Below are 124793 nucleotides of genomic sequence, written 5' to 3'. Positions count from 1 at the left end.
AGCCCTGGCCGAACAACACTTTTTAATTGTATAAAAGAAGAATTTTGTTTGAAGAAGAACTAGGAAAGGCCCGGGTGTTTCTTACCCTAAGGCCCGTGATCGCTCATACATACATACAGTGAAGAAGAATCTTGCTCTGCAAAACATCGCAGCTTAAATCTATACAACACAGTTCTTGTCCCTCAACATCAAATAGTCTGATTCATGTATATATCGGTCGGCTTTGACAGTTCCTGGGAAAATTAATGGAAGACTAATATAAATCTTGCATTATGCTGCAGAGATTGCGGATAAATTAATATCACGTGAAGTCAAATGATACTGAGTATTATTAATAATATTACGTTCGATAACAAGTAAACAAGAGAGGTTGAAGATATTGTATCACATGATCAAGTGAAGTCGCCTATATTTTCCCCCCACGATATAAAATATATTGTCTATTTTGATATTTTATTTTCATCCATTTTCAAGACAATATTTTCAGTATTGTGTATGCTTCGATTTATTGTATTATTCAACAATGCTGCTCAGCTTTATACAAGGAGGTATAACAACCGCTGAAGAGCAGGGATTTCCCCTTAAACCTTTGAGATATTATATTATTAAAATAATAAATAATATAATTATGTAATTATTTATCATTTTAGTAACAATTCTCTCTCTCTCTCTCTCTCTCTCTCTCTCTCTCTCTCTCTCTCTATATATATATATATATATATATATATATATATATATATATATATATATATAGTTATGTCTCTTGGGTCTTTAACCAACAACAAAAACAAAAACAAAGAAGAAGAATAGCAAAGTTTGCAAAACTTAAATAATTATTTTTTTAAGTTAGAAAAGGAAACTAAAAGATGAAACTATAGCGTTATGAATTAATATATGAATTTTTTTTTTAATTCCTAAAAAGACCCAAAAGATCGAGAGTTCTGAATGAATTCCAGAACCTCGAATGTGTGATAGCCAACAGTATTGATGTATCACAATGACATGGTTCAGAACTAATTTGATTACATTCATAATAGTCCCAGAATATAATTTTTGTTCCGAGTCAAAAAGCACTTTGCAATTGCAATGAATAATCCAAACAAATAATTTCTCAGATTATATTTAATCTGCCCACCCCCATTCAGGCCTTAAAAAATGCTCAAAAGACTAACAAAAACGCAAATAAAATAATTTTAAACCTTCAGTATCCTACTATTATAGTAAACATCACATACATTTAAGAATATTTTTAGTTACAAAATTTAATTGTAATATAGTTCTAACAAAGTTTATTCTGTCGAGAGTTTTGAGTGATCTGAACAATAATTATCATAACAAAATTTCCAGACGAAAATTATCGATCGCCATGTATTTTTACAAAGGTAGTTCGGCATTGGGCTGGGTCAAGAAAGTTGATATTGTATGCAACAATTATTAGTGCAGGGAATATTAGACTGTTAGTTTACAGTCGCGTAAAGAAGTCGCGTAGATTTTCATTTATCTCCAGTATGGATGTTCAAGTACGATTGGGATAGAGGAGTAATATACATTTTTTGTATATACGTTTTATTTTTAACTTGTACATATGACATTTGTTCAAAATTATAATTTAGCATAATGCAAAATCTAACTAAAATAAATCTGAATTGACAGCCGCGTTTCCACGTGTACGAAGGAACATATATATTTGCATGGGAAAAATATGTATTATGTACGAATTCAAAACAAGACACGACATGCCATAAATTATATATATATATATATATATATATATATATATATATAATTAATAACGTCCAATTATGCCCTTTTTGTGTGTTTCCTAGGCTTGGTTGATGAATAATGTCATTGTCATGTCTCTTTTTATGTTTGTAGTACAACTTCTTCCCAAAAGCAGGCGCTTTCCCTGTTACATCGTATATGAGGCGCCATATAAACCGTTTAGACGTGATCACCCCTCTTGGGTGGATGCGTCAAAAATGTTGATTTACGTTATCAATTGAACGTTATGAATTTGCCGTTAAGCATTTCTCGAGGAATTTATACAATAATCATCAATGGAATTTTGATGGACAACGATTGAAATAAAGCAAATAAGCGTCATGTAAATGTATGTTTAACTAAATTCTACAAAATGACACATATACCTGCAAAAAAGTGACTCAGAGCGCGTACATGACATATGTAAGTTGTGCATGTAACGCATGCGTTCAAAATCGGTTTTTTAGTAATTGGGTTTTTCACTAATGGTTGTCATTTATTTAGAATTTGATTCTACATACCGTTAAATGGCAATTATTAACTTTATTTGGATCCTCATATACCGATGTTCTTTTGGAAGGTCATTATTTACGTGCACCAGAATTACCTACGGCAAAATCAATTTTAAGTTACCTGGACATTTTTGGAAGAGACCAACCTACCGGTGTGATCCAGTACAATCCGGATTGAATGTTGCACACTGTGATATCACAATGAAACGTACGTATGCTGATAACCAAATCTTAATTGCCTATATTGTGAAGATTAGACTCGACGAGCTCTTTTCTTCACTCGGTTTAATACCTAGTCACCATTGTAAAAGTCCATTGCTATCGATAATTTTCGTGTGGAAGCAGGGCCGTAGAGAGAGATCACAGGCCCTGGGGTAAGAAACAACCGAGCCTTTCCAAGTTATTGTTTTAAAAAAAAATCTATTTTAAAATTAAAAGTGTTGTTCGGCTGTTCCCTTTACGAACCCGGGCCTGGGGAATATATCCCCGGTCCCCCCCCCCCCCCCCTTGTAGGCCCTGTGTGGAAGTTTTTTGATGACAGTTAAGGTCCAGAGTATTCAATAATCAGGAATGAATAGACATCGGTTTAACAAAATTAGCATTAAAATTAAAATGTTTAAAACAACTATATATATTTAATTTACGATGAGTAAATGCGCATACATGACTTGTATGATCTTGACTTTAGAATTGATTAGGGCAAGTTAGGGCTGAATAGTAACTCCCAATTTTGAAAGTATTTTTTTTATATTAAAATTTAGCACATTTGCCTCTGTGTCAGAGAAATTGACTTACAGAGCATAAGAACATGGGTCTCTTGAACGTCCTCTCACGGACAATAATAAGGAATGATAAATTTCAGCCTTGCACCGATTTGCTACTCTTTCGTGCTGGAGGTTAAAGTAGCGATGTGTCTGAATTGTCAAACAATGGACTGAAGACTTTTTTGTGTCGTATTTTATAACATTACAACCCATAAATGTCCCTGGAGGACCCATTCTTTGTCGTAAAAGAGTTAGTTTCCTAGCTGACTTACCTTATAATCCATTAGAATTAGCGAAATTTATTAGCATTAAGTGTCTTAATCATAAAACGCAACCCAGATTATGCATGTTCACGATTATAGCTTTATAGCCTGACTATACATCCCCCTTTGTTTGGGTATGCGGAGAACTCGCCCTGGGAGAATTCGCCCCAACGTATCTGGAGAAGTCGCCCCAGAGTAGTTGGAGAAGTTGCCCCAATTGGTTGGAGAAGTCGCCCCAAAACTTGTCAACCAGATAACCTTTTTATAACCGAATTAAATCATCTTTTACGTGATTCATATATATATATATATATATATATATATATATATATATATATATATATATATATATGCATGCTATCACAAAAGATATATTAACTAGTAATCATAAAAATCACTATCATAGTAATATTTATAAGAACGAAATTAAGTCTTTATGTAATCTAATGAATGACGACAGTAGGGTGATTAAAAAGGATGACAAGTCAAACACTATTATTTTGAATCAAGATGATTATGTTAAAGAAGTTGAACGTTAGTTAAATGAAGAAAAATACTACAAACATATTATCGAAGACCCGTCAGTAGAAATTAAATTAAAAAATTCAACATGCATTAATGAAATCGCTAAAAATAATAATTCACTATTTGAGGAATTTTATACTTTCCCTCTTAACATACGTACACCTCAATTCTACATACTACCCAAAACTCATAAAAATCCTGACCATTATTTACCTTTAAATTTTCCCGGATGACCCATTATATCGGGTTTTAATTCATATACTGAAAACCTATCAAAATTTATTGATAGTCTTTTACAACCTTCCTACATTAAAGATACAACTACTTTCATTAAAAAGTTGAAGTCTATTCCACAGCTATCTGATAATTTAAATCCTGTTATCATTAGATGTAACATCACTCTATACCAACATTCCTCATGCAGATGGTATTGAAGTGTGTAAATATTTTCTTGATAACAATCCTAATAATAGCACACTATCTAGTGAAGATATTTGTAAAAAAATAAAACTTATCTTGGAAAATAATTATTTTCAATTTATAATACGAATTACATACAAATAATGAGTATGTCAATGGGTATTAATATGGCTCCTTCATACTCTTCTCTTTCATGGGTAAATTAGAAAAGGATTTTCTTCAAAACAAAAAGTTTAATCCATCTCTTTGGTTCAGATTTTTAGATGACATATTTATGATCTGGAAGCATTCAACTGAAGAAGTGTACAAAATTTATTGATCGCCTCAATCATTTTCACCCGACAATTAAATTTACTTATACTGCATCTAGTACACATGTTTCATTTTTAGATGTAATAAAAAATATTGATAACACTATCTCTACAAATATTCATATCAAGGAATCTAATATTCACCAATATGTGGAATATTCTTTGTCATCCCATGTCATGTAAAAACTGTATACCATATAGTCATTCCAAATGATACCGACGTATTATTTCAAATTAATGTCAATTACAAAATTCATTGACAAAATTACAAACATATTTACAAAATAGAAATTATCCTACACATATAATTGATTCTGCGCTGAACAAATCCCATAATCTTACACAACATGAGGCTTTAAACACAGCAAAATGGAAAATAGATATGTAATTCCTTTCACAATACAATCTAATCCTTCATGACTTAGGTTTTTACACATCTCCCTCGATAACTTGCGCACTACGGGGTCCACAAACATAGACCGCACTATAAGCGAGGCACGAGTTACCAAGGGACCTCCAAAAATTGAAGAAAAAAATCGCTTTGAGAAAACCGTAGGGGGGGAGTGGCGTTAGGGAACGCCTGTTTAATGACTGAAACCTCATTTTACAATCACGTCGATAATAATTATTTAATAATGCGCTTTTTATAATGATGTTCATTATTCTGTTTAAAACCATTTTTTTTCAAAATGTCCAACATATGAAAGATCGTTCCAGCTGGTTTGAACAACCGTCACGTGTACACAAAACATCTGTGTATTATGTCACTGCTTTTTGTTTTCTTGATCAGTCTGGTTCCCGTAGTAGTGTTTAATAGTATCTTGCGAAATCGGTAGTCCATAATTTGGGAACTAGATTAACTGTTGATACACCACCAAACAAGATTCCTTTTTTTCAAAAACACGCGACATTTATTTCGTGACACGTTTACGTCAAAACTCAATTTTTTATTGTTCAGTTAGTACGATGTTTATGTCGGCATTTCATTGGAAGTAATAATGAAATTTGTTATAATCCCTGGGGATATCTCTAAATGCCAGTTCAAGAATTCTATGAAATTTGCTTGCCCACAATGGTCCGTATTTGTGAAATCAAGCTCTATATTTTATGAAGTATTCATTTCGCTTGGCTGCCTTGTTATCTTTGATCACATTTATGAAAGAGTGGGTTAATTTAAGGTAGTTTCTGTTACATACACAATAACATTTATTACACTGTTCGATTGATCAAATGAAGTGAGTTCATACGACTGAGGCTGCTAGATTTTAAGTTAGTCCGATTCTTGTGCCTTTTAACTTTTCTTTTATTCCACCTACAGTTTTTATTATTCAAAAGACATAATTAACATGATAATACAAAGGAGGCCAGCTTTTAATTCAGTGCAACAATACAACAAATACTTTCACAAGTCAGTTATCAAAACACGGTTGGCACTTAATTAGGTTCTCAGAGAAACGCTAGCGAACATAGCTGTTATGGTAGATTGACGCATTTTACGTTTAATTACAAGAGGACACATTGCATTTATGATGATTACACTTAAAAGGAACTAAAAGATGGAACTAGAACACAAATTTCAATTGATAAAAAATTTGTTTAATTTGTGTTTATTAAAGTAATGCCTCCATTCAGCGTAAGTGACATTTTCAGTGTTTCCCTTTATGCACATTTGTGCATCCAGGACGCATGCTGGAGAAAATTAATAAACACATTTTTTGACGTCTGTTTTTTTTAATGCAAAGTATTCGCATAATGCGATCAGGATTTATTTAATATCCAATGCATTGGACAAGGGTAGCATCGTGTATAATTCCTGCATAGGCATTGACTGGTTCCCCGCTTTGTTTACTGCCTGCATTGCGCTCTTCTATTTGTAAAGCGGAGTGCAATGCAGGGCACATACGAAACAAGGAACCAGACTAGCACAGGCAATGTTATGTCAGAGTAGCTTCCCCATCTTTCGCGAGCTCTTGCGTGCTTTCCATCAAGCTTAGCAAAATGTCGTCCTTATGTTTAACCTCAATGCTTGTTGCACTTGAAAGTGACCTCCAGTTTAAAACATCGTGCACTAAGAATCATTAGCAAAGAAGTGAAAGAAGCAGAACACAAAAGAGTAACTGTGAATCTAACTTTAATGAAAAATGGAGAAAATAATTCCCTTGACTGGAATAGGGCACATCGATTAGGATTACTGGTGTGACTTCTGATCGCATCATTGCGAGGACTGCAAAAGTGAATAATCCTTTTGCGACATTGTTTAAGAATTTTTAAAAATCTGCCTTCATTCGCCACAGGATATCTGGAGAACACATTATAACCCAAGACAGTCTTTCACAACAAAGAAATCAGTAAACTTGCCGAGAAAAATGCGTTTATTTGGATTACAAAGTCAAGGGGTCAATGCAGATTTTGTTGGTTTTTTAACTTTGCTGCAATAAAATAGAGATCTTAAATTTCAAGTATAACTTGTTAGAAACAAGATGAATCATTAGCCTCCTTGAGTTTTGGATAAATTTGTTCTAAGACGAAGTACAATGAAACCGATGATAGTACACATTTTATGACAGGCAGTAAATTAACTGCCATCTGGTTACAAAAGATTTGTTAGGCTTTTTGTATTGGCTTGAATGTAATGTGTTGGTCTATAATATTGCTTCAAAAAGATTATAAAGAGACTGTTAAAAGTGTGACTTGAAAAGAAAAATGAACTAATAAAATGATTCTTTGAATGGACAATGCATTTGTTTGTTAATTGTGCATGTTGGTTTATTCGTATGTTTAGAGAGAGAGAGAGAGCATGCTGCACAAGTTGCATTATCCTTTTTCAAGCTAAAAAAATATGAGTCAGAGGAACATTTGTCAGTACATTTTTGACCCCCACATTTTTTATTTGACCCCCAGTTCTGACACCAATTTTTTTTTTTTACCTTCAGTTTTACCCCGCTGTGGGATACACTGATTTTCATTGATCAAAATTTCCTTACATATCGTTAATTGCGGTGTACTAGGAATGTCGTTTGGAAAGAAAATGTAAAAAATTGTATCAGCTATTTTAAAATTTGATATTTCATAGTGTTGATTAAAATTTCCAGGTCATATGTACTGTTTTCAACGATAAAGCGAGCTGCGATACATCAAAGTTTCCATTACCAAAGGGACAGATAACACATATTTTTCGTTAAATACAGAAGCAGAGTTGATCAAATAGAAAAGTTGAAAAATTGCAAATTTTATAGATTTAATAAGTTATTAAGTTGAAGAAAAATAACAAAATTTAAAGCCTTAACAACCATGTGGCGACATCTCAGAATTGCTATTTATGATCATTGGGGCGACTTTTTCAGGCGAAGTGGGGCAACCTCTCCGACAACCATGGGGTGACTTATCCTGACACCTGGGATGAGTTCTCCCAGGGCGAGTTCTTCTCCATGGGACAAGTTCTCCCAGGGCGAGTTCTCCATGGGGCGAGTTCTTCGCTATTACTTTATTTGTACCCCCTAACGATTTAAATAACGAAAACGTTTAATGTGATAAAAAGTGCACAGAACTAAGTCAATTGAATCATTGATTTATAATTTCTAACCTGACGGTGACTAGAATGGCACTGTCATCCCCTGCACCTTTCATGCTTAACAGACTTTCCATACTAACACGGCGCCATATTGCGTACACTATGGGCTAGATTATTTCCATCAGACAACATAATGACATAGTTCATCCTATTCGGTAACTGCCGGATAATTCCATAAATTACCATTATGTTGAGAGTTTGGAATTATTTCCCTTTGCACACATGAACATAGAAATTAAACCGCTTGTTAAATCCACGTGAAAAGCAAATTTGTTGTTGTCATTCTTTACTTTGCATGATTCGACACTGTCCATATCAGAAGCAGATGACATGAATACATATGTTATCGCGTACATACCCCTTTGCTGGAAATGGACGGTGTTAGGGACACTCTTCTCAGTCAGGTTAGATATTGTAAATCAATGAATGAATTGACTAAGTTCCTTGCACATTTTATCACGTTAAATGTTTCCATTATTGAAATCAGCAGGGGGGCACAAACAAATGGGTAGGTATAATCAGACTATAGAAAGAAAAACATGAATAAAAAATAAAGCCTGTTTCCATTCCAAAAACCCCATATTGTATTGATGGAAATTAGATCAGTGATAAATCAGGAATATAGATAAAATTAAAGGAATTGATCCATTGTAACAATTGACTTGAGGATTATTTTGTTTTCATTTTAGGAAAGGTTGAAGATTCCATAAAAAAGAAATCAGCATGCATTATACTTATATAGGGCCTTAATACAAGAAATTAAATGACAACAACAGTTTAGTTCATTTAGACCGCTACAATCATTGTTATCATTTATCGTTGCACATCATTAGATTTGTATTTTCACTTTGAATATAGGCACATACTGTATGTACTCATTTAAAAGTTAAGTACAATTGCAAACTGCACAGAACCAGATTTGCTGTTACCTGATATGCCAGTAGATCTGGGTCTGTACAGTTTGTTAGATGCAGTCAGTAAAGAGACAGCATGGCCTATCTTGTTTCCAGTTGGACTCACCTTGTATGCAAGAACTACAGTTTCCCTATTAACAAGAACACATGATATCTAGAATTAGAAATGGATAGATTGGGAATCAACTTTAAGTTTTATATTAATATCTTTGTTTGTGGTTCAGTAATTTTAAAAATAAATTGCCACCTGTACAGTAGAGATACGCCATATAAATTGCCACCTGTACAGTAGAGATGTGCCATATAAATTGCCACCTGTACACTAGAGATGTGCCATATAAATTGCCACCTGTACAGTAGAGCTGTGCCATATAATTTGCCACCTGTACAGTAGAGATGTGCCATATAATTTGCCACCTGTACAGTAGAGATGTGCCATATAAATTGCCACCTGTACAGTAGAGATGTGCCATTCATCATTGTAAAGTGCACTGCCATCTCACCTCTGTCTGCGTGGGTGTGAGTCTCGGATTCGGCTAATGTGGGTATGTGAGAAAGCTTGCCAATAGCTTCTCGTGGGTCGGTGGTTCTTTCCAGTGTTTCCCCAGGTTCTTCCTCCACCATTAGTACTGGCCGCCATGTATAGCCTATCGTGTGCTGAAAAATGGCGTTAAACCCTACAACAACAACAACAACAACAACATTTTAAAGTTGTTAGGATTTAAGGAATACATTTCCATTTTCCAGGGAGGTCCATAAGTCCATCCAGACGTCTAAGAACTTGTACACACGATGGTGTGAGTTGGTGGATGACAAAGGTACAGTCTTGAAGGAGGAGTATGAGTGGACAACAAATGAACTGAGGAACACTTTGAGGAGCATAGAATGGGACCTGGAAGATCTAGAAGAAACTGTGGATATCCTTTATCTGTCTGTCTGTCTGTCTATCTAATCTATGTATCTATCTATCTATCTATCTGATCCTTGGTGTTTTACTGCACTTAATGTTCATTATTTAATAATAATCTTTTTTTCTCCACATGAGACATTATTTTTGTATTGGGAATAATTCAATTAATAGAACTAACAGGTGCATATTAATCAATATACTTTGATTTGGAGTGGTGGTGGTATTTGAAAGTTGGTCAGATATATCAGCTATCAATCTGATGCTTTACCTGCAGTGTTGACCTGCTTCGCTTTTGGAGGGGGATTATTTTCTTAATTTTTTTAATCATAATTTGGAGATTGTAGAGAAGTTTGAAAGGGTGGTTAGGCAAATTGGATGAGTTACAGAAAATTGTGCTTGAAATATTCAGCAAGTTGATGCATTTATTTGACCAAGAATATCATTATTTTGGGAATTCCGCACAGATTATTTGATGCTTATGTTGCTGCATGACTTTGTTAGGTGTTATATGCATGTGGTGTTAGGCATTGTATTTATACATGACATGCTAGTGTTAATAACAACCACATTATGTGATGCCTTTCATTATCAACATCCTACATTTTCAATAGACCACTCTCATGGCCTAAGTGGTTAGAGCCTCTGCCTCGGATGTGGAAGGTCATGGGTTCCAACCCCGGCAGATTCATACCAGAGACTTATACAAATATCAACAGCAGCTGCCTGACTTGGTGCTTAGCACTAAGAGGTTAGATTTATGACTAGTTGACCTGGTTTCAGAATAATGTGGCTTGGTGGGACATGATACTGCACGTCTGCAGCATGATACTCCAGTACTAGACATCACTACGAACTGCCACACTGCAGACATCTTAGTGATAGAATTGAAATGTTGTTAAAGCAATGTTAAAAATCTGCATCACACACACATTTTTAATAAATATCATTTCAGGGTCAGTAAAGTGTTTTAAAAAACTTTAAATTTGTAAGATGGAGTAGATGTATTTTTTTAATTTAGTAGAATTTTCTACAGTTACCACAAAGATTGCAGCAGTTATTTACCTTTAGTTGTATGTCATGTACTAAAACTTGGTCACTGTGACCTAATTTTGCTGTTTGCTTTACATAGGTCACATACATAGTATAGATGGAGATTGCTTTTAATTCCTATCTTTCAGTTTTATGGCATATATATTTCGCACTAGGTTTTTAATTAGTACACAGAAAAGAGACATCATAACCATCAGACTTAGGCCAGTGTTTAGCATGAAAAGAATTGTGATAGTTTATTCTTCCTTTAAAGATAATGCTTCTATTTCAGTCAGTAGCTGCCTAGTACATGTAATTAGTTTGCTGGACTTGTGACTACCAGAAAGGTGCAGGTTATAGATAAGACTTGGTTACCTACTGTGAGGTATCTCTGTTCAGTTCTTGGCATGATAAAATCCATTCATGTGTTCATGTACTATTCTCTTTGTATAGTCACTAACAAATTTGTACTGTATAGTGATGATACCAATCACATGCATCATTGAATACCGGTAATCACTGACAAATTTGTACTGTATAGTGACGATACCAATCACATGCATCATTGAAACCTGGTAATCACTGACACATTTTTACTGTATAGTGACGATACCAATCACATGCATTATTAATATTTTTTTCCTTGACCCTTCTTAAGTATTGTTGAAAAGAATCCCAGGAAGTTTAAAATTTCAGAAATGGAACTCAGGGAGCGGAGAGAATTTATAAACAGAACAAAAGCTGCTGTAAAGGTACACATTTCCCAGAAATAATTTTATATGTTTTGTGTGGTATGCCTTGAATCTTATATTTGTATGTTTCTTTTAACTTGTAAATGAATTAAAAAAAGCACTATTGTAAAAGGTTCTTGGTAGATACTTGTAAATCTTTAGGAGAAGTCATATCACCAATACTATCACAGAACTGAAGAAATTCTTTTAGCTTATAATATAACAGCACATAGTCATCTTTGTATGACATCATAAACCCTGTATTCCATTATTTTATGATTTTATAACCCAGATACAATTTTGAAAACTTGTTTGGATATTTAAAATATGTAGACTGTTTTAAGTTAGAACACTATATTATAGCGCTGGGTCCGTTGTTGTTTTAAATAATCAGACCGCCTGCATACTACAAGGAAAAAAACTGATATTTATGTCACATTGTATTGATAAACTGGTTTATTTAATAATCAATATCATACACAATTATATTGCCTTAATCATCAGGGCACTGATTGAGACACACACACACTTGGTCCAGATAATTAATTGAAATGAAAACTGGAAATCTCTTTAAAGCCTATAAATAATTAAACATTTTCTTCCCTCTTTCTTCTCTCTCTCTCTCTCTCTCTATATATATATCTATATATATATATATATATATATATATATATATATATATATATATATATATATATATATATATACATATATATATACCGCTCAGGTGGCCTAAATCATCCCCCTTGATGCAGGAGGTCATGGGTTTGAACCCCGGCCAAGTCATACCAAAGACTTATACAAATGGTGTTAGCAGCTGCCTCGCTTTGTGCTCAGCATTAAGAGGTTAGATTTATGACTGGTTGACCTGATGTCAGGACAATATGAGTAGGTGGTGACATGATGCTACATGTATGCAGCATGATGCACCAGTGCATATATATATATATATATATATATATATATATATATATATATATATATATATATATATATATATATAAACATCAGTCGTCATCTATAGACATGTACAGTGCTACTTATTACCATAGTAACAGCAGTTATAACAATTACCTATTTCAGCTCAATTGTTTTCACTGTTTATGATGTATTTTCAGGAAATGAAGTCTCAAATGACAAATCCCAAAGTCAAAGCTAAGGAGGAAACTAATGTTCGACAAGTTAGTATTATTATTATTATATTATTATTGATAGTAGTAGTAGTAGTAGTAGTTTTATTAGTGAGATTGCAGAATAATTTTGGCTTGTGGATTGATGATGTGTTTGTCCATCTGTATAGTATCAGTAATTAGCATAGGGTTTGTATTTAAGTCATTATTTCTTGAAGAAACACATGACTTGGTATTTAAATAATGTTTCAAGGTGAGTGCCACAGCCATCATTGCAAAATAAGGTAACCCCTCACCCCATTATATTGTACAATATTGCTGATGACTTATATGACATGCATATCTGTGTCTTGCTTACGTTCTAAAGTGTAAACTGCAGCCTAAGTGAATGCCTTTCCCTGTGTCCACTGACAGTAGAACATATTGTTGAATGAATTGACTTCCATCATGTGTGAAAGAAGTTTTATTTGTGAACTAAATTATGGCACTTTCTGATGATATACCACTAGAATGTTTTATATAACTTCAATTGATCCTGTATTTTAAGGACTTCATATTTCTCTGTCAGATACATAACTTGATCACATTAATATTAGGAAATTACTCTCTGTTACTTGTGAATCCAGCCCTCCTTGAAAGACATAAAATCCCGCTTTCTGTCTATATGTCAGATAGATGAAGCAAAGTAACTCTTGTAGATTTACTTCCATTGTTCTCACTAGTTGGCCACACATATCCTGAATGTTTACTTTCATTTGCAACCGTTAAGAGTGCCTCCAAAGAATCTATTCCTAATGTTTCAATAAGTATTTTTGGAGATACAATTAAGACTTCTTGGTAGTAATAGTTTTATTTAGCATGATATAGCTATTATTTGTGCTGCATGTATTAATTTTACCCTAACACAGTTACACTTACACACATTAATCAAAGAAAATTACAAACCTGAGATCATTATAATCAGGTCTCAGTGTAATTTGATTTCTATTACAGTAAAACATATCTTGAACATCAATAAGGAAGACCATGATTCTTAATATGCTAATTAAATTGCTACTTCTTTTGATGACCTCATTTTAAAGACCACTATTCTTGAGAAACTTTTTGTTAATGACCGGAAGCTTGGTCTCCCTTGACTGGTTTACTGTATTGGCAAGATATTTACAAAATCCACTGTAAATAAAATATAGCTGGAGAAAGCAAGGAACTCAATTTTCTTGCTCCGAAGTTCATTAAGTTGACAAGTTTCATTGGCATCATTAAATGTTTTTCAGTCCCTGTTGAATTCCAATGGTCCCAGCAGCCCATACAACAGGTACACTCGACTGGATGAGGAAGCAGAGAGGTCAAATCAGAGATTTATTGAGGAGACTCAGGACCAACAAATGGTATTACCCTTCTGTTATTTCAAGACAGTTGTTTATGGCATGTTAATATTTTACATATGGTCAGTTTTACAGTATAAATCATGTTGAAAAAGATTGGGTTTATTTTGGACATTTTGTCATAAATGTAATCACCACTAACAATAAGATATAGCTACACCAAGATTGATGGATATGTACATTTGTTGTACATTATTTTTGCACATAAATTTGAGGTCCTAACAGTCCTATCTGTGGGTTGGTTGAATTTGAAAGTGCCTTCCCTTGGGGGGTATATGTTTTACTGGAACAGCCCTTATCAATTATGAGTACCTAATTCCTATTGTCTAATCTGTAGATCATTTCACAGCTACAGTATTTTCCAATTTATTTATTATCTCTTTTTATCGTTTTTTTTAGGTGTATACAAAATTAAAACCTCAACAATTATCAAGTGAAGAAGTTTAAAAACTAGACATTTTGATAGGATCGTAAGCATAGAATGATAAAGTAGATTATTGCAGCATTGCTATGTACAAAGTCATTAGCTTTGTACACGGCCTCCTTATTTTCTGTTTCAGTACTGTGTGCTTTTTGATCACATAATGTTGTATACTTTATTTCAAACCTAACTTTTATTCAAAGCACTGTTTAACTTGTGATGATACCCTGTGTCTATCCATGTCCTAAACCAATTGGTGGAAATTCACCAATCTTGCTAAGAAAAGTTGCCGATGTGGTAACCAGCTGCAGTAGTGGGTATTACTTTTGGACCTCTTGCTTGGGTTCCATGGAAGGGCATCAAAAGCCAAATGTACAAAAATTGCAATATCAGTGACATTTGACATTTTTCATTGACTGAAATTTCTGCATGTAATTGAATGATTGTGACACATTATATAGGGACTGAATTTTGGGCTACAACTGATAGTCATAGTTCAGAGAGGGCAGTTAAGGTTTTGGGCAACATGAAATGAAACAGATTTTGCTACTGTGGGCCATAGAAATAACACTAGTTTAAAATAAAAGTAAAGCCAGTCTCCCATAATTGACTCATAGCCAGCTCTTATAAAAATGGCCAACAATTTTCATTCTGTAGGTGACTAGTAAAAAGAGTGAGTGTGTGTGTGTGTGATCTTGATTTTTGACATAGTTAAAAAAATTTCAGTCATACCACTATGGTGTCTGCAGTGTGGCAGTTTATAGTGATGTCTAGCACTGGAGCATCATGCCACAGACATGTAACATCATGTCCCACTCAGTCACCAGACTGACCAGTCCTAACATTAGCCTCTTATTGCTGAACACCTATTGAAGCAGCTGTTAGTACCATTTTATGTCTTTGGTATGACTTTGCTGGGTTTTGAACATGCAGCCTCTTGCAGATGATAATTTATTTTTAAGATTTCTATCTGGGGCTTATCAATGCAGGTGAAACTGGCATTAAAAAAAACATGAGATCAGCACTCCTGTCGTATTGGTGCCTATATTTTGATTCCAGTATATATATAGTATTTATCTATCAGTCTTAGCAGTGTGATCCTGCTATAACACTCTCTGTTATAACATGAAATTTGATTTAACATGATCGAGGTGTGGCTCCAGAAATTTCATGTATATGTATTTTTCTTGTACACAAAAATATTTATTTTCTTAAATGTTTAAATAATAATGTAAAAGGTTCATTAAGGAATCACACTGTACTTCACTAATGTCACAAATTGAAATTTTCTGTCCTTATTGGTGACAAAATATACATTCTGGAGAGTGTTTTTGTGACAACATTTTGGGCTGTTTAAACTGGTATATATGGTTTTGGATTTGGAGTACCATGAAAGGAAGCTGCATACTTGGATATAAAATGCACTGGAATGTATCTATGTGTCATAAACAAATCCTTTATTCAGATTGACAAACCAGCTTAAGAATGCATTGTTACATCATAATCGACTTATGCTGACATATATATGAAATATATTACATTGGGTCTAAATATACTACCTGCTGGTATTGACACGACAAGAATTTCTTGAGTGAAGAAAATTGAGAAAAATGGATCCTGTAGATGAAGCTGAAAAATAATATAAAATGCAGTATAGTCACCAGACACGTGTATTCTGCTGAGTACACTCAAATAGGCATGCTACCTGACTCGCTAGAAATAATATAAAATGCAACATAGTCACCAAACACGTTCTGCTGAGTCTGAGCTCATGTAAATCTATTTGCCGATGTATGCACCCTGCTAAAGATTTTGTTCAAAAGGATTAGTGTTAAACATTAATATTGTTGACAATACTGATGACAATACTGCTGCTGTCAAAGCCACAAATGTGAAACTGATGTCCCACCATGCAATAGCAGGGTAGTTAATATTTGTATGAAAGTTATGTGAAGTCAGTTTAAGTGATGTAGCATAAAAGTGTATGTAACAGAGAGAGACAGAGATTTGGGTATAGTTTGTTGCTTCTCCAGTATTCCATGTCAAGTAACATGTTGTTTCAAGAAAGTATGAACTGTGCGCTAGTTGAAAAGTCCAAAAATGGCTCAAAATTATGATTTGTTAATTTAAATTTCTTGAGAGCATTTGTTAATCTGTCAAACAAAAATTATGTTACATGTTGGCATGTGCTAGCAAATACATAAAGCTAAAAAATGTAAATTGTTCATATTGTTCCATTTCATTGAACATTGTGTGCTCAAATCTTTGTTAACTTTTACAAAATAAATAAGAGCAAATTTTTATGCTGCCATATATGTATGTATATATGCAGAAATGCTGCCAGAGCACATAAATGTGGATATTGCACAATTTTTTTTACTAACTTGCACAAGATACCTGTCACCTCTAATACTGGGGGAAAAAAATTCTGATTTTTGGAGTCGTTCCATGCCTACCCCCAGATTATTACATTATGTCTGTTGATTTTCATTTCTCCTATAAAAAAGCTACATAAATAGATATACTTTATGCAATCCACAGAAGCCATGTTTTATTTTATCACCCATGAATAGTGTTGTTATGAAATAATTATTATCACACTACCCATAATGTTAATTTTGACCATTATTCATGTCAGTTTATGATTTTTTTATATAAAAAAAACTACAATAATTCTAAAATCTGAAAATAAACCACAACAATAAAATGGTCAGCAATTAGGGCTGTTCCAGTAAAACATATATCCCCCCCGGGGATGGCACTTCAAAAAAACTTCTGTAGAAGGTTGTGTTTCAAACTATTTTAATTCTGACAGTGGAAGGTTGGTTAGGAAAATCACTTCTGTTGTGGGTTGTGCTAACAAAATGAAAAATCGCTGGTGGGTCTGTCAGAAAGAAGAAAGAAAAAAAAACCCGAATATATATTTAAAATCGCATCTACCCCCCTCCTAGCGGTCTAACGTGAATAAAACATTGGGTCAGAAAATGATGCCAGTACACGCGAGTGCACATACTTTGTACGAATTCACGTACTTTTAAAGCAGTGATATGCGTTCGGCAAATTACGTCAATGCTGCGGATATAAAAAATGTTCTTTGCGCAGTATGCAATTTTTATTAAACTTTTAACTTTAACTTTAAAAGTGCATTTCATGACGTAATTTGCGCTGCCGCAGCCATCGCACAACACTTCATGCGACATCCAGATATCTGGATACTTCGGTTCGACATGAATGGCTGTTAAACGAAATTTGATTCGTTCATTGGCCCTGGAACTTGCATTTTATGGAGTTTTAGCCCTACTTTCATCGTGGAAGTTTTACAAATGCGTGTTTCCAATAAGGGCCACAGAGGAAACCAAAATGGTTGAATCACAACACGGTTTGTCTTCAAATGACGTTTTTCAGTCGGCAAATACTAGCTGGTGATAGCTATGATGACAATGAATTTCATGTATATCCGTCTGGACATTGGAAAAATGTCACTGAAAATACTAGTGTTTGATTTTGAGCCCAAAATTGATGTTGAGTGAGTCCGATATACGTGTTGGATGGACAATATGCCGGTTATATTTATTAAATATACCCATGTCTAAACAAGCAGACTATGGGAATGTTGGACTTAAACCCTAATACAGCATTATGGAAGAGAAAAATCTGGCATAAGAGGCAGCAAAACACTGATTCAAGGAAGTGAATCTTTGGCAGGGTTCATGTTAGCGAAAACTGACAGAGGTCTCAGAAACGCTTATAATCACGCGTATTTGGACGCCAATTTTTTTTATTTAGGCGGGCGGTAAAATTCAAATACTTGCCAGTCCTGCTTCAGTCACTTGCATAGTGGGAAAATGTGTAGATCAGTTAGCTGTGATGATATTTACAATGACAGAATTTAGTGGTTGAAAGCCCCCCCCCATCGTCACCATTATAAGAGTACATCAAAAGAACATGCTGCAATAGCTAAGCGGTGAGATCAAAGGCTTTGACTGGCAGCTGGGTGGGAAAATCTACTGATATTTACAGTGCTTGAATTCAGAAGCAGAAAGACCCAGAGATGTACATGTGGTCATTCATAACAGTACATCAAATAAACAACTTTAGCTTAAATTATTGTGTTCATTTCCGAGTGTAGCAGAATAAGCCGTGCACGTGACCTCGGAATCATGACATGTTGAGACTTAGACTTCAATGAGTATTTTGGGGTTCAACGACAAACTGACGAAGATTGAGAGATTCAGGAGAGGGCTAAAGTTGCTAGAACTGATAATTTGAAAGGGACATTAGCCAAGTGTATGAAAGTGTGTGATGCCTAGCTTACTGCTTTGAATAAAACCTTCCTTGGATCGAAAAAATTCAGACTCACTCTGATGGACAAGCAAGAGCTATGTCAGTGTTATAAATATGTCAGTGTTATAAAGAATGAAGAAATTAAACTCTATGGCAACCAATAGTTACTATAATTGGCATAGTTTTCTGAGAGGGGACTGCAACTTTTCCAGATGGGACTCATATTTTTACCAAAATTTGAGCCATGGACTCTTAGTTTTAAAATCCTAACGAGACCTCTGGTTCAAAACTTTTCTTTCTGGGACAGAGATATCCAAGAGAGAATACCCATGGAGCCATACATGTGAGATGTTGAAAATTGCACAACAATAAAGAACAGCAACTTGTTCAAGCTAGTTATGCATATGCATTTCAGACAGCGGGCAATGAAAGGAGTTCACAGCACAGAATAATATTTGTACATCGAGGAGGAGGATCATATTAAATTCAGAAACAATTAACAGATTAATGCTCATAAGGAACATCAGAGAATCCCCATACAACATAATTAAGTGTGTGTAGATCTCAAGTTGGCAGAACCACTGAGCAACAAAAGAATAAAAAGACTAACTTTTGTATCATATGCAGATGTATGACCAAATGATGTACATGCTCTCTATGTGCAAAAATTAAATGACATTAAACATAAGAGACTGACTCATCTGTGTAAACTCAAAGCAAGATGGATCAAATTTGACCTGTTTATGTTCGGTTCTTCCATATATATAGATCATGGTGGTATTTTCTGCACACCTTTTGGCACTTAGTTCCAAGCCATCATTTGGTATTTGTATTGCAAAATGGATAACTAAAAAAGTATATTATCTAGTACAATACATTTTTAAGCAGTATCATTAACTGCTGATGAAACTGATGAAAAAATACTTGATGTCATTCTGATATATGGATTCTTTACTACATTACTAATCTGTTCATCCTGATTCTTTTCTTTTTTTTACCATCTCCTTTAGTCTTACTGGTACCAGTGCTTTTAATAAAATTGTAACTTCTATTTTCTTGCAATCTAAATATTTATAATGATGTGTTATTGTCAAAAGGTAAAATGTGCTTAGTGTTGTAAAATCTAAAACTATTAATTAGCAAGGGACTAAAATAAAAAGTGGACAGAAATTATTGCCATATTACAGTGCAGTTAGAAACAACAGAATAGATGTACAAGATGTATTTTGCACAAAGTTGTAGAACTAGCGCTCGTATTGTCACCACATATTCTACTTAAATAATTATATCATTATTTCTGTATATTCCTATCAGTATTTTCCCAGTGGTAGTAATTTTCTGATCTGATGTTCATTTCTTGTGCAATTTTTACGCATCAAGAATTCTCACCGTATCATTAAAAAACAATGTAATCTGCACCAAATTGAGTTGTTTGAGAAGAAATTAATTTTTTTAACCCAAAAATCACTGAAGCTACGAGTTCTTGCATTAAAGTATCACATTAAATAACATCTGAAGTAGCCACGATAGTAGTTTAGGATGCAACTGTACCAATTTCACCTTTGGTATATCCAAATCTTGAATGTGATGGAGGAACATAGCTCCAAAATAAACACATCAATATTAGAACCTGTTCATTGACTATGAATCAAGTATCCGAGTCCAACTGAATTGCTAGAAATTTTTTAATTCTTTTGGCAACATCATAATTAGCTGTCAAATATGGAGTAAGCCTATAGTCTTTATGCCATCCCAACCAAGACCCCACCACAACCACGTGACCATGCCCAATGACCTCACAGTAATAACTGCTATACAACTAGAGATGACATCTCTTCAAGAATTTTGATTTCAGTAGAGCTGTAACAGAGTGGAACAGTAAGAAAGAGTGACAGATATTTAAGTGTTAGGGAGATATTTAACAATGGCTATTCCCACCACCACCACTTCCTCATTGGAGATCACACACACACAAAACTTAGAGTACATCCTGAAATCCTGGCAGCATCCCTGCAGAGGAGATAACTTGACTATTCAATTTTATTGGTGTCTGGTTATCCCATGGTATTTCTGCTACTTGAACATTATCTTACAGTGTGTCCATTCAGCATGGTCAAAAAAGGCTTGCAACCATTGAGTTGTTCAAGGACTCCCATTACTACAGATGTGAAAGAATGAGAACCATACTATAAATCAGTGAAGATAAAATAGAGTATATATGTGTTTGACTGTTCCTGATTGGTTGATAATGAAAGTAAGATTTTAGTAAAAACAATCTTTTGAGAGCTTGTCCTACTTGTAACTGAAAAAAGTGAGGGACATCGTTTTATTAACATAATTTCCATCCCTTTACAGACCCATGTTTGGATGACTCATTACTGAAATCAGCAGCTGACTCTTTGGTGCAGTATTGAAAGCACACATTTCAAATTTGTATAGCTCCAGAAAATGGTGCGGCTGTTATGGTTTTTTTTCTTCACAAAAGCTGTCGTCATAGATGTGGCTATACTGATATAAATTTGATCATGAGCACTCAAAATTTTAAGTTACTAAATTTTAAATATCGTGGTGTTTGCACAAATTTACAGTGGGAATTGAATTAGTGCAGAGTCCCGAACTCTTGAGTTTTGTGCAGAAATATGGAATCCAAGCAGAATATATCCAGAAATGTAGAGGTTTTTAATCTTGGATTTAGTCTCCCCATTGTGTTTCACACTGATATGCATATTCACAGAACATTTGTATAGTAGTAGGAAAAGTAAGTTAGAAATATAGATACATATCATAAACAAGACAAACAGTATGTGGGGGGAGAAGATCATTAGAACAGGCTGGAATGGAGAAGTATAATAAAAACAATAATGAGTAGAAGTGTGCCTCCTTTTTTTATGTGTGCAACATTATTTTCTTAGCTTCAGTAAGAAATTTCATCAAAAGGAAGACAATAAAGGGTGTACAGTTAACTAACCAATATGAATTTAGCTACTTAAAAGCTGTATCAAATTAATTTTAACCTTCTGGTCTGTTTCTGTAAATTCTGGTGATATGTCCACTGAATCAGTATGGTTGGAAAAAATATTTGGCAAATTTAAAAAATTATAAATCTTTTGGCAGATTATGATTATACCCTACTTCTGCCTGAGAGATGTGAATAATTTTATTTCTTGGTTTGTTGATTGTGGTTGTTGCTCAATTCAAATGCATCATTGAAAAACATTGATGCATTCTCATACTTTGTTACAAATATTTATTACAGATGCATATCATCAGATATTGGTGAATATAGCTTGAATAAGTTATAACAGTTCTAGCTGGAACAATGAACATTGTTAAAAGAAAATTTAAGTGAGCTAAAATGTAAACTTTTCGGCAGTGTGTGATGCAGGATTGCTCATGACTTTTCCATCTCATATGCTCACCATGAAAAATCCATTTGCACCAACTGATGATGACTTTTAGGTAACTGTCAGAAAGGCATAATTGACGATATTCTATAGTCTACAAAAATTACTCCAGTCAAAAGTTGTAAACTCATACAGCTGTGGCAAAAATGATTGACTAGTACCTTTTCTGCTGTTGCTACAGTTGATTAGTTGGTTGATTCACTGTGGTTTGATTTTGGGTTTTTTGGTGATTTTTTTAACAATATATTAGGTGGAGGAAGGACCCCGAAAGACCACCAACCTAAACTGGTTGATCTGTGACAAACTCACTCTGTGAGATGTTTAAGTGATGTAAAAGCAAGCACCTTAGTACACTTGGGCACATGGAGCCTCTGTTGATTTGACGTTTATCTCCAACAGCTGAAGTCATTTAGACATGAGCTCTCGGGGTTTCAGTAGATCAGTATGGCCTTTACACCATTTTCAGATGAAGAGAATCTATATATGGCAGCCAGTTTTACTGCTGAAGAAAATCCAAGTCCTTTTGAGACACCAAACACCACTTATGTAGAACCACTGACCTTCCACAAGTAACTGGCAACATTCTCATTAGCACATTGGAGGCAAGTAATCACATGAGAAGCATCTTGTACCACAGCCATGGAAGTCCCTCAGATCTGTATCACAAGACAAGCATCTTATACCACTCTACCATGAAAGCCCCTCAGGCCATAGGTATAAGTCTCATATGAAAGACTAGAAGTGGGAGATAGAACCTGTGACAACTGGATTGAAAGTGCATAATGTTACTGCTAGGCCATCAGTGATGATGATGCTGTTGACTATGCAGTTAACTGCAATGACATTAATTTTATGAGTGCTCTGGGAAAAATGATTCCTTGACTTTCATCCATTTTTTTAAATCTATGATATAAAAATGTTTGACTTGCTATATTTTGTTATAACTTTATATTAGTCTTGCAACAAGGCGTAAAAATAAGACATCGGTAACTGAAAAAGATGTTCTTACAAGAAATGATATAGTGTAAAAGTAGACAAATGATGCAACATCACTTTAACAGGCATCATTGTTTTTTTTTTCTCTGACAAATCATAAAAGTTTACCAAAACATTTATTGGAAAAAATAATAACAATGAATCATAGAATCTGACCACACATTTAAAGCAATACAAGATTTAACTATTATTCTAATCAAAAGCAGCATGCCTGAGAACAAAGAAAAATAGCAAGACATATTGATCACTTTAGGAAACACAGAGTTTAGTAAGGATACAAATTCATGATTTCTGTATTAGAATGGAAATATCTATTATAAAATCTGTATTCATGGATGTTAAATTAGTAGGTATTAAGGGACTGATCAATGACATCTACAAATAATAAGCCACCATGAAAATCTGTGATTTCACAGTATCAGAGACATACTTGGCTGACACAAAAACAAAAGGACAAAAGACTGATTATAATGAATGAATATAAATAAAAATATGCAGTAGATTATATGATGTATATGAATTCAGTAGATTACCTCCAGCCAGCTGTCATTTAAATCGCTTCTGTCCCCAACCCAATATTAAAATCGCTTCTACCACCCACTAACCCATAGCCAGAAATTATGTTAAAAAATATACTTCTGTAGGGGGCAGTGTTTCATCGATTAAAACACATCTGACGGTGGATCATAATTTTTTTAAATTGCTTCTGTTGTGGGTTGGTTGAATTTGAAAGTGCCTTCCCCCCGGGGGGTATATGTTTTACTGGAACAGCCCTTAGTTTCAATCCCATGAATGATCAAAATCATCACTGTGAATGCTATGGCATCTCCATTCCCACCAAAGAAACTTACGAGTGAACACGTGGCATTACTGTATCATATGTATAAACATTAATTACCATCATTAAATTAAAAGAAGAAATAAGAAACATACCATGCAGCTTATGTGCCCTCAAAAACCTAATTCAGAATAAATATGTTATGAAAACAAAGTCATATGGACAGCGTTCTTTTGCATACCAGGGTCCAGCAACATGGGATGAATTGCCCACTGAACTTAGACACAAAGACACAGTGATCCCATTCAAGAGTGCCCTCAAAACGCACTTATTTCGACTGCAAGAACAAACTTAAAGACCTAATAATGTTTCCTACCTTAAATATTCTCAGCATGTTTTTTAATGTTTTCTAATTTCATGGTGTTTGTTTTTGTAATCATATCATTATATGTTTTTTATCTTATAGGTGTTGTCTAATGTTGTAAAGCACTTAGAGCTTCTAAAGATGAGGCGCTATACAAAGTCCTCATTATTATTATTATTATTATTATTATTATTATTAAGTAAACAATGTTAAATGCCTTCCAAGTTGAGAATATGGAAATAAGGTGGGTTGTAAAACGTGGAACAAATTGGTGCCACATGTACAGTAGCTTGATACTGCGTATTTAGGCACTATTTTAAAAGATAGGGCATCATTTATTTGCCAATCAATTGCTGGCACTTGCATAACACACACAGTAGAACATGGTTTCTTTGAATTATGTCAGAGGACCAGTCCTTTTTACAAAATAATTGCAATGATAATGATTAACTGCCGATTAGTCACACAGACTTTCTTGTTTGTTTACTTAAGACTAACCTTTAGCTGTTGTGCAGTTTGTCACAGCTGACCAGAATATGAAACAAGGGTACGTCCTGGGGGAAAAATAAGGTACGTCACATGGAGGAATGGTGCATACTTTGAGATCAGTCAGTGTTTAGTGAAAATGGGAATTTAAAAAAATGACTCAAAAAAACTTCCAATGTTAGGTCACAATCTCTTTTTTTTAAATTCAGTCTCCCTACTTAGCATTTGAAAAGTTGACAGGTATGGCACACTTGGAGAGCAGTGATTCATGGAACTCCCGCACATATAAAACTGTACTCTGCACAGAATACAATTTTTTTTAAACTGTTAAAACTTAAAGTGCTTTTTGCAATGTAAATCATGCTGCAGGTAGTGGTATCGTAAGGCTTGGCACGACATCTGTCACTTTCCAGTTAGGCAGCTGTTTGCACATCTGGGTTCTTTAGCTTTGCATGAATGGTTAAACTTAATTAGAGTGGTACATTTGGACCTGGAACAAGCTTTCTGAAGTATTTTGAACATTTCATCAAGGACTTTGCATGCTTGAGAGATGGGCCACCTAGAACACCAAAATATGGGCCAGCTAGAACACCAAAATATGGGCCACCTAGAACACCAAAATGACTGATTTCCATCATGGATCATCTTTAGACAATGATTTCATTCAGCAAATACTGGGAGATAATCGTGTTGATGACAATGATATTTATAGCTATGAACTATATCAGATTATTGGAGCTGAGAAAGTGTTAATAAAGATGTGAGTGAGTGATTTTAAATCCAAAAATGATGTTGAATACATGTCCATTGTACATGCTTGATGGACCAAATCAGATGCAGGTCAACCCCTCCTTTAGCTGCATTTCTAAATCAAATGTAAAAAAGACAGAATGCCAGGCCTAATTAAAATACAGACAATTAAAGGTAGTTTTCATTTCTTTTCACAAGCAATATAGCACTTCAGGATATTGCGGTGCTACAAAAATATATTGCCCTATAAGGTTTATGATAAATTGAATAAATAAGAATTGAAATTGAAATTAATTGAAATTAAAATGTAAAGATAATTATTTTATCAAAATATCTCTGTCTTAAAAGAGGACAATTAGGCATTGATGGACTTAAAACTCTAATATAGCATTATGGAGAAGATAAGAAATCGGGCATAATTGTCCGCAAAGCACTGATTTAAAAAATTGAAACTCAGGCAGAGCATATATTAGTGACAAATCTTTTTGTCTGGGGAAAAAGTATGAACAGGACAGTACCTTGGAGCTGTAGAAATTGTACTAAGCAACCATAAAGAACAGTTTCTCAACTTGTTCAAGCTGGCTAATCACATGATCTCTCTCTCTTTCTGTCTGTCTGTCTCTCACTCATTTGTGATTTTGCTGGATACATTTTTCAGGCTGATAACATATACGAAATGTTGAGGACAACCAAAAATGATTAATGTCTCTTTATTTCATGTCAGTGAACAATGTATCATGTTACCTGACAAAAGCAAAACACTCAATGGATTCATATGCTATGAGTCCATGGAAGTATTTTTGTTCATGAAGAACAAAAAAGATGAATAAATGAGAACAGTAGAAGGTTAGTTTCTTTCATTTTATTATCAATTAAGCATTTTATGTATCTATTTTATTGTATTGGGAGAGTGCAAATTCAACACAGTTTATGTCATTTCTTAAATCTTGGTACATAAAATATATGTGAAAGAAAAGTTTCACAATAAGTTCTGGCACAGGAAAAATATTTATTTGATCATGTCCCATGATATACAGTAAATATGCCCCTTCAGACAGCAGACTGTGAAAGGGAGATTTCGGCACAGAACAATATTCATACACAAATAAGGCAGAGATTGAGCTAAAAAAAAACTAACAGAGTAATGCCCATACATCTGTAGATGACATCTTTAAAAGATTTGATTTCAAAAGAGCTTTGACAAAGTGGAGCAGGAAGAGAAATGGATATTGAAGTGTTAGTATTTAGTAAATATTGAACTATGACTATTTCCTCCTCACCCTCCTTTTCTTTATCCACCCCCCATTTATATTTATGACAAGGGTGGAGCTACCCTGTTTAGATAAAATCCTTGCAGCGTCAATGTATGTATGTGCATTTGTGCTTGTGTGTGGGAATGGGTGGATGAATGTATTTATGTGTCTGGGAGACAGAGAGCTATACTGATTGGGACTCAATCACAGTCATTGTTACCTCTCGTGTACATAGTTGATTATTTCATATGTAGAACTGTTGTTGTTGTTGTTGTGGGGTTTAACGCCATTTTTCAGCACACGATAGGCTATACATGGCGGCCAGTATTAATGGTGGAGGAAGAACCCGGAAACCCCGGAAAGAACCACCAACCCATGAGAAGCTACTGGCAAGCTTTTTCAAATGCCCACATTGGCTGAATCTTAGACTCGAACTGCCGCAGACAGAGGTGAGATGGCAGTGAACCGTAACGAAGAGCGCTTTAGACCACTCGGCCACTCGGGGCCCCATATGTAAAACTGAGATTACAAGTAATTAAGAAGGTCACTTTAGGTTATGTACAATGTTTCAACAAAAGCATGACTTAAAATATATTTTATGAGTTGTTCTACTCACATAATCAAAATGTTGTCGTTTCAGTTTTGTTCAAAAGAGATGTTAAGTAGTAAGGCCCAGCTGACATGCATGCATTTCTTTCTTTCAAACAAATCATAAAGATGTGATAAGTTGTAGATTGATTAATGTGGGAAGTCTTAAAGATGTAATCATTTGTAGAATGACTTATGTTGAAAGTCAGAAAGATGTGATAATTTGTAGATTGACTAGAATAGAAAGTCATAAGGCTGTAAATTCAGTTATAGATTGACTAATATGGGAAGTTGTAAAATATGTAATCATTTGTAGAATGACTACTGTTCAAAGTCATGAAGATGTGATAATTTGTAGATTGACTAATATGGGAAGTCATAAAGATGTTATCAGTTGTAGATTGACTAATATGGGAAGTCATAAGGCTGTAAAATCATTTGTAGATTCACTAATGTTCGAAAGTCATAAAAATGTTATCAGTTGTAGATTGACTAATATGGGAAGTCATAAAGATGTTATCAGTTGTAGATTGACTAATATGGGAAGTCATAAAGATGTTATCAGTTGTAGACGGCACATGTTTGCCTAGTTGTGTAATACATGTATGCAGCTTTAATGGAATTCTGATGTAATATAGGAACTTTATCAAAAACTTGGCTTTAGTAGATTTTCTGGACAGAGGTTGTTGATTTTATGATTCTACCAGGGAATGGTGTCATTTATTTTACTTGGAGCCATTCGCCTGATAAAGATTTGTTATATAACCAAGCAATTAATGATGGAACTTTCCTGACTTTCATGTACAAAAGTTAATTACAATTATGGTTTCAGAGTAAAATGTTAATGAATCATTTTTTTCAAAGTTGGGGGAAATCTATATCTCCATGTTGCAAATAGAACTCCTGGTTTAGTGAGAGAAAAAAAATCTTTAGTAAATCATGAAACTGTAATTTCTTGAATGTCTTCATCTGTGTACCTACCTACCTACCTACCTACACACACACACACACACACACATACATACATGCACACATATACCATAAAACATCCTTTTAACAGTGAGACCTTTATTTTCTCTTGCATAGGTACTTATATGGGTCTTATATATGTCAAAAATGTTTTTTCCAGTCAACCAAATGTCCTTATTTTTTGTTGCCTACCCTAGCACCTTTTACACCCAGGATTAAAAAAAATCACAAAATGATTTGTGCGTAAAGTTGAGCTGGTTTAGCCCAGTACTTAAAGTGCTTAGTACATTATATATACTGGTCATTTTAACACACACACACACACACATATATATATATATATATATATATATATAAAATAAATTTTAAAAATGAAAACAAAAAATTCCCCAAACTGATTTGTGTATATAGTTGAGTCAGTCTAGCCAGGCACTTGATGTGTTTTGTACATTATATATACTAATCATTATAATAAATATGATGACACAAAAAAATGACTGCTTACCTACCCTAAATTTAAAACCAGTACAATCAGAAACACATTCATTTTGGCTTAATGAGGATATTATTCATTAAATTTTATTTAATTCATTTTTGTAAGCATCAATTTCTTTTTCTCAAAAATGCAGTGCTGTTTAATGTTGAAGCCAGAAATGACAATGAATGTGTATAATATATTGTATATTGACATTCATGCACAAAGATATATTGTTTCTCTTGCTTGTAATTGATCAGAAACTCCTTTTCTAATTCATTTGGCACTCATAATAAAATCCCAAATGTTTGAAAATATATTTATAGTTGAACATGATCATTAAATTGAATAGCATATGCAAATAACTGGGATATATTTAAGGAAAGATCTTGAAATCATAGCATTATGTACTTATAAAGTAAACAAAAAGAAAAGTTGTGCCATCTTTGTACAGTCATTACTTTGAGTTAATAATCTCTGTCACATCATATGAAGGCAAATTTTTTCTTATGTTTTTTTGTTTATTTCCAGTTGCAATTGACTCCAAGTTAATTGCAAAAGATAAACAATATATATAAAAGACATCATGAAATTTTTTTAGAGTTTTCATTAGTTTTGTTAATTGTTTATTGTGTTTCATTCACCATTTATGGTTGATTTTTTATTGCTTATGATTAATTGGGTAGCCTCTATGGTTTATTGCTAGTCATTTAAGATGTAGCGTTTATTATTCGTCATTGTTACGATTTAATCTTGTTGCTGCAGACTTTATGCATTGTACTTATTTTATCTCATTCATTTGACATTCATCATTCTGTTCATTGTTCTTTTACTGTTCATTTTCTGCTTATTTATTCCATTTGCATTTCAGAAGGTGCATAAATATTTATGGTTCTGTAGTGGTAATTGGATTTTGCTTATCAGTACATTTTATCTTTCTGTCAGCATATTGTTATTGATTTAAATCTTGATGTTTGTTCCTCATAGCTTGTAATCAAAAGTCAAGATGAGCAGCTAGACCTGATTGGAAACAGTGTCGGTGTCTTGAAGAATATGAGTCATCAGATTGGAAACGAACTAGAAGACCAAAATATGTAAGTGGATTACTTCCCTTTTTTTAAAAATAACAACAGTAAAAAGCTAGCAGTAAAAAAGAACCATTATTCATAAGAATTAAGAAATTACTAATGAACAAATCAAAATAATTTAATTTTATTTTTTACTACATTGACTAAGGGTGATTCTTACATAGCTGTTAATCAGTTGATAAGTTAATTGCTCACATTTTAGAATTATTACATTTTAACAAATCATTAATTTGAGCATATTATTAAAATAAAGATTTAGTCTGTTTTCTCTGGTGCAAAATATTCATTTCTTCCTGTATTTTGTTCCAAGCTAAAACGAAAAGTATTTTGTGCTTATATTTTATGGCATGTATACATGGGTAAATGGTGTATAACTGTGAAAGTCATGTTTTCAAATAAACATATCTACCAAACAACATCGAGAAGCCGTACCGGTTCATTCAATTTATTATGTCAATACTGATATTGCACTCGTTAAATAACATCTAGCTCATGATCATCTTCATTTATATCACATACATCCTTTCATCACAAAGCATTAGTAGGAATATAGATTTAACAATTATTAGTTTCTGCATACAAAATTTATTAAAAAGAAGAATTCTTATGCTGTCTTGTTGGTCCTAAATGAATATGGTGTTGATCTGGAGATCATTATTTTCAACACAGTAGCCATCTTTTAAATCTTATCTCTGCTCCTGAATACAACGTCATATTGACATGAGATTTACACCAGAAGTCTTCTTATGATGTATAGTGATCCAAAATGAAAATGATGTTGATCAGAATTCCAGTATGGCCACCACATCAGCCATGTTGAAACTCATCTTGTTAATGTTCCTGAATGGAAAGTCATATCACTTTGGGTTCCCAGTGGAAGACTTCTTATGGTGTTTTGTTTTTTTTAAATAAAACCTCTGCCAGTGTGATTCATAATATGGCCACCACAGCAGCCATCTTGAAAAACTTATTACTATTCCTCCTGGATGAAAAGTTAAATTCAATTCACCGGAAGATCTTTTATTGTGCCTAGTCTGTACTAATGAAAATGGTACTGATCTGACGTGGTAGGCTTCATAGTAATGTTACTGGTATTACTTATCCAAAACGGAAAGTCATATAGACATGGAGTTTCCACCATTAGAATTTGTATGGTGTTTAGTTGTTCCTGAATAAAAATTATGCCCATCTGGTATGCCCACCATGGCAGTCTTATTGAAGGTATTGTTATTGCTACAAAAACAGAAAGTCATTTCACCAGAAGACTTCTTATGATGTCTAAAACAGAAAGTCATTTCACCAGAAGACTTCTTATGATGTCTAAAACAGAAAGTCATTTCACCAGAAGACTTCTTATGATGTCTAAAACAGAAAGTCATTTCACCAGAAGACTTCTTATGATGTCTAAACCAGAAAGTCATTTCACCAGAAGACTTCTTATGATGTCTAAAACAGAAAGTCATTTCACCAGAAGACTTCTTATGATGTCTAAAATGAATGTAGACCTGGACAGTAGGGCATCAGTCCCTTTAAAGATAATATTGTTTATTCAAATTGAGACCTTATTACAAGCATAATTTTAAGTCTGGCATTAAAACAAATAATTTTGTTGAACGTAATTTAATATTTGACATGGAAATACAACATACAATATTTGCTTTGGCTTGTCCATAAACTGGATGTTCCAGCTATAAAGATTCATTTGCCCCAATGTTCCCATCAAATCTCTGACTTAAATATTTCAGCAGTATTGCTTATGTGAAACATTGTAGCCCAACAAATTCTTGTCACTTTATGTGACAAGTGTTTTTACTTTCCAAATCACCGATCCATGTTTGCTTTCAGAATGCTGTTCAGGTTTCTTAATCAGTGATCCATGTTTTCTTTCAGAATGTTGTTCGAGTTTCCTAATCAGTGATCCATGATTTCTTTCAGAATGTTGTTCGAGTTTCCTAATCAGTGATCCATGTTTTCTTTCAGAATGTTGTTCGAGTTTCCTAATCAGTGATCCATGTTTTCTTTCAGAATGTTGGATGAGTTTCCTAATCAGTGATCCATGTTTTCTTTCAGAATGTTGTTCGAGTTTCCTAATCAGTGATCTATGTTTTCTTTCAGAATGTTGTTCGAGTTTCCTAATCAGTGATCCATGTTTTCTTTCAGAATGTTGGATGAGTTTCCTAATCTGTGATCCATGTTTTCTTTCAGAATGTTGTTCGAGTTTCCTAATCAGTGATCCATGTTTTCTTTCCAAATGTTGTTCGAGTTTCCTAATCTGTGATCCATGTTTTCTTTCAGAATGTTGTTCGAGTTTCCTAATCAGTGATCCATGTTTTCTTTCAGAATGTTGTTCGAGTTTCCTAATCTGTGATCCATGTTTTCTTTCAGAATGTTGTTCGAGTTTCCTAATCTGTGATCCATGTTTTCTTTCAGAATGTTGTTCGAGTTTCCTAATCTGTGATCCATGATTTCTTTCAGAATGTTGTTCGAGTTTCCTAATCTGTGATCCATGTTTTCTTTCAGAATGTTGTTCGAGTTTCCTAATCAGTGATCCATGTTTTCTTTCAGAATGTTGTTCGAGTTTCCTAATCTGTGATCCATGTTTTCTTTCAGAATGTTGTTCGAGTTTCCTAATCTGTGATCCATGTTTTCTTTCAGAATGTTGGATGAGTTTCCTAATCAGTGTTCCATGTTTTCTTTCAGAATGTTGTTCGAGTTTCCTAATCTGTGATCCATGTTTTCTTTCAGAATGTTGGATGAGTTTCCTAATCAGTGATCCATGTTTTCTTTCCAAATGTTGTTCGAGTTTCCTAATCTGTGATCCATGTTTTCTTTCAGAATGTTGGATGAGTTTCCTAATCAGTGATCCATGTTTTCTTTCAGAATGTTTTTCGAGTTTCCTAATCTGTGATCCATGTTTTCTTTCAGAATGTTGTTCGAGTTTCCTAATCAGTGATCCATGATTTCTTTCAGAATGTTGTTCGAGTTTCCTAATCTGTGATCCATGTTTTCTTTCAGAATGTTGGATGAGTTTCCTAATCAGTGATCCATGTTTTCTTTTAGAATGTTGTTCGAGTTTCCTAATCTGTGATCCATGTTTTCTTTCAGAATGTTGGATGAGTTTCATCATGAAATAGACTCAACTGACTCCAGACTGGATGGCGTGATGAAGAAAATGGCCAAAGTTTTGCACATGTCAAATGGTTTGTGCTGTTTCTCTTTGTCCAGCTTCATTAATGATAAAAGATTGCCATGTCATATTCGTTTCGTAATTTTGACAAATTCAGCCTGCTCTTTAATTACAAACAAAAAAAATTACACCAAAAATTTAGTTCACTTAGGCAAAGTAAATTGCAGATACATGGAAATGGAGGATGGCAATTTATTGTTATTTGTATTATTCCACCCTTCATCACCCCACCCCAACCCCAGTTTGGGAAGCTGGTATATGGGAGTTTCTTTATCCATTCTGTCTTCCTCATTGCCACAAACAGTAAATTTAAATACCCGACAAATAATGATCCATATTTGGAAATCCACCAACTCGTGTGTGTAGTTATTGAGAAAAAGTGAATGCTAAAGAAGAAAATGCGTAAAAAATAAATGATTTCAGTTGACCTAACTCTTGCACTGTGTGCTACTTGGAATGGACATTTGTCATGCATCAAAACTGGGTTTTGTTGATCTACTTTCTGAGATTCATGGAAGTATTGTGCCCCTATCATTTCAGTCATCCTCTTGCAGTCAAGAATTCTGACAACCTTACTTATGGATAGAAAACTTGCATTATGGGAACATCTTGGAATGAATATTTTCCAAGGAGCAAAACTGATTGATGAAATTTAATGAATTTTATTAAAATTGCTTCATAATTCTGCATGGTCTCAGATTCCAATACTTGTTTACTTGTTGACACCAAACTTACAGCAAGGATATAGCTTAGAATGAAGGTGGTCAGAGAAAGTACAGCCACATGGGTCAGTGTGACATTATTTATGGGATTAATGATAATTGCTTGAAGAATACTAATGTGTACTATTGATGGGGTAAGGTGGGTATCTGTGATCACACAAAAACTGACATAAAGTTGAACTCAGAATAAGAATTCCATATTTGAGTCACTCTGTATCATTTAGACCGCTCTGGTGACTTAGTGGTTAGAGTGTCCGCCTCCATGTGGGAAGTTGCGAGTTGAAACCCTGGCCGAGTCATTCCAAAGTCTTAAAAAAATGGTACTGCTGCCTCACTAGGCTCTCAGCATTAAGAGGTTAGTGTTAGGACCGGTCGGCCCTTGTGTCAGGATAATGTGACTGGGTGGGAAGCTATATGTCTGTGGCATGATTCCCCAGTACTTGACATCACTTTAAACTGCCACGCTGTAGATAATGTATTATTAATACGTCTGAAATTGTTTTAAAGATACGCTAAAAGTCCAAATCACATATGCATTCTCTTAGTATTATTGACATTTGACTTGTATGTATAAATACCAACAATAGAGTAATGCCCAAATTTTGACAATTATACCACAATGTGAGGGAAGCTATAGCTGAGAACAATATTGGAAATATCAGCAATTTTTGTGCACATACACTATTGTGACTTCAGAATAGGCTTCCTAGCAATTCAATTAGTTCATCTGATTTACAAGAAATAATAAAAGGTAAAAAAATTATTTTCTCAGTGTTAAAGTCTTTCCATTCTTGTAATTTGTATCATTGTTCATACTTTTGTTTCAGGTTCAAGTTCATTGCTTCTAATTGCTTTTTTTTTCCATTACAGATAGACGACAGAACTGTGCAATAGGAATATTATTAGTAATTTTAGTCATTGTTGTGATACTTTTTATTGTTTTATGAGTATCATATTAGTGTTTACCAGCAATAGTTATAATTTGCAGTTAATTAGGAATCCTTGCCATTTTGTTTTAGTCATTTTATAATTTTGGAAATTTTATTGGAATTGTTTGTTTTTTTTTCTAAATTTGTGGAATATTTTTGAATTTTTTTAAATCCTTTAAGCAATTAGGCCAGTAAATACAGAAATATTTGATCCTGGGAGTTAGATATGAATTGCGTGAACTTTTCAAAATTAAAGTAATGTCAATATAGTTCAATAAGTCAGATCTGTGTTAATGCGGACAGACTATTCGTGTGTGCATTTTAGACACTGGTATGTTTTGCATCTTTTGAGTTACTGTTGGTTGAAGGGTCTTTTTGGTGATATATGGAGAATATTTTCAGATCAAATCCTACGTTTCATGACTTGCAAATCTATGTGGAACAACCCAACCCTAGATCCTTTGCCGTTATGAATTTTCTGTTAGATATGGCTGTTACAAAGACTTACATGCAGCAAAATTGTACACTTTAATGAATAGGTGACATCAGACCAAAAGTCAGCCATCAGCATCAACACAGATTGGGGGTTATCAGTCTAATACAGTTATTAGAGCTAAATGTTTTGTGAGAATATGAACTTACAAAAGACGATTTGGCTTACAGTTAAGTTTTATACTTTTAACATCGTGGATTTTGGAGTTAATGTTTTCATGTTCTTATTTAAAATTTGTGATCACCTAATACGGCAGCATCAATTTCAAAATTCATGAAATATGTCCTCAATTAATAGTTCAGGTAGTTACTGAAGAAGAATATATGGTCACCAGCATGTTTTGTTAAAAGCATTTCATTATGGTGTTAAGTCTAACTTAGATTCCAATTTTTAATGGTAATGGTCATGAAAAATTTTGTATCTTTTGTAGTTTTGTTGAAACTATTACAAGTACTTTTTTTTGACAAAGTTCATTTAGCATGAGTGAGCAAAATCCGCTCTATGTAAACAAGTGAAATTTGGAAGGCATATTTCCATTCATATTTAGATGACTGAACTAGTTTGTTAGGTCATTGCGGCAGTTTTTTAAATTTTTTCAAAAACACATTGGAACCCTTTGGAATTTTTTGTAAACATAAATTTTGTTTGTATAATTTAGTATAAAAAAACACTTATGGCAGGCAAATTAAATTGCAGATGCATTTTTGTATGCATATATAGTTTATCTGGTTTGTGTTTCAAGACATTGTAGCAGATTTCTAGATTTTTCTTCATTTTTTGTTTTTCGTTTTTGGTCTGCATTGGGGGGCTTACATGCTCTTCATAACTGATTAAATTTCTGTAAATTTCACTTAAGATGGTGTTGATGTTATTTTATCTTGCTTGTCTTATGTCGACCATATGTATACTTTTTGCTGCTGTTTTAAATAATTCTAGTTAGTTTTATTCTTGCATTTTTAGATTGTGTATGTATTTCTGACTGAGTCACCACTAAAATAAATTGTAATGTATAGTCACTAGATAGGTTTTTATAATGTACCAGCATCAAGATGACTGATTATCCCTAATAGTTATAGAAAAAGATCATTGCATAAATGGAACACTATTACTTTATTGAGTGATGATGTATGTTGAATGGCATATCAACAAATGAAAGGTTGCATTGTGCCAAGGTAATGAAGGTAAAGTGTTTTCCCTAAACACTCATTGTGATTGTCAAAACAAGCCTGATCTTAAATTACCTTAATAGAATTATATACTCCATGACAAAGTATGTTTTTCAATGTGGGTTCATGTTTAATCAAATGCATGTATAAGCTCTATTCATAGGGACACCTTTGTATGTTGGGACTAGCTGTGTAATGTTTTACATGTGAGAATTCTACCACTTTAGTAGCAATTTGGAAAACTCACTTAGAAATGCATTTGAACCCCTTCATAGATAGTGTGCTGTTTTCAAGGGAGGTAAACACTGTTATGTTACCCTAATTATTTATATTATTACAAGTTTCCTCATTCATGGTAATATGTATTCAGCACCAGTCAGTTTTAGGTTGGGCAGCTTCTCATGGCACAGGTAGTTGTCTACTGTTTGCTTGTTTCCATACTTTAGAAAAAGTTGTTGTTTACAAACATTTAGGATTTACCTTAGAGCTATTATTACCGTATAAATTCACTTATAAGTCGAGTTCAACTGCAAACATCATAGAATTGATCTATTGTCACATGTGCTGATAGATCAGAATCTGTGTTGTACTGATTATCCCAAAGAAACTACATTGACATAATGGTAAATATAGTGGACATTTATAAAGGTACTATGTGACATTATGGTAAATATAGTGGACATTTATAAAGGTATTGTGTGACATTATGGTAAATATAGTGGACATTTATAAAGGTACTATGCGACATTGTGGTAAATATAGTGGACATTTATAAAGGTACTATGTGACATTATGGTAAATATAGTGGACATTTATAAAGGTACTCTGTGACATTATGGTAAATATGGTGGACATTTATAAAGAACCTCTGTGGCATTACGGAAAATATAGTGGACATTTATAAAGGTACTATGTGACATTATGGTAAATATAGTGGACATTTATAAAGGTACTATGCGACATTGTGGTAAATATAGTGGACATTTATAAAGGTACTATGTGACATTATGGTAAATATAGTGGACATTTATAAAGGTACTCTGTGACATTATGGTAAATATAGTGGACATTTATAAAGGTACTCTGTGACATTATGGTAAATATGGTGGACATTTATAAAGAACCTCTGTGGCATTACGGAAAATATAGTGGACATTTATAAAGATATCGTGTGACATTATGGTAAATATGGTTGACATTTTAAAGATACTGTGCGACATAATGTTAAATATGGTTGACATTTATAAAATCACTGTGTGACATTATGGTAAATTTAGTGGACTTTTATAAAGAACCTCTGTGATATGGAAAATATGGTGGACATTTATAAAGGTACTGTGTGACATTATGGTAAATATAGTGGACATTTATAAAGGTACTGTGTGACATTATGGTAAATATAGTGGACATTTATAAAAAATACTGTGTGACATTATGGTAAATAAGGTAGACATTTATAAAGAACCTCTGTGACATTATGGAAAATATGGTGGACATTTATAAAAATACTTTGTGGCATTATGGAAAATATAGTGGACATTTATAAAAATACTGTGTGACATTATGGAAAATACAGTGGACATTTATAAAGATCCTCTGTGACATTATAGTAAATATAGTGGACATTTATAAAGATACTGTATGACATGGTTGATAAGATTGTGTAATATTATGCTAAATAGGGTAGTCATTTTTCAAGAGACTATATGCAGTAATAATAGCAAGAACTTAGATCATTGATGTAGATTACAAATGTATCCATTATAATTTAATCACTAGAACTTTTCCTGACCCAGTGACAAACATGTAGCTGTAAATGAACTGAGCATTTAAACTTTCAGACTGTGTCCTTTTTAGATACACATGACCATTTATTGTAATGAATTCTTTAGATGAAGTTAATCAGAAAGTCCTAAACAAAATACTAATTGTAAAGATTAATAATTATGGCAGTGCTATCCAACCTGTGGCCTGTGGGCTGATTTTAAAGAGCTTGAGCAATTTTTTGTATTTATTTAAAAAAAATGTCTATGGCCTACTTTCATAGTATATCTTCTTAACCAGGTAAACAATTGTGAATAGTGCTGCTTTTAAGTTTTCTGCTGTGGCCCTCGGCTTCTAGAAAAACTTGTCAGTGGCCCATGGTGTCAGAAAGGTTGGACAGCACTGAATTAGGGCATTTAGTTTATGTTTATTGGCTTTTTTCATTGGGTAACAGCTTTATCATTAACATACTTGCTACTAACCTTGAATTAAGAAACCATATAAACAATTATTTCTCTATTGTACTCCTTCCCCATGCCACAGATTTATGTACCAACAGAACAGTTTGGCTATTTTTCAGAAAATGTAATGTTTGATGTCCATGAAGAGAATGGAAATTCAGTCATTATTTTCCATGAGATAAATTTTAACATGAGTTATGTCCCTTGTCTACCCATTAGCAGAGCAGATCTTTTGTATATTATACCTCTTGTAATAACCAATTACAAAATTATGAAATAAAATACATTGAAACTCAATCCTCTTTCATGTAGAGCTTCACATGGAGTTTTAAATCAAATAACTAATTTTATAAACTATCATTTTAATCTTCAAGTTTAGACCTTTGCAATAACTCAGCTTAGAATCTACTGGTCAAATTTCTTGACCATATGCTTCACCAATTTAAATTAAATAAACTTCAGATGGCATTTTACATTAATGCCATCAAAGATACTAAAGGGGGCAAAGGTACCACTTGTACATTTCAGTTCTATGCTACCCTCAAAGCTGAAAACAAATAAATGATTTTGTACAATCAGACACAATGTAAATTAATTGTCATAATATTAACAAACCAGAAGGAAAAGAAGAAAAATGATTATAATTATTCTCTGATGTATACATCAAGGTAAATATTGTTCACATTGTCTATATAATGTTGTTGAACTCCTTTCATTATTCTCCCATCGTAATACTTTTATTTGAACTGCATGGACTCTTGTAATGATTTTTCCTGAACATAATCATTGTTATCCACACAAAAAATTCTATAGCAAGTAACATGTATTTACTATTGCACCTGCACAGATGTAGAAAATTTAAAACATTTTGTGCCTTGGTATGTATTTTAGTTCATTTTGAAGTAATAAAAATAATGTGAAAATTCATACATGATGTAATTTGTACACAAGTTGTATGCAATGAATTTTTTATTGAAAATAAAATGATTCTAACAGAAAGCATCAATAGATGTATTAAAATATTTTTAAACCAAAAGGAGTAATTTTGTTCTTATTTATCAAACCTTGCACAGTCCTCATATTGGACAAATTGATAATTGTCATTCTTAGCTTTAGTACCACGATCATATAAAAAAATAAGTGACCTTCATTTCAGTGACTTAGATTAAGTCTTTGAATTCAGTTTATACAAGGTTTTTGCTTGCAGTATGCATAATATCCTCCCAAACATCGTGGGATTTTGTGAAAAGATGCATCTTGATGAGCATTACTCCATTGTTCATTGTAGATGATGGCTTGTATTTAACACTTAACCAACATCGTTCAGTTGTAGATCATGGCTTGTATTTAACACTTCACCAACATGGGTTAAATTTTGGGTTTCATATTTAATTCTCAGACACTGTTCATTATCATTCTAGAAATTAAAAATCAATGCTGTGCATCACTGTTATTGCCAAACCTTTACAACAAAACAAGCTCATGACTTATGTTGCATATTTTTATGGCTTTACATTTTTGCATTGAGCTCATGACCTCCCATGCTTTCTATCCTACTTAGAACTGTGAAATTATTTGAGTGGGTGCATATTGATAAGTTCTAAATCTTTCTTTCAAAGATAGGTATGTGTGGCCTATATCTTGTGCATTAGTGACCGTGTTGAAATTTTGTGTTGATATTTTTTTTTTATTTGGTGCTATGTCTATATGTTTTTTATTTGGTGCTATGTCTGTATTGTTTTTATTTGGTGCTATGTCTATTGCTGTCTTGAACTTGATAATTGGATGCATCTTTTATTGGAACCTTTACCAATCACTGCCATCTTAAATCAGTCCGAATGGATTTGAGACGCAGGCTCAGCCAATGTGGGTATGTGAGAAAGCTTGCCATTAAATTTCATTAGATTGGTGGTTCTTACTGGGTTCTTCTTCGACCAGTTATTCTGGCTGCCATGTATAGCCTATGGTGTGCTGAAAATGTCATTAAACCCACATCTTTTAGCACTACACTCTTATGACCTTACATGGGTTGAGTAATTTGTCATTATGACCGTTGCAGTTGGAATTAGGAATAAATATGTTTTTTTCAAAAGCTATCATCCATATATGTCTCTACATTGTACGTTGTTATAAGTTACCCTGAAGGGGTTAACTTGTACATGCAGACGTGTGTAGGAATTAGATTGGCAAACTGCAAGCTGCATGGTTTTTATACAGGTTACATCCGTATAGGTTACATCTGTAGTGGCCAGTCATGGTAATCACTGATGCATGCTTGTTTTAAAGGATGTCACTTCAAGGTTACTTATAGACTTGGACTTTCACCCAGTTAGTTAGACCTTCAAGGGTAGATAATGGCAAGAGCATCCCAACCAGATATTATGGACAATTTCTTTTGTTTTCAAAATAATACAAAAGCAGCAGTAACCTCCAGCTTTTATCAACTCACTATATAACAACCTCTACTTTAATATCTTAGTAAATAATGTCTTTTTTTGTTGTTTTTATGTCCTGTCATGGTAAGTATGGCTGGTTGCTTGATTTTACCATCTTTCAGTACAATAATGGCTATATAGAGTCAAAGTTAAAATCTTTAACTTCGTAAAGGTTATTAGTTAAATACATGTATAGAGAAAATTGAAAGTAACATCAAATAGATAAGGGGTCAAAATTTTGTTGTCACAATCAATTGAGTCTTAACATTTTGCTGTATCGTAATTAATATTAACAATGGCTAAGGGACAGTAATGAAAGTTTCATAGAGGTGAGCTATGTCATTTTTCATTTCACTCGGGTTGAATATTTTTTTTACCAGAGCTTATAGATGCAATCAAAATAGGACAACACTGTCAGGTCATTACCTGTGAGGCAATATCCAGCGAGAGAGGTGTAAAAGAACATGGGAAGTGTATAATGATGTGAAACTGAATTTGCACTAGTTGATGATTTAAATTTGGTTTATTCTATAATTTATCTAACACTTTTAGGAATATTTTCATCACAGTGGTCTTGTGAGCTCGTTTTTATGTTACCCTTGTCTGTCAGTACTGGCATGTATTTCACACTTTTGAATTCTGCAATTAGGTCAGTTTCAATAATTCTGCAATTAGGTCAGTTTCAGTATAGTTTTCTATAAACACTCTTAGGAACACTTTTCTCATAGTATTCTTATGAACTCATTTTTATGTTTCCCATATCTCTGTACAGGCATGTATTTCAGGTCAGCTTTCATGTTCAATGAACATACTTCTAGTTACTGATATTTTTATCACATTTATCAAGAATAATTTTAATTTCATTTCCTTCCCGGAGCTACAGAAGTGAGAGTAATTGCCACTACTGCTTTGTTACCTCCAGCTCTGATGGTGCCACAGGAAAACTCAGTCCTTAAGCTAAATAAAGTTGAAGTAGTGAATACTGCTATAGACCATTCTAAGAATGTATTCATGTATTCATGTGACCCTGGGTCAACAAACCCAAAACGAGGCTAAGCTAGGCACCAGCTTAATTTTACATCGCAACCATGGCTGCTACAATTGATACTGGCAAGGGAAAAATCGTAACGAATATTGTTGTCTTCCGTTGTGCAATGGCAATGCTAAAATTCACATAGATTTAAGCTTCCACTATTTTATATCAGTGAAGAAGATGGAGCTTCCTAGAAAATGGATTGTTGCAATATGTCGTGATGAGGGCGCGAATTTTAAGATAAGAAACTGAATGAATGTTGGTATGTTTGTATTTTCTTCAACTGAATGATGTAATAAAGAGAAACCAAAACGTAATATAGGTTCTATCAATGAAGCAAATGAGTGTATGCATGTGGTTTTATAATGTTAGGTTTCTAAAACTGTTAGCCCTAGTCCCATTCCACAAAACAGGGTCATCGAAATCTCTGCGTACCTCCATGCAACGTATTCATATCAGCGATTATGAATGGATGTACGAGTAGCAATTACAAAAAAAGTGAACTGTATTATCTCGTTGAAAAAATAGAAACAGTAGAATGAAAATGACCATGATAGAGAAGAGAGAGAGCAAAAGTAAAATAAAAACGATGAGAGGACAAGTGAACAAAATAACGAGAGAAAGAGAAAGAGAACGAGACTGGATAAAAATTAATGAAACTGTTGATAAAACCTATTGATATTTGTAAATGTAAGAAACAAATGCTCACTTAAATCACAGGCCGTTGAAATTGTATCATTGTAGTAAGTAATGTCAGAGAATCCCCCCAAAGGGAAGCATATGTATATATATATATATATATATATATATATATATATGACTTTTTCCTCCTCTTTCCGTGCATATTCTGGCATTTTCTTACTACAGTGATATAATTTCAATGGCCTGTACTGAAATAATTGTTTGATTTTTTGACAATTAATTATTGCAATTAACTCATGGATTATTTTTTATTTTGGAGACACCCGTGATGATATTCTCAACAAATGCAAAATAGATATCAGGCAAACAGCTGAGATCGTTACCCGATGTACAGTATGACACCATATTTGTTCTCTATCTGGACGTAGAACACAATTAATTTTACTATATGTTTTCTACATTTGTTTCTCAGTACTGACCTTTCCACTGTGTGACAATCGATGCAAATCATATGTTAATCTAAAATACCTTCAATGATGACTTCACGGTGAATTTCTTGTCAAAGGTTGACCTGCTCGTTTTAGATATGATGGACTGTCAACATAGCAGCATGTAAACAGAACACAGATTTCACTTCCGGATCATCACCAAGGCCTTATTATTCACTGTGCACTATCACCGAAATACACACAGACAACAGCACCCTGAGTTCATATTATCAAGAATAAACAGTTACCTTTAAATCCCTACAAAAAAATGCATAAATAAAACTCTTCTATCACCACTAAAATGAGAGAGGAAAAAATGTTCTAAAAATAGACCAGAACTATATTCGTGGGTACTGAACTGGAAGTATTAATTGTGACCCGATTCCATCTGCCTAGTTTAGCCTCGTTTTCTCGAGACATTAATATTCACGAGGATCTCGTTAAGAATGGTCTTTTGTATATTTTAACATTGCTTGTAATTGATGTTGCACTTCTTAACCATTATTAGACTAGGTTTTATTGCCTCTGGTCAGCAATGTCATTTCCAAGTTTTAAATTTCTTTTTTCTGAATTGCGCTAAATTTGAATTCCACGACTCGTGCATACCACCTTAAAAGTGAAATTTGGGCAGTGCATGCCGACAGTGGAATGCATGTTTGTTGAGTGTGTAAACTTCAACCAAGGCAAAAGTACTTTAACAAGAACTGCTTGAATACACTGTACATATCACCCAAGAAAATCTTGAACCTTTTAGGGAGTACAGTTTATACAACATATTTTAATCCAGTTTTAAGGATTTTAAGTGTTACCTTGTTTTATATACATTTGATAGAGTTTAAATACCTTTATGCTTTTATCTTCCTGAACTTTTAGTTTTTGAAGAGTACATTTATCTAACATTTTGGCACAATTCATTTTCACATTTTAAAACACCCTCTGGTTGACACTAGATAATCACCTTTGTGTTGATGTGCCATAAAGCTGCCACATGCATAAAGAGGAAATAACTGCACTTAGTTCCACATGCATAAAAAGGGAAATAACTGTACCTAGTCCCACATTATAGGGGCTTAACTTTGTTACAATGCCGAAGTCCATGCAATATTATACAATGTGATGGCCTAGTTATTACACAATATTATGGCCTTGTTATAAAATATAATCTGAATAACATTCAAAGCTGCTAATGCAGTGGTAAAATGGAAAGGTTGGCTTGTCTGAAAATTTGATGAAGTTTATTTCATGATGGCTTTCTTGTGCTTTTTCCATTTATAAAAAGGGATCATTCTTCTTAAAGTTTGCATCTAGCTTAAAAAATGCCATTTACATGTTAAACATATTCACAGCTCGGTTAATTGTACACACAAACTTAGTTAGAACTTGCTTTTGCAACACCTTACCATCCCATTGAATAATTTTCAACTTGTAGACGTTGCAAATGCAAGTCTATAGCATGTTATAACACAGTCAAAATGGCTCCAATCTGAAAACATTTCATACTGTTCTGTCCACCCTAATACTTTCTGGTTTTGCTTTCCTTGCATGTTAATTGAGGGTGTGTTTGTTTGGTTTCTGGAATTTTAATGTAGCTTTAATTTTTTTAAAATTCATATCACTACTGTGTCTGCAGTGTAATTTATAGTGATGTCTAGTACTGGGGCATCATGCTGCAGACATGCTGCACATTGTCCCACCCAGTCACATTATCCTGACACCAGGCAGACCAGTCCTAACTAACCTCTTAATGCAGAGTGCCAAGCGAGGCAGCTGTTATTACCATATTTATAAGTCTTTGGTATGACTTGGCCAGGGTTAAAACCTGTGACCTCCCACATCTTAGGCGCCCTAACCACTAGGCCACTAGATCAGTTGCTAATGTGTGTGTGATTTGGATTTTTAACATAGCTTTAACAATTTTTCAGTCATATCACTACGATGTATGCAGTGTGGCAGTTTTAGTGATGTCTAGCACTGGAGCATTGTGTCGCAGACATGTAGCATGATGTCCCACCCAGTCACATGATCCTGACACCAGGCCGACCAGTCCTAACACTAACCTCATAATGCTGAGCACCAAGCGAGGAAGCTGTCAGTACCATTTTTGTAAGTCTTTGGTATGACTCGCCAGGGATTGAATCCACGACCTCCCACATCCGAGGCAGAAGCTCTAACCAAAGCTGAAATATGAATATTTTTGTTTGATGTATCAGCTTGCTTATATAGTCAGAATAACATGGACCCAGATTTGCCATCACACAATGTGCTGGCACATGAGGGTCTATCTGGTGTTTATACAGATTACATCAAATAAACTAGCACGAGGGTCTACGCTAGTGTTTATACATATAACATAAACAAACTGCTGGAACATGAGGGTCTAGGCTGGTGTTTATACAGATTACATTAAACAAACTGCTGTACATAGATCCAGCTCTGCCAGTGCATAATGTGACTGCAGACCTGAGTCTGTGCAGTTTGCAGTTGGACAAGATTGGTAAGCATGCAGAATAATATAATTTTACCAATACGTTTATTACAATATGTAGGTTAATTTTACCACTACACATACTACAAATCTTTGGTTCATTTTACCAATATATTTATGACATTAACGGGGAGAAAAACCCCGACCTGCACAATTTTATTGTATATAGAAGGATATTTAGTAGTTTGTGTATATAATCTATCCTATTTTTTCCTTTGTATCTCTTGTATTTGCACAAACATTTTGTACAAAATATTGTCCTGTATTCCGAGATCAAACGGAAATAACCTGCCCCAAATTTGTTAGCTCCCTTCCACACAAACAGGATGTAACGTCATTTGAGACGATTAACATATAAAAGTTGTATTCAATTTGTTTGTGCAATGTAAATAATAGAAAAATAAATCACTTATAATTGAAAGTCTGTGTGTTCATATAAACTCATTAGATTTCTTATAACTACACACACCGGAACACCATGATACAATTTTTTAAACAAATATTACTGTTAACTTTCTTGATTGATAAATCTATTATAGTAACATTATTCATCAATGTGGTAATTACTCTTGAACTTGGACCAGGCTGATTTGGTACAAATCGCTGACTGATTTGGTCCATATATCTGGCTGATTTTCCAAACTTCCAAGCTGATTCGGACAATGTGAAATGTTATTCAGTTTAGTCCAGATTTAAATTTGTTTTTAAAGATGATCCTCTCATTATGTCCCAAGTACGTTGACCAGCTCAAATATACATTTAAAGTAACAAAATCCAGTTAGTATGCGTGATCACGGTATTGTTATATATAATAACGTAATCATGTTTATTGTGCATCAGCAATTTAGTAGTGAAATATTTATTAAACTTCTCGTTCAACTTTAAATAGTTTGTTATAGTGAGAAATAATAAAATTACGAACAAGAAGAAATAAACTAAATGATGGGCATAGTACATGATAGCTTTCAGAAACCGTCCGAATTCTGTGCACTAGCCATGATGTTGAACTCAATAGCGACCGGATTTCCTGAGTAGGATTCAATGATGGTTTGTATTGAGTTCAAGTATCATTCGTCAATGGTTAGCAAATCTCAATGAAAAATCAGATTAAATTGTTCAGTTAGAGAGATGATACTATAACCCTTTGGATTAGTGACGGCAAAAATTCAGTCGATTTCGGGTTATAGAGGTCCATGCCATAAAGTCGTCTCAGGATGACTTTAGTTATTAGGTTGGAGCCCTTTCATGTATAAAACCGCAGATATCACATCATGCTTACACCTGCTCTATTTTTCCAATTAAAAGGCATTTAATGATTTGAAGAGCAGAGTAAAAGGGATAGATACCACTTCTTTTTCGTTAAGTACAGAAGCGGAGTTGATCAAATGGAAAAGTTGAAAAGTTGCAAATTTTATAGATTTATTAAGTTATTTAATTGAAGAAAAACAACAATAAATAAAGCCTTAACAACCAGCGCGAGTTCTCCATAATTCATTATCAACAATGCCAGTGTGTACACAGTGTCTCAAATAATGTCACACCCGTTATTTTTACAGGGGGAGGGAAGCACGTTGTCCTAGTCACGACGGATCAGAAGAGATGACTGGTTGTTCATAAATTTCTTTATAACAAGTAAGAATAAAAGTAAAAATTTTCAGAAAATTAACCTTATACATAGAGCAAATTATATATGAAGTTTGCGTGAATTTCAGTTTTGCATGTCGGTTCCCATTAAGATGTAATTAGGTAACTTTAGCAAAAAGTTTATTGTATGCAATTGGCTAATTTTACCAATACATTTATTATAAGTAACATGGTAATGTCTCAAATTATTTCATCAATAAAATGTACGGCCCAGTCATCTAGACCTCAATCCTAGCATTAGCAACCAATTCCATTCAAGCCCGTTTAGCTGTCAGTCTAGAAGTTTCCTATCTATACTCACTTACACGTCCAAGTGCAAAATGCAAGACTCAGAGCTTCCTCCACATAATGTGCCAGAAGATCTAGGTATATGCAGTCCTAGGAAAAATCAGAACAAGATAGAAGGTACCATATATAAGGGTCTACTTATGTTGTTCACAGTTGGACACAACTCTATATATGATAATGATCTATATGAAGGGGACTTGAGAATCAGATTTATCTGGTAGTGTTTGGGTTGAATGTATATATATATATATATATAATAATAATAAAGTCATATTGATGAAATCTCTGGTTATCATTAGTGTAATTCCTGCATAAACAAATGAATTATAATTCCTATATGATGCAAATAAAGGGAAACGTTCTGTCAAACATGGGAATAACCCGTGACAATTTTGCTAGAAAACAAAAATCAAACCTGACCTGGGTATTCTTAATACCAAGCATCAAACCCATTGTTTAAGTGGGTTGGGTCATTGTTTAAGTAGGCTGGGTCATTGTTTAAGCTGGCTGGGTCATTGTTTAAGTGGGCTGGGTCATTGTTTAAGTAGGCTGGGTCATTGTTTAAGTTGGCTGGGTCATTGTTTAAGTGGGCTGGGTCATTGTTTAAGTGGACTGGGTCATTGTTTAAATGGCTGCTATGATCATTCCCGGCTATCTTCTTAGGTAAATGTAATAAGCAACCTAACTGGACTAGCCCCATAAAAGTACATCTTCAAAACAGTTTGAAATTACCGTGGTAAAAAAGTGATCAACATTTGACAAAATTGCAATTGAATCTTATAACAATTTTTTGCACATAAGATGGGCACATAGTGCTCATGGTGATATGTTTGGCTATAAATAGCCATTTTGCAGTGAAATTTGTGCTATTTTCTAAAATGTAAGGTTGTCTACATGAAAGAATTTCATACTTTTACAGAATGTTAACAATGATTACTCAGGTTTGTTCTTGCACATGGACCATGGGAAAAATGAGAAAATTTAAGTCCATTGGCACTACTTGCTATCTTGTCTCTCTTAAATGAACATGTACTACTTAAACTGACCTTTCTATTATAATAAACAGATAAAATCATTTTCACAGAAAACTTATACATTCTCTAGGAATAACGGGTGCAATAGTTTTAAAAAAAAAATTGTCAAGAATTTTCCTGACATGTTGCATGGTGACTTAAGTTCTTGTAAACATGACCAATGAATATTCTCATCAAAGTTTACTATTTACTTGAGAACTGACTGCAGACACAAATTAGAGTGTACATTAAACTCGAGCACTTCAACATATTTGACTTTTGAAAATACTTTAATTCTGCTCGTACAAGAAATGTACATCAGTGTTGGTGATGGCATGATACATTCAGAGTTTGTCATCAGTTTGAGAACTGCTGTAAAAATCATCTGAGAAATGTTTTTGGAGGTAAATATTATGTTACATCTGTTCTTATCCATTTAAAAATAGAATTATATACTGCATCCATTCATTCAAGACAAGCTCATTCAATGTATCATAAATGCCAAATCAGTCTGCAAACAATAGAGTTATGTTTGGTTATCTGTCATAAAAAAATACAAGTCTGGAAATTGATGACAATAACAAATGATGTATTGCATTTGGGTATTTATTACTAATATAAAGAAAAAAGACAATCATGCATTAGTTACTTCAATGCTGTCTGAAAGATTGATGGCTATGATAGTTAAAACATTTGAAACAAAGACTGAGTCTCACCAAGGTACATTTTGATGTGTATTATTTCTTTTTTTAACGCTAGTCTTTGAATTTGCGGGTTTTGAGACAAATAGTTTTGACAATTAACTGGAGAGAATTATTCCTTTTATTTCTTTGCTATTTTTATTGACAACATTATGTCCACTTCTCACAATGAGAAACAAGCTAGAAATTGACAAGGACCATATTTTTGGAATAATTATTTTCTTTTCCAAAATTTGTGAATTCTTAACTTGAATATGGAACAAGAATTACATTTATACAAATATCTTTTTTGAGAATGTACCAGTTTCAATTCAACCAATCCCATCAATTATATCAATCAATTATGGGTGATAAACTAATCTTTTCACCAAATACATGAAATACATCCATTATCAACTGATAAAAAACCACATATTCTCTTTATATTTCTTAATAAAAGTCACTATTTGTTGATATTCCTCAATCAAATATGTTGTGATTCACCTTGTTTACTCCTGTAAATAAATGCCAAATACTGGTTGATAGATAATCTCAAGTAGAACTATTTTAAGTAAACTTTGAATTATTTTACCAGGTTATTTTCAAAATGCCAGGAAGTGGAAGATAACTGTTTCTGTGCATAGTTTATTCATAATGGACAATGACCAATGCAAGGAGAAGCTTACATGGTGACTGCAACAGATCTCTGCAAGAATTCCGAAGGAAAACATTCGTTATGCACTCCAGTACTGGCAGTATAACATGCAATCATTCTAGACAGAAATATTACCATAATCAAGACTCCATCAATACTTGTTCAATAACACATACAGCTACCAGCTACCAGGAAATGCCATGAAGATCCCGTGTATAGAACTGAAGATCAACGTATGGGGGCATGATGGAATTTCAAGGAACATCACCCTGTCCATTCCTCTACTTTATGTAGCCATTCAAACTGCTTTATTTGCCGACGGTTTGGTCCAAAATTGGTGATCATTACACAAAAATGAAAACATGATCTCTTTCTATATAAGATGATTTTCTCCCATCTGGTGCTCACTGCTATCCAGTTCATCTGAACGAGGGGTCGTTCAACGACCACATATTGCAGACTGCTGAGTGTGGGTCAAATTTTAACCCCACTGAATTACGGACATCCTGAATGAAATGGGTAATACAGTCTTACAAAGGAGACAATAAAGAGTAGATCTGATGATCCAAATGCCTTGGATGATGACAAACATTGAATCCTTACAGATTTCAATACAGCCGATTTTTCAAACCTTTGCAAGCAACTATCCACCTCAGGGTTACAAGAGAGTAGAATCAAAAGTGTTTGCACATGCATTGCTTTGCTTCATTTATGTACAGGGGACAAAAAACAGTACAATCTGAAGAAGCAAACTCAATTCGCCCTGAAACAATACCACAGTTACAAACATCATTTAGGATGTAGAGTCTGACAACAACAGATTGAAGCAATGGAGATATTTAAAACACATTCTTCCTAATTTACAGATACCATTTATCATATTATTGCAGCAATATACAATAAATATAAAAGACCTCTCGACACTGGAGCCAAAGAATTTGAAGTGATTGCTGCTAAAATGTCCATACTAGCTAGGCAAGGTAACGCCTTGAAGGAAAGGGTTGAGAGGAAGGGGCTCACAAAGCATTCTCTCAACTGGAGGAGAATAAATGCAGCACAGAAATTCCCAATTTTGTCAGATGAAGAGCTCAGATATATCACACTTCGGATTTATCAGTTCAACCTTGCACAAAGGTACATCCATGCTCATGATGATGATGAGGAAAGCTATCAGATCTTTGTAAATGATGAACAGTCTGGTTTCTTGAAAGCCCAAATAGAGAGTAGACACTTGTTTATTCATCATATACAATGCAACATAGATAACCTTTTGGTACTGCTGGCGCCTGTTGTGTTGGGACTAGTGCACATAATACGTCCTTTGGTTGTTAGGACATGATAGATATCAGGAAACTCCACAAGAAGCCATTATGAACTAGGGTGACCATCTTGAAGATGCTGCAGACATACCCAGTTGATGAGTCAGACTGTGAGGACAGTGAGAGTGACATGGAGGAATAATGGTCAAGATTGTGAGTTTGTGTATATGTGTACGTCCGTCTGTTTGTTTGAGAAACATAAGGTCCTTATTACTTGGAATATGACTTCATGTATGACTTGATATTGGGTTGATTTTCATTTCTAAATTGTCATGAAGAATACTCAGTATGCATTATCAAACCAGTGCTAGCAGATGCCATTGCATTGATTCATTGATGGAGGGTTAGGGTTCTGCTGGAGAATACTATGGTAAACATGCATTTTATCATTCAGCAGATAGAAAGAGCACAAGAGAAACATGTGCTTGATATATCATCCATGAAATCATCGGTTATGATGGGAATGTTTTTCCACTTGTTATGGATCATGTCTGTTCATGTGAAATGTTTTGATAGCGCATATTGTAAGAGCATCTTGTATTTTTACTACATGTACAATTTTCTGAAGCTGAAACGATGCATTTTTACAGGTACACATAATGTATACTTGAGTAATCACATGATCTTATACATTTAGGGATGAAATGAAGATATGCAGTTTTAGCCTGTTATCAATCCTGTATGTAAAATGTGTCTATTATAGAGAAGACAAGTCTCACTTTGGATTTGTGTATCTTGTGAACCAATATCTTCGTATGAAATAAATACGTTAGTATTGTTTACATAAAACTGAAGTTTTTTAACAATTGAACTCATGCAAGTTAACAAGATATTAGGTTTAAACAAGCCAAATATTTGTATGATACATTTGACTTAAGTAGCCACTAGCGTTGACATACCATCCATGAAATGTGTTATAATGCAAATTCATTGCAAAAATCTACTCTCATTCCAGACTCGTGTATTATTTCTTACAGTGAACACTGTGCAGGGATACTCGTATATACATTCTATGATTTTGTTGCTTTTGTATTTATATCACATGTTATATATTGTATATTTATCACATATATTTGTAATTTGTCTGATGGAAGACTTTTCAGTCTGAATAAAGTTCATGTTGTTATTAAATTATCATGATGACTCCTTTTGATTCATGACCATACTGCTCTCTCTCTCTCTCTCACACACACACAAACATACACACAATATGGTTTGCAAACATAAAAATCTCATTCCAGCAACTTAAATTACTAAGATCTAAAAGCATGGCTAGTATTCACCTGATAACAATGGGGTGGGGGGTTGTTATAGAAATAGTGATAGGGCATCATATTTACATATTAAATATATTTTTGTATTACAAAAAGGTTTTAATAACAAAGAAATAAAAAGATTATAAAAGCCAATTTGTGTATGGATATGAAAATTGAACATCAAGATGATTTTACACTATTCTCTTGCATACACAGAGACATGCATACATATCGTAATGTCATGTGGGTTGGTGGTTCTTCCTGGGTTCTTCCTCCAACACTAATACTGGCCGCTATGCATAGCCAATCATGTGCTGAAAATTGGCATTAAACCCCACCACAACAACATATTGTAATGTATTCACATTCTTATCACCCTCTCCCCATAGTCAACTAGTTCTTCCCTATTGGATTATAACTGAGCATACATTAAGACATTAATTTTCAAACAAGTCCACAAAAGATATAAGTGTGTATGACCTCACTAATTGAAAGTAACATTAACTGCAGGTAAGGCCAACAACACTCCAAATGCTTATGGTACTTCTATTTTGAATGAATTCAACAACATTTTCATCAATTTGCACAAAACAGAGTTTTTTTTAGGAAATACAATGACTTCTGAAATTGGTTCAAATTGAATCATATAATACGTATCCCTTTTTCAGTTCAAGTTGTCTAAAGATTAGAGTTTTCCAATATCACAGGCAAGAAATGTAGTGTAATATACTGTAACTTAAAAGTACAACTGTACATTGATTTAGTGTAACACACAACTTAACGTGAAGTTGTACAGTAATGCGGTCCAACACACTATAATTTAATGTAAATTTGTATGCTATATACTGATTTAGTGTAGCAAGACATCATCACATCAGGTAAAAGTTGTACACTGATTAATATACTAAAACTTAATGTAAAACTGTACACTGATATAGTGTACTAAGCCATAAAGTTACGTGAAGTTGTACACTGCTGTAATGTAAAACACCATAAAATAATGTTATGTTGTACACCATACCTTAACGTAAAATTGTACAATGATTAAAACAATGACCTGTGAATGAAAATGTATAAGCAAAACACCTGAAAGTTGTATGAACAATACTGCATTCCTTATTTGATAAAATCTTAAATACATACGCCCACCACTTGTTCCAAACTTGAATGCAAATACAGGGTTTCCACACCGCTCCCAATTTCTGACGAGGTCCTGGAATCCAAAATAGAATTTAAGTTTGTCAAAAATATCCTGGAAACCTGTCTTTATTCACATAGTTTGATTTGTACCAGCTACAGTGGCAAGACTAAATTCTGTTTGTCACATTTCATTTTGTAATGATTTAAGATGCCAGACTATAAAACATCATTCAACGATGCATGTTTAGATGATGAGCATTTTTATGGATGGCTTAAATGAGTAATATTTTATAACCTGAAAGTGTTCTGTGTTCAAAGTAAGAAAATATTTCCAACATAGTAGAGTCCGTTTTGACATCACATATGAAACTGGAGATGCACAAAAATAAACATAGAGTGGAAACTGTCTCTGTAGCTTTATTTTTCAAGGTATGTGATGCCACTAAATCTGGTCAAAGAAACCCGGTGTTGGCATCAGCATCAAAAAAATCACCAACTGCAACTCAAACTACACCAACCACACATGATCAACTGCAACTCAAACTACACCAACCACATGTGATCAACCATCATCTAAAAATGGCTCTAAATATGAACCATCACCAGAGTCTAGCCAGTATTTGGCTTTGCTTCCCATGTATGGCCAAAGCATGTCAATAGTGATGAGACCCTACAAGCAGACATTTGCTAGTTTCTAATGGTGGATCCTGCGCAAAGTTATTTTAATAGCTGTGCAAATATTTACTGTTTATACATGCTAGATGTAATGTGCATATACTGACCGGGCTTGATCTAAAATTAGAGGGGCTATCTTCCTATTTGATATTTTGTGCACTGATAATCTGTGGTCATTCATACAAACCATCTTGTTGCTTTCTCATTGTCAAGCTCAGGTTGAAAGAGGTTTTAATGTAAATGATTATGATTGACAACATGCAGGAGAAGATGTCAAAATGTGACCATTTAAGTAGAACTGGAGGACTAAAGATTATTACAGTTATAAGTGGCATGCACATGGCAGCTGCACGTGAGAGTCCAAATACGGGACTCGCCTGGAGGAGATGGCAGTAGAAGATAAAAAATTAAAAAGGGAGAGGAATGATGAATTTGCTAAACTGCAAAGAAGATATGACTAGCTGTTGCTGTATAGTTTAATGCCTCTTTTCAGCACAGGATAGGCTATACATGGCGGCCAGTATAAATGGTAGAGGAAGAACCCAGGAAAACCCCTGGAAGGAACCACTGACCCACGAGAAGCTACTGGCAATGTTTCTCACATTCCCACATTGGCCAAACATGAGACTTGAACCCACACAGACAGAGGTGAGATTGCAGTGATCCATAACAGTTACGTTTTAGACCACTCTGCCACTCAGGGCCCCAAGATAAGACTAGAAAAGGACATATAATAACATTATGATACTGCAGAAAAACTTGCAGAGAAAGCAGATAACATGGTCTCATATTTAATTAAGTCAAATGCCTTAAAAGGCTCTATTTAAGGGAAGAAGCTCTTAAAGGGATTGAAACAGACATTGAGGCTGAAGTGGAAGAAATAGGTGTACTGGAGGCATCAGAGTTTTTTTATTATTAACTAATTTTACCAACTTATCCTGGAATATACATAGGAGTAAGAAAAGATACCTTCACCTACAGTTTTGTCTGTAATCAAAGTATCAGAAAATCATTTTCAAGCAGGAACCCTGAAACATTTAATACCACAGTGACTGTCTAAGTTTGACAAATAAAACAGCAAACCACTCCATTTTTTGTCAAAAAAATCTTTTTGTTGAGAAATGAAGGGGATTAGTTATCCAAGAGGGCAATATTATGTCATTCCCACATCTGTGTATATGGACAGCCAAGTTTTGAAGTGCTGAAAACCAGTACTGGATAACTCTATCCTACCTTACATGACCGCCATCCTGACACACTGATTATTCTGTCTACTGCCAGCATAGTGCACACAAAACAGCAAACACCTCCTGATTTCCAAACAACAAGCAAACATTTTCATATTTCCATCAATTAACAAACACTTCATTTCCATCAATTAACAAACATTTCATTTCCATCAATTAACAAACACTTCATTTCCACCATCACTTGAACATTTTTTCACAATAATCTAGATAAACATTAATTGCAACACATGTACATACTAAAGCGATCAGTAGTTGAAATTGAGTCCCCGTGTAAACCTAACAATTTATGTTGTGTCATAAGGTAAAGAAATTTTTTATCAAAGTTTTTCTAATTTGAAAGTTACAACAGTATACACTAGTTGATATGTTTACTTTGACAAAGCCTCATGTCTGATATAAATTCTGACCCAAGGGTGGAATTTTATTAACCTACATGAATGTATACGACAGATTCTATTATTCCAGACATGCCAACTCTGATGAGACCATCTGAGTAAGGCAGTTGATTTTTTTTTTCTGTAGGCTTGACCAGTTTTCAGTAAGGTGTAACAAAATATCATAAACTGCAATTTTAAAAACTGGAAAACATCTTTAAAAGTAAAGTATCTGAAACAATCAGCAACAGTAAACATTATATTCAACTGAAAATTTGTAAAGTACATGCAGACCTTATTTGCCACTAGTACAGTTGCATAAACTTTAGCTCCAAACCCTATGCAGCTCAATGGCTTGTTACTATATTTCAACTTCACATGTCTTGGAATTTATTTCCATTTCACATGAAGACAATCATATCTCCCGCCATGAGAATACTCAAATTGACAAGAGATGCCCAATAAACGTAACTGTGTCCCTTCCAGATTTTATTCACAAGAATCTAAATATTCCTTTTTATTCTTCTGTGTTGATTATCAGCACTTTCTAAGAGGCTTAATTTCCATTTTGTCTTCAACATGCATTGCATTCTGGATGCCATTTTTAAAAATTCTATCATCAACAGCTTGATCATGCTTCACATGAAAATTTATGCGCAGTTTAAAGCATCTGAGGTACTACTTTAAAGTTTGTCTGGTTCCCTGACTAATTCCACTAATTTAAAAAAGGAAACCTTAATTCAAAATTAATAATGGATGAACCAATTATCTGGATTTTTCAGCAACAATCATTTTTCCATGGCTTTTACTTTTATTCCGTAAGTTTGTATTTTAAGGGCCATTTTTCTAAGACTTATGGCAAAAGGTTTGTCATGTGACACAATTAATTAATCATCATATCCTGAATGCAATTATAAAAGAAAAAAAATGTAATAGCTTATTGACACACTAGGATCTACACCAGCACCTCACTAATTGAAACATAATTTTCATTTCATTAGAAGTATATCCTCATAACCCATACATCCCAAACATGTAGATGCAGATTACCCCATACATCTCCATTTCTACTTATCAGAACCTTTTATTGTGTTCCTGGGGAGTATAGATTAACAAAGTACTATTTCATTTGTAAAAACCTGCTTCATAATGTAAGAGTGAATATGTTTTAAAAAAGGTCTTAAATAAAATAACAATTTGTCTACACGTGATTGCCAAATACAATAATTTTCCATGCAGCTCCCTCTGTTGCCAATGATAGTTTGAAATCTGTCCAAAAACTATGTTTGTCTCATTTTCTTTTCTGGATCAAATACATAGCGCCTGAATGTCAGGAAGATTCTGACTGGTTCAAGATCTGCTGAAGGCTGTTCCTCATTGGACTCTTCCTCAGTAGCTTTTCCTTTGCCTTTTTTCTTGGTTACTGAATATTTCTTTACAACCTCTTTGGAAAGACCATCTGTTGGTATAAAAGTGTATTTCTTGTGAGATGAGATAAACTTTTGTGAAGCTAATGAATATGGATTACGCTGATTAGATTTTTCATGACAGTCATCAGAACCTGAACGGTTTCATCTGATGTATTTTACATTTATTTTCACATCTCCAACTAGATTTGCCTGCTATCAAGATATTAAATCAAATGCATTGTTACCTGTGTATAACACATGCCACTTGGGTGCCATAAAACACAACTACATGCTACTTTTCATGGCAAATACTAAAGTGACCTGTATTTTAAATGAGGTAACATTGCTCTGAGGTTTTTCTGACATGGCTGCCATAACTCTGCACAAAACAAGAAATTAAAATATTTATTGATAATAAAATATTAAAAAATTCTCCACATTCAAGAATTAAAATCAAGAAATGTTCAACAAGTCGAATAAAGGAACAATTTAGTGGGAGTTATGACCACATCCACAATCCAACAGAAACAAATCAAGGGGCTTTATTGTTTGAAAACATAGTTGATTTGCATCTAAGGTTAAAATGGGCATGAAAAGGCTGCAACCAATCTGAAAAAAAAAGATCCTGGTAGGAATCTGGTCATAGTTGTGGCTTCAACATGGCTTAAAAAGTAACTAAAAATGTAAGGTGAATAAATTTAGAGCAGAGTGTTATAATGCATGCCTTTTTTTAATTGGTGTCATAATCTGAAAATGAAAATCCATATTCTTCTTTAGCTTTTCTTTTCAAGATTTTTGGGGTTATTTTACACTTGCCAGAATAAAAATGCAAATTACATACCCAATTACATTACGTTAGGAATATTTATCTGCTACCTCACAAATCGAGCCCTACTAAAAGACTAAAATCATCTTATTGTATACGTTTTTTATAGACAAAAGGTAGTAACTCTTGCCCATTACCTCCCCTTGACACCACCAGGTGTCATCAGATTTAGTTGTGCAAGACATTAACATGGATGCTTGCATGACGGGGTGGTTGGGAGGGTTTTTAAGTAATACGATTGGGTATGTATTCTCTGAGAAACATAATTTACTTTAAAAACTTGCTTCATCCTTTGAATACATTCCCCAATCAGATTACATCAGGAGAATAAGGAATAGGAGGAGGGGGATGCTGAGCATCCGGCCTCTACCTCAGGTATCCTTCTGGAGATGAGTGGCTGGATTCCTCATATGAAAGATAGCCCATTCTCCTAATTACCTAAGCAATACAGCCCGAGATCCTTTGATATACATACATATATATATATATATATATATATATATATATATATATATATATATATATATATATATATATATACATACACACACACATGGCTGAGAAGATGAAGTTGAGATCTTCTAACCCACCAAAATTTTCACTAGCAAATCCAGCAAAGCTAATGAGCTGTGTTGATTGGTCTAGTTGGGTCTGGTGGCCACCTGTGCTGCTGCCACTGGCCCTACCAGATCCAATGTTTGTCTCTGCAACACTAAATCTCTGATGTAAAAATTTAAGAAGGTTTACTCTGCATGCCAGCCAAAAGCTTCTATAACGTCTCAGATCGAAACATTGCATTCGAAAGCGAGGCTCACAGAAATGGCTCTAATCTTGTACCGCTATTCGTTGGCTAACAGCACTACAGGACTGGCTAAAGAAAGTCATAATTTCGTAATAGTAGGAAATTTCGCTAGCTATCTAATCGGCCTAGCTATCTGCTAATGTGTGCTGGAAGTTCAACAGACACACAAGGCCTCATTGGCTGGCTGGCTGCTGTGATTGGGATGAGTGCATGAATGGTATTGATAATTTGTTGTGTGCGGACAATCAGCAGTAGTTTACAGCAAGTGTGTTAAAAAGTATTTACTTTCAAGAAAATGTTGTCTTTCAATTAACCCCCAAATTAAATGTTTATTCCTTAATTTCTACTTTTTATTTCTGATTTAAAATTCAATTCCATGTCAAGATTTTATGATTGAATTTATATTTTGGCATAGATTATTTCTGCTGATATCAATCATTCTAATAATTGGCCTGATTATGAGTGTGACCGATTAATCGGTACAACTTTAGTTCCATCACCATTTACAATAAACCTGGAAGCAGTTTTCACAAATATGGCAGTCCATATTCACATTGCTGCACTGTTTAGAGTGCTTTATCTGCTCTGATATCTTTTTCCTTGTCGAGTAAATCCAGGCATCTATTGGTTGCATTTTTCAACTCTGTTGACATTTTCAGTTCTTTAAAGTGTGATGGTACCTGAGATAAGTCAAAGTCAGTTAAGCTTCTGGTGCAATTTCCTTAAAGAAATCAATATGTCTAATAAGTTTCAGCCTAATGTGATTATACACTCATTTTAAAAAAAGAATTTAACTTGTAGTTAAACCAAATTTGTTTTTCCTCATTACCATCACTCTTCAACCAACTTAAATGGCAGTCCACAAGAGTAATGCTATACAGGAGCAAATCATGTCATTTCTACATTTCTTTGAATTAAAAACAAATGCAGGATTCATGAAAATTTCCACCCGTTAAGTTATACATGCTTTCGCATGTTCTGATTCAATGGTGGCACACCATATTGAATTTTAGCAAGATTTTCAGAATTGGCCATTCTAAATTCATCTAAATGAAAACAGAACATTTTTCATTGTATAATTATGCTTCCTAACTATATTCACATGGTACTATGATACAAAATGCCCACCGAAAGAGTAACATGCTGTTTCACAAATAAATGATTGCAATGTTCACATGTTCCTGAAGCTATTATATCATTCATAATTAAACCCTGTTATATAAAATGTTAAATTCTCGTTTTCTTTTTGATATAAATGGAGAAAGAAATATAGTAACAGTAAAACCTAATTTAAAAGACTCACGCCATTTAAGCTCAGAACAGTAAAGTATGATTTGATTTGTTTTATAATTTAATGGTATTAGGAAATAACTTGTCTTGAGTGACCTTTTTTGTAGTTGATAGAATCAGTGTTCTCTCAAGGCAAGTTTTGCTATAAATAATAAATAACCATATGCTTACTTGGAATCCTGATTTTTATTTTCCCACTCTGCCCAAATGCTCCTTCTATCACTCCATTTTCTCCTGAGGATAATGTCAACTTCAGACCAGTAAAGGCCTGAATATTTGTCTCTTTCTTGAACAGGTTTTTTCCAATTAAGTAATATTCATCAATCACTCGATCGACTTGTCCCTCTTTTACTTTTGTTTTGTATACCTTCACTTTGGGAAGAGTTGTTTCCCTTTCTTTAGCATCAACAATGCCCAATAAGAGATGGCCATGAAAAGCTATTCTACACAAGTTAGCATGAATGTCTGTATCTAGCTTTGAGCCAATTATCAAGCTGTTAATCTGACATGTGACTGGCTTTTCAAATTCAATTAGAGCAAACTGCTGATTTGGAATATCCATGCTCTTCTCTGTAGATTCTTCCGATTGTGTTGATTTTGTAAGAAATTGATCCTGATATTTATATTCTTTGTTGAGATCAAAGAAAGTTTCCTCTGAAGAAATGGATCTGTTAGACATATTACTATGTTCTTCATAAAGACCAAAAAATGTTACTTTCCCCATGATTGTGTCATGCCCGCTTGTGATATGGAATTTTGCCTTTGAGGCGATTGTGCCCTTGAAGTAGGGTATTTTCTGAACAGAGATGATCGCTGCTTCAATCGTGGGTAGAGCCCCAGGGGTACAAACTGTCCCTCTCTCTAACAGCTTGGGGTCAAACTGGGTCACACAGATACCAGCCCTGTCTCCCTGAAAGAGTAAAACAGTCTGTGAAAACTTGAACCTATGTTAATTATGACGAGTCCAATTTATGTCAATTTGGATGTTCTATCCAACAAAAGACATAAACTGGTATTTTTTCATAATACAAGCTACTAGATTTCAATATTACTAAATTCTAGTCAAGCATTCAACATGGAAAAATGAGTGTCATTCATATTCATATAGCCCTTTCAGAAAAAGCGAACATTTTATGGGAACCAAAGCTTAGACACATAAAAGCAAATTCTTCCACTCCTACTGGGGATAATTAATTGGTCCAGTGTTTACCTTTGTTTCAAAACTGCTAATCATGTACACACAGGGCCAAAATAACAGGAATACCATGTAACATGGTGCATCACTTGTGAACAGTGTTTTGACTCTGCTTAACAAGGCAAGAGAGGAACTACTAGCATAAAAGAGTAGACATATAACAATACCAGACCCAAGTTACAGTTCAATAAAGCTGCTCGTATAAAAGTTATCTGACTTTCAAACTAAGCAACATTACTAATGAAATCATCTTTGCAGGTAATGTTGACTATGTCTTGCAGTTCAGAGACAAGATGAAATTACATAAATAAAGTTTGCATGTGATGTTTTCTTCCAGGAGATATGTATCATGCACATCTTGCAGATTATTTTAAGGATATGGCCCTCTAATTTTTAGGTTAACAGCTTGGTTTTATCTGATTAGACACATCTGATTTTGAGGTGTCAGCCACACTACAAATTACTGGTAAGTGGAACATTACTTATCTACATAATAACATAGCATGTAAGGATAATGATCATATTTGGATTTTGCAACTTATTCTATAAATCACTTTCTAAGATATGAAACCTTCATATTCATATAAATATTCAATCAATCTCTGGTAAACATTTGCCCAAGTGAAGCAGGTTAAGACCAGCATGCTGCCTTGCTCCCATGATAAGCCAGCATGATGCCTTGCTCCCATGATAAGACAAGCATGCTGCCTTGCTCCCATGATTAGACCAGTATGCTGCCTTGCTCCCATGATAAGATCAGCATGCTGCCATGTTCCCATGATAAGACTAGCATGCTGCCTTGCTCCCATGATATGACCAGCATGCTGCCTTGCTCCCATGATAAGACCAGCATGATGCCATGTTTCCATGATAAGACCAGCATGCTGCCTTGCTCCCATGATAAGACCAGCATGCTGCCATGCTCCCAGGATAAGACCAGCATGCTGCCTTGCTCCCATGATAAGACCAGCATGCTGCCATGCTCCCAGGATAAGACCAGCATGCTGCCATGTTCACATGATTAGACCAGCATGCTGCCTTGCTTCCATGATAAGACCAGCATGCTGCCTTGCTCCCATGATAAGACCAGCATGCTGCCTTGCTCCCATGATTAGACCAGCATGCTGCTGGGTTCCCATGATAAGACCAGCATGTTGCTATGTTAACATGATGTGACCAGCATGCTGCATTGCTTACATGATAAAGCTAGGTGATGCCTTGCTCCCACAATAAGACCAGAGATTTCTGACATAAAAATTTCACGTTTTGAATCGTGTGATACACTTATAATCCAGCATATGATGGCCTGTCATGGCACAGACAAATATATATATGTGAGTGGTATGTCAAAGATGCACCATACATAATATAAATATATTTTATTTATACCACATACAAATACTTGCATTTCCAAAGCAGTTAACACTGACTACAAGCTATTGTATTTAGACACAATGAATGAACTCCAGTGTGTCCGCTACAAAACGTAGTTCTTAACCTTTTGAGAATCTTCTAAGCAAATTGATAATCTTTAAATGTTTAACTTCTAGCTTCATTCATACTGATTAAATAAATATAAGATGCACTTATGATTTAAACAATAAGGATGGTTTAAATGAAGAATGCAAAACACAATACAGCATGGTTAACACTGAACGCACTGGATTTGACATGGAGGTCAGCATAATTAAACGCACTTGATTTCACATAGAGGCCAGCATAATTAAACGAACTGGATTTCACATAGAGGCCAGCATAACTATATGAACTGGAAATGTAAACAAAGCGAATCAAAGAACCAGCAAGAAGTTATTCAAACATTTAAATGTATTTACAGTTCCTCTAAGTCATTCATACAATTTAATAAACATTGTTCCCAACCATATAACTGTTTCTAACCTACATTTCTAACTTTCCTTTGCTTCACGTGACTACATTTTTCCATCATACATAGGTCCAGAGACATCACTGCATGACACAGACAAACATCAGCCATGCTTGCCTTTCAATGGAATTTTGTGTTCTATGAAGGTCCAGAGACAAAGAGAGAGGGGGTTGGGTGGAAGATACACTGTGGTAAAACATGCAGACAAACTGTACAATAGAGAGCGATGTTGATGAGGTTGAAGAGACTTACCATAAATGCATTTATTCACTTCCTATTCTTATGTTTCTTCATGGGCTAATTGGTCTGCTGCCTTACCAAACCAAACAATGATCGAGAATGGTTGAGGGAGGGTGGACATTTTAATATTAAATAATGTTTTTAGACCCTTATTAAAAGATTTAATAAAACATGAAGAAACAAATTAAAATAAACAAAGCATTAAACACATTACACTATGTGTATTCCTCCTTACATATAAATGTATGCTACAAGTACTGACAGGCTATTGCAACTTTTTACCATAGGTACAGTGAATACTGTATTAAAATGTCAAGAACAGTTACACCTAACTGTTAAGGAGTCCCAGGCTCTTTGTATGCTATTTGGTACAAGCTTAGTTTCCTTTCTTCTTTTACTCCACATCCCTGTATTATCTCCCTTATGCATGTGAGAGAGAGAGAGAGAGAGAGAGAGAAAGAGAGAAAGAGAGAGAGGAGTTGGATGAATGTTTGCTCCATGTTTAATTCATTTAGAAGACAGGATTATTATACTTATCATTTTTTTATTACACAGATTTAGAGATTATAGAGGCAAGATCTGAGTGTTGAAATATAACATAATGCTGAAACAATATTTATATATGTGTATTAATGTACCATGGGCAGATCATCAAATTGCTTTATACCAACACTTCAAAGCCATGTTGTTTGTAATGTTTGTGATATATATGGATAAAATGGTTCCATAAACATATTTTATTGTAATACCTGCATAATTTTCTCCACTGGTTTCCTGAACATCTGAATGGACTTGATTTTCTTTGTTACCTTCATGGATGGGATCTCTACAGTCTAATACAACAAAAAATATGATTGGTTATGCTGCCACAAGGCATAAGCATTTAGCATATTATCAAAGCACTACAAGTAAAAGTAAATTTTAAGGTAACCATAGCAAATAATAATTTTTAATAATATAATCATTGTGATGGCTGTATTATCATCAACAGAGTAAAGTGACATTTTAACCAAAGAATGATGTGAATTTTTTAAACAACCTGAAGCACATTGTTTTTAAATGTTGTGTACTCTAGCTATCCTAGTTTCCAGGAGTTATTGCCCTTCATCCTAAAATGTTCCATACTGTTTTTAAATGTTGTGTACTCTAGCTATCCTAGTTTCCAGGAGTTACCGCCCTTCATCCTAAATTGTTCCATATTGTTTTTAAATGTTGTGTACACTAGCTATCCTATTTTCCAGGAGTTACTGCCCTTCATCCTAAAATGTTCCATATTGTTTTTAAATGTTGTGTACTCTAGCTATCCTAGTTTCCAGGAGTTACTGCCCTTCATCCTAAAATGTTCCATATTGTTTTTAAATGTTGTGTACTCTAGCTATCCTTATTTTCCAGGAGTTACCGCCCTTCATCCTAAATTGTTCCATATTGTTTTTAAATGTTGTGTACACTAGCTATCCTATTTTCCAGGAGTTACTGCCCTTCATCCTAAAATGTTCCATATTGTTTTTAAATGTTGTGTACTCTAGCTATCCTTATTTTCCAGGAGTTACTGCCCTTCATCCTAAATTGTTCCATATTGTTTTTAAATGTTGTGTACTCTAGCTATCCTAGTTTCCAGGAGTTACTGCCCTTCATCCTAAAATGTTCCATACTGTTTTTAAGTGTTGTGTACTCTAGCTATCCTATTTTCCAGGAGTTACCGCCCTTCATCCTAAATTGTTCCGTATTGTTTTTAAATGTTGTGTACACTAGCTATCCTATTTTCCAGGAGTTACTGCCCTTCATCCTAAAATGTTCCATATTGTTTTTAAATGTTGTGTACTCTAGCTATCCTTATTTTCCAGGAGTTACTGCCCTTCATCCTAAATTGTTCCATATTGTTTTTAAATGTTGTGTACTCTAGCTATCCTAGTTTCCAGGAGTTACTGCCCTTCATCCTAAAATGTTCCATACTGTTTTTAAGTGTTGTGTACTCTAGCTATCCTATTTTCCAGGAGTTACCGCCCTTCATCCTAAATTGTTCCATATTGTTTTTAAATGTTGTGTACACTAGCTATCCTATTTTCCAGGAGTTACTGCCCTTCATCCTAAAATGTTCCATATTGTTTTTAAATGTTTTGTACTCTAGCTATCCTACTTTCCAGGAGTTACTGCCCTTCATCCTAAAATGTTCCATATTGTTTTTAAATGTTGTGTACTCTAGCTATCCTAGTTTCCAGGAGTTACTCCCTTCATCCTAAAATGTTCCACATTGTTTTTAAATGTTGTGTACACTAGCTATCCTATTTTCCAGGAGTTACTGCCCTTCATCCTAAAATGTTCCATACTTTTCATCAAATAAACAGGATCAAGATATGTAAGCATGAAGTGAAAATCATTTTTTAATGTAAGTAAATTAGCTAAGATTGCATGAGAAGGCCTAATTCACTTTTATTAAACAGACATAATCATTGCTCATTCCAATTTTCAGAGACTTATCAATTAAGGATTTCTCTACCTTGAAATGTGCCTGTAATTTATTTCTCACTTTTAAATTTAATTCCTGAACCTGAATAATACAGACAGTAATCACTCCAACTTGAATAGCACAACTAGTATTAACTAATACAACTTAAATGGTACAACTAGTAATAACTACTAATGTAAAAACTTTAATAGTACAGCTAGTAATAACTACTACAACTTGTATAGAACAGCTAGTAATAATTACTATAACACGAATAACTATTAATAATTAATGCAACTTAAATAGTACAACCAAAATAACTACAATAAAAGCCTCAATATAAATGCTCTCAGAGTGATCAAACTAGCACAGAACAGCTGAAACTTATCCTGAAAGCAAAGTTTGTATTCACTGAACGTACATCTTAAACATGCTTATGGTGGGAGCTAACATTTGTTTTGTTTAAATCTGAACACAGTGAACCATCTCATTAGGCATTTTAAGTCAGTTTCTTTACCAAGAAAGCACATTTATGCTGATGAAAATTTAACTTTAAATACTTCTAAACATGTAAGATGGATGAAACCATGCAGATGCACCATGGGCATGTAATCAATACACACATAAATCGCTGATACTGCTTCACACAATCTTCGACTTGATATAAGCATGTTTGAAAATAAAGGGATGCCATTCCAAGCTTGGTGCTTAATCTGGTTCTGATAACAATTTCCTTTACCTCAAGTACCATATGAAGTCAACTCGTTGACCATAAAAGTATTAAAGTAACTGCAGTTTCACTAAGTTGTGTGGGTTACTGGGTACTAATTTTCATAGATTTTGTTTGCACCCCTACCTTGAATTTAAAGACCAGATAAAAAATTAGCCACATGTAATGCAGTTCTCCCAGCCATTTTCTTATTGACGAATTCCTAGCTAACAAAGCTATTTGATAAATCAACTTCATCACTTTAATGTGATAATAAAACATTAGCTCTTACATGTTTTATTTTAATTTTTCTACCATTTAAGACAATTATAAAGCATTTAATATTGTTTCAATCCACATGTATACTGTATGCAATGTGTTATTTTCACTCATGTCTTAAATTGGTATATTGTGGTATATTGTGCAATTGGTAAGGATAGAGATAAATGAGAAAAAGCATCAAGAATGCAAACACTAGTTTTACTAAAAATAAAAATAAATGATATCATCACATGAAAATTAGATTTAATACTTATTCAAATCAATCTTTCATTCAAATCGAACTGAATGTCTGGACCATTTGACTGATGGATGGCTTGAAACACTGAAATGCCATGTGGATACAATAATCATGGCATAGTACTGAAGTCCATACATCACTGACTTTTGGACAAAACTACTGAATCAACATTATGTCAATCAAGTCTCCTGGTACAAACTGTTGAATTAAGCAAGTAATTTTCTCATAGCCATGGATAATTAGGTCTAATCTTTGACACATCTGAGCTGCAATTATCATTCAGAATTGACTGGATCAAGTTTTTAAGATCTACAAATGCATTACAATGATATTCACCAGTAATGTCTTATTTTTCCCTCATGATCTCCATGACCTGTTTAGCAAGTGTGACTTAAGCACACAAGGCAGGCTATATAAAAGAGCTGGTTCCACTGTCTTTCAATTTAGTTAACATCTCTGTACTTGGGTGAGTTAAGGAAAATGGTGATATTACCGGACATAAGGACAGACCAACATGAATTTTACTGCTCTTAAGCCACTGTGTTAATGCCATGCCCATCAGAAAGTAAAGGTGGTACAACTTTATGGACAGCGGTTAAGAGATTCTATACATGTGCTTTATTAATTGACAGACATAGTGTCTTTGATCAAGTGGATGGAAAGATGGTGTAAGGGTTTGACCTTATTGAGTGTTTAACACGTGCTCATACTGGTGCTAGTAATTTTCTTGCCATTCGAGCAACCACTATTTGTTGTTGGCATACTTTAATTTTTTGGCATTCTTTATTCTGGGTAATTGTAGAGGTCAATCCACACAATTAAATACCTAGCGATATGCAAACCTTTACAGGCAAATCAAAGAAAATGTAGTTTTACAAAGAAACAACAAAAGGAGACCCTTAAAAATAAATGAAACTACAGTACTATAAATCCAAGTTTGCACTCATTTTGTAAAAAGTAAAACTGGGATGCTGCCCAAAAGAGGCATAGAGACAAAATTCTCCACTGCATCTGACTTGCCATGGATGTGTCACAACAGATCAATGCATATGTCTTTCTTATTATCTAACTTTGACAAGCTTACATCATTGACAGCGATGCTTCCATGCAGAACTGTGCCAGTCATGACTGTCCCCTGCCCACGAATAGAGAAGCAGTGGTCCACAGAAAAGATGAATGGTCCATCTGGGTTCCTCTTTGGTACAAAAGTGTTATTCCTCAAAGTCTCAATCAGGTCTGCCAGACCATAGCCTTCAGTTTCAGACGCCTAAATCAAAAAGGAAATACAGAACTAAAATCTTAAAGAATCTATCTGAACCTTAGGCATTCAATTAGTGTTTCTTACCTAAAGTATTCAACTACTGTTTCTTGCTGTTTCTTAACCATAGTATTCAGCTAGTGTTTGTTATCTAAAGCTGGTCACATTAACATTGGAATACAAGCCTGTTACCTCACAAATCCAGGAACGCAAAAAACAATGAAAATGTTTCTGCTATGTCTCATATAGACAAAGGCTAATAACTCTTGACCATTACACCCTCTTGCCATCACTTGTTTTAAAGCTGAGCAATATACTAATGAGGATGCTCACATGGTGGGATGGTTTTTAAGCACTTAGAAATTTGCTTTGTGTTTCAAATATGTTCCCAGATCACATGAACATTAGAGGAATAAGTAATGGGAGGGAATTCTGAGCATCTGACCTATAACTTTGGTATATTTCAAGGGAATATTGGCTGGATTCCCCATTGAGAAGGATAACACATTCTCCTAATCTCACAGTCACATGCTCTGTGATCCCCAAATCTTCTTAAGATGATTACTGAAATCTTCTTACCAAGAAATTTTCCCTGGTGAATCCAGCAAAGCTAATAGTCTGTGTTGTCTTTTAACTGGGTATGACGGTCATGACCGGACCCACCAGAATCACTGTTTGTCACTGTGAGGCTAAATCTCAGAGATGAAAACTGGAGGAGGTTGAATCTGCATGCCAGCCAGCAGCTTCTGCTGTGTCTCAAATTAAAACATCGCAAGAGTGGCTTGCAGAGATTGCTCTAGTATACCAAGCACAAACCTGCTTCAGCCATAAAATTAGGCTTTTAGAGGTGATATACTCTTTTCGGCCTTGAGTGGATGAAAGGGTAACTTGCATGTGCCATGACTTGCCTCTTTGCACTTTCAAATATAGTTGAGGGTGCAAACAGTGTCTTGTATGGCTGTGGCTCTCAATGTGTCTATGGATTTGAGTGAGAGTATGGAAATTATCTAACTGCAAAATGAAAGTAACATTTTTGGCTACAAAGCCTGTTTGCATCAAAAGAACCACCAAACAATCTGAACTGATATCAGAAAACATGTTTTGTAGGATAGTAGTTTCAACGCAGTGTGAGCTAAAGGCTTGAATTAATCAGAACTGAGCCAGAAGAAAACCAAGGAGAGACTCCATTTTGGAAACAGGGTGAGAGATTTGGTAGATTTGGAACAAAACTGGATAAAAGGTTAATAAATCTTTACCTTGACCAATATGACTGCCATGATGAAGAAATGTCGCCAATATCATAAGTGGAAAAATTTGATGGTAATTCTCCTCAATGAGTCAGAGAAAAAAGTCTGACAGTTGAGGAACTAAGACCATTCGTCACTGACTATGTACCAGTCCCTGCACTTTTCCTCATAAGCCTTCAGAGTGGAGGGTCTTCTTGCTCATGAGATTCTTTCCATAACTGAAGGTTTAAATTCTTTCTCTCACAAGGCTGTCTGGACAAGAGCCAAGTATGAAAAAGAAGACAGCCACAGAAGGGGTAGAACACCCATGACCTTGCTTGTATGAGGTATTCAGCTTTGCCAGAATTTCCTATCATTAGATCAAGTAGATCTGTCACCTAGGACTTTTACCGTCTGAGAGGGTCAATTAAAATCATCTTAAAGTTCTGACCCTGCAGTTTCTGTGGGAGGGTATGCAAAGGCACACAACCCTCCCAAATGATTGACAGTACATCCACCGCCCAAGCTTCTGGGTCTGGAGAGATAAAGGTGGGCAACTTGTGATTGTACATTGTCGCAACAAAATCACTGGATACTCCCAAGATGCACAAAAACAAACGCTGATTAATGGTAAGTCCATTCTGTGGGAATGTTGTTGTTGTGGGGTTTAGCGCCATTTTTTCAGCACACGATAGGCTATACATGGTGGCCAGTATTAATGGTGGAGGAAGAACCCGGAAAACCCCGGAAAGAACCACCGACCCACAAGAAGCTACTGGCAAGCTTTCTCACATGCCCACATTGACTGAATCTTAGACTCGAACCGCTGCAGACAGAGGTGAGATGGCAGTGATCCGTAACGAAGAGCGCTTTAGACCACTCGGCCACTCGGGGCCCCTCTGTGGGAATGATTAGACACTTTCAGGACAGAGTGTCTGCCAGGAATATGCCAGACTTTTACATTGATATGGTGTTGGTTGCTCTATTGAAGAAATCAGAATGTACTGGTCAGGTGATTTGGTGCCTTCCATAACAGGAGATAGACTGCCACTACAGAAATGTCTAACAAAATTAGGACTTTTTTCCTCAGAGTAGATCCTTCCAGAACTGAATGGCATTGATGACAGACTTCACTTTAAGAATGTCGATGCAGAGAGGCTGATCCCCTGGTTCCCACATGCCTGGCTGTAGTGACATCCAACAATGGCTGTGCACACCATCTGTATGTACTCACATCAGTACATGCTGACATGGGGCTTCTCCAGAGTATTCTGTGTCATAAGCCAACTTGGAATAATTGTACCTCAGTATATTATATGACTTTCTCATCACCACCAGGTCAGCAAGGTCATCTGTAAGTGGAGCACAACAAATGGCAGAATGGGATCAAATCCTCCACTGCAATGAATTAGCAGGAGATAATGACTGGCCTTAACTTGCAATTCACCTTCTGGAAAAGAAAGAGCCTGGAATAAAACCCAATTGTTGATAAGCAACCATATCTCCAGCTGTACAAAATCATTCATTTCCCAATCTGATGGTATGTCCGTGAAAGTGGGAGAGAGAGAAAGAGTAGGCAGTTAGATGAAATTAAATCTTAAGTTCCTCCAAAACAACATGGATCAACTACTCATTCTGAGGAAACAGGGTGATGAAATGAGACTGGAATTTGAGCAGTTGGACCCAAACCAGTTGGAGGTGGTGAAGTTGGCAGGTCAACATCTTTGATACAGAGGCAGAGAAACTTGTTTTCTTGCCTTCCCTGTAAAGTTGCCTGCAAAACTGGTTAGGTTGTTGCCTCCTAACAGTAGGCAGGTGGCTGAACTGAATGTATGACTGAAACAATCCCTTGTCCCTCACCCATCAGTTCTGCATCATGACCACTCCTCCAAATGTTGATCCTCAATTATATTATCAAAATGAAAATGTCACAGTAGCACAGACTATTCACATGCACATCCAATCATATCACAGTAGTATGGATCATCCCCATGCACACTCAATCATGTACAAGCCTAACTATGGTCTAATGAATACCATAAACTCACTGGGCCTAACCATTATGGTCTGATGGTATACATAAACTCACTGGGCATAACCATTATGGTCTGATGAATACCATAAACTCACTGGGCCTAACCATTATGGTCTGATGAATACCATCAACTCACTGGGCCTAACTATTATGGTCTGATGAATACCATAAACTCACTGGGCCTAACCATTATGGTCTGATGAATACCATAAACTCACTGGGCCTAACCATTATGGTCTGATGAATACTATCAACTCACTGGGCCTAACCATTATGGTCTGATGAATACCATAAACTCACTGGGCCTAACCATTATGGTCTGATGAATACCATAAACTCACTGGGCCTAACCATTATGGTCTGATGAATACCATAAACTCACTGGGCCTAACCATTATGGTCTGATGAATACCATCAACTCACTGGGCCTAACCATTATGGTCTGATGGTATACATAAACTCACTGGGCCTAACCATTATGGTCTGATGAATACCATAAACTCCCTGGGCCTAACCATTATGGTCTGATGGTATACATAAACTCACTGGGCCTAAACATTATGGTCTGATGAATACCATAATCTCACTACGCCTAACCATTATGGTCAGGTGAGTTATACCATTTACTCCCTGGGACTTATCATCAGGTAAGCTATACCATAAACTCACTGGGCCTTACCACAATGGTCAAGTGAGCTACACCATAAACTCACCGGGCCTTACCACAATGGTCAAGTGGGCTACACCATAAGCTAGTTCACTGGGCCTTACCACAATGGTCAAGTGAGCTACACCATAAACTCACTGGGCCTTACCACAATGGTTAAGTGAGCTACACCATAAACTCACTGGGTCTTACCACAATGGTTAAGTGAGCTACACCATAAACTCACTGGGCCTTACCATAATGGTCATGAGCCACACCATACACTCACTGGGCCTTGCCACAATGGTCAAGTGAGCTACACCATAAACTCACTGGGCCTTACCAAAAAGGTTAAATGAGCTACACCATAAACTCAATGGGCCTTACCACAATGGTCAAGTGAGCTACACCATAAACTCACTGGGCCTTACCATGACGGTCAGTGAGCTACACCATAAACTCACTGGGCCTTACCACGATGGTCAGTGAGCTACACCATAAACTCACTGGGCCTTACCAAAAAGGTTAAATGAGCTACACCATAAACTCACTGGGCCTTACCACAATGGTCAAGTGAGCTACACCATAAACTCACTGGGCCTTACCACGACGGTCAGTGAGCTACACCATAAACTCACTGGGCCTTACCACAATGGTCAGTGAGCTACACCATACACTCACTGGGCCTTACAATAAAGGTATGATGAGCTAAAAAGCTCAGATGCATTTAAGGGTGAATAATCCCATTTGTTACTGCCATCCTTGAATTAATTTTATATTTGATCTGAACTAGCTGAAAGCTGAACCTATTGATTTAATTTTTGTGACTGTAAGAACAAATGTGGTTGTAATGTAATAAAGAACTATTATCATTTATATGACTTAAAATAATTACTTCTGTTCCCCCAGGTTTGGCTGCCACTGGAACTATTGGACATCCAGCAAACTTTGTATTCTCAAGGGTCTTCTGGAGTCTCTTTATCATCTGAAAGAGAACCTAAACCTGCAAATACACAGTCAACTACATGTATGAAAACAGATAACATTTTGAGGTCACCATCAATTTAGGAGAATACAAAAATGTATTGATTATCCAGATACACTGGTTAACTTTTTTCTCTAGATAACAGGCCGTTCAGAAAACCATGTGTCAAAATAACATTTTTTCAGATAAATGGTAATTTAAAAAAAAAAAATCATTGTTTCAATCCATGTGGTCAAGAACTCAAAGAAGCAGCATTTGAATAACTGTACAATTATTGATCTTATTTTTCTTAAATACACATTTTTGCATGGTTATGAAAATAGTGAAATATCTAATGTAATAAAGTTTAAGTAATCAACCTTGTCGATCGTGGAGTCTTTTTTATCTGGAGGTAGTAAATCAACTTTATTTAGTGCAATGATCATCCTTCCACAGGTTATCTCCCCTATCACAAGACACTCTGCTGTTTGGGTCTGGATCCCTTTTGTCACATCCACAACTAGGATCATTAGGTCAATAATCTGTGCTCCTGGAAATACAAATGATCTAAATAACTACAGTAAGACATCACTCATATTGTTGCCCCAGAAATCTGTACTCCAGGAATTACAAAATCGAGATTTTGTAACAAAGTACTTGTGCTCTCTCTCTCATTTAATCTCACTTCGCTAACCAACTTCATCTGATAACACAGTGTCAAACAGTGTCCAAGATATTGTTGTCCACCTCAACAAACTCTTAATTTCTCGGCATAGATACTGTGAAATACACTAACTGCCGTTCACTACTTTTTACAGTACTCTCCCAATATCCCCTGAAACAAAAGCAGCTATTTTCATTAAATATAACTGCATTATATAAAATTACAAATGGTCTTTAGCATTTCTGAATAATTGAAAATGTATAGTAATAAATCATTCCTGTTATTTTATAGGCAGATTTTTATTTATAATTTGTAAAAGTAGTTCCAGGCTGGGTGTATGATATGGAAATTTTAGGTATGCGATACTGAATGTGTTATATAAAAGTACATCCCAGGTCAACCACGTAATATTAAATGGGCATGCAATAAAATGTTGATTTAAGTTTGCTAGCCACATTTAAAAGTGACTACCGTCAACTTGCCATTGTTTGTACACTTTATGTAAATTTTAATGCTTGCATTATAATATTGTGAGAAACTTTAAATTACTATAGAATGTGGTCTATTATATTTACTCAAGTTTATTCATCACCAAAAAATGTTTATAAACTCTCAAAATCCTTTGTTTGCATCTATTTCCAGAATTTCATCCATGGTTCATGCCCCAAAATCAAAAGCCATGTGATGTGAGAATGGATTGTGACAATCAGGCAAAGGTGCAGAAATCTACGGTTTAAAATATTTCTGTATTATTATTTTCACTGACTGCAATAAAACATATAAATAATGAAAAAAATATCAACAAAAAAAGCATGCATTATTTTGACAAATGTTTTAGGTAAAAAAGAATATGACTTTTTAAAAAAAAATCTTTCATCTTTTTTCATAACAAAGCCTTTTTCCTTCCCTATATAGAAATAATGCAATGAAGAATTTCATATTGTAAAATTTCCCAGTAGATTTGTTTTTCCTAACATATAAGAAGTGCATAGCAACCAATGTTTTAAATTGCCTTGCTGTCTCAAATTCCACTGTGGGTTTTGTAGTTGTAGTTGTTGTAGGGTTTAACACCATTTTTCCAGCACAAGATAGGCTATACATGGCGGCCAGTACAAATGGTGGAGGAAGAACCTGGGAAAACCCTGGAAAGAACCACCGACCCGCGAGAACCTACTGGCAAGCTTTCTCACACACCCACATTATGCCAAATCCGACTCAAACCAACACAGAGGTGAGATGGCAGTGATTCGTAATGGTGAGCGCTTTAGACCACTCATGTCCCCGCTGTGGGTTTTGTACTAATAGAATGGCAAGTGTAACTAACAAGTGAACAGAAGCCCAACCTAGAAAAGCCAACACTTACTACAGGGCCACAGACTTAAAGCAAAACATGATATTAGGTAAAATTTGATATTGCATTATATTCTTGGTTTGATTTAAACATTATTTATTTGCTGAAGTCACCATGGAAAGAACATAAAATCAAATGCAATATACCAGTAGATGACTGAGCAACAAGCATAAGCTTATTTTGCTTGTTTTACTGACCAATCCTAATAAACTGCACATACCAAATTCTGACAGAGCAGTTTGCTATTGGAATCAACTTATAAGCATACACTGCTGAAGGGTAAACTCTTGATCATTGATGATAATAATTAGCTTTATAATGTGACTGATATAAAGCCATAGGATGGGTAAACTCTTCATCATTAATGATAATAACTAACTGTATAATGTGACTGATATAAAGCCATAGGATCACAAAATATTAAAGCATGCTAATGAGATATTAAACGAAATACATATCATCCACAGTCATAACTTTGTGCCTATTCTTAATTCGTGTGCCGTGTTTCTTGCAAACTAACGTGCTTGTTTCAAGATAATGATGTCATCAACTGGGTCACCAGTATTCATCAAGAGTGACAGCAAGTATTTAATAAGCAAAATCAGACAAAAGATACTTCAATGTAATTTAAAGAAATCATAATGAAATTAAATATTTAAAGAAGTCATAATGATATTAAATATTTTGCCTAATATAAAACTTGCCTTCAAGATTTGACCCTGGAGTGTGTATTTTAAGCTAAGGATAAACTGACTGATCACATGTTGGGTTTGTTTACATTTATTGACCAGGAAAACCCACTTTAGGAATTTACACGATGGCAAAGCCAATGTAAATAATTGGTTTTAATCAAGTATGATGCTTGTGCAACATAATACAAATTTAAAATGCAAATGTATATTCACAACGGATTTCATCATTTATGCGTTTACAATTTAATACATACATATTAAGCTGTTGTTGTTGTGGGGTTTAACGTTATTTTTCAGCACACAATAGGCTATACATGGCAGCCAGTATTAATGGTGGAGAAAGAACCCGGGAAAACCCTGGAAAGATTCACCGACCCACGAGAAGCTACTGGCAAGCTTTCTCATATACCCACACTGGCTGAAACCGAGACTCGAACCAGCACAGACAGAGGTGAGATGGCAGTGATCCATAAAAGTGAGCACTTCAGACCACTCGGGACCCCATTATTAAGTAGGAAAGAGAAATAATTTTAATGGTATAGCCTAGAATACACTTTAAGACATGAACCATATTTGTTCAATTGTTTTTATTTGTATATGTTCATCATCAACATTGTATACTTTATTCATGCTATATTGAATTGAATATGTCTTTGAAAGCAAACAAATATGATATAGATGGAGAGGAAATTTGTTCTAATTTCTAAAACGTCTGAAATAAAATTGTGCCCAGCATAATTTTTAAAATATTGTGTTTGTTTAGGTTAAACCCCTTTATTTCAGAGACAAAATACAAACTATAGTCCCACTGGCCTTACCAAAGCATTCACGGCAGTAAAAAGAGCATCTCAGGAGTTTCAAGTGTCAATCCAAACATTTTCGAGACATATTACAAGGAAAAATAGATCCAGACAATGTGAGACATATTACAAGGAAAAATAGATCCAGACAATGTGAGACATTTTACAAGTGACTGTTGGTAAACCTCAACAGCTGAATCTAGAAGAGGCTCCAACATTTGAAAGAAATAGTCAGATATGATATGGAGGTTAGAGATATTGCCACTGACCTTACCATTTGGAGATATTGCCACTGACCTTACCATATAGTTATTGCCAATGACCTTACCATTTGGAGTTATTGCCAATGACGTTACCATTTGGAATTATTGGCACTGACCATGCCATTTGGAGATATTGCCAGTGACCTTACCATTTGGAGTTATTGCCACTGACCATACCATTTTGGAGTTATTGCTACTGACCTTACCATTTGGAGTTATTGCTACTGACCTTACCATTTGGAGTTATTGCCACTGACCTTACCATTTGGAGTTATTGTCACTGACCTTACCATTTGGAGTTATTGCTACTGACCTTACCATTTGTAGTTATTGCTACTGACCTTACCATTTGGAGTTATTGCCACTGACCATGCCATTTAGAGATATTGCCACTGACCTTACCATTTGGAGTTATTGCCACTGACCTTACCATTTGTAGTTATTGCTACTGACCATGCCATTTAGAGATACTGCCACTGACCTTACCATTTGGAGTTATTGCCATTGACCTTACCATTTGGAGTTATTGCCACTGACCTTACCATTTGGAGTTATTGCCACTGACCTTACCATTTGTAGTTATTGCTACTGACCATGCCATTTAGAGATATTGCCACTGACCTTACCATTTGGAGTTATTGCCATTGACCTTACCATTTGGAGTTATTGCCACTGACCTTACCATTTGGAGTTACTGCCATTGACCTTACCATTTGGAGTTATTGCCACTGACCTTACCATTTGGAGTTATTGCTACTGACCATGCCATTTAGAGATATTGCCACTGACCTTACCATTTGGAGTTATTGCCACTGACCTTACCATTTGGAGTTATTGCTACTGACCATGCCATTTGTAGTTATTGCTACTGACCTTACCATTTCGAGTTATTGCCACTGACCTTACCATTTTGGAATTATTGCCACTGACCTTACCATTTTGGAGTTATTGCCACTGACCTTACCATTTGGAGTTATTGCTACTGACCATGCCATTTGGAGTTATTCCTACTGACCATGCCATTTGGAGATATTGCCAATGACCCTGCCATTCTGATTGAAGAAAAAAAATTGGCCATTGATGGAATCACTGATAAATAGTTTAGAGGCTTTATTAAGATATTGCCAGATTTGAAACTTGTCTTACCCTTAGACCAGGAAGCTAAGACAGCTGGTTAATCAAGCATCTGGCAAATATGATGTCGAACCTGACCAAGTACTTACCATGTAAAACATAAAAAGCCAGACTTGATATACAACATTGATGAAAAGGGTTACCATCAACCATACCAGTTCATATGTAGTTGCTGGGAGAGTTCAATCCTCTTGTATTTGTTTGTGGAAAATCAGCAACAGTCACTATTATTTCAAGTTGAAGTGCATCAGGGATTCCAGTTCTCCTTTCTTTGTCTTCACAGGTGAAAGAAAGAGGGCAGAACTTCTGCATGGTGCAAACCCAGGGGCTGAAGCCAGTGTGTCAAGAGACTGGGTGGTCTAAAACTGTAATCTTCCACCATTACCAGGAGCTCTTTGTTTTGCATGATGAACAATATCTCTTTCTTTCAGATGGTACAAAACTCACATTACTATGGGGCTCACAGTACAAAACTCACATTACTATGGGGCTCACAGTACAAAACTCACATTACTATGGGGCTCACAGAATGGGCAAATGAACACAACAGTATTACACACGTCCTCCCACACAAGTCATCTCATTTACCCACTGATGTTGGTTGCTTTGGGCATTTTCAGAGGATTTATAACTCTGAATGCCACAAAAGGATAAGGTGTTACATTGGTGTAGTAACCAAGTACAATGTATATACGATATGGTGCAAAGCTTATGCTCAAGCATTGTTATCTAACCAAAAGTCAGTCTTCAGTTAAACAGGATATCTGTTTTACCCTTATTTAATACCACTGCATCTCATGGCACCAGCATACATTTTCATACAAGAGGACAACATAACTAATCCTGTTCTTGAACACAACACAAAGTATCAAAACAGAAGCAGTAAAGAGGGAGATACAATTTATAACACATTTAATACATCTTATACTCCATAGCAGTAAAGAGGGAGATACAATTTATAACACATTTAATACATCTTATGCTCCATAGCAGTAAAGAGGGAGATACAATTTATAACACATTTAATACATCTTATACTCCATAGCTGTAAAGAGGGAGATACAATTTATAACACATTTAATACATCTTATACTCCATAGCAGTAAAGAGGGAGATACAATTTATAACACATTTAATACATCTTATACTCCATAGCAGTAAAGTGGGAGATACAATTTATAACACATTTAATACATCTTATACTCCATAGCAGTAAAGAGGGAGATACAATTTATAACACATTTAATACATCTTATGCTCCATAGCAGTAAAGAGGGAGATACAATTTATAACACATTTAATACATCTTATACTCCATAGCAGTAAAGAGGGAGATACAATTTATAACACATTTAATACATCTTATACTCCATAGCTGTAAAGAGGGAGATACAATTTATAACACATTTAATACATCTTATACTCCATAGCTGCAAAGAGGGAGATACAATTTATAACACATTTAATACATCTTATACTCCATAGCTGTAAAGAGGGAGATACAATTTATAACACATTTAATACATCTTATACTCCATAGCTGTAAAGAGGGAGATACAATTTATAACACATTTAATACATCTTATACTCCATAGCAGTAAAGAGGGAGATAAAATTTATAACACATTTAATACATCTTATACTCCATAGCTGTAAAGAGGGAGATACAATTTATAACACATTTAATACATCTTATACTCCGAATAGACTTACATATGGATTATGACATTCAAACTGCTTTATCATATTTTTCGTATGGAAAATAATTCTCCAAGAGTACGAAAAGTAGTGTGCAAATTATTTCTTTTTGGGAAAGTGATCGTGTATGAACAAATATAGGATCCCACATTGAGTATTTTAAACAATTACATGATCGTCAGTATTAAAAGTTAACACAGATCAGAGGTAATTGCGCTAAAGCAGCATGCACCAGTAATGTATGTTGTGTGTAATATATGTTGTTTAAATTTAATTACATATATGTACATTAGAATTTACAAGTTAGAAGATGAATAACCATGACAAAGACATATTCCAACACAATTTTCTTCTTGCACCTAATGATCAAATAATATGTATGCCCCATTGAGAGACAGACAGACAGACAGAGATGTCTTCACGATTGTAAATCTGTAGTTCACTCACCTAATTGGCAAGTCCTTCTATTGCTTGTTTCCACTGTCATTATTAAAAGAATCACATGGCTTTGTAGTGGTACTTACATGCTAATTATTCAGTCATTTCAAGATAACGCCTGTTTGAGGCCAAGATTCTGCAGACCAGATCAGATTAGCGAGGCTACCAATAGGGATAAGAGGCTACCCATGGGTATTATGAATACCATACCATATAGTTAGAGGAAATGCCAGGTGTGTGTGTGTGATTTAGATTTTTAATGTAGCTTTAACAATTGTTCAGTCATATCGCTACGATGTCTGCAATGTGGCAGTTTATAGTGATATCTAGAATTGGGGCATCATTCCGCATGATGTCCCACACAGTCGTGTTATCCTGACACCAGTCCAATCAGTCCTAACACTAAACTCTTAATGCTAAGTGCCTAGCAAGGCAGCAGTTAGTACCATTTTTGTAAATCTTTGGTATGACTCAGCCGGGGATCGAACCCATGACCTACTCCATCCAAGATGGTTGCTCTAGCCATGAGGCCACCGGAACGGTTGAAATGCCAGGTAATAACTATTGTAATAACCAGTGACATTTCTGAACTTGCTGATGAACAGACACCAGTTTAAAATACATCTGGCATGAGCAAAGATAAAAAAATTGTCACCTAAGTACAAGAGTAAATGCACTTGAAACAAAAGTTTAATTGTTGGGAATGGAGAGGTTGTACTTGCAAAGAAAACTAGACAGTATGCAAAATGTTTATTCTTGGGGTTTAACCTAATGGAGACTGCATGGCTATAACTACTGTGAATATTTAAACCCTGAAGGAGTTTGGTATGTATTTTCATAGTTGACATTTACTGTTTCATTTATTAATGTTTTCTCTCTTTGACAAAAGCTTCAGCAACACAGGGGCAATAAGTTTTAAAAAAAAAGAAAAAAATCCATGAAGAGCCAAACTTTCTCTTTTTCATATATCGGACCATATTTCATTTCGATCACAAGGTGCAAAAAGATAAATGCGATGGAATACACATGCATCCTTATTTCTGTATCTCTCTTTCCCTTCACCCCACCCCCCGAAAATGCATTTTAGTATTAATGACGCAATTTCCCTATTGACGGTAATCTGAAATAGCATACAGTGATCCTTTTATTATTTATGAAACCAAAGTTATTATAATTTAATTCCCCACAGCATCAAGAGTTTTATACTATCTGTAACTCAATAAATTTTCAGGTCAGCATCATTATATGTACCTAAAAGTACATAATACATTTAAAATACTTTGTGTGAAACAAATAAGGTACTTTTAGTTACATTTAGTGATTCTGATGGGAAAGGTTACGGAGTTACAGGTAGGATACAATTTGTGATGCTGTGTGGAACGAAGTGAAAACACAATCCGAGGTGTTGATCTGGCCTTGTCTTATACTCAGCATCGACTTATATAAGGATGAAGGATGGAAAGGTTGCCAAATTTGCCGATTGGACTTATACTCTGCATCGACTTATAGGCTGGCAAATACGGTACTGTTGAGGTCTGTTTAAAAAAAATTCTGTTAAAAATCGAATGTCTGAAATTAACATGAATTTTTTCCCAATTGTATCGATGACCATTTTATTTATTTATTTCAATGTTAAATTTTTAATTTTTAATCAATAAAATAGAACTTTTTCTGTTTGTCTGTCTCTCTCTGTGAATTATATCAGTTAAGCAGAAATCCACATATTTTATCCATGCACTGCTACAAATATTAACTAAAGAATGCATTATGTATTTATGAAATGGCATAGTGCTGTCTTTTTTCTCTAATCATAAATTCATCAAACATGAAGACTATACATGTCATATGTATTTACAAGATACTTACAATGAAATACATTAAAAATACAAAATATTTATAAATTCTCCACTCCGATTAAAATCAGATCTCCACTGTTCTACATGAAGATCTAACATCAACTACTTAGGGGCTATGTTCTGGTGACCTTTGAATTAGCCAATGGAAAAGCAGATTTCTGAAATTCGAAAGTGGATCAAACTGTTCTGCACACACTGATGCTCTTCAACCATACTGCTCAAAAAAGTCAAATTATAAGTCTTCAGTTGATTCCCTGATAAAATTGACAATAATAGTAACAGCATAAGTCACAGGAACATGACCCCTAAGTTGTCATCAAATCTTCATGTAGGACAGTGAAATCTCAGTCCAATCAACAAATATCAAAATCTCAGTCCAATCAACAAATATCAAACTCTCAGTCCAATGAACAAATATCAGAATCTCAGTCCAATCATCAAATATCAAAATCTCAGTCCAATCAAAAAATATCAAAATCTCAGTCCAATCAACAAATATCAAAATCTCAGTCCAATCAACAAATATCAAAATCTCAGTCCAATCAACAAATATCAGAATCTCAGTCCAATCAACAAATATCAAAATCTCAGTCCAATCAACAAATATCAAAATCTCAGTCCAATCAACAAATATCAAAATCTCAGTCCAATCAAAAAATATCAAAATCTCAGTCCAATGAACAAATATCAGAATCTCAGTCCAATCAACAAATATCAAAATCTCAGTCCAATCAACAAATATCAAAATCTCAGTCCAATCAAAAAATATCAAAATCTCAGTCCAATCAACAAATATCAAAATCTCAGTCCAATGAACAAATATCAAATAAAAATAGATTTAAAGATGATATCATTCAAGATACATACGCATAAACATATATTCTATATCAAGACATTAAATCTATTTTAAGCAAATGTGTATCTATTTACCAATCTCCATTTTAAACTCTCTCCGTCACTTTATCTCCATCTATTGTCTATTGATTAATGTAATTATATGGTAAAAACAAGCAAGTTGTTCATGTAAAGTGCACAACTACAGATAAAATTAACACAAAAATGTTTCATCATTTTTTGTTTTATATAAAAGAAATAGGAAGATGTTAATATATACCTAGTCGATGCTGGCACAAGCCAGTCCAATGCCACTTGACATCCATGTCACTGGCATGAACCATAGTCCTACCTTGTAAAAGATCTACCCTGATATTTGTTTTGAGGGTCAATGTCTTACTGGTGAAATTATTATTCTGATGTCAACTAACATCGTAACAAAGTCAAATTTTCAGGAATATCTCACACACTTTGCAGCCCATATCAATGCTTTTCTACAAAGTAAAGTCATAATGTTTTAGTCAGACTTTACTTAGTCTGATGGCTTTTTTCTAATAAATTCAAATTCTCACACAAGCAAATAGACCGGTTATCAAGTTCCATTGGCCTACATTTCAGTTGGCTGGAATGCAAAGGAAGCCAGGAAGGCCAAAATCATTGGCCTACATTTCAGTTGGCTGGAATGCTAAGGAAGCCAGGAAGGCTAAATTCATGTTAAGCCGAATATGATTACAAAATAAATTAATATGAAAGAAAGTGTTTAGATTTCATTCAAGAGTCATATCATTCTTTAAACTGATTTTGATCGCATTCCAGCCAACTGAAATGTAAGCTAACGAAATATGAGAACAAATAAAGGATCTGAAACACTTCTTGACAAACACAAAGGATCAACTGATTCACACTGATTGGACATTTGACCTCAGAAACTTTTATGTAACATTGTCGGTGTACAACAGAGTGCTGTGAAGAAAAATACCAATGACCATCCTATCTTTCTCGGTCCTCTAATTCTTCAAAAAGATGCGTCGTATAAAACATACAAATCATTCTGGGAACATGTGGTAACAGAACTTGAAAGTGATGTGGAGACTATTGAAATGTGAATATCGGAGAATAGCGAATTTGGCACAGATGACGAGAAAGCTGTTACCAAGGCTATCGAAAACATGTTTCCTCCTGCAAGACAATATTTGTGCACAAAACATCTAAAAGACAAGACAAGGTAGGAACTGAAAAGGTCGAGCATGATACAGTCATGAGGCCTCTCTTTGGCACCAAAGGTATTGTGGATGCCAATACTTCCATGGAGTTTGAAAGCTGCTCTGAAAAACGAGCAATTAAAAAAAGAAAAGTAAACAGCTTCAAAGAAAACTATGTAAATAGTCTAAAACCAAGACTTAGAAATTTCATGTTTGAACCATACTGGCAGATCAATGGAAACAAACAATGGAGCAATAACACTGCAAAGTCCATCAACAGCATTTTCATTTATAGGCCACCTTCAATAGCATTTTCATTTATAGGCCACCTTCAATAGCATTTTCATTTATAGGCCACCTTCCAACAAAGCAATTTGGAATGATAACTTTTTGAAATGAAAAATGTTCTAGCACAGGAGAAAGAAACATATATACTAGGAGATATAAATAAGGACCTTCTCAATACTCAAATAAGGAACAACTGGATGGAATTTATCGAATCATTAGGCCTGGACCAGCTGGTAGTTTAAATTTGCTACGCTCCCAGGTAAGCAACTACCATGTGTCACTAAGCATGGTTCACCTCTGTCTGCATGGGCTCAAGTCTCAGATTTGGCTAATGTGGGTATGTGAAAAAGCTTGCAAGTACTGTATCTACTCGCATATAAGCCCGTTCGCGTATAAGCCAACCCACCCAAACTGAATTGGTTAAACTGTTATAAAGTGCATGACCCGCATATAAGCCGACCCATAATTTCTAGACTACTGGTACATCACAAGATGCATAAAGTGAGTTCTGAATATGTTTATTTAGGCAAATCACATTATTAAATAAAATGAAAGTAAGAAAGCTAATTTATATGTTGAAATAAAAATAATTCTAAAGTGTTAAGTCTTAATGGAAATTTAATTAATCCTCATTCTAAAATCATGAATTATAAAAGTTCTATCATTTTTAGAATCCTTCAAAATCTGGCTCTGTATCAGACTCGCCAAACAGTTCACGAAACTCGGCTTCTGTTACGGGCATGCTTTCATCATATACATTGTCACTGTCATCATGGTCATCTGATAGTGTGTCATTCTCCTTCTCGCTCTCCTTGTCATTGGTGGATTGAAATATAGCATCATCTTCTGTTCCATCCATGGCATTGCTGATACAGCACTTCGTGAATGATTTTGCAATCATTTCTGATGGAATTGAGTCCGACGCTTCTTTTACCCACTTGGCGACCAAATCGATGTCAGGCCTCATTAAATTCCTGCCTTTTGTCATTTTCACAGCCCCTGAACAAACCCATTCTGCTCACATCTTTCGTAACTTGTCCTTAAAAGGTTTGTCAAGGCAGACATCAAGAGGTTGTAACACTGACGTTAAACCTCCTGGTATCACAGCCAGTGTTGTTTTCATTTTCTTTGCGGCCTTTTTTACTTCATTGGTCTTACTTCAATTGATCAAAATATGATTGGTTTAAGCATGGACATTATTCAAGTATTGTGACAGTTTATAACTTTGAGCAGAAACCATGTCCACTACCATATCTCATTAAACAATACATCTGAGAGTCGGCATGTATTAGTAAAGTCATTGGCATTGTGCAACAAAACAAATATATTATCCCCGAGGCATTTACCACAGATTAAGCATATGGTAGCTATTGTACGACACTCTACCGCTAACAAACCACTTTGCCTTACAAACAACTAAACAACAGTAGTATATAAACTGTGGCTGCCGATTACTTCTAAAACACCTGTTAAAGAAATCCCACAAATTATATTGTTTTACAATTACTCACACTGACTCATATATTGCCGTTATTTACCCTTCCTAAGCGTGCGCGCAACAAACCCCTATGGAGCCTCTCGCTATTGTTCCTTTAAGACTATCATATATATATTTCTACTCTCGATCAAAATGTTTGTCGTATATACCTTCAGTATCGTAATTCTTTTATTTTTTTATGTAGATTCTTTTCATATTTACACTGAAATAAGCAAAGCGTGCATTTGTACAATACCGTAGAGTTTAATGATTACTGATTAGCTAAGGGGTAAATACTTGACTGGAGATTACTAATATGGCAGTTTTTTTTGAAAATACACGTATCACTGTGGCTCAAATAACACGTATGGCTGCATTTTCTGGTGGATGGACATCTGTCAAATAGACGTCAAGTATGTTAAAACATGTTTTTCATTCATTATCCTACCACTTAAGTTAAAAAAAAAAATATTTGTTTCACTTCACGACAGCACAAATATTATGAGCCATGTGGCATCATTAGGCATGTCATCTCATCTTCGGCGATCGACAGAAACAATAAATACTGGAAATAGAGGGAAAAAAGCTTTAAAAATTTCAGACTTGGACCTTGGCCCGCAGATAAGCTGACCCCCCTTCTTCCAGGCCTTATTTTTTTCCTAAATTGTTCGGCTTACACGCGAGTATATAAGGTAGCTTCTTGAGGGTCGGTGGTTCTTTCCAGGGATTTCCCGGGTTCTTCCTCCACCATTAATACTGGCCGCCATGTATAGCCTATCATGTGCTGAAAAATGGCATTAAACCCTACAACAACAACAAACAAATAATACCCAAAAGACACACTGATGCATTGTTTTTAAATATATGGAATATCTATGCGACATTTCTAGATTATACAAGCATTTCACATCAAATAAGCAGAGTGTAATTTTATGCACTAAACAAAATGTAAGAAATGGTCACTTACTATATACACCCCTCTCTATTTAAAACGTGAATCACATATAAGAATACTTCGACATTATTTAATGGGTGGGTGGGTGGCAGTTCCCTAGGAAAATGTAATTGTTTATAGCTTTTAATTAAAGAAATGTATTATTCATATAGTATCAACCAGTTCCCTTCAATAACACAACTCTAATGAACATAATGCATTCTTATATGTTCTAAACTATCATTCAAAATTAAGATTTGTTTGTAAAACGGACACTGAAATAAACTTATAAAGTTTCTCTCCTCTTTTCTTAGCTTTGTTACCGATTAAAACATCGGAATTAGAAAAGGTTAATAAAATCACTAATGCATTATACCTCCCCCCCCAAAAAAAAACCCCAAAGAAAACATGGATACATTGTTTTTAAATTTATGGAATACATATTAAACATTTATAGATTCTACATGCATAAGATCACATCAACTAAGCAGAGTGTAATTTTGTGCGCTAAACAAAATGTAAGAAATAGTCACTTTCCTACATACATCCCTCTCTGTGTGTATGTTAAAACATCAATCAAATAAAAGAATACTTCATCGGCTTTATTTATTGGGGTGGGGGTGGGGTTGGCAGTTCCCTTGGAATTGGCAGTTCCCTTGGAATTTTCATCTCAAAATATTGAGGGTATATCTATCGGTGATGAAATGCAAGCAATTTGTGTATTATAGTGTTCTAGAAAGATTCATCAAATTTGATTATATGATTTATACAGTCTGCAAGCTTAAGCACCACTGTGACAAAATATTGGAATGCACATCTGTATTCAGATGAACAAATTTAACGTCTGGTACAGTTTTCAGTAAGAACAATAATACAAACAATATCACTGAATGCCATTACACCGGTTCGCCTTGTCCGAATGGATATTTTTAGAAACTGATATCACTGCATGTGACGTTTCACAGAAGTAAAAAGTACAAGCGCCGTTTGAGTAAAAAGATGCAACCACCCACCCCACAAACGATAACTCTTTGCCACTGTGGTCGATTAGCTATTAGCTTAAAACATTTCTTGGATTTTTAATTTTCAATACTGGGGCATTAAAGATAAATTAAACGATCTTTGTAGGGTCAAGTGATAAAAGAATTTCAGCTGTAAATTATAATTTGAGGTGTCGTGGGGTGTTTTCAAAACTTGGGGTCTTTCCTCTGGCGATGACTGACAAGGAAAAAACAAACGTTTTGTCGAAATACGTTTTCGATAGCGATTACGCTGATCTTTTATCACAACCGTCCATATATCTAAGATGGGCTTGAAACTTCAGAGAAAATTTGGGCTAGCAGTTATGCATACCCCCAATAACTGTTCTGATAAGTGATGCATGGCCTGGGCAGTCGACCAGAGTGTATTGAATTTCATTGGCTTCTGTTTGCAGATCATCTAGATGTGCTGGTGCCCTCACTCTGAATGACGAAAAACCCAAGTCTAGGGTAATTCCTCTCTCTTTGCTCTGAGGATTCTTATCAAAGCATGCTGTACTAGCAGTTGTACTTAGAGCTTTTGATAAACTTGTTTTCCCGCTGTCAACATGTCCCAAAATACCCACATTAAAGTTGAAAGTAGGCGCCGCCATGATGATATCACGTGGAATCTAAGTATTAGTTCTGCGCATGATTGTTCCGAATCCGTGCATGATACAAACACTTCAAATAAAAAAAAAATAACCTTACATGTCGAGCAGTGGAGTAATAGAAACGCATTGCTTGGAAGTTTTAATGTTTTGCACAGATATGTTATTTTGTTTTTTTTTTTTGGGGGGGGGGGGCACCAGACAGATGCCTCCCCCCCCAATCTTAGCCAAAGCTTATAAAGGTTTATATATATTTGTTACCCCCAAAGGTGTGTTGTTTGTGGGTTTTTTAAAATATTTTTTTTTTAAAATAACTTTTAAAAAAATAGTCTTTATTTAGAAATTTGGAGTAGGGTATTTCTAAGTTTCCCTAGTGTGTCTATAGGGTTGCTCCTCCGAGAGTGATTTCTATTATCCTCTCGGATTTCCTTCCCTAGTATTTTGTCGACCTTGCTAGGGTCACCTACGTCCCATGTTTGCTTATGTGTGTATGCTATATGTTCTAATTGCTATTTTTTTTTTGTTTTCATGTTGGGACAGCAGTTATGCCAAATTTATTGAAACCCAGTTGTCTTATTTTCTCCCGTGTTTTTGTATTTACATCGGGAGTGTTTACTTAAAATTTAGAATTTGGCGGAGTGTTATTTTGCATATTAAATTGAAACTCTAATGGTTTATGTGTGTGTACCTAAATTTTTTCACTCTTGCATATCAAATAAGATTGAGACTATGCTCGAAATGGGGTCTATACTTTCTTTATTTGTGTACGTCTCCATCTCGACCATGTCCATCTTTTATTTGAATATTATGCCAAAAAAGCCAGAATTGTTTCTACCTGTAAAAGGTCTTCCCTTTCGGGGTACTTTGCACAGTATGGAAACTGTAATATTGTTAGTAGGATATAGAAAGAAAGAAAAAAATAATAAAATAAAAAAATCTAATTAAAATGTTATATTTGAAAGTCTAGTCCATGAGGGTTCTTTTCCAGACTCTTTCATGGGCCTGTTCACTTCGCGTAGCGCCATATAACGTAGCCCCACGACATCCTTATCTGTACTTTCCTCATGTGGACATTTTCGTTTTTATCTATAATAATAAACTGACCACATTCATTCATGGTTGAAACTATAAAGTTAGTTATTTGATATAGGGTGTTTTTATTGTAGTTTCCATCGAGGTATAAGATATTCTGTGGCTTATATATATATATATATATATATATATATATATATATATATATATATATATGTTAGGTGGATATAAATTGGGCAAACTAAATAAAACATCTGCATGTAATATAGTAACGCAGTAGTTAATATGGGCTGAGCAGAGTACACTCACTCACTTGACCCCGCCCCTTGGACAAACCCTATCCCTAGGATCAACACCAGAATCACCAATTATGGAAACAAACCCCCCACCCCCACCCCCACCCCATAACAACAGCTGCAGTGGTTATTCCCGAATTCAACATACAAATGGGATCCAGATTACCACTGATCTACTTTCACCAAAGAGTTTTGGGCAATAATAGAATAATTAAAATGGATTAAAGACCAAAGAATTCCAAAAGCAGTTATCATCAGCGACTCAGTGTAATAGAATCCATCAAATCTCACAGTACCAAATCAAGAGAACAATTCTTGGCTAGAGCTTTCTATATGCTTAAGGAATTAGCCGCAGCGGATCAGAAAGTTGAATTCATGTGGATACCCTCGCATATAGGAATCCCTGGTAATGAGCTAGCCAACAAAGTCGCAAAAAACATGTTAGGGAACCCTAACTCTGCCCCAATCAGATATAGCATAACAGAACCCCAAAGGATAAAAATAAACTATATTAATCAGAAATGGCAGGAGCACTGGAACTCCACTGCCAAAGGCAGGATACTCTATTATATTATAAAAGAGCAAATAGGTCCATCAAACCACCCAAAGTGAACAGCTCGGACCAAAAAAATTATCAATCGCATCGTCACCGGAAAAAAACAAAATTAGCAGGAGGTTTTGGCAAACATCCAGGACCCAAGCCTACTAATATCAATTGCTATCACTGCAAAACAATTGAAGACCTGCCACGTATATTCAATAGCTGCTCAAAATATCAGGAAGATAGAATGGAATTTCAAAAAGCCCCCAAAAATTGGAGACACTACGACTTACGCAGATTTCATTAAAAATAACAAGGCGAACATAAATATGACCTACCAGAAACATACATAAATTCCTAGACACATACAAACTGAAATAAAAATATATAAACACCCAAAAAACATCAAATAAACAACCCGACCTCACTTAAAAATAAATTTCCATTAGCAGATGGGCACCAGTAGTGAATGGGGCCACCCTAGGGACAATGGGACTTAGCATTAAAAACACCCCTGGGCCACTCTAGGGACAATGGAAATTTAACATGGAGAAAAACGCTGGGTCACTTTAGGGACAATGGGAATTTAACATAGAGTTTGGGCTTGTCTAGGGACAAGGGGAATTGAACATGGGAATAGAGTTTGGGCTTGTCTAGGGACAAGGGGAATTGAACATGGGAATAGAGTTTGGGTTTGTCTAGGGACAAGGGGAATTGAATATGGGATTTTTTTATTTTTTTTAAAAAAGTTTTTTTAAATTTAAATTTAAATTTAAATTTAAAAAAGGGTAGGCAATTGAAAGGCTATCTCTTTTCGAGAAATATAAGTAGTGAATGGGGATGGTATGAGTGCGTGAGTGTACGTTCTTAAGTAGTGAAGTGGGATACCCTAGCGTCAATGGGAATTAGCATTACAGAACCCCTTGGGACAATCTGGCGTCAATGGAAAATTAACATGGAGAAAAATCGTGGGACAATCTAGCGTCAAGGGGAATTTAACATGGGAATAAATCGTGGGACAATCTAGCGTCAAGGGGAATTTAACATGGGAATAAATCGTGGGACTGTCTAGCGTCAAGGGGAATTGAATATGGGATTTTTTTTTTTTTTTAAAAATTTTTTTTAAATTTAAAAATTTAAATTTAAATTTAAAAAAAAAAAGGGGTAGGCAATGGAAAGGCTATCTCTTTTCGAGAAATATGGCTGGCCCTGAAAAGGGCCTTTGGGTTTTCTTCTTCTTCTTCTAATTTCTTCTTTTTCTCCACCAAGTTCTTATTTGATCTCCTACACTCTTCTTCCCTTTCTTTTTTTTTCTTCTCCTCCTCTTCTTTCTTCTCTTCCTCCTCTTCTTTCTTCCTCTTTTCATTTTCTTCTTCTTTTTCAATTTTTTCGTTCCATTTGCGTATTCTTATTCTTTCCTCTTCATCCTCCTTCTCCTCCTTTATCTCTTTCATGACACCACTAATCTTGTCCTTTGCTTTTCTTAAGTTATTAATTTCCATCTTTACACGATGGGGACTATAGAAATAATGGTCTTCAACGAGTCTTATTAGCATCTGTTCCATTATTCCTAAGTTGTCTAAAACGTCTTGCAAGGTTTGTATTTTGTCCATTTGGTTTGACGCCATCTTCTTTTTATTCTTTGCAGAATGGTTTGAACAACGAACACTGTGGGTTCTTATAGTGAAAGCGCGGACGTGAAGGAAAACATCCCCTAAAAACATAAAATTCATCTTACCTAGATCATGACCTAACATCGCGCGTACGTGAAGGAAAACATCCCCCTACTTTCTCATTTCATATAATATAACCACAACTATACTCTCTACATACGCTAAGAATCAATAAATAAACCCATAATCTACTATTCGCACAAACTTACTTCAGCATTTACAAACACAAACACACAAACTTACTTCAACATTTACAAACACAAACACACAAACACATACACTTCCACTATTAATAAAGAGTTAGTGTTTATATTCACACTACTCTACCTACACACATTGGCAAATCGATCGTTATTTCTTTTCTAGAGTATTGGGTAGCCCTGAAAAGGGCTGTTTTGTTTGGAACTTCATGGACACCTGGTTAATGGTGGCACCTTCCAGGCCTGGCGCCACATACACATCTTATCCCCCAGTTACTTTTTACCTTTTGGGGGGAGAGAGCAGAGGCAGGATATGTCGCTTCAGAATCCCAATTTTCGCTCTCTGGGATTCTGAAATTTTTTATTCTCTCCTTTTCCTCCTCCTCTTCTTTGTATCTTCTCTCCTCCTCTTTGTATCTTCTTTCCTCTTCTTCTTTATATCTTGTCTCCTCCTCTTCTTTGTTTCTTCTTTCCTCCTCTCTTATCCTTCCCTCCTCGACAATGGCTTCCGCGGCCAGTTCATTTAATATGCGCCTGGCATATTCCAGATGCACATGAAGTTCCAACAGTTTCTCCAGTCTCGTGTTCATTTTTTGGTGTTGATCAATCAATAAGGGTAGCTGGACTGCCGAACGAGTTTCAATTTATACTGAAAGCGCGGACGTGAAGGAAAACATCCCCTAAAAACATAAAATTCATCTTACCTAGATCATGACCAAGAAACAACAACAACGCGCGGACCTAAAAGAAACACTCACTCACTTTTTTATGCTACCCATCACTATTGTAAAATTTTTTATAAATCACTTCAATAGACATAAGCAAAGCAATCCAATCTAACCCCAAATATACACCTCAAACACCAAAAAAGACATAATTTTAATCTACTATCCACACCAACCTACTTTATCACTTACAAACACAAACACACAAACACATACCCTCACATTTTTTATAAAAGAGTTAGTGTTTATTTTCACACTACTCTACCTACACACATTGGCAAATTGATCGTTATTTCTTTTCTAGAGTATTGGGGTAGCCCTGAAAAGGGCTGTTTTTTTGTTTGCTATGGCATTCTTTTTTAGTTTCTAAGAATGCGATGTCCTCTGAGGATAGACTTTCTGGCGATAGGTCTGCTTCTTCGGAAAGAGAAGAAGAACTCTTTAGTGTCGATACGGCAATCGACAAAGCCTCTGTCAGCTTCAGGTTGTTGCTGCTGCTGTTGCTGCTGTTGCTGTTGTTGCTGCTGTTGCTGCTGTCTCTGAAGTCTGTACTTCTCTGTCCATTCTTCTTTTTCACTGTTCATTTCTTCTCTGAAGAGTTCTTCTATCAGGTCTTCAGTGATTTTTAACATTCTCACATTCTCTATTTCTTCTGGCTTCGGTATCAGACTGTGTCTGACCCTATGCAGATTCACGTAGGCTTCGTTGAGCTTAGCTAGTTTGGAGCACATCTTCTTAGGAGGATGAGTCGACAATGGATGGTTAGACTGGAAACAACCCCGGTTCTTAAAGTCAAAGCGCGGACGTGAAGGAAAACATCCCCCACACGGTTTTCTAGTCGCAACGTTCAGTGAGTGTCATGAGAGGGACAGTAAGAAATGAAAGAGCATCAATCCAACATTCTTATAGCTAAACAAACCACAAAGGCATTTTTTTCAAAACACAACATTTTTTATTCAAAAATCACTTAACACTAAACAACAACTCTAACATTTTTAACAATAATCCAACACTATAGCATCAAACAATTTTTTTCAAACCACAAACTTTTTTCTCAATTTACCATCTACTTTAAACAGGGCTGACAACGTTGTGAATGAAATTGTGATTTCCACTGTTGGAAATCATTAGGCCATTGATGGACACTACGTTTCCTAGCTTGAGACAAAAGATAAGCATAATGGTCACAAAACCATCGATCTACTTTCACATCATTTCTTGAAGAAGAACGAGCATCAAAATGAGTCACTAAATGTTCTAAGGAATAGCCCAGGCTGCGATGATGCAGAAAATACACACAGTACTGTCCACACACCAAGGAATCTGTGCCTTGTAATTTCACATTATTGAATCGGGTGGTTTGAGCATTTCTTCTCATAAAGTCAATGATATCGTCTTCCAAAGGGGGCAATCCGTACGAATCGAAATATTCCACACATCCTTCTTGAGGAAAGTAAACGGCTACCCAGTGGGTTCCTGGGAGATGACTGTCGTCCGTGTTGATCACGTAAGCTTGATGGTCTTTAGGTTTGCGATGAGGAAGTTCATATTTAGCACAGACGACAGGATTCCAAGAAGCCGTATACGAACTGTGGTTCAAAAGGTAATAAAGTTCCCAGGTATCCATGTTTTTTCTTCTTCTTCACAGGTAATAATAAGTCGTCAATTCGATCCTGACTTTTTGCTTGAAAATGTCTGACGAATAAACGGTTATTCGTTTTGTTTCCTCACTCTGATTCAGGAGAGCTTCGATACGATGGATCTCTTGAGTGGTTAATGGTGGACAAGAATGTTCACGCAAGTCTTTATACCACTGGTGCAACACGTCTTTGTTCGAGATGAGACTCCAAGCTTCGTCCAGATACTCGTCCAATTTTTCTTCTTGACTTCACATCAGGCATTTATCGTATTGAATTTGACTGGGATGATCGTTTTGACATCCATAGCAATTTTTCTTGATCAATTCCGTCATTTTATCGACCAAGTGTTTGGCAAAACAGGAGACTAAATTGGCTTCTTGTTCTGGCCATCTTGACTTCATCATGATCACTTCTTCTTCTTCCACAGTCTCCTTACATTTCATGTCCAAAGTTTCTCCACTAGGTAAAGAGGGATAACAGTCTTCCGTGGTTTCTAGTAATCTAGAATGACTTCTCTCAAACTGTTGATTTCTATGGTATTATCGAATTCGGCGTACAGGATGACGTTCACTGTGTTCCCTGCATCCAGTGGACTCGCAAACTGAATTTCCACACGAATCTGGCCTGATTTGATAGGGTGGAAATGTCCCTCGTCGCTGCCTTGGTCTGGAGTGAAATCGAAAGCCCACAAAGCATAGCCTCCTGCATAATCGTCGTACGTAATGCCGTGACTGGTGTTGGTTCCTAACTGTCCGGTAGCTTCGTACAGGGACAAGTACGATCTCAAATAATTCTTTGCTGCACCAAAGTTAGGCTCGAAAGGTCGGGTACACAAGGTCTTGCCATCGCGACTGACTTCGATCTTGGACACATTGTAATGCTTAAACTCAAAAGGATTTTCGTTGTAGACACCATTGAAAGCTGAATTCTTGACGATACCAACAATCAAACGTTTGGGTAACTGTCCTTGGAACAGATGATCTTCGATCATGGATCGCTGTCCAGCAGGAATGGTGAACGTTTTCACTTCTACGCGTCGTATCGGATACTTGGCGGTTGTTCTGCTCAATGTCTGACTGATGTCGTTACCTACTTTAGGTAACACTTCCACACGACGCACGTAGAGTCTGGCTTCTTGGATGATAGCTTTGTAAGTTGCATCAGCAGCAGCCATCAAATGGAAAGCAGCACTACTGCGATTCAGTCTCAGGCGGACATCCACCCCGTTCAGCAAATACTTTTCTTGTAACCACATGTCCAAATGCAAACGATCCATCAGTTCTAAACTACGACTTCCAGCAATTTTCTTTTGTCGTTCTACAAATCCCGTTGGATTTGAAGCATACCCAGCAAGTGTAATGCCGTTGAACTTAGTCGCTTGGTCAGGTTTCCATACCACGCAAGCATCCAGATAAGTATTCTTGGCTTCTTTTCCGTACGTCAAGAGATTTTCCAGGTACGCTCGATAAGGGTAAGTATCCATGCTGCTGCTGACCAGTTTGTTATTCAAGTACAAGTCCACTTCGCTGAACAAGGAATGCATGAAATTGTTGACGGGAGCTACTGCTTCATCAGCGTCTATGTTAGCGGGAGGTGTTCCTTCCATCACTTTCACTTTCAAGTACAAGTAACTGCTATTCAGATCGATGTAATCTTCGGGCTGTCCTTTGATTTCAAACTCGATGGGAGCGGAATCGGTCAATGAGGAGACCGGGTGAAATTCCACCCACTGGGATTCTTGCATCGTCATCATGGTGGGGGGCATGACAAACATATCCAGTTCCGTCTTGGAACAAGCACATGACTCTCGGTGCATCATTTTTTTTGTTGCTGTGTCTCAATAATCGAAAACGTCTAAGTCTCGAACGGTTCTTCTTTTCTTGGCCTTTCTAGCTTGAAGTCTGGTGAAAGGGTGTTTTCTTCGTCGTCTCTTTCTGCCTTGTCCTTGCTGAATGCCTGACTCGGTAGCGTGCAGGGCATTTATAGGTGTGTCTCGTCGGCCTAAAATGTCTTTACCCGTTTGCAGCAAGACATTTTTGCCTGCCCTCATGAAGGCTTCTTTAGGGTTTTGTTTGTCGATGATGACATTTTGGAGAAATTCTTTGCCTTGCGTCAGTGCCGCATCTTTCAAGGCGTGCAATCCGCGTGTCACCATCGGTTTCAACACTGGGGCCACCGAACGAAAGGCCGATTTTAACATATCTCCTAAACCGTGTCCTCGCTGTCGAGCCACCCCTCGGTACACTGGATACATGACTTACTTACGAGTCGTGAGAGAACCGTTTTCGAAAATGGAGTTTCACCGTGACTTTTCCTTTGGTGAATGGAATATTTTGTCCCAAATTTCCTTTTATAGTAATGTTGACCGTGTCCAAATACGACTTGCTGACAGGCAAATAGTGAGGATGGACAAATTCGCGGTGGACGTGGTAAGTGTTTCCACCTTCCTCGTCAGCGTTCGCGGCAGAATCCACTTTAAAAGGAATGACACGCAGTAACGGCACAGAGGTGTGTCCCACCACGTTATACTCCACCACATCGGAGTACACGAACATCAAATTCAGTCCTTGGTTCAGTTCTACCGGGGTACGAAAATACTTGGCAAAAGTATCGTTGTCAGAAATGACTAGTAATTCGCCTTTTTGTTGTTCTACTATCTTCTTCAGGTTCATGTCACCGCCCAACATGTCAAACAATTCAGGACAAAATAAGAAAGATATTATTTTAGGCCCCTCAGGAAATTTTATCAGGAAGCGACGAGCTGTTTTGTGGTACTCCAGGGTGACACTTTTTTTGGTACTTTCCAAAGCTTTCAGAAACACACCATTAAACCTGGTGGCTATGGTGTTGACCAAATGTTGACCACTAAAATAATAACCTGGGGGAATGAACAAGTGATAGTCGGTCCAGTTTGAATTTTCTTTGTTACGGGTTTTCTTGTCATATTTGCTATGGGTATCCATCCACTGTTGCACTTGCTCGTCATGAACTTGCACCGTAAAAAAATTTTGATTGGGAAGGACATTGAGGACTTGGGTCGGGTGAATCATTTCTACCAAAGCCACTTCCCAATGGGCTTCGTGATCTAAGGGGATGGCTTGAGGTAATTTGGCCGTGTGACAGCACAACGTGTTATTGGGAAACACCTCCATGGAACTGTCACTGGGTAAGGTCAAGTAAAATTGGTTTTGGTGACTCATAATTTTAGAGTTCTGTGGCTGTCCGAGGGGATATTACTGGACGTCAGAGGCGTGTCTCCGCCCAAAATGGGGTTTTGATTGTGGTTGGACTGGTGACTGGCACTGACACTGGCACTGGACACAACGTTCCCGTTCGAGGAGAATTTCAGAGAGGGATTAGGAAGTAGGTAACCGATGCAACTGCTCAATAAAATGGTCCACAATTGTTTGTCTCCTTGTTGCAAACTCAAATTGACAATGGCTGCCCCGATGACACAATACACCACGAAGATTTGGCAGAAAAAGACGATTTGCGTTTTAGGCACACGTTCTCCACACCACACCCACAAGGGTTGTTTTTGTAAATCTTGCACAGAAGAACTGGGTGAAGAAGGAGTGGTCGACGTAGCTGCGTCTGCTGTGTGAAAGGGCATGATGGTCACTTCTTCTTTTATAGTCGATGACTTGCGAAGCGTCGATCGAAGAATCGAAACTGGGCGGATATCCTTTCCAACGTACTTTGACTTCTTTGACACGTCGTTTGCCCACTTTACGGGTTCTGCGTTCGAGAATGCTTTCGATGTCGTACACGTCGTCTTCTTTTTTGGTGACACGTTGTAACTCGGGCAAATAAAACGTTCCTTTGAGTACTTCTCCGTTCATGTCTTCCAATTTATAGACGGCAGGATGACGGCCATGCACTCGTCCAGTGACGCGAAACAATTCGGTCGTCCAGTTAGGTAAGTAACCTTTGTCGAAAGTGCGTTTGGTTTTGCCAATGCGCACCCAATCTCCTACGGTCAACTCTCCACTTTTCTTGGGGACAGCCCTCGTCGGGGACGTACCAAACAGACGCTCAAACACCAGAACTTCGTTCTCGGGAGTCACGTCTTGCGGGGCACGTCTGATGCTTCGATGGTAAGATTGGTTGTACGCTTGCACCAGGTGCGGTAAGATGTCGATGTACTTCAGAGTGTGGTGATGTGTAAAATATTTCCACATGCGTTCTTTCAAAGTGCGTTGAAAACGTTCCACGATGCTGGCTTTGGTTTCGGGATTCTCGGTGGTAAAAAAATGAATGACACGTTTCTTTAATTCTTTTTGGAAAGCTTGGTTCAGAAATTCGGTGCCTTTGTCCGTTTGCCATCGAAGAGGGTGACGACCGCTTTGTTTCAACACCCGTTGCAGGGCTCGCACTAACTCGCTGCTCGATTTGGAAGTCAAGGGCACGACCCAGGCAAATTTGGAAAAGACGTCGATGACACAAAACAAATATTTGTAGCCACGATTGTAGCTGGCCAAATGAGAGACATCGGCTAAATCGGCTTGCCATTGATGATCGATGCCTTCCACTCGGGTGCGACTTCTGGCAAACTTGCGTCGAATGGGTTTGTGTAAAGTGTAGGTAGCTTGTTCTTGTAACCATCGTTGCACTTGAGGTAAACGGAGACTTTTCAGTCGCGTTTTGGCAGCACGATACAATTTTTGAACTCCTGCGTAACCTGCAGGATGCGAGGGATCGTAGTAAATGCTGGCTAAGACTTTTTCCATTTTTTGTGTTGGTTGATGTGTTAATAAGACACCCACTCTTGGAGGATGCTACTCTTTTTCTCTTGGGGTATTTTCTTGGATTGCAATGCTTTGCGTGTGCGGCCAGCAATAGGTGTCGAAGAGGAGAAGGATGTCTGAGCGGGGGATATCGGTTCTTGTTTCACTTCTGTCTTCACTTCTGTCTTCACTTTCTTTTTCTCTTGTGATGAAGAAGGGGTGGCCATCATCTTTTTAATCCATCCAATTCTGGAGGTAGGTGGTGTTGTTAACTTGCGTACTTTTTCTGGTGGAGTTTGAAACCCTTCCTCTTCTTCTCCTTTTTCTGTCTTGACCACTGGTACTGGTGGTACTGGTACTGGTACTGGTGATGGTGCTGGACTTTTCATCAAGGTCTTAAAATCTTTCAAAGTGGGTAAAGCTGTTTCGTCTAAAGCTTTCTGGTGAAAGAGTTGCAATCGTTGCAAGAGTTGACCGTACTTTTGCGATTTTTCTGTTTCGGACAAATCTTGGCGATCCATCAAGGATTGCAATTCGTGTTGTAACTGGGACATCTCGCTCAAATTGGGATTGGGAGGTAAATGCGGGGTGCGTTGTTCTTGCCACCGATGGTATTCCATCCATCGTTTGTAAGGCACTAAAGATAGTTTTCGTCCTTCCATGGGGTTGTCAGGGGTGAATTCTGAGATCTTGGGACTTCCGAGGGCCTTTTTATCTTGCTCCCACCAGTCCTTCCAACATGGTTCCCAAGACTCCTTTCAGTATGGGACCTAACAAGAGAGGTAAAATGCCTCCACGTTGGACCAACATCTTCTTTTTTTGTCGAATGGGAATTTTTTTTCGAACCATTTGGCGAAGAACGTGACGATGCTTGCTTAAGCATTGTTTCTGGTGTTTGGACAAAGGGATCGTGCCTTTCAAAACGTTCAAACAACATTCGCACACGGTATCGATGACCTCTTTGGAGGCCGTTTCAATGAGTTTTTTTCGTAGGGGTGGAGAAGCTTTGGACAGGACAGATAACAGGTCCCCATGTTTGGCTAAACGTGGTGGCAGTCCTTTCCTTTTCTTTCCTTGGGGTTTTCTGGAGGGTGACATCTTTGAGTCTTTAGGAGCACCTAAAAACACTGATACCCTACTCGGTCACAGGCCTTTTTTATACTGGAACGCGTCGCCACTGATTGTCTTTACGGCGTATCAGTTTGTGGACAGGCATGACACGTCGTGCAGGGGTACGTAACGGACTAAATCGAGCCAGTTCTTGCTTGGACAAATCCAGTAAACTTTGTAACATGCCCGATCTTTCATGGACTTTGATTTTGGGAGAAGGTACTTTGTGAGCAGCAGCCACTGCCACTAAATTGGAGGGTCCTGCCACTGGGGAAGTTCTTTTGGGGGTCATCAACGGAGAAGTTCTTGGTGTGATCAACGTCTCCAAGTACTCTTCAGTTCCTGGTGACATCAACGGAGAAGTGGATAAACGTGAGGCTGCCGGAGACGCAGTCACCGCTGTGGCAGGTCGTGGTTTGCGAGTGTAAGGTTGCGTCCTGGCCGAAGTGCCTCTCTTGCGACTAGTTTTCTTCTGTGGACTTTTCTTTTTCTTTGGGCTTCTTTTCTTTTTCCGGGGTGGTGTCTGGTAAGAGGAGGGTCCCGCCACTGGAGAAGTTCTTCTCTTTGGGGTCTTTTTCTTTTTCTTCTTGGGGCTTCGTTGGACTTTTGTCTTGGGATAACTTTGGGGGCATTAGGATCCCATCTTAAGAGTGAGCGAATGATGACCCCTCCTAGAGTACCGCTCCCTCCAGGTTTCAAAATGATTTGTTTTTTGGTTTGAGTGTCGATGCGGGGATCGGCCAGATGGACCAAAGGGACTTTGTTTCGATCAAAAAAGCGTTTGGTTTGATGAGGAATCTGAATGATTCCTTGGAGTAATTGACGTGCCGTCACCGTGAACCATCGTAAGACTTCTTTGAGACTAGCTTCTAAGACACGAGCTCGTGTTTGTGGATCTTTTTCTCGACTGATGCCATACAAGGCACGAATCAATTTGACGGGAAGATGCGACTGAAGGGACGACATGTTCACACTGTGTGAGACAGACGAAAAAGGGTCTGAGGTTTTTATAGATTTTTTTATGGGGAGTGAAATGAAGTCGAGGACGGAGCCGTGTACAGGACAGGCCCTCCATCTTGGCACCTGTGGTGAAACAAGTGGGTACGAAATCGCAAATCCTCCGGGGTCGTTGGTTTCAAATCGACGAGTAAATAGGCGTGTGGCGTTTGAGTGGCATCGTCGTACGCCTGAGTCAGCCAAGGTGTTCCTAACTGTTTGGCTAAGACTTGCACTTGCGATTTATCTCGAGGGCTTTTAAACAAGACCACGTAATGCGCATTGAGACTGATGGTGCGATGGGCTTTACTTTGTTGAAACAAATTTTGGGTGATGTAAATGACACTGGCATTACGGTGATGCCCTTTGCGCGTGAACCACAATTTAATTTCTTCTTCGTCTTCTCCTAACATGTCGTCGAAAATGACCAAATGGGTTTGACGGGAGTCAGAGACGATGCCGTCGTCTTCTTTAGGAATGCCTTCCACAAACACGATGGAATCGCCTTGACTTTCTCGCAAGAGGCTGTACGCCGATTGCCACTCTTTGTAACACCACACGATCCGTTGAGGGGGCCGATCGATCAAAAATGATGTTTATGTTCGATCAAACGTTTGACGAATTCGGTTTTGCCAGAACCGCTAGGTCCAGCAATGAGCATGTTAAATGGATGACGAAGATACAAAGCCTCCCAACTGGCACGATCTAAGTGTTCGTCGATGACTTTGACAGTAGAGGAAGAGGGAGCAGAGACAGCAGAGGTAGCCATGGTGTGAGAAATGTCACTTGTGACACGAAAAACAAACAAGACAAGAGTTTATATACTTTTTTCAGAACACGTTTATTGAATGTTTTTTTTCAAACATGAATACGAAAGACAAAAATACATAAAAGCCAAAGGCTTAAGTACAAGGATAAAATGCACATGATAACGATGAACGTGGAATAAACACAAGTGTCTGTACAACAACATGTTTTGGGTAATGTTCTAACCAGTTCTATAGTAGGGGGTAAGGTCACACAAGTGTCCTCCCGAAAGGGTCTTTCAGGCCTGTCCACGACAGTCCCGTCCTGGGTGACGGGTTCTTCTGGCACCGTCACTAACACGGGTTGAAAAGTAACTTTTTTCCTTGAACAACTCTCGTGCATACTGGGCCACTTCTTGGGTCCAAGCCTCAAAACCCCATTCTTTCCAGGCACGGACATCTGTCCAATGGGGATGTAAGTCACAAGCTACACACACATCGTCATACACGTCTTGGGTAGCTAAAAGTTGACGAATCTTTTTTTCCTGTTGAGGTCGAGAAGTATCCAGATGAAAACGCAAGGCTTTGAGCAAAAGGAGTTTTTCGTGACCATTTAAGGCCATTGAGGTGGTAAGTACTGATCGTAAAGAGTCCACAAAGAATCGGCTGGTAAACGAAATCCCAAAAAACAAGTCACTAAGACACACACCACTTGTCGTCCCAAATTGAATGGATACAGTTCTTGTAATAATCGATGGTAATGATCCACGGTTTGAATATGGTCATTGAGTTCCTTCCACGGAATCTGTTGGATGACATGTGACATAAACCGTGGCATGGCAGCCTGTTTTTATATTCTCTTTTTTTGGATGCAATACACGTACTTTCTAGCCAGAGATCTTCGTTCTCCAGTAGGGAATCTAAATCTTGCATACTGTAACCGAAACGTCAAAGTTCGTTTAGGTGTTTCATCTTCCGCTAAGCAGATTCCACGTAAAATATGTTGGTAATCCTTTAACTTGTCTTCCTCAATGCGTTGCACTAGGTGAATCTCGAAGTAACCATAATTATGAAGATGTCGATCATTAGCGACCTCAAAGTTTTGAACAATGTCTGACCATTGAAAGAATTTCTGACGAATCAGTTCTCTTATACCATTCAGGTACCAGTGGTTAAAGATCTGGTGACGTATCGGATGCAATTGTTCTTTACGTTTGACTTGTATTTTGACCAGCTCTCGGTAAATGCGTTCTCTCAACTCCACAGGCAAAGCACGAATGTTCTCTTGTAAAGTATCCATGAATAGGTCATACTAAATTCTCTTTGGTCTGACACAAGAAATGTACTGTTTGCACAAACATGGTTTTAATTCATTGTCGAATCTAAATCGTTTCACCACTAATCTACACATTACAATTCGTTCAGAAGTTTCCTCTTTCACCAAGTTGACATTGCGTGAAAGATGTTGGTAATTCGTTAACTCTTCCTCTGGAATTCGATGCAGTACGTTTACAATGTAGTAGATAGAATCGTCAATACCAAACCATTCCTTTTTATAACCAGGAGGTCGTTGATCAATGTCTGTCCAATGGAACACTTTCAACTCAATCAGTCCTTGTATAGCCTGAAGGTACCAGTGGTCCAAACACCGGTGACGTAACGGATGCAATTGTTCTTTACGTTTCACTTGTATTTTGACCAGCTCTCGATAAATGCGTTCTCTCAACTCCACAGGCAAAGCACGAATGTTCTCTTGTAAAGTATCCATGAACAGATTATTATGGTAAGAAGTTACTTCAATGTCTTGGTCCCACTAAAGGTAAGTAATGACAATTCGGTGACCATCGAGCATGTTCAACGTAGGCCGAATCTTGCGGTTCCCAGTGGTGAAGTGACACACCGCAACTGAAGCACTTGACTTTATCTCCTTCGCCCAAGTAGAAAAATCCGGCTCTGGCTAATTCTTCAGGGGTCGGTCCTCCCAGATACTTTGGCCATTTTCCTTTGAACGATTGAAGACGATTTTCAAAGTCGCAGTATTCCGACAAACGCACAGGAAACGAATATTCGTCTTTCACAGGTTCGTTTCGATGAGGGTTGGGTGACATGAACAGGAGTTTGCTCAGGGCTGGATGACATCCGTAGGGAGGTAAACGTGAAGGTCGACATTCCCCTTTAAACCCGGTAAAATGTCTAAGAGGACGAGCGGCATCGCTTTCGCATCCCTCAGGTTTGACACGCACAGCATCACTTTCCATGATAGGGGCAGTGAGAACAAAGTTCCCATGATGCTTTACGGCATCGCTCAGGTCACAAGGTACAGCATCGTATCCATCGCAAGGCTCACAATCGCACTCGTCTGCAAACTCCGTTACGCAATTACAATGGTAACCACATGGACAATCGCAGTTTCCTTCCGGACATTTTCCGTCGCAATGTCTGGGTCTTATCCATCCAGTATTAGTCACACTAGAGGAGGATACAACTTTTTTACAATCCCCAAACTGGAACGATGTCTCTTTCAAAGTATTCATCTTGTTTGCTCGGTCTTGGTAGTCACAATGAACTATCGATCTTGACCATAGCCCCCTTTTTATACTAGTCTCAATGCAGTCTCCAGCTTGTACATCTTTCCTTTTTTACGTTTTTTATGTCTTGTTCTGGAAGGTACCGTCTCTAAGGTACCGTCAACATTGTACCGTAGTGTGATGGGTGGAAAGGCCATAGAAAGGTAAGGGCAGTGCGGAGACCATCGAGTATGTTCCAGAATAGCTGAATCTTTATAGATACATAGATCCATTCGTAACTTCAGTCCGCAAGCAAAACACTGTACCTCGTATCCCAATCCTGACTCAGGTCCCAAGTAGACAAATCCTGTTCTAGCTAAAACATGCGAAGAAGGTAATCCTTGCCTATCCGTAGGCCATTTCTGAAACGTGTTCAATCGACGGGCACAATCACAATAGTCAGGTAAGAAGACTGGAAAATGGTAGGGCTTGAACTTGGAGTTCTCATCGGGTTTCTCACTCGATTCTTGCTGTGGCGAAGTCATCTTTCTGGTAACTATCCTCTTACAACCAATGTTTTATACCAACATGTCCATACGGTAAGGTGAAATGATTGGGAAGTCGCACTCGCTTCTGGTATGCAATTTGATAGACTTTTTCCAAAGGTCGACTGACGATGTGGTGAGTAGGTAAACGTACAATCTTGTTCGGTTGATAGGTGGTCACTTTAAAGTTTCCATCCTCTCCCGATTGCAAGGCTTCTTTCAATACCCCAAAGTTGACCACTCGACTGGTACGATAATTCAGAGTCAGTCCTTTCACTTTGCACGTCGTGTGCACTTCTCCTTGTTTGTCACGGTATTCGTAGCCGTAATTTTTGGGACCGCCACTAACGAAATTTAGAATCTTGTCGTCGGGATGCTCGTCTGTCCAGGCTCCTAAACGGTCTCCTTCGATGTCAGGGTGCTGTTGAATCGGGTGATGGATGTAAATGCAACTGTCCGTGTCAAAGTACAGGACGCGTTCTTCTAACAGTTCTAAAGCTTCGTACAATTTTAAGCGAGCATGAGCTGTCACGTAAGCCGCAATGATGACATTTCCAAAAGGGTCGTCTTGTACAAAGTCCAGATTTTCTTCGTAATTGACCAAGATCAAATTCTCTCGAACGACGTCCACGTGTTTCATGTATTTGGTTTTGTCGTGAATCATCTGGAAGTAGCGGGAAGGTTCTGTCAAATATTCCGTCTTGGGTAAACACGGTCGTTGTGCCATTTTACCCCACAAGCAATTTAACATCACTTTGGCAAACGATCGCCTGCCTTCGTTTTTCTCGATGTGGTCTAAAGTGATGCCTTCTTGTTCGTAGTATTTCTCTTTGAATTTTATTTGGTCTTCGGGAGTGTGACACCAGGAAGGATAGCCGCTGGCTTCTTGCTTCAGTTTCAGAAAGGCATCCACGTAGTCAGCGAAAATGCCTTTCTGCCTGGGATCACCCTTGTGGTATTGTTGTGTCTTGGGAAAGTGACAAATTTCGTACACTTCTAACAGTTGGTATCCCATGTCCAAAGCTTTGAACAATTCTACGCTGACCCAGGTTCCCGTCAAGGCCCGTTCTTTCTGGCTGTGATGACAAGGCTGGTCTTGGTTGCACGTTTCGGCACAAGTACGGCACAAGGGAAACATCAGTTTGCCTTGACAATGGTGAGGTAAGACGGGATGGTATAGGTTCGTGGGATGCAAAACTTTACACTTGATCAAGCCTTCGTATTGTCGAATGTTTTTCAGGTCGATGTGTTCCGTTAACAATTGTGGGTGCCCTACAGGAAAGCGACAATATTTGCACACGTAGGGATACAGCGAACACAAGTATTTGATTTCTTCTCCTTTCTCTTCGTCGGCTTGGTACAGCAAACAGGTGGCATTGGTCCTTCCTCCGTACAAACTATCCCTCGGGTTCAGCGGGTCCATGAACTGGTAACTTTCCACGAGGCGTTTAAACTCGGGATCGGTTTGAAATCCCCTGTTTGGATCGAGTTTAGCACCCCTGCAGAATTGACCGCTTCCAAAGTCATGGACAAGATTCAACACGTACAACAATCTAATGACCAGTTTGACATCACCGATGGAAAAGCCACACTGGACATGACCCACGTCTCTCCTCCTCAAGGGACAGGACGCAAAAAGATGTTATTGGTGGACGACCTTCGCAACACCAAAACAAGTCTCGTCCGAATTCACAATCCTCATGACCAGATGTGTTTAGCCCGTGCCATCGTGGTGGGACGAACCTATGCCAACAAGAACGACACGGTAGAATGGAAAAGAACCTGGAAAACTATTCAACAATCCGACCGAGCCAAACAACGAAACGAAGCAGAACTCCTGTTACAACAAGCTGGCCTGTCCAAAGACACACCCTGTGGCATTCCTGTGATGCAAAAATTGCAAGATGCCCTAGCTCCACGCTACACCTTGAAAGTGCACCCTCAAGAAATGCGCGGGCCTCTGTTGTTTCGAGGCCAAGAATTTAAGGACGGAAAATACATTCATGTCTATTATAACGATGGCCATTTCGATACCATTACCAGTATCACTGGATTCCTAGGATACGGTTATTATTGTGAGAAATGTGATTATAGTTATAACAATCGAGAGCAACACAAGCATTGTGGATCGAAATGCCCAGGATGTTTGGCCTCTTCACCCTGTCTGAGCGAAGAACCAGTGCCTTGTTCAACTTGTCTGCGCACGTTTGTCAGCCCTACCTGTTACCAACAACATTTGAAAACACAAGGTTCACAGAAGAAATGTGCTTGTCAACTCCTGAGATTGTGCTCTACGTGTGGACAAGGCATACTTACCAACAATGCCAAGGCACACGTATGTCGAGGAAAGAAAAAATGTCACATTTGTCACCACATCGTGGACTTGGAACACCAATGTTACGTGCAAAAATACCAACCCCCACCGGAGAAAGAGGACGGTCACAAGAAGAAAGGCAATTTCATTTTTTTCGATTTCGAATGCATGCAAGAGACTGCCATTCACATTCCTAATTTCTGCGTGGCTCATCGAGCGTGCGAGAAGTGCATTCAAGAACCTATCTTCAGTCATTGCCCTCACTGCAGCAAGATTCCTGGAGGGCGTGAAAAAATCTTTCGGGGACCGAACACGTTAGCCGATTTTGCCCAATGGGTCTTAGACCCCGTCGACAAGACGTGGAGCCAAGAGGACATCGAACGTTACGGAGATTGTCATCGGCATGCCACAGTGATGGCTCACAATTTCTCCGGATACGATGGACAGTTTCTTTTGAGGTACTATACGGAACAAGGCACCGAACGTCCTAAAGTGACTTTGAACGGAGCCAAAATCATTTTCATGCAAGTGGGACAAGTACAGTTTAAAGATTCGATGAGCTATTTGGCCATGCCTTTGAGTCGAATGCCTAAAACGTTTGGAATGACAGAAATGGCTAAAGGGTACTTTCCACACTTTTTCAATACGGAAGCCAATCAACACGCCGTTCTACCCCATTTACCCGAGGCTCACTATTACGACCCCGACAACATGCGTACCGAACAACGAGAAGCTTTCTACGCTTGGTACCAGGCTCACGCCTCGGACCCTTTCGACTTTCAGGAAGAAATGTTAAAGTATTGTCGTTCCGACGTGGACATTTTACGACGTTGCTGTGGAAAATTTCGAGAACTGTTCATGGAACACGGAGGGGTCGATCCTTTGAAAGAAGCTTGCACCATTGCCAAAGCGTGTTCCTTAGTGTATCGACAACGATTCATGCCTGAAAACACCGTGGCTGTCATCAGTCCTCAAAAGACCCACTTTGTCAAACGTCAATACTCGGTCAAAGCCCTACGTTGGTTACATTACTTGTGCGACAAGGAAGACAAGTGGATTCAGCATGCCCGCAACGGAGAGGGCGAAAAGACCATCGGAACGTATTCGGTCGATGGCTGGGACTTAGAAAACCCCAAGATCGTGTACGAGTTTAACGGTTGCTTATTTCACGGATGTCCCGTCTGTTACCCTGACCGTGGCACTAAAAATCAGTTTTTGCAACGGACCATGGAAGATTTGTACCAGGACACTTGTCAGCGGCGCCTAAAGTTAGAACAGCAAGGATACCAAGTGGTGGAAACGTGGGAACACGAGTACGATCACCGTATGAAAACCGATCCCGAGTTTAAACGCCTCGTGGAAAGTTACATGCTGATGGACCCCCTGAAAACGAGGGATAGTTTGTACGGAGGAAGGACCAATGCCACCTGTTTGCTGTACCAAGCCGACGAAGAGAAAGGAGAAGAAATGAAATACTTGGACGTGTGTTCGCTGTATCCCTACGTGTGCAAATATTGTCGTTTTCCTGTAGGGCACCCGCAATTGCTGACGGAACACATCGACCTGAAAAACATTCGACAATACGAAGGCTTGATCAAGTGTAAAGTTTTGCCTCCCACGAACCTATACCATCCCGTCTTACCTCACCATTGTCAAGGCAAACTGATGTTTCCCTTGTGTCGTACTTGTGCCGAAACGTGCAACCAAGACCAACCTTGCCATCACAGCCAGGAAGAACGGGCCTTGACAGGAACCTGGGTCAGCGTAGAATTGTTCAAAGCTCTGGACATGGGATACCAACTGTTAGAAGTGTACGAAATTTGCCACTTTCCCAAGACACAACAATACCACAAGGGTGACCCCACGCAGAAAGGCATTTTCGCCGACTACGTGGATGCCTTTTTGAAACTGAAGCAAGAAGCCAGCGGCTATCCTTCCTGGTGTCACACTCCCAAAGACCAAATAAAATTCAAAGAGAAATACTACGAGCAAGAAGGCATCACTTTAGACCACATCGAGAAAAACGAAGGCAGGCGATCGTTTGCCAAAGTGATGTTAAATTGCTTGTGGGGTAAAATGGCACAACGACCGTGTTTACCCAAGACGAAATATTTGACAGAACCTTCCCGCTACTTCCAGATGATTCACGACAAAACCAAATACATGAAACACGTGGACGTCGTTCGAGAGAATTTGATCTTGGTCAATTACGAAGAAGATCTGGACTTTGTACAAGACGACCCTTTTGGAAATGTCATCATTGCGGCTTACGTGACAGCCCATGCTCGCTTACAATTGTACGAAGCTTTAGAACTGTTAGGGGAACGCGTCCTGTACTTTGACACGGACAGTTGCATTTACATCCATCACCCGATTCAACATCACCCTAACATCGAAGGAGACCGTTTAGGAGCCTGGACAGACGAGCATCCCGACGACAAGATTCTAAGTTTCGTCAGTGGCGGTCCCAAAAATTACGGCTACGAATACCGTGACAAACAAGGAGAAGTGCACACGACGTGCAAAGTGAAAGGACTGACTCTGAATTATCGTACCAGTCGAGTGGTCAACTTTGGGGTATTGAAAGAAGCCTTGCAATCGGGAGAGGATGGAAACTTTAAAGTGACCACTTACCAACCGAACAAGATTGTACGTTTACCCACTCACCACATCGTCAGTCGACCTTTGGAAAAAGTTTATCAAATCGTGTACCAGAAGCGAGTTCGACTTCCCAATCATTTCACCTTACCGTATGGACACGTTGGTATAAAACTTTGGTTGTAAGAGGATAGCCACCCACCAGAAAGATGACTTCGCCACAGCAAGAATCGAGTGAGAAACTCGATGAGAACTCCAAGTTCAAACCCTACCATTTTCCAGTCTTCTTACCTGACTATTGTGATTGTGCCCGTCGATTGGACACGTTTCAGAAATGGCCTACGGATAGGGAAGGATTACCTTCTTCGCATGTTTTAGCTAGAACAGGATTTGTCTACTTGGGACCTGAGTCAGGATTGGGATACGAGGTACAGTGTTTCGCTTGCGGACTGAAGTTACGAATGGATCTATGTATCTATAAAGATTCAGCTATTCTGGAACATACTCGATGGTCTCCGCACTGCCCTTACCTTTCTATGGCCTTTCCACCCATCACACTACGGTACAATGTTGACGGTACCTTAGAGACGGTACCTTCCGAAAGAAGACATAAAAAACGGAGAAAAGGAAAGATGTACAAGCTGGAGATTGCATTGCGACTAGTATAAAAAGGGGGCTATGGTCAAGATCGATAGTTCATTGTGACTACCAAGACCGAGCGAACAAGATGAATACTTTGAAAGAGACATCGTTCCAGTTTGGGGATTGTAAAAAAGTTGTATCTTCCTCTAGTGTGACTAATATTGGATGGATAAGACCCATGCATTGCGACGGAAAATGTCCGGAAGGAAACTGCGATTGTCCATGTGGTTACCATTGTAATTGCGTAACGGAGTTTGCAGACGAGTACGATTGTGAGCCTTGCGATGGGTACGATGCTGTACGTTGTGACCTGAGCGATGCCGTAAAGCATCATGGGAACTTTGTTCTCACTGCCCCTGTCATGGAAAGTGATGCTGTGCGTGTCAAACCTGAGGGATGCGAAAGCGATGCCGCTCGTCCTCTTAGACATTTTACCGGATTTAAAGGGGAATGTTCACCTTCACGTCTACCCCCCTACGGATGTCATCCAGCCCTGAGCAAACTCCTGTTCCTGTCACCCAACCCTCATCGAAACGAACCTGTGAAAAACGAATATTCGTTTCCTGTGCGTTTGTCGGAATACTGCGACTTTGAAAATCGTCTTCAATCGTTCAAAGGAAAATGGCCTAAGTATCTGGGAGGACCGACCCCCGAAGAATTAACCAGAGCCGGATTTTTCTACTTGGGCGAAGGAGATAAAGTCAAGTGCTTCAGTTGCGGTGTGTCACTTCACCACTGGGAACCGCAAGATTCGGCCTACGTAGAACATGCTCGATGGTCACCGAATTGTCATTACTTACCCTTAGTGGGACCGAGACATTGAAGTAACTTACCATGTCGTTGACGACGAAGAAACCAGATTGGTTAGGAGTCAAATGTTGGACATCACCGAGACCAGTATTTAAACTTCATTTCAAAAACGATATTGAATCATTACCTAAAGAACTACAAGAGAAGATTTACAAGGAAGTTTGGCAGGGGTTTGCCAGAGTGAAATCTCAATGGGTCACTGTAGAACTTTTGTGTCGAGAAATTCATAAGAGGAAAGTGAAAAAAGTCAACCAGTGTGTTAGATTTCTTTGGGTCAAGGGTGCATTCCTCCTATTGTATCGCTTTAGACCGTTTACATCAAAAGAGTTCAGTGACATTCTTGGACGTTACCCTGAATGGCAGTGGTCAGAAATTACTCACTATGTGAATTACTTTTGTGAATTGTATGGACTGACCTATTCATGAATACTTTACAAGAGAACATTCGTGCTTTGCCTGTGGAGTTGAGAGAAAGGATTTACCGAGAGCTGGTCAAAATACAAGTGAAACGTAAAGAACAATTGCATCCGTTACGTCACCAGATCTTTAACCACTGGTACCTGAATGGTATAAGAGAACTGATTCGTCAGAAATTCTTTCAATGGTCAGACATTGTTCAAAACTTTGAGGTCGCTAATGATCGACATGTTCATAATTATGGTTACTTCGAGATTCACCTACAGCAATACATTGAGGAAGACAAGGTAAAGGATTACCAACATTTGTTACGTGGAATCTGCTTAGCGGAAGAGGAAACTTCTAAACGAACTCTGACGTTTCGGTTACAGTATGCAAGATTTAGATTCCCTACTGGAGAACGAAGATCTCTGGCTAGAAAATACGTGTATTGCATCCAAAAAAAAGAGAATATAAAAACAGGCTGCCATGCCACGGTTTATGTCACATGTCATCCAACAGATTCCGTGGAAGGAACTCAATGACCATATTCAAACCGTGGATCATTACCATCAATTATTACAAGAACTGTATCCATTCAATTTGGGACGACAAGTGGTGTGTGTCTTAGTGACTTGTTTTTTGGGATTTCGTTTACCAGCCGATTCTTTGTGGACTCTTTACGATCAGTACTTACCACCTCAATGGCCTTAAATGGTCACGAAAAACTCCTTTGGCTCAAAGCCTTGCGTTTTCATCTGGATACTTCTCGACCTCAACAGGAACAAAAGATTCGTCAACTTTTAGCTACCCAAGACGTGTATGACGATGTGTGTGTAGCCTGTGACTTACATCCCCATTGGACAGATGTCCGTGCCTGGAAAGAATGGGGTTTTGAGGCTTGGACCCAAGAAGTGGCCCAGTATGCACGAGAGTTGTTCAAGGAAAAAAGTTACTTTTCAACCCGTGTTAGTGACGGTGCCAGAAGAACCCGTCACCCAGGACAGGACTGTCGTGGACAGACCTGAAAGACCCTTTCGGGAGGACACTTGTGTGATCTTACCCCCTACTATAGAACTGGTTAGAACATTACCCAAAACATGTTGTACAGACACTTGTGTTTATTCCACGTTCATCGTTATCATGTGTCTTTTATCCTTGTACTTATGCCTTTGGCTTTTATGTATTTTTGTCTTTCGTATTCATGTTTGAAAAAAAACATTCAATAAACGTGTTCTGAAAAAGTATATAAACTCTTGTCTTGTTTGTTTTTCGTGTCACAAGTGACATTTCTCACACCATGGCTACCTCTGCTGTCTCTGCTCCCTCTTCCTCTACTGTCAAAGTCATCGACGAACACTTAGATCGTGCCAGTTGGGAGGCTTTGTATCTTCGCCATCGAACATAAACATCATTTGATCGATCGGCCCCCTCAACGGATCGTGTGGTGTTACAAAGAGTGGCAATCGGCGTACAACCTCTTGCGAGAAAGTCAAGGCGATTCCATCGTGTTTGTGGAAGGCATTCCTAAAGAAGACGACGGCATCGTCTCTGACTCCCGTCAAACCCATTTGGTCATTTTCGACGACATGTTAGGAGAAGACGAAGAAGAAATTAAATTGTGGTTCACGCGCAAAGGGCATCACCGTAATGCCAGTGTCGTTTACATCACCCAAAATTTGTTTCAACAAAGTAAAGCCCATCGCACCATCAGTCTCAATGCTCATTACGTGGTCTTGTTTAAAAGCCCTCGAGATAAATCGCAAGTGCAAGTCTTAGCCAAACAGTTAGGAACGCCTTGGCTGACTCAGGCGTACGACGATGCCACTCAAACACCACACGCCTATTTACTCGTCGATTTGAAACCTACGACCCCCGAGGATTTGCGATTTCGTACCCACTTGTTTCACCACTGGTGCCAAGACGGAGGGCCTGTCCTGTACACGTCTCCGTCCTCGACTTCATTTCACTCCCCATGAAAAAATCTATAAAAACCTCAGACCCTTTTTCGTCTGTCTCACACAGTGTGAACATGACGTCCCTTCAGTCGCATCTTCCCGTCAAATTGATTCGTGCCTTGTATGGCATCAGTCGAGAAAAAGATCCACAAACACGAGCTCGTGTCTTAGAAGCTAGTCTCAAAGAAGTCTTACGATGGTTCACGGTGACGGCACGTCAATTACTCCAAGGAATCATTCAGATTCCTCATCAAACCAAACGCTTTTTCGATCGAAACAAAGTCGCTTTGGTCCAACTGGCTGATCCCCGCATCGATACTCAAACCAAAAAACAAATCATTTTGAAACCTGGAGGGAGCGATACTCTAGGAGGGGTCATCATTCGCTCACTCTTAAGATGGGATCCTAATGCCCCCAAAGTTATCCCCAAGACAAAAGTCCAACGAAGCCCCAAGAAGAAAAAGAAAAAGACCAGGTCCCCAAGAAGAAAAACTTCTCCAGTGGCAGGACCCTCCTCTTACCAGACACCACCACCCCAGAAAAAGAAAAAAAGCCCCCAGAAAAAGAAACAGAGAAAAAGTCCTCAGAAAAAGAAAAGTCCACAGAAGAAAACTAGTCGCAAGAGAGGCACTTCGGCCAGGACGCAACCTTACACTCGCAAACCACGACCTGCCACAGCGGTGACTGCGTCTCCGGCAGCCTCACGTTTATCCACTTCTCCGTTGATGTCACCAGGAACTGAAGAGTACTTGGAGACGTTGATCACACCAAGAACTTCTCCGTTGATGACCCCCAAAAGAACTTCCCCAGTGGCAGGACCCTCCAATTTAGTGACAGTGGCTGCTGCTCACAAAGTACCTTCTCCCAAAATCAAAGTCCATGAAAGATCGGGCATGTTACAAAGTTTACTGGATTTGTCCAAGCAAGAACTGGCTCGATTTAGTCCGTTACGTACCCCTGCACGACGTGTCATGCCTGTCCTCAAACTGATACGCCGTAAAGACAATCAGTGGCGACGCGTTCCAGTATAAAAAAGGCCTGTGACCGAGAAGGGTATCAGTGTTTTTTAGGTGCTCCTAAAGACTCAAAGATGTCACCCTCCAGAAAACCCCAAGGAAACAAAAGGAAAGGACTGCCACCACGTTTAGCCAGACACGGGGACCTGTTATCTGTCCTGTCCAAAGCTTCTCCACCCCTACGAAAAAAACTCATTCAAACGGCCTCCAAAGAGGTCATCGATAACGTGTGCGAATGTTGTTTGAACGTTTTGAAAGGCACGACCCCTTTGTCCAAACACCAGAAACAATGCTTAAGCAAACATCGTCACGTTCTTCGCCAAATGGTTCGAAAGAAAATTCCCACTCGTCAAAAAAAGAAGATGTTAGCGCAACGTGGAGGCATTTTGCCTCTCTTGCTAGGCCCCACACTGAAAGGAGTCTTGGGAACCATGTTGGGAGGACTGGTGGGAGCAAGATAAAAAGGCCTTCGAAAGTCCCAAGATCTCAGAATCGACCCCTGACAACCCCATGGAAGGATGAAAACTAGCTTTAGTGCCTTACAAACGATGGATGGAATACCATCGGTGGCAAGAACAACGCACCCCGCATTTACCTCCCAATCCTAATTTGAGCGAGATGTCCCAGTTACAACACGAATTGCAGTCCTTGATGGATCGCCAAGATTTGTCCGAAACAGAAAAATCGCAAAAGTACGGTCAACTCTTGCAACGACTGCAACTCTTTCACCAGAAAGCTTTAGACGAAACAGCTCTACCCACTCTGAAAGATTTTAAGACCTTGATGAAAAGTCCAGCACCATCACCAGTAGCAGTACCAGTACCAGTACCACCAGTACCCGTGACCAAGACAGAAAAAGGAGAAGAAGAAGAAGGGTTTCAAACTCCACCAGAAAAAGTACGCAAGTTAACAACACCACCTACCTCCAGAATTGGATGGATTAAAAAGATGATGGCCACCCCTTCTTCATCACAAGAGGAAAAGAAAGTGAAGACAGAAGTGAAGACAGAAGTGAAACAAGAACCGATATCCCCCGCTCAGACATCCTTCTCCTCTTCGACACCTATTGCCGGTCGCACACGCAAAGCCTTGCAATCCAAGAATATACCCCAGGAGAAAAAGAGTAGCCTCTTCCAAGAGTGGGTGCCTTATTAACACATCAACCAACACAAAAAAATAAAAAATGGAAAAAGTCTTAGCCAGCATTTACTACGATCCCTCCCATCCTGCAGGTTACGCAGGAGTTCAAAAATTGTATCGTGCTGCCAAAACGCGACTGAAAAGTCTCCGTTTACCTCAAGTGCAACGATGGTTACAAGAACAAGCTACCTACACTTTACACAAACCCATTCGACGCAAGTTTGCCAGAAGTCGCACCCGAGTGGAAGGCATCGATCATCAATGGCAAGCCGATTTAGCCGATGTCTCTCACTTGGCCAGCTACAATCGTGGTTACAAATATTTGTTTTGTGTCATCCACGTCTTTTCCAAATTTGCCTGGGTCGTACCCTTGACTTCCAAATCGAGCAGCGAGTTAGTGCGAGCCCTGCAACGGGTGTTGAAACAAAGCGGTCGTCACCCTTTTCGATGGCAAACGGACAAAGGCACCGAATTTCCGAACCAAGCTTTCCAAAAAGAATTAAAGAAACGTGACATTCATTTTTTTACCACCGAGAATCCCGAAACCAAAGCCAGCATCGTGGAACGTTTTCAACGCACTTTGAAAGAACGCATGTGGAAATATTTTACGCATCACCACACTCTGAAGTACATCGACATCTTACCGCACCTGGTGCAAGCGTACAACCAATCTTACCATCGAAGCATCGGACGTGCCCCGCAAGACGTGACTCCCGACAACGAAGTGCTGGTGTTTGAGCGTCTGTTTGGTACGTCCCCGACGAGGGCTGTCCTCAAGAAAAGTGGAGTGTTGGCCGTAGGAGATTGGGTGCGCATTGGCAAAACCAAACGCACTTTCGACAAAGGTTACTTACCTAACTGGACGACCGAATTGTTTCGCGTCACTGGACGAGTGCATGGCCGTCATCGTGCCGTCTATAAATTGGAAGACATGAACGGAGAAGTGCTCAAAGGAACGTTTTATTTGCCCGAGTTACAACGTGTCACCAAAAAAGAAGACGACGTGTACGACATCGAAAGCATTCTCGAACGCAGAACCCGTAAAGTGGGCAAACGACGTGTCAAAGAAGTCAAAGTACGTTGGAAAGGATATCCACCCAGTTTCGATTCTTGGATCGACGCTTCGCAAGTCATCGACTATAAAAAGAAGTGACCATCATGCCCTTTCACACATCTGACGCAGCTACGTCGACCACTCCTTCTTCACCCAGTTCTTCTGTGCAAGATTTACAAAAACAACCCTTGTGGGTGTGGTGTGGAGAACGTGTGCCTAAAACGCAAATCGTCTTTTTCTGCCAAATCTTCGTGGTGTATTGTGTCATCGGGGCAGCCATCGCCAATCTGAGTTTGCAACAAGGAGACAAACAATTGTGGACCATTTTATTGAGCAGTTGCATCGGTTACCTGCTTCCCAATCCCTCCCTGAAATTCTCCTCGAACGGGAACGTTGTGTCCAGTGCCAGTGCCAGTCACCACTCCAACCACAATCAGAACCCCATTTTGGGCGGAGACACGCCTCTGACGTCCATTAATAACCCCTCGGACAGCCACAGAACTCTGGAATTATGAGTCACCAAAACCAATTTTACTTAACCTTACCCAGTGACAGTTCCATGGAGGTGTTTCCCCACAACACGTTGTGCTGTTACACGGCCAAATTACCTCAGACCATCCCCTTAGATCACGAAGCCCATTGGGAAGTGGCTTTAGTGGAAATGATTCACCCGACCCAAGTCCTCAATGTCCTTCCCAATCAAAATGTTTTTGATGTGGAAGTTCATGACGAACAACTGCAACAGTACTTGGATACCTATGGCAAATATGACAAGAAAACCCCTGGCACAAAAAATCAAAAGTACACCACCTATCACTTGTTCATTCCCCCAGGGTATTATTTTAGTGGTCAACATTTGGTGAGCACCATTACCTCCAGGTTTAATGTCGTGTTTCTGAAAGCTTTGGAAAGTGTCAAAAAAAGTGTCACCATGGAATACCACAAAACAGCTCGTCGCTTCTTGATGAAATTTGACGGGAGTAAAATCCTGTCCATTTTATTTTGTCCTGAATTGTTTGACATGTTGGGCGGAGACATGGACATGAGAATGGCCATGATGAAGAAAAACGAATCACCCATCGTTTACGACAACGAGTCTTTTAGCAAGTTGTTTCGTGCCCAGGTAGAACTGAACCAAGGACTGAATTTGATGTTTGTGTACTCCGATGTGGTGGAGTATAACGTGGTGGGACACACCTCTGTACCGTTACTGCGTGTCATTCCTTTCAAAGTGGATTCTGCCACGAACGCTGACGAGGAAGGTGGAAACACTTATCACGTCCACCGCGAATTTGTCCATCCTCACTATTTGCCTGTCAGCAAGTCGTATTTGGACACGGTCAACATTACTATAAAAGGAGATTTGGGACAAAATATTCCATTCACCAAAGGAAAAGTCACGGTGAAACTCCATTTTCGAAAACGGTTCTCTCACGATTCGTAAGTAAGTCATGTATCCAGTGTACCGAGGGGTTGCTCGACAGCGAGGACACGGTTTAGGAGACATGCTTAAATCGGCCTTTCGTTCGGTGGCTCCGGTGTTGAAACCGATGGTGACACGCGGATTGCACCCCTTGAAAGATGCGGCACTGACGCAAGGTAAAGAATTTCTCCAAAATGTCATCATCGACAAACAAAACCCTAAAGAAGCCTTCATGAGGGCAGGCAAAAATGTCTTGCTGCAAACGGGTAAAGACATTTTGGGCCGACGAGACACACCTATAAATGCCCTGCACGCTACCGAGTCAGGCATTCAGCAAGGACAAGGCAGAAAGAGACGACGAAGAAAACACCCTTTCACCAGACTTCAAGCGAGAAAGGCCAAGAAAAGAAGAACCGTTCGAGACTTAGACGTTTTCGATTATTGAGAAAGAGAAAAAAAATGATGCACCGAGAGTCTTGCGCTTGTTCCAAGACGGAACTGGACCTGTTTGCCATGCCCCCCACCATGATGACCATGCAAGAATCCCAGTGGGTGGAATTTCATCCCGTCTCCTCTTTGACGGAATCAGCTCCCATCGAGTTTGAAATCAAAGGACAACCCGAAGATTACATCGATCTGAATAGCAGTTACCTGTATTTGAAAGTGAAAGTGATCAAAACGGACAACACCAATCCAGGAGGCGATGCTAGAGTAGCTCCTGTCAACAATTTCATGCATTCCTTATTTAGCGAAGTGGACTTGTACTTGAATAACAAACTGGTCAGCAGCAGCATGGATACTTACCCATATCGTGCCTACTTGGAAAATCTCTTGACGTACGGAAAAGAAGCCAAGAATACTCATCTGGATGCTTGCGTGGTGTAGGCACGTTTAGCGACACAGTCCTGACAGAAGATGACAATCCTCACAATGTGGGGTTTAACGACCGTCGTAAGAAAATTCTGCAAGGGCGAAGTTTAGAACTGATGGATCGTTTGCATTTGAACATGTGGTTACAAGAAAAGTATTTGCTCAACGGGGTGGATATCCGTCTGAGACTGAATAATAGCAGTGCCACTTTCCATTTGATGGCCCATGCCAACGAATACAAAACTATCATTCAAGAAGCCCGACTTTACGTGCGTCGTGTGGAAGTGTTACCTAAAGTGGGAAACGACGTCAGTCAGACGTTGAGCAGAACGACTGCCAAGTATCCGATACGACGCGTAGAAGTGAAAACGTTCTCCATTCCTGCTGGACAGCGATCTATGATCGAAGATCATCTGTTCCAAGGACAGTTACGCAAACGTTTGATTGTTGGTATCGTCAGGAATTCAGCCTTCAACGGAACCCACGATCAAAATCCTTTTGAGTTTCAACATTACAATGTGTCCAAGATCGAAGTCAGTCGCGACGGCAAGACCTTGTGTACCCGACCCTTTGAGCCCAACTTTGGTGTCGCAAAGAATTATTTGAGATCGTACTTGTCCCTGTACGAAGCCACGGGACAGTTAGGAACCAACACCAGTCACGGTATTTCGTACGACGATTATGCAGGAGGCTATGCTTTGTGGGGTTTTGATTTCACTCCAGACCAAGGCAGCGACGAGGGACATTTCCACCCTATAAAATCAGGCCAGATTCGTGTGGAACTTCAGTTTGCAAATCCACCTCCAGATCACACAGTGAACGTCATCCTGTATGCAGAATTTGACAATACCATAGAAATCAACAGTTTGAGAGAAGTCATTCTAGATTACTAGAAGTCATGGAAGACTGTTATCCCTCTTTACCTAGTGGAGAAACTTTGGACATGAAATGTGAGGAGACTGTGGAAGAAGAAGAAGTGATCATAATGAAGTCGAGATGGCCAGAACAAGAAGCCCATTTAGTCTCCTGTTTTGCCAAACACTTGGTCGATAAAATGACGGAATTGATCAAGAAAAATTGCTATGGATGTCAAAACGATCATCCCAGTCAAATTCAACACGATAAATGCCTAATGTTAAGTCAAGAAGAAAAATTGGACGAGTATCTGGACGAAGCTTGGAGTCTCATCTCGAACAAAGACGTGTTGCACCAGTGGTATAAAGACTTGCGTGAACATTCTTGTCCACCATTAACCACTCAAGAGATCCATCGTATCGAAGCTCTCCTGAATCAGAGTGAGGAAACAGAACGAATAACCGTTTATTCGTCAGACATTTTCAAGCAAAAAGTCAGGATCGAATTGACGACTTATTATTACCTGTGAAGAAGAAAGCACAAAACAATGGATACCTGGGAACTTTATTACCTTTTGAACCACAGTTCGTATACGGCTTCTTGGAATCCTGTCGTCTGTGTTAAAGATGAACTCCCTCATCGCAAACCTAAAGACCATCAAGCTTACGTGATCAACACGGACGACAATCATCTCCCAGGAACCCACTGGGTAGCCGTCTACTTTCCTCAAGAAGGATGTGTGGAATATTTCGATTCGTACGGATTGCCCCCTTTGGAAGACGATATCATCGACTTTATGAGAAGAAATGCTCAAACCACCCGATTCAATAATGTGAAATTACAAGGCACAGATTCCTTGGTGTGTGGACAGTACTGTGTGTATTTTCTGCATCATCGCAGCCTGGGCTATTCCTTAGAACATTTAGTGACTCATTTCGATCCTCGTTCTTCTGCTAGAAACGATGTGAAAGTAGATCGATGGTTTTGTGACCATTATGCTTATCTTTTGTCTCAAGCTAGGAAACGTAGTGTCCATCAATGGCCTAATGATTTCCAACAGTGGAAATCACAATTTCATTCACAACGTTGTCAGCCCTGTTTAAAGTAGGTTGTAAAATTAGAAAAAAATGTTTGTGATTTGAAAAAATTGTTTGATGTTATAGTGTTGGATTATTGTTAAAAATGTTAGAGTTGTTGTTTAGTGTCAAGTGATTTTTGAATAAAAAATGTTGTTTTTAGAAAAAATGCTTTTGTCTTTTGTTTAGCTATAAGAATGTTGGATTGATGCTCTTTCATTTCTTACTATCCCTCTCATGAACGTTGCGGCTCGAAAAACCGTGTGGGGGATGTTTTCCTTCACGTCCGCGCTTTGACTTTAAGAACCGGTTTGTTCCCAGTCTAACCATCCATTGTCGACTCATCCTCCTACGAAGATGTGCTCCAGACTAGCTAAGCTCAACGAAGCCTACGTGAATTTGCATAGGGTCAAACACAGTCTGATACCGAAGCCAGAAGAAATAGAGAATGTGAGAATGTTAAAAATCACTGAAGACCTGATAGAAGAGCTCTTCAGAGAAGAAATGAACAGGGAGAAAGAAGAATGGACAGAGAAGTACAGACTTCAGAGACAGCAGCAACAGCAGCAACAACAGCAGCAACCTGAAGCTGACAGAGGCTTTGTCGATTGCCGTATCGACACCAAAGAGTTCTTCTTCTCTTTCCGAAGAAGCAGACCTATCGCCAGAAAGTCTATCCGCAGAGGACATCGCATTCTTAGAAACTAAAAAAGAATGCCATAGCAAAACAAAAAAAACAGCCCTTTTCAGGGCTACCCAATACTCTAGAAAAGAAATAACGATCGATTTGCCAATGTGTGTAGGTAGAGTAGTGTGAAAATAAACACTAACTCTTTTTTAAAAAAAATGTCAGGGTATGTGTTTGTGTTTGTAAGTGATTAAGTAAGTTGGTATGGATAGTAGATTAAAATAATGTCTTTTTTGGTGTTTGAGGTGTATAGTTGGGGTTAAATTGGATTGCTTTGCGTATGTAAATAGTCTATTGAAGTGATTTATAAAAAATTTTAAAATAGTGATGGGTAGCATAAAAAGTGAGTGAGTGTTTCTTTTAGGTCCGCGCGTTGTTGTTGTTTTTTTTTTTTTGGTCATGATCTAGGTAAGATGAATTTTATGTTTTTAGGGGATGTTTTCCATCACGTCCGCGCTTTCAGTATAAATTGAAACTCGCTCGGCAGTCAAGCTACCCTTGTTGATTGATCAACACAAGAATGAATAGCAGAATAGTGAAACTGTTAGAACTCCAGATGCACCTGGAATATGCCAGGCGCATTGTAAACGAACTATCAGCGGAGGCTATCGTAGAAGAAGCAAGAATGAAGAAAGAAGAGGAGGAGAGAAGAGAGAGGGAAGAAGAGGAAAAGAAAAGAGAAGAGAGGATGTCGTTCAATATTCCCGAGACAGAGGATTGGGGTGTTGAAGCGAATCATCCTCCCTCTGCGCTCCCCAGAAGAAAGGTGAAAGAAGACTGGGGAAGAAGATGCGTGTGTGGCGCAAGGCCAGGAAGGTGCAACCATTAGATAGGTGCATCTGGAGTTTAAAAAAAAACAACAGCCCTTTTCAGGGCTACCCAATACTCCAGAAAAGAAATAACGATCGAATTGCCATTGTGTGTAGGTAGAGTAGTGTGAATATAAACACTAACTCTTTATTAATAGTGGAAGTGTATGTGTTTGTGTGTTTGTGTTTGTAAGAGCTCTGGTATGTTTGTGTGAATAGTAGATTATAGGTTTTTTTATTGTTTCTTAGCGCATGTGGAGAGTATAGTTTGGGTTTGATTATATGAAATGAGAAAAGTGGGGATGTTTTCTTTCACGTACGCGCGTTGATGGGTCATGATCTAGGTAAGATTAATTTTATGTTTTAGGGGGATGTTTTCCTTCACGTACGCGCTTTAAGTATAAGAACCCACAGTATTCGTCGTTCAAACCATTCTACATAGAAGATGGCTTCAAACCACCTGGATAAATTTCAATCATTGCAAGACGTCCTTGACAATTTGGGAATGATAGAACAAATGCTCGTACGACTAGTTGAAGATCACTATTCTTATAGTCCGCATAGAGTAAAAATGGAAATTAATAATTTAAGAAAAGCAAAGGATATGATAAGTGGTGTGATGAAGGAAATAAAGGAGGAGAAGGAGGATGAAGAGGAAAGGACAAGGATGAGAGCATGGAATGAAAAAATTGAAAAAGAAGAAGAGGAAGAAAGAAGAAGAGGAGGAAGAGAAGAAAGAAGAGGAGGAGAAAAAAAAGAAGAAAAAGAGTGTAGGTGAGAAAATAAGAAGTTGGTGGAGGAAAAGAAGAAATTAGAAGCAGAAGAAGAAAACCCAAAGGCCCTTTTCAGGGCCCCCATATTTCTCGAAAAGAGATAGCCTTTGAATTGCCTACCCCTTTTTTTATTTTATTTTTTATTTTATTTTTTATTTTTTTTAAAAAAAAATAGAGACCCTCCCTATTTCAATTTTACATAGACCCTATACAGTCCCAGGGTTTTTTGGCCATGTTAAATTTACATAGACCCTATATTGTCCCACGATTTTTGGCCATGTTAATTCCCATAGACCCTATATTGTCCCAGGGTTTTTGGCCATGTTAATTCCCATAGACCCTATATGTTCCCACGATTTTTCTCCATGTTAAATTTACATAGACCCTATATGTTCCCAAGGGTATTTTTAATGATAAGTCCCATAGACCCTATACCATCCCCATTCACTACTAATATAGTTGGCCCTGAAAAGGGCCTTTGGGTTTATGTTAATGTATCCATTAACATAAAGGGTACCGCATTGGTCTTTTTCTTGTCCTTAGGCTGCGTTTCACTGTAGGACCGTAAATCAGGACTCTTTTGAGGCATCCTTGTCTTTCTACGTAGATCCTACGTATCCACAGACTGGTGTTTGTCCTGTGGACAACGGTCCACTTGGATCGGACATACATGGGTATGTCCGTCCGGAACATCATGGAAGACACAAGCGTAGAAGATTGCACATCGGTCCACATCTTGA

The 124793-nt window shown here is 37.2% G+C and overlaps 2 protein-coding genes across 2 annotated transcripts; one reads left to right on the top strand and one right to left on the bottom strand.

Annotated features, from left to right (window-relative positions):
• The first annotated feature begins 3168 nt into the window (after positions 1–3168).
• Positions 3169–39840, top strand: LOC149780403 (syntaxin-6-like). Its single transcript, XM_089937327.1, has 8 exons — positions 3169–3287; positions 9789–9958; positions 11638–11732; positions 12830–12892; positions 14116–14229; positions 29982–30088; positions 33188–33282; positions 34862–39840. The coding sequence occupies exons 1-8, from the start codon at positions 3253–3255 to the stop codon at positions 34936–34938; spliced, it is 756 nt and encodes a 251-aa protein (XP_089793453.1). The 5' UTR covers positions 3169–3252; the 3' UTR covers positions 34939–39840.
• Positions 39841–49422: 9582 nt separating this feature from the next.
• On the bottom strand, positions 49423–88902 carry LOC149780402 (selenocysteine-specific elongation factor-like). The gene is made up of 7 exons (XM_089937326.1): positions 88617–88902; positions 74013–74182; positions 73564–73653; positions 68588–68770; positions 64578–64661; positions 60680–61418; positions 49423–57640 (listed from the first exon to the last, which is right to left on the bottom strand). Exons 1-7 carry the CDS (start codon positions 88894–88896, stop codon positions 57462–57464), a joined length of 1725 nt encoding a protein of 574 aa, XP_089793452.1. The 5' UTR covers positions 88897–88902; the 3' UTR covers positions 49423–57461.
• Positions 88903–124793: the final 35891 nt, after the last annotated feature.

The sequence above is a fragment of the Sinohyriopsis cumingii genome, chromosome 16, assembly GCF_028554795.1.
Source record: "Sinohyriopsis cumingii isolate HCF-2022 chromosome 16, ASM2855479v2, whole genome shotgun sequence".
In the NCBI taxonomy this organism is placed as follows: Eukaryota; Metazoa; Mollusca; class Bivalvia; order Unionida; family Unionidae; genus Sinohyriopsis; species Sinohyriopsis cumingii.
This window is presented reverse-complemented; position numbering and strand designations above follow the sequence as displayed.

Coding starts and splice junctions, on each gene's coding strand:
- LOC149780403 (XM_089937327.1), top strand. CDS start 3,253: ATGTCCCTGGAGGACCCATTCTTTGTCGTAAAAGA. Junction 3,288..9,788: donor CCATTCTTTGTCGTAAAAGA/GTTAGTTTCCTA, acceptor TCCATTTTCCAG/GGAGGTCCATAAGTCCATCC. Junction 9,959..11,637: donor AGATCTAGAAGAAACTGTGG/ATATCCTTTATC, acceptor GACCCTTCTTAA/GTATTGTTGAAAAGAATCCC.
- LOC149780402 (XM_089937326.1), bottom strand. CDS start 88,896: ATGGCGGCGCCTACTTTCAACTTTAATGTGGGTATTTTGGGACATGTT. Junction 68,771..73,563: donor CCAAACCTGGGGGAACAGAA/GTAATTATTTTA, acceptor TTTTTGATTTAG/GCGTCTGAAACTGAAGGCTA. Junction 64,662..68,587: donor GAAGCATCGCTGTCAATGAT/GTAAGCTTGTCA, acceptor TTGTTGTATTAG/ACTGTAGAGATCCCATCCAT.